Source organism: Calypte anna, chromosome 3 (assembly GCF_003957555.1).
Source record: "Calypte anna isolate BGI_N300 chromosome 3, bCalAnn1_v1.p, whole genome shotgun sequence".
NCBI lineage: Eukaryota > Metazoa > Chordata > Aves > Apodiformes > Trochilidae > Calypte > Calypte anna.
This window is the reverse complement of record NC_044246.1, coordinates 47,735,457-47,879,635: the sequence shown is the minus strand read 5'-3', so window position 1 is coordinate 47,879,635 and position 144,179 is coordinate 47,735,457. Positions and strand designations below refer to the sequence as shown.

At 37.7% G+C, this 144,179-nt stretch overlaps 2 protein-coding genes across 6 annotated transcripts; one reads left to right on the top strand and one right to left on the bottom strand.

Moving 5' to 3' along the window:
* Window positions 1-28,329: 28,329 nt before the first annotated feature.
* VRK2 (VRK serine/threonine kinase 2) lies at window positions 28,330-74,603 on the top strand. 4 transcript variants are annotated; one of them, XM_030447176.1, is made up of 15 exons: window positions 28,330-28,541; window positions 28,792-28,932; window positions 39,368-39,423; window positions 39,914-39,983; window positions 40,792-40,879; window positions 41,004-41,112; window positions 42,546-42,638; window positions 52,499-52,631; window positions 62,743-62,863; window positions 65,271-65,320; window positions 67,103-67,284; window positions 71,238-71,411; window positions 71,750-71,929; window positions 72,644-72,735; window positions 74,144-74,229. In XM_030447176.1, exons 2-14 carry the CDS (start codon window positions 28,797-28,799, stop codon window positions 72,713-72,715), a joined length of 1,464 nt encoding a protein of 487 aa, XP_030303036.1. In that variant the 5' UTR covers window positions 28,330-28,541; window positions 28,792-28,796; the 3' UTR covers window positions 72,716-72,735; window positions 74,144-74,229. The 4 variants fall into 4 exon arrangements, with proteins under 4 accessions (XP_030303036.1, XP_030303035.1, XP_030303034.1 ...); XM_030447175.1 differs by lacking the exon at window positions 72,644-72,735 and having other exon boundaries at window positions 71,753-71,929; window positions 74,144-74,603; XM_030447174.1 differs by lacking the exon at window positions 72,644-72,735 and having other exon boundaries at window positions 74,144-74,603.
* FANCL (FA complementation group L) lies at window positions 74,388-102,144 on the bottom strand. Of its 2 annotated transcripts, XM_030447179.1 has the most exons (15): window positions 102,003-102,139; window positions 98,717-98,775; window positions 97,689-97,749; window positions 96,621-96,677; window positions 94,380-94,477; window positions 90,732-90,828; window positions 85,866-85,941; window positions 84,172-84,179; window positions 78,628-78,778; window positions 77,067-77,150; window positions 76,411-76,456; window positions 76,238-76,319; window positions 75,327-75,443; window positions 74,930-75,001; window positions 74,388-74,480 (listed from the first exon to the last, which is right to left on the bottom strand). In XM_030447179.1, the coding sequence occupies exons 1-15, from the start codon at window positions 102,114-102,116 to the stop codon at window positions 74,445-74,447; spliced, it is 1,158 nt and encodes a 385-aa protein (XP_030303039.1). In that variant the 5' UTR covers window positions 102,117-102,139; the 3' UTR covers window positions 74,388-74,444. The 2 variants fall into 2 exon arrangements, with proteins under 2 accessions (XP_030303039.1, XP_030303038.1); XM_030447178.1 differs by lacking the exon at window positions 84,172-84,179 and having other exon boundaries at window positions 85,873-85,941; window positions 102,003-102,144.
* Between the last annotated feature and the right edge of the window lie 42,035 nt (window positions 102,145-144,179).

Below are 144,179 nucleotides of genomic sequence, written 5' to 3'. Positions count from 1 at the left end.
CTGATCCTTAGAGACTATAAAACATATTAGTATGCTGAAATAAGGAACAGTTTCCACCTTACTGATCAGCTTTAAAATGAGCTGAGGGATAGAAGAGGATGCATAATATTGTGTATGTTGCATATATGAATTCTTACTTGCAGGACAAAGGAACTAATAAACAGTGAATCGATCAAGGAAGGGTAGTGGGGAGCCAGGCAGGTAGATCCCAAGACTTTGAGAAGAACTTGAGTTGAGCAAAGAGCAAGGGGTGAGCAATTCTCATGCTCTTTTTCTCCCCTCTCATGTGTGTTTCAGGGGCAGCTTCAGAGGCTTCTCTAAATTTTTGTCAGGTTTTGGGGGAAACCTTGGTCCTCTGGGAAGAGATGATGGGTGTCCAAAACCACATCCTGTCCATATGCCAGGGATACCATTTCAAATCTGTGAAAACTAGGACATTCAAAATAAGATACCTGCTATGTCTTTGAAGGAGCGGGATGATGGAATGGGCCAGCCCTCACAGCTGACTTGGACAAAGGCATAAGGGAACAAGGCCACGGAGGTGGAATAATAAGTCATTGGGATAAAAAACAACAACAACAAAAAACCCAAACCAACAAGAAAAACCCTCTTCTGACCCTATTTTTTAAAAAACATTGGCTTAATGAGATAGGAAAAAGGAACTGGAAATGGTGACGAGAGAGACCATGTTTTTAAGAAAATTACAGAAGACAGACTTGTTAGTTTTATACATGTTTGAAATTTCCATAACCATCTCATAATAAAAATAACAAAAAAAAAGCATCTCAAATGTTGAAAAAAGCATCTCCAATGTTGGGCAATGTGTCAAATTTCTGATTTCTGTTAGTAAGCAGGAATTCCTGATTACATACAGCATCTGCTTGCTGATGGTGTTATGAGGAAAACATGGTATGAGCTGATGAACATACGCTTAGTTATTTCCCTGCAATAATTTGCTGAGGAGGCTGTTTCAGCGCAGGGCATGTGGTGTCAGCCTTACCAGGAGAAAGTAAAGTTAAACTTTAATGCTGTTTCTGGTCAAGAAGTCTTAAATTCACCTATGTCCCTACATATAAAGATGCATGCTTTAGTCATACTCCATGCAATCTGATACATTTATTTCTTGCTGACATGTTTGATACCGACTGCTTAAAAAAGTCATATACAGTCCAGTATCACCAGATCTCCTTTTCCATTTTATTATGCCTATACAATATTTTTAAGGGGTCATGCTGCTGTAAAATAACAAATGTAGAGCTTGAATGATCTTATATATATGGAATGGGACATCTATGTATATGCTACTGTTGTGTGTTAATTATTGAGAACATTTGACTGATTATCTCAATAATTCTGGCTTAAAGCACCCCCAAGCTGTTACTGCAATTCAGGCTGAATTGCCTTAGAAATTCCACCTGAAAGAGTACTTGAAAAAAAAAATACCCTAGTAGGAAATTTCAAAGAGGAAATTTGGCTATCACCAAAAATGTGTTATTTGGGGTCCTACTTGAACAAAATTTAGTCTAAGAAACACTTCACAGTAGTAACACTTATTCTAAGTATGACTTTTTCTACCATTGTTTCAGAAAACAGACAGATTTTGAAAATCAGTATGTAACCTCTTGGATTTGATCAAATTAGATTTAATATTTTCCCTGACATATCAACATAAAAATAATGCAAAATATAAGCCTATCAAGCCATATTAATTCCTTCAAAGTTTTGCCTTCAGGGAAGTTGAGTGATGTAATTCTTCTTAGCTTTTCATTGAACTCAATGTCCCTCCCAACCCCTAACATTCTGTGATTCTGTGACTATCATCCACATAAGGCCAAATGATTTTGGCAAGCCAAAAGGCATCAGATAAATCTTAAAAAAACTGCTCCATGAAGGAAGGATAAAACGGCATCAGAAAGAGGTAGGAAGAGCCTGTTGTAAGGCTGCAATAGAAAGTATTTTTTGTTATATCTTCAGTAAGAATGCCACAGCAGAGCTGCTTGCCCATCTGTTGCTGAGGAAGATAAACCTCCTGGCACCATATTTAACAGTGTCAGCTTCACAAAGCTTCAGGGGTTTCCTGGGGGTGTCCAGCCAGGACATGGAAACTTTTCATACAAAGTCTAAGTCTTGAGAATCAAAAGAGGAAATGCAGTTATAGCATATCTAAGTTGCTTTAAACCCCTCAGGCTCTTGCTTCACTTCAGAATGTGCTACCCAGTGTGCCCTGAAATATGTTTCCCCCTCCTGATCATACAACAAGGAAGTTGGTTGGTGGTTTTTGGGTTGTTTGGGTTTTTTTGGTTTTTTTGGGGGGGGGGATTTTTGGGGTCTTGGGGGTTTTTGTTTGTTTGTTTGTTTGGGGTTTTTTTGTTTTGTTTTTCTGCCTCCTGCCTCACAGTTGTTTTTTTTTGTTTGGGGCTTTTTGGTTTGTTTTCTTTTTTAGAGTCCTCATTGTAGTTGCACATACATATGTCTGCTACAGCACTAGATGCCAGGGGAACAGCACTGCAGAAGCCTGACTTGCAAACACGAACACAAATCATGCCCCTGTAACAGCAGACAGCTGAAACTGCAGATGTCCAGAGCATATTGCTGAGGGCATGCTGGAAGGTCAGAGCTGCTGCTCCAGGACAGTGCAATGAGAGTGAACAGGGAAAGCAGGTGACATAGAGACAGTCAACACAAACCCAAGTAAGTGACAGATGGAAGTGTGCCTGACACTCCTGGGTGAGCAGCCTGATGCTCAAAGGAAGTCTTAGCTGCTCATAATTATAAAAACTTAACAGGGAGTTAAATTTACTACGTGAACCAATAGCTGCATTTTCTCCAAGTCTAAACAGATCATGATAGTAGATTCAGCAAGGTGGCCCATCAACTGGTGAAAAGCTAGAACATTAAGTGTCATCAGAAAAGATCACCAGAACCACAAAAACTGACAGACATTCCTCTGTCCCAGAATGGGGAGTCATAGAGGACTAGTACAGAATTAGGACAGAATCAGATCAGGAAAATCATCCTACTGTTCCTATTGCTGCCATAAAGCTAGAGAAGAAAACCTTGCTGCTTTTGAAAGGAACAATTGCCAATTGCAGCAGTTTAAGATACCTGGCCTAAACACTAGAGAAAAACTAATTTGCTCTTCAATGCTAGCCAAAATATACAGCTAGCCACACTCCTGAAAACTGTAATGGTTAGTGATTTTATAGATAGTGAAGAGATTTTTACATAAGAAATAATGTATTAGAATAGGGATGGATGTATGCAGGGACTTAAAGAAAAAAAAAATCACATCATTTAAATACAAAGCATCAGTACAGTGAAACAAACAATCTTTCCAATTACCCTGGCAACATCATTCATAACAGCAAAATCTAAATTGTGGGAATACAGAAGAGGCAATGCTACTGGATAACCACAGAGGTGGTAGTCCATGCATTTCTATCAGAATTGATGTAGTACACAAATACTACATATTGAGAATACTGAAATCTATTGTATCTCTTCTTTTAACATAAACAAGTTCTCAACAGGCACCACTTCAGTGCAAGTGAGTGGTTCAGAGCAGTCAGCCTGTCAAAAGGGCAGAGGGAAGAATAATGGTAATGACATGATTGATATTTAGCTCCTAACATGATGGCTACAGAAGTCATAGATACCAACACATTTTCTAACCATAGAAATCTGTTGCTCTACCTAACTGTGCCTACAAGTGAAGTCAGCTTTAGTTTTCTCTTGGTGTTTTCACTTCATGCTTGGATTTTTAAAGAGCCACTCCCTAAAAGAAACCCTGTGGAAAGATAGATATGAGGTCCTTTGCCTTGCTAGAAAGAACATAAGGATCATATGGATAGAAAGGGACAGGCTTCAGTTTCTTTGTCAGCCTGAAGACTGTGCTCAGTAGAGTACAGAATACAGTGTCTGAAAGCTGTGGGAGAAAAATGCTTAGCATAAACTATTAATTCTGTAATTTTCTACATGTGCCAGGCAAGTATCCTGTGAAAGAGCAGGACTCTCTCTGTAGTTACAGGGATTATAAAGCAACCCTCAACAAATGTTTTAGATAGGAACCTGTTTTAAATCCTGAAAGCCTGGAATCACTTTATTTAGTCAGCAGTGGGGCAAAAGATTATTTAGAAATAGCTTCCTGGTGTGTCTGGAAATACATCTGTATTTCATCATATAATGGAACAAACATGGCATAGTTCAAATGCAGGAATCTGTTATACAGATGATGTGTTCATTATAGGTACAAATTAGGAAGCTCCTCTGGGAAGCCCAGCCTATTCTGAAGGTCACTGTCAGGTCAGATTTATTCCAAAGCAACTTCTTTTTACACAGCCTGGAACTAACTGACTTTTTATATGCTCACCTCTTGTTTGGTTGAGTTTTCACTTGTGTTTTGATTTTTAATTTCAGGGATGCCCCAAACTTAGGCCTGCTCATTACAACATTTAAAACATTCATGTTGCAGTGTCCTTCCTGGTGAGATCTGGCACTTGCCACTTTTGTCACTCCATTTCTGCTGCTGACATGAGGCTCCTAAGCCTGAGCTGAGAGTACCAAGCCCTGTTTCCCCTGCAGCTCTGGGGGACTAGGGCAACTAGGCTGGTGAAAGGACTAGAGCACAGATCCTATGAGGAGAGGCTGAGGGAGCTGGGGCTGTTCAGCCTGGAGAAGAGGAGGCTCAGAGGAGACCTCATCACTCTCTACAACAACAGCCTACTGAAAGGAGGATGTAGCCAGGGGGGGCTTGGTCTCTTTTCCCAGGCAACTCTCAGCAAGACAAGAGGGCACGGTCTTAAGTTGTGCTGGAGGAGGTTTAGGTTGGATATTAGAAAGAATTTCTTTACCAAGAGGGTGATCAGGCATTGGAATGGGCTGCCCAGGGAAGTAGTGGATTCTCCATCCCTGGAGATATTTAAAAAGAGACTGGATGTGGCACTCAGTGCCATGGTCTGGTAACTGCAGCAGTAGTGGATCAAGGGTTGGACTTGATGATCTCTGAGGCCCCTTCCAACCCAGCCAATTCTATGATTCTATGATTCTGCTCCAGCAACAAGGCACCACACCTTGCATTTCTGAGAAGAGAAGCAGCACAGCTGTCCCTTATCCTTCTCATCCCAGTTGGATCTTGCATCTCAATACAGCAGCATTAAAACTGAATGAAAGAATTAACATTCAGCATGAGAAAGACTTGAAAAGTTTTTTTTTGTGAAGGGAGAGAGAAAGCAGTGTGGAGTGATCTATGAAGGAAGACGTGTGGGATAAGGTGGGTCTTTTCCAAGAAGAGGGGAGTGCAAAGGGAAAAGCAAGGCAAAAAGCAAAGGGATTAATAGGAAATACAGGCTGAAAACGCTAGCAGAAACACGGACAAGAAAGGCAAGAGCTTTCAGCATACATTTATGTATGTACATCCCCATCTATTACTGTCTTTGATGCTGATTTTCTGTGGGACTTCAGAAGGGCACGACTTTCATGTGCACATGTATAGTGAAGACAGGGACAATTAATCCCCCACAAGAAAGTGGCAGAAGTTTCAGCTACTTGGAAGGAAATACTGCTGCTTGTATAGGTTGCATCTATACCAGAAGTAGTAATGTTTGTGTTAAAAGTGGGTAGTGAAAATAACCAATGCAAAAGCTTAAATAGCTTATTATTGCAAGCCAGGCTGAGGAAAAATACACAAAACCCTATCTTCTCCAAGCAGTTATGTAGCGGGAGGAGCCATTCTTGCTCCTGAAGCTCGACGAGCTGCTGGTCTCTTCCAGGACTCCAGCCACCACACAGCACTTCCAGCGTAGAAGTGTAGCGGGAAGAGCCTTTCTTACTCCAGAGGCTCGACAAGCTGCTGGCCTCTCCATGCCTCGCACCAGAGTGAGCTTCCTCTGTGGGTGTGTGTCCCACCTTTATTGGCCCCCTGGTAATAGGGGGCCTGCCCTAACCAGGCACAGGTGGACTCACACCCACTCTTTGGCAACTCGAGACACCTGGTTTATCTTGTTTCCTACACAGTTAGCCAAACTTCAGTAGTCTTGGATTTTATTCTAATTAGAAGGCAGGACTGGCAGTGGAACTGCATCCCCTTCAGACAATTCTGTTCATCTGTAAAGAGCTCACGGGGCTCCGTTTCCTGAAGATGGCTGGACTCAAGAAGCACTTTTTTCCTCAAATTCTGAGACCCCTTCTAAGTCAGCACCTAAGCTTGTACCCTTCCTCCCAGGGATTTTTCCATGACCCAAATACTTGCCCTTGTTTTATTTCTCCCTTCAATGCTCATAAATGCAGATGCATACATTCAGTTAATTCTGCTGGTTAATGTGGCAGATACATCAGACCCTGGAAATACACCTTAGTGTTTTTATGCAGTCCTTCTGTTTACTTTTGACAGACTGAGATACAGTGTGTCAGATTTAGAACAAGCCTGAAAAATGTTGCCCCACCTGAAGCCTAGATGGTGGGATAATTCCTGGATTCACCACTTACAACTGTCTGTTCACAGTATCAACCTCTCTCTTAAAAATAAGCAAATAATGTAATATTAAAGTTGCATCTGATTCTTATTTTTTATTGCAGCAAGGCTCTTTTTATTCTCTTACTGGTTTACTCTGATACTTGAAAAATCTCATAAAGGCCTTGCTTTCTTGAAGTATTGAGATTCAATAAAAATTTTAGCTCTTACTCTAGAAGACTGTAAACCTTTTGTCATAAAAAAAAAAAAAGTTGGAAAACGTGAAATAATAGAAACCTGGGATATAAAAAAAAAAAACCTGACAAACGTTTATTCAGTCCCTTAAGTCAGCCCTAAAACTTGGCAGGTTACTACAGATATGTAATTTTTGAGTGCTTCAGACTGACGATTCTGTATTTTATAATTATATTTTATTTATATATATTTGTATTTTATTTATATTATTAAAAATATATTTTATAATTTATAAATATATTACTGTAAGTCCATAGTATAAGTCTTGTGACATGGTCCTTAGTGAAGAGCTTATTTAGACTAGAAAATATAAGAAAATACTTGAATACAGTAAGAAGTTGCAGATACTGTCTGCCAGAATTATGATCTGAATTAAAATTAGAATTTGAAAATTCTCTTTTGCAAACCTGTACTTGTGGGTGGCTGCAAAATGTCTAAAAGTACTAAAGGGTAAATTCTTTTCAGATATTAACTTTTCTTTAAACCAACCAAATAACCCCAAAATAAACCCAAATCAACACCACCAAAACTGAACCCCCCCTCCCAAACTTTAAAATAACAGTAAGTAGGATGCTATAAGTACTTGCAGAAATTTGAAATTCTATAGGTTTCTGAAGAAGATATTAACATTTTTATTAGATCACAAATAGGTCAAAATGTTGAATGGTTAAAACACTTTTATCACTAATTGAGAGATTCTGCCAACAACTTCCAGTGAAATCATTCCCATCAATGGATCATCCTGCAGATGGATGATGCTCTGCTGGATCAGGGTTTACAACACTGTGAAAGGGTGGACAGCAGAGAACTGGCCTGCAATCATATCCTAAAACCAGATGTAAACCACAAATTCTGATGCAACCTTTAGCTGCTTTTAGGACACAATAGAGCTACCATCACCACAACAGTTTCCAAGAACAAAAAATTCTACAGTCTTGTAGAGCCCCAAAGAAAAACTGAATCAGGCTGAAAATATACCCAACCCAGCAAAGATAACTGCTGAAAAAAATGTGTCCATATTCTGTAATGCTGATATATAATGACAAAGGTCTTGTTGACAGAATTGCTTAGGATGCTTTCCTGAAAGATTGAGCTAAATATAAAATCAGCAAAAAATAATTTTGGGGAACTTGTTTATTTATAGGAAATGACTAGAGAATGGAACAGAGAGTGTTAAGTACAAAGCAGTCCATTGACAATGCTATTAGGAAAACATGCCAGAGCATAAAGAGCAAATGCTCCCCACAAGGTCCTGTAGTGCCAAAATCTACCAAGTATACTCTAAGCAACATGGCTTCCAAGATTTCTGAAGATCCAAATACTGGGGTTTGGATAAAAGCTTAAAAAAGCTTTTCAGACATTCACCTTTATATCTAAAGAATTCTAAACAAAGATATGCATATAAGTTTCACAACAAACTTGGTCCAAATAATGGCAGAGTGGATAAAGTAGCTTTGGGATAGGTATACTATTCATTTTACTGATGAGTCACTATGTAACATTTAATCTTGTTTTCCTATGACAATGTCCAAGGAAACCTTCACTGAACTCCAGCTGACCTATTTAAAAATGCCACCTTTGAATCTGATTTCCATTCCCACACAATGAGACAATCACATGATGAGCAGACAGGAAAAAAAAAAAGAGAAAGCAGAAATCAATGAAGGAACAACCAAGTATTCTGATCTAAGCCTTGTTTCCATGGAACACAATGAGCTTGTTTCCATTGACTTCATCTGGGAATTTACTTCAAATAAGTGCAGGGAAGGAAAAAGGAAAAAAAACTAGTATTTAGGCTTATAAATTGTGGTTACACAAAGTAAAAAGACTAAAAGAAAAACAAGGTAAGTTATTTATCTAGTAGATACAAGACTTTTCAGATCTTTGAAAACCCTTTGCAAGTAGGATTGTGCAGAAGTTACTTACCCTTCATTTAATAAAGTGAGTTTTCATATTGCTAGACCAAACAGGACTTTTTGATGTTGTACAAACCTTGACTAAATTAAAACTGCTCTAGATATTTTGTTCTCTATTTTACAAATTACTGAGAGTGTTTCATTCAGAATTAAAGAAAAATGACAAATCATTAATAACAATATTTCTTAAATGACAATCCGAACAATGGGTAAAAACAAGAAGAGACAGCAAAATATTTAAAAGAATTCTAACTTGATTTTTTTAAAAAAGGATTGTTTAAATTAAATTGTAACTAACTGGGGAAAGCTATTTTTGTAGTGGGTTGGGATACTACATATGGTACTTTTATGAATATATATAGTATACAAATAAGTTTTAAATACTTACTTTGTTCTGGAAATCATCTGTCATTGACATACATGAGCAACAAGCAGCAATGTAGTTTACTACAAAAGCACTAAACAAATGAACTTTTATACAGATTTGCTAGGTTGCTACTTTCCTTGGAAGCAGCAGGTAGTAGAGTTTAATAAAAATCCCACATGCCACCACAAAAACAAAGCAAAACAAACAACATTCTCCCCTTTCTCCCCCTGCCCCCCGCACTTCCCCCCCCCAAAAAAAAAACACCCAAAAAACCCAAAAAAACAACCAAACCAAAACCCCCAAGCAAACCAAAAAATCAAACAAAACCCCTCAACCAAACTAAAAAAACCCAGATGCTTTAGAATGCTAGTTATCCACTTTGGACAGCCATCAGCATGCTTGCAAATAGAGACAAGTTTTAGGAAAACCTAAAAACTGAGGAAGGGGATTTTGTTCGGTTTCCTTTGGCATCTCACACTTCTACCCAAGATCCATTAACTGTGTCATCAGACTACTTGTCTGTTGTACGTCAATGAAGCAGAGACCCGAGATCTGTTTGGATTCCATTTCAACCCCAGGAACAACTTCAGTACTATGATCACATCAGTAAAAGCATGTGCTCATACTAAACTTTCAACTGCTTCTCCTTTCAAAGCAGCAGAAGCTCTTAACAGATTATTTTTTTCCCCCCCTTTTTATTACAGTCCATAGTCTGGAGCTTGGTGCAGACAAAAGACTTGCACTTTTAAGTTAGTAGTTTGATGTGTAAACTACAAAGCTTCTGCTTTCTTTGCAAAGCTGCAAAATCCCCAAATGTCCTCATATGTGAGCATCAGATGTCACTCAGAGCAGTCCAGCACATATTAGCTTATAGCATGTTATAAGATCTGAGGCTTTTTAAAAAAAAAAACAAAACAACAACCCAAAAAACAACAAAAAAACCCCAAAACAAACCAAAAAAACCCACAACAACTTGAAAGTATGTTGCATACCTCAGCAGTAACCAGTAAAACAGAAGAATAATACTGAAATTTTCAGAACTTCATATACATTTCTGTTTCATCTGCTTATGTTTCATGGCTCAGTCAAATGTCAGTTTGAAAATTACACTTAAAAACACACCCTTTTTTAAGGTGCATTTGGAACTGTCTTTGATATTTTCATTCTACAACCAATTAATGAGAAACTACTCAGAGATATAAAGAGGATAAAATGCCCAGGCTTGGACAGATGTTTTGCATGTGTACGGTGTTTATCATAATGTTTTTGGTGTAAAGCTGGAAAGAGAAGCTGAAATTATTGTTTATCCACCACACCTTAAAAACACATTTTGGGGAAGTCTCAGAAAAATAAATGAAAATAGGAATAGACGTTGGAATAAAGTTCCTCAAAGTTACAGAAGTCTCCAGCATTCTTACCCAAAAGAGTAAAAAATTCTCAGTTCCTCCCTTATTGTCTTTTACTTCTCTTTTTACAATCTCTTTAAACCTAGAATGTGAAGTATCTACCTATCCTCTTCCCACTTACTACACTTGGATGTCCTTTGCCTTCAATTCTCTGGATTTTGCTACACAAATCAATAGCTGAATGACTAACCCTAAAACTATTCTGCAGAGGCTAAGTCTGTATCAGAGTGACCATTGTTTGCAATTGTCTCCAAAAACTGTTTTATCCTCAATTACATACTTCAGTAGGAAGCTGCTTTTTATACTTCCACTGCTTAGAAATGACCTCATTGTGACCTCATTGTCTAACCTACAAACCTCATTTTTCTTGCCTTAAATATTCCTTTTCAAAAAGCCGTATTACACCAGCAAATTCTGTTTTTCCATCAGGAAAAAAAAAACCTCCTTGCTATATTTAAAAAAAAAAAAAAAAAAAAAAAAAAAAAAAAAAAAAAAAAGCTCCAAAATGAAGTTACCCTTGAACTTTACCATGCAGCCTTGTACAAAACATCTCAGACTAGCTGATGAAAACATAAATCTTTTAACACTTAGACGCTTGCTTAAGTTCTACCTTTTCTAGCCAAAAAATTATAATGACTTTTTCATCAGCCTGTCTCATGCACTAGCATTACAGCAACATTCAGCATCAGCACCACAGTGTCAGCCAGGGCAGTGGGGCTCCAAGGAGAGAGCTCAGCCAAAGCAGTGAATCCCTGTGAGGGCTGCAGTGAAGTCCTTTGAGAAGCTCATCAGGACTCACAGACACAGCTGCACTCATGCACTAAGCAGCTGGCTACTCCCAACAGCAACTGCTTACTGAAGGAGATGAGCAAAACCAAGGGAACAGGAGGGTTTCCACAGAGCAGTGTAACTTTTTCTGCATTGGACTGACACCAAGTTTTTGCTCATTGTTACTAAGACAGTGTAGAGAGGCCATTCTCAAAAGAGATCAAAGGTGATCTGGGCAGTTATCAAGCATAGATTTGTATTTAATCGGAAGCCTGCACAAAAACACTAATGAAATTAAAGCCTTTCATTAGACACATACAAAAGCATCATGGTATCTAGGAGACAAGAAATAGAGTACTGCCCAGAATGCATTTGGAATTATCTTACACTTCCTTTTGCCCAAAAGTAAGCCCATGATAGTACAGAAGAATTCGGAAGGGGTAGGGGGGTGGAGAAGGGAAATCTGAGAACTGGAAGTGCACTTCATCTTCTTGTGCATTTAGCTATTAAAAAAAAAAAATTAAAAGTCACAGTGAAACTACTATAGAGTCAAGGACCTAAACATATGAGAACTAGAGAAATACAAGATTACCAATAGCTTAAGGGGAAACTTTGAAATTTAGGTAACAGAATGGAAGTCTCGTGAAAATTAAGTAATTCCAATTAATCTAATTGTAGGGAACAAATACCTTCTGCAGGGCAGTAAAATAGACTGAACTGATTTATATTTAGATTACAAAATTATGTTAACCTTCTGAGCACAACTGCCATGAAACCAGAAAAAATGTATATATCTGATTATCAATATGCTAATACAAAAAAGGGTCCAGACATCAATTTTCACCTTAGGAGCAAATAAATGAGTGAAGAGCAGGGCTTCCTTTTAATAAAACAGGAGTGACAGCCCAGGTTACAACTATCCAGCAACTTTGCTTGACAGTGTATACAGTGTAAAGGTCTAGAGATTTCAGAGATGCAAAGGCTGTCACAGCCACTGTGATCGTCTGTTCAAATAATCACAAGCAAATGTCACACTAATTTCTGTGATGTCCACACCAAATATGTTAGGGCCAAATCTGAAGTCTGTCATAACTTGGTAGGATTGAAGAGCCAATAAAGATTTACTCTGAAAGAAAGATTATTTTTATAGCCTGTGAGCAAGAAATTCATCTCACAAGACACCTGAAAATCTTTCCTCTCTTCCATACTTCCATACATTTTGCAGAGTCAGTATTCACAATGGTTTCCAGATATTTTAAAGTAACCTCAGTTTCAGAGAACTGAGGTATGGATTTGCTTCCTCCCTCCCAGACCCATGTCTTGACCATTAACTTCATGTCATAGCTATTGGTTGGAAGCTTTTGGGTTTTTTTGTCATGAAGCCTCCTTAAAATAATTTGGCTGGTTTCCATGAAGAAAAATAACCTATTTTTCAATATTCATTGTGTGTAGTGATAACGGTGAGAATACCTATACTTGGTGACTGGCCATCTATCCCTCCTGGAAGAGACAGGAAAGCTGTGGCCTGGTATAAATTATATGACTGATGAAATGGGAAGCCATTACCCACAGAGTAGGCCTTAAAATCTGTGGTTCTAGAGTTTGTGAAGGTGGCTTAGTACCGCAGAGGTTCTGAGGACAGGATCAGTACTGGATTAGAGCTGATAGTAAGGATTCTCTGGAGGCTATCACTTCTTGTTGGTGGGGAGTCTTATACATGTGCTCTTACAATATATAGAGTACATATAGCCCTTCTACAGTATTAGTAGAGGGGAGGCACAACTTCTGCATGGGTAACGCTTACCTTGGCTGCATTATTGCTTTTTCACATGCCTTGTGAACAAATTTGCAAAGAGGTTTTTATAGATTTTCTGCCACCTATTAGAATAGGGAACATAACTCCATTTCTTTATGCATATTGTCTCTCTCATTTGGATTCAGCTGCCCTTCATTCTTTAGGAGTAGGGTCAGCTCTTTAACAGAGAAAAAGTGCAAGATTGTATTTCTCGGTCTGAATAGAATGCTATCTATATGGTGATACTGCTACTCGTTTACATATGGCTCTTAAGGTGTCTATAATGGTTTCATAAGAATGCAAATACAATCCAATATACTTTTATAAAGCTAGAGCTACTACTTTCTTGTTACAATGTTTCATGCTCAGCTTCTCCAGAAATGTAGCCATATGCCTACCAAAACCTCTCACCAAAGTTTCTCTAGCGTGTCAGCTACTTTCTAGCATCCTCTCCCCAAGTACTAACTCCACCAGTCAGCCCCACTGACAGAAAGGATACAATGGTGGAGATTTAATGTCTTACTGTGTGCGCACCCAGACAGTAAAAAGATCCTAAGGGTCTTTTTCCAAACTAAATCATTGTATTCTATTGCATGTGGAAAAGGGGATGGACTGGGATAGATTAATAGAACTTAATGCCCCCTTGATTAATTTCTTGGTGACATATATTTAGAGAAGGAAGAGGAACAGAGAGCCATAAGCAAAGGGAAAGATGTTTCTGGGGGTTGTATGGGGCTTGGTGTGTTTGTAGACAAAGTTAGTACATGCCTTCAATGGTTATGGTAAACAGCCTTTTCATTGTTTATGTAAAAAGTAGTAGCATGTGAAGACTAGAATTCTTGGCAGGAAATCTTTCTTCTTTTCTTAAAGACATGCCTCTGGATTCCTGCAAATGGTATTTATATCCTTCAGGGATTTCATCAAATGCTTTCCCATGACAATCTACTTTCCATAAAGCCTCAATCTGATGAGCTACTTAACTACAGTAGGTCACTGTAGTGATATAATGACAATGTCAGGGACAGATACTTATATGAGCCAGTATGACCCTTTCATATTATACAAGCAGAAAAACTAATCACATCAGCTGAATTTCTAGTTGTTACTGCGCTTTATTTTGGAGTTGCTTTTATCCTCATGGTGTAATTTTCCAAGTGGAGCTTGACAGCGTGCAAGCAGTACACTTAGCATGACAAAGTCTGTTACACCATTGCTAGTGCTCCTGGAAAGGTCCCTGTTACTAAAGAATTCAAAGATGGTCTAAACAACACCTGCTTCCAAAATCTTCCTGCCCCAAACTTCAGCAATCTCTTTCCTATCTAAACCTTTCCACCCACAGGCCACTCCAGAACTCTGGCTGCAAGGTGAACAACACAAAGCCTTGAACCTCTGCTTTCCATCTCACATAACCACCAAAGGGTTGTAGTCTATAGTGATGATGACACGCAAGCCTCTTGTGGTTTATGCATACTGTTTTAAAAGAAACACAATGGGCTCGCTCCCCTACTCTCCCTTTGCGCCAACTTATTCTCTGTTCTCATCTAATCTTCTAATTTGTGGTAATGTTTCTGTCACTTGGACTCTGAGAAGAATCCTCCCCAAATATTCAACTGCTCAGAAGTCCCCTTGGATCTCTGTAGCCTCATGTATGTCACAACTCTGCTCTGTTGCTATACTACAGAAGTTGTGTACAGTGCAGTTCTACAACTGCACTGCAGTTCTACAGTGTTCTACAGCACTGCAAAAGGTATGAGAGACTTCAAAGAATTGTTCAGAGCTTCTAGAATTGTGACCAGGGAACACAAGACTGGCTACTGCATGACTCCTTACTGCAAAATTAAACTGACCCTGTAAACACAACAACATTGTCTAAAAGAAGCATTCAACTCATCTTTCTACTACTCAGCAGCTCCATGACAAGGGGCATTTCAGAGTTAGTAACTATTTTCTATGTGAGCAAAATCTGAAAACACAAAAAGAAAAATTCTGTAATCTATTAATTAGCCACCCCCAGTTCATTGTTTCTCTGATAAATTTTTAACTTTATAACTTTTGATATCTTGAGCCCACCATCCCAGTGATGCTGCAACACAGACATTATAGAAATTAAACTGTGGTATCTCAACATGAAGTATTTTGGACCACAACTGAAATGCAAATAATATTCACATTAATTAAATCATAAAATACTTCAAACATATATGCAAGACATAATGTATGCACTGCTAGATCACCATGTTTAGACTTGAATGGGTACTTGTGCATAGTTTTCTTAAAGGTAGTCAATAAAAGCCTACTAGTTTTGGTCAGATGAAAGGCTGAGCTTGTTCCAGTGGGAGAGATTTGTTTGGGAATAGATGAGCCTGATTCATGAATCCAAACATTCTCGAAAAGGCATTGTACAAACAAAGCAACAGAAAGATGTCTTCAGCCACAACCAAACTTTTTTACCTTGTTATCATAAGCTATATTTCAGAGTAGCCACTTCTACTTCATCCTTTCTATCATGTTTGCTATGGGAAAGGTTCCATCCTAGCAAAGGCTTGCGGATGCCATTATAATTTACATCTGTTATTACTGCAGATAAAAGCAATTGGAAAAAAACTTGTCACTGAATGTCTGGCAGTTCTATTCCAAACTATAACAGATCTCAGGTGACATAAAAGGTTTGGCTCTGAGCAATTTAACTTTGAAGACTGATATAACTTTAGAATCCATACTGTTTTCTGTACTGGCATTGGATCAGACTACCTCAAGAGGTCCTTTTTGGCCTAAATTCTATGACTGTATGAAATTATAGTTACCAAAGGGAAATATGCATTATTAATTTCACCTTCAAACTGTAACTTTTATGTATGGTACTATTAATTCCATAAGCAACCTAAAAGCCTTCATTGGATGTGACACATCTCAAGAACCTCTGTATCCTATGAGGAATCAAATCCCAAATAAAGAAATTAATACAATGCATTACACTATAATGCACAAACAGAAGTCAGATATTTCATACAAAAGCTTTCTATAACCAAAGTTCTTTTAATATCCCACGTGACTTGCAGATTCTCCTGTCAAAACATAGTGGTTTAACAGTAATGCTTGAGACCTGGGCCTGATCTTGCTTCACCTTTTCTTCTAGCCCGGGGAACGTATCTCCAAGTGTTTCAATTCAAATCAGGGTGAATACTTTTAAAGAAAAGATCCTGATTGCCTTCCCTTGTCATACCTTGGTTTGTGTTACAGAATCATCATGGAGTAAGAGAACTGACTCCCTTTGGAGTGAATGAAGCCATGTGAGTGTGGATGTATCTAGAAAGGTATTTCCTGGTGGGTTTGAGGATTCCAATGCTGTTAAGCTGAGTTGCCTTTTTCAATTGAGCATACAAGTGTTCTAAAAGTTAACCCTGTGATATACCTAAAGAGTGAGTAAATACAATCCATCTATTACTGATGATGGGAAGAGAAGCTGAATGTAATGGCCCAACCACATCCAACAACACAGCACTGGCAGAGCAGCTGACAGAAAGCCAGCTGCATCCTGACTTCCTGCTCCCCTTATGTTCTTAGGAACAAGGAAATGAAATATCAGTAAATGAGAACTAATGCAAGCTACTGCTCAGCTGGACAAAAGTCTTTTTGATGCCCCAGTATGGAAGGAACAATTTATGGCTTTCATACAACTTTTGATGCCCTATTTGCAACTTTGAAAGATGACTCTTTTAATTTGTCCTAATGCCCATCCCCTGGCTTGCTCACAAATTCAGTTTCACTGCTGTGTCTATATAGTACCTTAAATATTGGCAATATAGTCTCCATTCAGCAGTTAAAGCAAGGATGTAGTGTACTGTAGTAAAACAAACAGCTGTACCCTTCACAGAATATTTCAAACCTCCAAATGAAACACTAAAATGAATCTCTACAGTGCACCTAGCTTTATTGCAGAGAGAGATGATTCCACAAAGACTATGTAAACACAGAAGCGTTGTTTTCGATGGAAGTAGAGTACTTAGCTTTCAGTAAAGCAGTGCTGACTGGTTTTCCTCTGCTCCACTAGTAAGTATCATGTACCCAGCTGTCCCTTTTATCCAGCTTTATGTAGCATTCTATATATTATTTACACTTTGGAAAGGCAGAACCACACAAAAGTCAGAACTTGTCTACATACCAATTCCACAGCAAGCTATTGCTATTATTGCTTCAAAGGTATTTTTGTTTATTCAGCACCCTTACAATCCACAAATTATGAAAATAAATTAAAAATGAAATATCAGCTAAGAGACAGCTGTAATTTTATCCCCCAAAATGTTATAGTTCTATATTGTTTTGATGGCCTGTTACTTTTAAAGTGACTGCTTACACATAGCTGCCTTTATTATTATAAAAACACTGTCAACTGTAGAAGTATAGAATTAGTGTATTTATATGAAAGAAAATTAAGGCAGAATGCCCATCTTAACTTTATGTTTCTTTAACAGACATTCATTCCTCATCTTTTTCCTTTCAAAAATAAAAAAGCTTGAAAGACCTAAACTAGGTTTAGTTTAATAAGAGAAAATAAGAGGACTGCCACACAGAAAATTACTATATTATACTCAGTTTAGGGGTACCACTTTTCTCCTTTGCCTCAGGCTTTTGGGACATTAAGGCCATGTTATAAATCCTGGTCAGTGCTTTTTTCTAAAGAGTAGGATTAAGAGTTTATTAGCATCACAGTGGTTGCCTCAATAATGGCAAAACAGTTGCTCATTACTGCTCATTAGATTCATATTAGATTCATTTGCAATAGCAATACATCTTCTATTCATACTCAATTGCAAAACAACAGATATGATTTGACACCTGCTGTAGTGCAGAATTCATTAGAAAGTAATAATACAAATAGGAATTCAATGGATGGACTTAGTTTTTTATCTCTGATGGGTCTAAAATTTGTCATTTAGTGTAGAATTTATATAGGATAAATACCGCAGCAGGCAATCAGCTTCTTCAAATGTTCTCCCATAAAATATTACACACAGAAGCAGATATGGAAGGAGCAGACAGATATACAAACAAGGAAATTAACAGTACCATATGCAGGATATTATGTACACAGTAACATACAGAGACTGCTTCTGTTGATATTCCTAGTATGTACACGCAGTCACTGATTTTTAAAGTAACAGAAAAAAAACCAACACAAAAAGTTACATTTTCTTCAAAATACTGGGTCAACAGGTCTGATTGTCTCTCAAAAAATTCTAGGACAAACTGAGCCCAGGATGCTACTGAAATGCTACTTAAATATCTTTGCTTCAGTTTACTCAAACAGTGCATAACCATTATAGCATCAATGCACTTTCAAGCGCCAAGCTAATAATGGTGTTTAAATGTGCTGCAATCTCTAATTTTTCTAAAAAATTCCATGGAAGAACCTCCAAGTTATCTCAAAACTCAGCAGTTGTTACCTCTTTCCATATGCAAGGGATGAAAATATACCCAAGTAACAGGTCTTCACATCATGAAGAAGTGGACAAGTCGATTACAAAATCTAGCCCAGTGTAACCTGGCTCTGCTTTCCACAGGAGAACTTAATATGATCATTGCCCCCTCTGTCTACACCACTTTAGAGATAACATTAATGATTTAGTACTTGAAGAAGAAACAGAGGAATTAAGATGAATTCCCAATGAAAGACTACCAAATACCTATTCTGAATTCCATAACAAAATTACCTGATCTGGTAAAACCTAGGATCAGGCCTGACTTTTCTTCAGGCTTCTTAAGTCATGTTACCAGCCTATCATCATTCTGTGATTTCCCTTTCTTCCTCCAAACCAGAAGTCTCAAAAAGGACAGCCTCAAAGTTTGTGTCATGAAATTTTGTTCTATTTCTCTTACACCAACACTCCAGTGCCTCTCAACTTTGTATTAATCAGCATCTTGTATAAAACCATTTCTATTTTGTAGCTGTTGCTCATGAAATTAGTAACACTGAACTGAACATACCTTGAGATAGATCCTTAGAAAACTAGTAACCTCTTTGCCATTCACTATTTCAACCATTTCAGTTTAATACTCCCTGCCTGTTTCTCCACTGTGTCACACTTATCATAGAATCATAGAATCATAGAATTGGCTGGGTTGGAAGGGACCTCAGAGATCATCGAGTCCAACCCTTGAACCACCGTTGCGGTTGCTAGACCATGGCACTGAGTGCCACATCCAGTCTCTTTTTAAATATCTCCAGGGACGGAGAATCCACCACTTCAGTGGGCAGCCCATTCCAATGACGGATCACTCTTTCCGTAAAGAAATTCTTTCTAATATCTAACCTAAACTTCCCCTGGCACAACTTAAGTCCATGCCCTCTTGTCTTGTTGAAAGTCGTTTGGTAAAAGAGCCCAACCCCCACCTGGCTACACCCTCCTTTCAGGTAGTTGTAGAGAGCGATGAGGTCTCCCCTGAGCCGCCTCTTCTTTAGGCTGAACAACCCCAGTTCTCTCAGCCTCTCCTCGTAGGGTCTATGCTCGAGTCCCTTCACCAGCCTGGTTGCTCTCCTTTGGACCTGCTCCAGGACCTCGATATCCTTCCTGAACTGGGGGGCCCAGAACTGGACACAGTACTCAAGGTGTGGCCTCACGAGGGCTGAGTACAGGGGCAGAATCACTTCCTTGGACCTGCTGGCAATGCTGTTCCGGATACAGGCCAGGATGCCATTGGCTTTCTTGGCCACCTGGGCACACTGCTGGCTCATGTTCAGCTTCTTGTCGATCCAGACTCCCAGGTCCTTTTCAGCCTGGCTGCTCTCCAGCCACTCTGTCCCCAGCCTGTAGCGCTGCATGGGGTTGTTGTGGCCAAAGTGCAGGACCCGGCACTTGGCCGTGTTAAACCTCATCCCGTTGGAATCAGCCCAACTCTCCAGTCTGTCCAGGTCCCTCTGCAGAGCCCTCCTGCCTTCTAGTTGATCAACACTCCCCCCCAGCTTAGTGTCGTCTGCGAATTTGCTGATGATGGACTCAATCCCCTCATCTAAATCATCAATGAAGATGTTGAACAGAACTGGGCCCAATACTGATCCCTGGGGGACACCACTAGTGACCGGCCGCCAACTGGATGCAGCCCCGTTCAGCACCACTCTCTGGGCCCGGCCCTCCAGCCAGTTCCTAACCCAGCACAGGGTGCTCCTGTCCAAGCTGCGGGCTGACAGCTTTTTCAGGAGGATGCTGTGGGAGACGGTGTCAAAGGCTTTGCTGAAGTCTAGGTAGACCACATCCACAGCCCTCCCCTCATCCACCAGTCGGGTCACCTGATCATAAAAGGAGATCAGGTTGGTCAGGCATGACCTGCCCTTCCTAAAACCGTGCTGGCTGGGTCTGATCCCTTGCCCATCCTGCAGGTGCTGTGTGATTGCACTGAGGATGATCTGTTCCATGACTCTGCCAGGCACTGAGGTCAGGCTGACGGGCCTGTAGTTTCCTGGGTCCTCTTTCCGGCCCTTTTTGTGGATTGGCGTGACATTCGCCAATTTCCAATCATCTGGGATGTCCCCAGTGAGCCAGGACTGTTGGTAGATGATAGCGAGAGGCTTGGCGAGCTCTTCTGCCAGCTCCTTCATTACCCTTGGGTGGATCCCATCTGGTCCCATAGACTTGTGGGGATCCAAGCATCGCAGTAGGTCACAGACTGTGTCCTTCAGGATTACAGGGGGGCTGTTTAGATCCATGTCACTTTCTCTGAGCTCCAGAAGCCATCCGTCTTCAGGGTAACCTGTCTTTCCGCTGAAAACTGAGGTAAAGAAGGTGTTAAATACCTCAGCCTTTTCTTCATCTTTAACAACTATATTCCCACTCGTGTCCAGTAAAGAATGGATATTTTCCTTGCCCCTTCTTTTGCTGCTAATGTATCTGTAGAAGGACTTTTTGTTATCCTTCACAGAGGTGGCGAGATTCCGTTCGCAATAACTTCTTGCACTTACTCACACATTCCCCTGCTTAATTAATAATTTCCCATGGGACTCCACATTAAATGCCTTGAAAGTCCAAATGAATTTGCTCTATCACACTTGTCTTGTCCAGCAAATAAGTTATCTTGTCAAAGATAGGTACCAAGCTAGTCTGGAATGATTCAAAAGAATCAAAATGCATTTTATTCTATTTTCCATTTATTATAATGGACTGTTATTCTTTCTTTGGAAATCAGTTCTAAAGATGCAATCTGTTGAAGTCAGGCTACCAGATCTTTAGTTACTGAAGTCAGCTTCCTTTCTTAGTTGTAAGTACTTTTGTTATGGCACTATGTCATACTAGACACAGTTATTATTCTTGCTGTCTGCAAACTATGGCATGGAAGTTGCCATCTTCCCTCTTGACTATGTCACCTGACACAAAACACTCAAAACATGTATTAAACAGAAAGGCCACTCATAAGGCGGTGTTTGTAAAAGGCATATAAGTATTCCTTCTCTGAGTGGGCACCGTTTTCTTTGGCTCTCTAGAAATGGTATAGTATTATTTAAAGGTTATTTCAATACATGATTTTTTTATCCCTGCTCTTTTCAGAGCAGACTTTATAGAAAATTCTTATACAATTTACTCTAGGAGAAATATTTAAAAACAACGGATCTGTCTTGGTTCAGCCAAACATTAAAACAGCTGTTCTAAGCCTAGATTTTCAAGAGCCACTATAAATGCAAAAAAGAGGATGGAAAAGAAGTCATACAAGGAGGGCAAATCTTCACTTGAATAAGCTAGCTGCTTTAAAAAAATCAGCAGCTAATGGAATTGCTAATATGATTATTGGAGAAATCAGAGCCACAGATACTGAATTTGCTAACCAAAATCATCAACTTATCCCATCAATCTCACTCCACAACCATGGTTCTGCTCAGGGTATCGACTGCATGGCAATGGGTAGTAAGCACTATCAGGTAAGGACAGTGCTTTTCTCTGCTGGAAAAGCAACATATCACTGTCTTATTAGATGTATTATAATGTTCTAATGTTTATTTGCCACTTCACCACTGTTTTTAAGAAATAAAAGAAACAAAAAAACCCACCTACAAATAAAAAAAAAACAAACCCAAACCAACAAAACAAAACCCTCAAAACAACAAAAAGAAACCAAACAACAAAGCACAACAATAAATTGAAAGCAGTCTGAACAGTCATTAAAATCAATGGCTTCCGGGGATGCCATTTTTTCCTGGGAAAACTGATTTCTCCCGGGAAAGAAGGCATAGGCACCCTGCCTCTTTCCTTCTGTGTGGGATCTGAGAAATAACAATGCAAAGATATTGACATTGCGTGGTCAAGAGTATTTTCTATTAATATGCCATTAATATAATGACCTTTGCACTACATTTAAAGATCATGAAAATCAATATTTATTCTTAAGTCATGGAAAAAAATCAATCTTGCAGTAAAATGAGTCATATTTAATATATCCCATCATAATATTTAAGTTTTTATATAAAAAGTAGCATTGATATGTGAATAATGCATGCTGTGACAGATGAGTTTCCCTTCTCAAACAAATTTATGTGAATAACCTTGGAAATGGAAAGATTTAAAGGAGTGTATGCACCTTTTTCCTGAGCACTTTTCCAAATTTCTCTGTTTCTCTGAACCTTTTCACATACACTGCTGCACAGAACAAATAAGAAGTCACTGCTTCCTGCAGCCCAAGAACACTGGTATATTACTGTTAATATTCCTGTAATTCCTTCATTTCCATTGCTAGATATCTTTTGAAAAGTAACAGCCACTAAGGAAGCTCAACAACGTTTCCTCCTGTTTCCTGTACCAATGTATCTTTGCTTTTATACCTAGGATATGTGCAAGAATGTGCAAGAATACCAGTGGAGGTGAACTGCTTCTTGCTGAACTACCCTTTAATTCATGCAAATTTTGTCTTCCATATGTGTTTAGGTTTGGAAGGGAGAAGCCTGAATAAGAATGGATAGGATGAGAGAAAACGGACTCAAATTGCACCAGGGGAGACTTAGGTTTGATATTTGGAAAAAGAAAAAAAAAAAAAGTATAGCTGTAACATATCAGGATTTGGTTTAGTTGCCATGGGGGTGTTGTGTTGTACTTGTTGAAAGTCTCATTTGATGATGTTAGAGTTTTTTTCCAACCCTAATGACTCTATGGAAGCAGTGACAGAAAGGAGTACATATATTCAAGCTGCCTGTATAGGAAATCAGTTGTAATGCATCTCATGTCCCATGGTAAGTCGGGACCCACATTCATCATCAGGTAACAGCCATGGCAACATTACACGCACAGGAACTCTCACCTGAGAATCTCAGTGTTTTAAAACAAGCCATTTGCACCACTTCAGGTGGATAAAATGAAATAGATATGAAATTAATCACATAAGGTCAGTCAGTAGCACAGCTAGGATTAGGAATTCCTGGAATTACTCCCCTACAGAAAATAAGTCCCAATCCCCTTTTCTGCTCTAACCACTAGACATTCTACTCTCCCAGCAAATATAACCCATTCCCTCAACAACAGTAAACCAACATTATATCTTTGCACCATTTGTGAAGGTAAATAAGCACAGCGAAGAAAACAATTTTTCTTCAACATTCATAAATGATTGCTTTCTAGAGGTATGAGCAGGAAAACCTCTGACATACTAGAATTAAAAAGGAGCACACCCACAGTTTGACTGTCTTTTCAGTTATAGTGATGGGAACTGGGTGTCACATCTCATCTCAACAGCCATTACAATGATGAAAAAGCAGGACCAGACCTGGGGAGATGAATCCTGGCCCTGACTGGACAGACAGATTCTGTAGCTCATTCAGAAAACAGGCATCACTTCTTTCCTGTTTCAGAGCTTTTGGTCCATTTGTTGCCAGCAGGCTTGACATCTTTGTATTAAACCCCTATTCTGGTTAGTTCAGGATGTAGAACTGATTACACATTTCTCTTGTACTGATAGCAAGGCATGTGTTAAAGGGAGACTGGACAAGCAAGTTGCAGAAGCTAAAGCAGCCCCCCTAGAAGGAATTTATTTTCTGGTAAAAGGACATTGTGGGAGTCATTCATTCAGGCTACTTGGCATTAAAGAAAATGTCATCTCTTGCCACTGTCATCTCCTGTATTTTAATATAGCTTTTCAAATAATTTTTTGCAGTTGAAAATTCCAATGTCTCCATTTTTTTTTTAAATTTTCTTTATAGAGAGGACTGATTTCTTGCCTGCCTTTTAAAAGTCTCAGCTGTTTTCTTCTGCTCTGTTTAACACGTAAAGCCTTTAATACTTTGAACTTATTGTGAAATGCAAAATACAAGAACTGTCTACATGGAAAACCTTAATCAGTCAGGAAGTTGGTAAATTATGTCTTCATGCCATCCATATTGAGTGTCCATTACTCCTGGACATAGCACATTAACTGACTCATTAGCTATTTCAAACCATATGGACTTAGGTTTGGGTGGGTTGCTCTGATAATATCCTGAGGTGAGCTTCCTAATTATTGTAATTATGTGATCTCAATCATGGGGCCAGTCACACAAAATAGAGTCAAGAATCTTTAAAATGGGTGTCAATGCACCCCGACAATGACTGAGTTGAGCAACATGCCCCCTCGATGTTGGAAGTCCCTTGATACCACAAAAAGTAATTACTTTAAAAGTTCTCAGAAACTGGCAGGCAACACAGTGATAACTGAGTAAGCACAGCAAGCACATGAGACTTGGCACAGAATCCCAAATATGAATAGATTTCTGAGCAGAAACAGGGAAGCAGTCTGAAACTTGATGCCTTGTTGTCAATAGTCTTAATACAGAGATGTTACATCTCCAGTGTACATTTAGCCATGATATTTTAAGCAACAAGGAGATCCAGAGTGGAGGGGGGGAATTAAATGTGGAAGTGCTAAAGTGTCAGCACTAAATACCACAAAAGCATCACAGTGCAACAGCAAGAAAGCCTACTACACCTACTGTAGAAAATTTAAGGAGCTTTATATATGCGATACTGCAAGATTTCACATAATTGACTGAAATACTTTATATTCAAGCTTAGGTTTGTGGAAGGAGAGGAAAAAAAAATTAAATAAATGGAAAACGGACATAATGCCTAATGCACAGTGCTTTAAAATAACTCAGCACAGACATAAAACTGTTTTGCTGTATTACTAAATACTTAAAGACAACGCTTGTTCTCTGAGAGCCTCACCACACAGCACAGTTTTTGTCACCTTCCAGGCCTTATTCTGGAAATAAAACTAGGAGTAGAATGCTGCTTCTGAGCCACACATCAGGATAAAACTTCCCAAGCTCACACTATTTACCTTGCAGAAGAGCCAGCCCAGGGTGTTAGCAATGAACACAGAATAACTTGAAAAGAAGAACATTACTATTTTCTTTTTCAACAATGTGAAGGTGGCCATACCTGTACTGACTTTGCAGGCAAGCTCAGATGCTTCCTTCATGCGTTGTGTATAAGTAAGCATTCACTAGACAAAACAAATGAATAAAACCCTGAAGATATCGGGAGCCCTAAACCAAACCTCCAAACCAAGTTTCTTCCACCACTTCTAATATATAATTCAGAGTAACAAGAAAATGCCCATGTGAGCTGCATGAGGAATAGATTTTAATGAGAAGGGCCTGTGGCCCTCCGCTGTTTGGAGCAATGTGCCCTAAGTAAGTAAAATAACAGCAACTTGGTAGCATTTTCAGCTGTACGCTGGCAGAATTTGTATGATTTTGCTCATATCAGCATACACGCCTGTCTCCTATGAGAATTCTTGCATTTGGCAGGTATACTGACTATAGGATTTGAAAAAGAACCAATCAAATAACTATGAAAAATGCCCTCTAATCTATAGTTGTTTTGGTCATTCACAACCTCACATCACACCCCTAAACAGCTAATTTGAAGAACCTGTGAAGAGGCAATGGAGGCTTTAACTTCCATGACCTTCAAATGAAGATCGTGTTTCTTGAGAGGATTGCTAATTGGCTATGACAGGAAGGAGAAAAAAAAAAAACAACCAACAAACAACAAAGCCCTGTTTCCAATTCAGCCCAACAGGAAAAGGGGTTTCCTTAGTCCCACCTCCAAACCACAGGGATGTGCTATTTACAGGGCAAATGGGCCCCAGTACCAAGTTTTAATCTGAGTAGAGGTCATGTGAAGTCTTTGGTCTTTGTTGATTTTTAAAGTAATTTCTGTGTTAAGCTTTTGTTTTGCATTGTTTACAACAAAAAATTTTGCTAGTGATATTTGCATACACTTTTTGGGGGGTTTATTAGTTATGGTTGTTCATCAGTGAACATTTGGCTTTAAGTGACAAAACAAACTTCAGTGGTTTCAGTAGCAACTTGGTATGTGTAGGAAGCTTCTCCTCTAATGAATGATAAAATCTTCAAATCCTTTAACCTTGTATATCTTAAAGCTTTTTGTATTATGTGGTAATGTTAAAATTTAAGTTGTGAAAGAGCTATATGATATTAAGGATGGCTAAGACTTCAGATACTCTTCCATGGGGATAGAGTTGAAGCTGTAAACTTGCAATTGCTTTTGGTAGCACCAGGAAACGTGAACATTTAAATATTTTTAAAAGTTTTTTACAATTTTAAAATGGAATACCTTAAACCTCAGCTAACCTAAGCATGTAATTTGTATAAATCAAACGGTGTTACATAATCTGACTTAAGTTTTTGGAAACAGTATCAGACTCCTTATGCTACTGTATCCATTAGCAACTCAATAAACACTTGTGTATCTATTTCTACTTTTAGTTTTGTTATTACCTTGTAGTGACTATTTTTAAAATAGCCTTTTCGGATTCTTCATTATTCCTCAGAACTGCATCAGATTGCTTTCTTTTTCTGATCTTATCCTTGCTCAAGAATAAAAATACACCCTAAATACACCCAAGAACATCTTGTATTTCTGAATAATAAAGTTTTGCATTGAACCCTAATCTTCTGTTAAATCAACATATTCCACTAACTTCCTGATGTTATGGTATTCTCAATGGTTTTGTGGGAACAAAAGAGAGAACTACAGCTCTTGTGTACTTAAAAATTAAAATAAAATAGGAATATCTAATCAGTTTTGTGGGTGGTTTGTTTTTTTGTTTTTTTTTTGAATCATGTATCTTTCCACTAATTCATCATTGATATTTTGTTTCACCACTTAATTTGTACAAATTTTGAGTGGTTTAATTTGTTATGGTGTTCTCTCCTGCTTCTATTAAAAGTCAAACTATATTAAAATGTAGATGTCTATCAGCCAGCTAATGCTATCAATGGTATCTGCTAAATGTTTAGAAGACAGATGCAAACCTCATCTGTTTCACTTCCATATTCTGATGTTTTTGTGGGCATGGAAAGGCAACTCAGGAGTAGCAGGGCAATTTTTTAGCTGGTTCTTTTAACAATGGTAATGCCACAAAGGCTGCAAGACTGATGATGCAGTAAGGCCTACTTTACTCATGGCAATATATACTTTTCAGTTGATTTACAACTCATGTACCTTCTCAAGATGTTCTGGATTTTGATTATTCTTGAATTGTTTTGGGGTTTTTTGTAAAAGGACTTGTAGTCAGTGATTGGAAGCTACAGTGGTGGCTGCAGGGAACTCTGCCTTGATGCAGTGTGCTGTTAGGGTGGGTGGAACCCATTAATAAAGTCACTCACACAAGAGTGTAGCTTGTTATCAGATGCATAACCTGGAGCCTGGGGAGTAAAGAAAAAAACAAACCTCATTGCATATTTCATTACCAACTCACAAGCTGATGGTGATGATGGGGCTGATCCTTCCCTGGGGCAGCTGCACTTGTTCTCTGTACATGCCTGGAGCAATGGCCAACAAACCTGTGGGGTGGCCACTGTGTGCAGGGCTGCTGCTGACTTCCAAACCTTAGGCAGCCCAAACCTCTGCCATCTCACCTGAGGTGAATGCAGGATCTACCACGTGCTGGTCTGGGGTACAAATCTATTTTTCTGTGTCCAGAAATGATCCTTCACCTATGTCAGGAAGACCTGAGGTGTAAATGAGTTGTTCTGAGTGGTGGCACTACAGCAGCTGTGTGGGTTCATTAGAGCTCTTGAAGTCGTTGTTGTACCCAGAAAACTTCGAGAAACAAAGACGATTTTTTTTCCCACCCCTCAGGCAGGGAGCAGTCTCGTCAGCTATTTCTACCCGCACCAAAGCACTTTAAGTGCAGTAACAAGAAAAGTAAACTCCTCGCTGGCGAAGTGCAATTTAAAAAGAGGAAGAATCGGAGTGACTGGGACTCAAGTGGAGCCGGGTGCACCTCCTTAAGCTTCCATTCCTCCCTCCATCCCCTCCCGCCTCACTACCGGGAGCGGGCGTCACCTCGAGTTCGTGCGTAGGTCGAGGGTGCTGGACCTCGCCGGGCCCCGCCCCGCCTCGCTGAGGGAGGCCGGGAGGCTGAGGGAGCCCGGCCTGGTTTTCCCCTCTTCCCCGCCCCTGAGCCTGCCGCGGGAAGACGGCGTCCCGCCTCCTCCTGCCGCCGTTACGGGTGGGCGCTGCTCGCCCGGGCCTGGCCTGCAGGAAGTTCCCAGCTGAGAAGTTTGGAGCCGGGGCCGGGAGGAGGCCGCGGGGGTCCTGCGGAGGTGGGTGTGGGAGGGAAAGGGAGGAAGAGACCGGCACGGGCCCGTCTGACTCCCCCCTGCCCCATCGGCTGTCGGAGGGGAGGCCGCTGCCAGCCAGCTGCCCCGGCTGCCGCGCAGCTGAAAGGCCCTGGGGTGGGTGGGGGGGGCCGTGGAGAGCTGGGCCCCGGCTCGGTGGCTGTGAAGGGGAGGAGGTCGGGAGTTCTGGTTTCTTCTGATAAAAGTCAACTTCTTTCATTTCCGTCCTGTCAAGGTGCGATGCCGCCGAAGGGGCGCGGGAGAGGCAAGCTGCCCCTTCCTCTTCCGAGAGACATGATCCTGAAAGACACCGAAGGAAAAGTCTGGCGGCTGGGCAGTCAGCTCGGTCAGGGAGGATTTGGCTTGATCTATTTAGGTAAAATGCCTGTGGTAATTAGGAGGGTGACTTGTAAATTTCTCCGTAACTTTCTTAGGTAAGACAGAATGGGTTTAGAAAAATTGACTTATTTATAGGCTGGTGCTCATCTGTGTTGGGCTGTGCTTTTCTTCCTCTCAGCAGCTGCTGGGTGTCCTTGTTCAGAAGTGTTGCTGATGATACAGTGTGCTCTCCATAGGCCAACCAGCCCAGTTTGCTGGCTCCTACTGCACTTTTCTTTGGAGGTTGTATAGGGTCGGTAAGATGCTGCTTCTGTCAATGACTGCTGAAGAACACTGCCAGTCAATGCTCTCTCTTCAAAGTAATTTTGATGCTTTCACGAGACACTCTTAGCTTTGTGCTCTGGAGCACTCCAGGTTTTTGTTTATTGGAAATGTCCACTGGCCAAGTTTAAATCAGTTTTCATAGGAGAAATGTAACAGTAACAATAGTTAGCTGGGTGTTGCCACTGAATAAAAGTTTTTCACTAGAGGTGGAAATGCTCTTCTTGATTTTCTCCAGCTTAGATATATTTCTGTATTTTCTTCAGAAGAAGCTGCTGCATTTCACTCAGTCTGTTTTGTAATGAATGCATGGTTTTAAAAGGGAGCTTGTAAAACATTTTGCATTCTGGTCTCTATGAAAGAGCAAATCTTACTTTCAAGACTATATTTTGAGTTTGTTGGTTTTGGTTTTTTTGCACCACAAACTTACACAAGCAGACTAGTCCACAGTAACTAATAGGGACTAAATTGAGCTTGTATTAGGACAGCAGTAAAGATTTACCCAGAAGCAGCTTAATATATCGTAATTGGAGCCAAACATGATCCTTTAAAGTTTTAAGTTTTAAAGTTTAAAGTTAACTCTGTATTTGGAGTATCAAATTTTAAAATGTGATAGGCAAGTCACTTGTGTACATAACTTGTATAATATAACATAATATATATTCCCTAATGCATACATTAGCTATACCTTAATTTTTTAAGCTTGTCCTTTTTGTGTTTTTTCTGCCACGGAAAATACAGTTTTGATAATTTTCTAGTCTTGTGTAGCATTTTGTTTGAATTTTGTTGTGGGTTTGGTGGTTTTTTGTTTGTTTGTTTTTTGTTTTTTTTAAATCTCTTAATGATGTTTCCTTCATATTGAGTGATTTGTCAGAAAAAGATCTGTATGCTGTTATAGTATGCTGTTATGCAGTATGAGCTTTCTGCTTAGTATGATTTCCAGATCTTTATAATGAGAGAAATGTTTATTAGAACAGGCATTATATGTCATGTGCCTTCTCAATTTTTGTGTGTTTAGTAGCTACAAGATGTTCTGCATGTGGGGATTTATTTCCAATATGGTGAGCTGGGCTAGATTCACTGTGGTTTCATGGAGATTAAGGACCATCAGGCACCTACTGTAGAGAGAAGAGGTGTGTGTTTTCTATACAAGGGTTAGCATGTTTTCTCTTTCCAGTCATAAATGTGGCACTTCTGTGCCACTGGTCTCTGGTGACAGATTTACTGTGATCTTTGTAACATCTATCTGGCAATCTCATGGTGATTGTCTGCTTTCAGCTGCTGAGGATCATTTTATATTGCACTGTTCTCTCTTTCTTTTCTTCTCATGTCTGTTATGGTTAATAACAAAGAATTGAATGATATCAGAAGATTTGTATGTTATTTTATGTTTTGATAGTCCCATATATAGTCAGATGTTGCTTCTCTGAAGTGCTTGCCCAGTTTTATTGTTCTTCCGGCTACTGAAGAACAATATGTGACTATAAAGTATAGGAGAGTTGACAATTTTACTTGTTGCATCTGGACTTAGGTTGAATCTAGACATCAGGTTTGAGTGCAGAAACTTTTGGGTGATGGGGGGGAAGGCATAGATCGGTTTTTAGAATGAAAAGGAAGGCATAGTTTGTAAAACTGAATGCCTGTGTAAATGAAGCAATAAGATTTCAGATGCCACTGCTTCTACTTTTCTGCAAAGTAATCATGTTCACTGAAAAACCTGGAGAAAGCTAAGGCTGCGTGTGTGTTTGCATGTTATGTGGTGTAATGGAAGTGAATGAGTAAATGGTAACAGTGGCTGTGGCCCTACACCTACCCTGTATTTAAGCTGAGGGTTCACTTGCTTTGGACTAGATGTGGTATGGTCTGCTGTATGAAGTTGCCTCCCCAAATACATGGTTTGAGGCTGTCTGGAGGAACTGCTTTGAATCCTTACGTTGCTGTGAGGAGCTGGGAGTGCATCTGGTGGGTTCCTCTTGTTTCTGGTTTGGTTTCCTCAATTTCATACAGTTCATACATACCTAGCTGTTCTGCAGACTGAACCTGTGGGGAAGGTAGGTGTTTTAACTAACCACAGTTACAGAGGAATTAGAGGTTAGTGCACTGAGAATATTTATGTTCTTTTTCATTTTGAAATGCCTGATAACTTATTAATGACCTTCTTTGAGACATCAATTGTTTATGTTTGAGAAATCCTGTTCATAGAGCATATGAGAGGTTACCATAACAAAAGAGACCTTAGCATGAACTAAGAAGTGAAATTAAGGTGTCTTTTTATATTGCAGTTCAAGGATAAAAGAAAGGAAGGCAAACTTGCAGAATGCTCCTGCAGCAAGGGGGGACTGAGGAAACTGGGAATGCAGCACAGAAAGCAGGGTTGTAGTGGATGTAGTTTTCCATGTATAAGATAGAAACATTTTGTCTTCCCGGGTTGCTCAGAGTGTGGATCTGTCATTTACTGTTGCTGTCAAATCACACTGGACCTTGTGGGTGGTAAAGCACATGGAATTCTGTCAGTTCCATGCAGATTTGATTACTTTTCTGCCTGATCACACAGACCACCAAGGTAATTTCATGTATTGTGGTGTTTGTTGCAGTTTGGCTCTCACTGAACTGAGGTAGAAAGCAGTCAGTGGAATAGGTGAGAATGAGAATACAATCTGGGACCCCTGGTATTACCATTCTGTGGGGTTTTTGTAAGTGACAGCATGGCTGAAGGAATACAGCTGCCACTTCTGTAGTGGTATTTGTGTTTCTTTAATCTCTTCTTTAAGGTGTAGTAAATGTTACATGTTGCACTGAACTAAAGGCTTAGTTCCTCTTGCTCCTGATCCTACAATCAAGAGTCAAGGGAAGTAAAGTAGATGATGGATGCTTAGTGCCAAGAGGCATCTTTTTTCTTTGTGCTGTTCAGACTAGTTTTTAGTGAGAAGCTAACCCAAAAAGTACTGTAAAGAGGTGGGCAAGACAGGAAGGCGGAGGCAGATTTGACTGCCTGCTGGCTCTGAACAGCGCAATCCTTTTTATTAAAAGTGAAGGTTAATGTTGTCAGCTATATCTTTTTTAATATAACTTTTAATAAGTATTTTTACAGTAGCAGTGTAAAGATTTTGATGTGTGTTGGAATAGCTTAATTTGCCTTTAAAGAGGGTACTCCATATTCCATTAATCTATAACAAAGTTCTTGAGAAATTTAACAGTATCTCTGCAAAATATATTTACAAGGAACGCATTCTGTGGAAGGTTCTGTTCACTAAATCAAAGCTGCTAAAAGCCATTTACTGATCCTGAGCCCTAGGATGCAAATAATATCTTCATGTGCAGGGCTTCTAAACTTCTAATAGTATATATGAAGGCTATTGCTATCTACAAGTTCTGTCCTGCCTCAGAAATAGTTTCCCTGGTTTCCTAATTATTTTTTCTCTACCTGTCTTTGCCATCTCATCTGTTTCTTTGTTGACTTGTTTCTTCCCTTGGATTTCCTTTATATTTTTGTATCAACCAGAAAAAATCCATCAGCAGAAGGCTTACAAATACTGGTTTCTCCCAGTGCTTCTGAAGAGAAAAACTTTCTGTAGTGCCAGAAGCAATAGAAACCATCTGCAGATTATCTCTCAAACATTGCTTTTGTTGTAGCAAGAGCAATGTGGATCATAAGCTGGAATTAACTATACTGTTGTATGTTGGAAGTTTGATTTTATTTTTTTTATTACTAGTGCTGATTTGCTGTCAGGCATTTCAGACAGAACTGGTATCATTTCCATATCAGGAAGCAGCATGGAAAGAATTGGGGAAGAAAGTGACATATTACTGGTCTCATGGCTAGTTGGTGGAGCCCTGTGGATAACAGTGGCAGTACACTATAAAATTAAGGAATAGCTGAGGAAGGTGCTACTGGGAGCCTTACATTCTCCCATTTGTCTTCCTGATCACAGTCAGTAATTAACGCCTGTCTTCATATAAATCATTCTCTAGTCCTGCTGCAAGCACTCTATTAATGCACAATTTGGACTGAAAATTTAAATGCTGAAAGGTCACACAATGTTTTGTTAAGATTCTACTGTCATGGTGAAGTCTGCTGTATGCAGCACTAGCTACTTGCAGGCATGTGGTTCTGTAAAGTACTTATATTTTATATATAGTTATACACACATGTAGTTTATTGTGTTTTGCATTAGAACTTATTACATTGAAAATGTTTTTAATTGTGTTTTACTTGTATATTATAATGAAACTTTGTAAGTGGTGAGTGGAAACTTAAAAGTTTTGAAGTTTTGTTTTGTACCTGGCTTTGCAGCAGATATTTGTGTTGCTGTTTTTTCATGTGTTGCTACAACATGGGAAGCCCAAGAAAGCACATATTGATAAAGAAAGCTAGACTCAGTGATAATTCTGCTCTGTTTGGAGATTTGTTGCCATAGTGTGCACAGTATCCTTTTCTGTTATATATTTTGCCTTCCATTTTTCAAGAAGTGGCAAAGAATATCTGCTTGAGCAGTAAACAGTGACTGAATAGGTGAATATTGTCTTTTAATACCAGCAGTATAGGGAACTCTGCTGCTGCTGTAGATATGGAGGAGTGGTCATGGTCTTTTCTGCTTTTAAGCGTGGATCATACTACACTCCTCTGTTGGAATTGTGAGGCTTGGTGTTCTGGAAATCAAGATGAGATGTGAAAGAAGGGTTGTTTCTATTTCAGAAAGAGTAATTTCCATGGCTGATTTTTATAGCTGTGAGTAGAGGTTTACTTGTGTCAGGGAAGAGAAGTGTTGATGGAAGCACACTGTGTCATTGTCATCTTGTATATTCCTTGGTTTGTGTTAGGAAGATGGCTTAATGAATTGGTTCTAGAGGAATGAAGTATTTCAACAGTTGTTGAAATTAACTTCACTGAAAATATTTACTATAGTGCAACAAATGAATTCAGATATAGTAAAAATGGTGCTAAGAGATACATGTTCATCATTTTTTTATAAACTCACGGGGGAAAAGTATATTAATAGCAAACCCCTGTAGTAGCACCAGCAAGCAAACTCTCTGGTTAAGAATGGATTTTCCTTAACCTTCAGATGTTAAAATGCATTTCAGCAAAGGTCTCATTGTACCTGCAGGTGACAATCTTGGTGTGCAAATAACTACATTGGCAGACAAGCAAGACTTGAGGAAAGAGTCTTTTTTTCTAGTTGCTAATATTAACCTGTAGAAATACAGATAGAGCAAGCAGATAACCTAATTTTTCACCCTGTCTAAACTGTAAATTTAGCCTGATTTTGCTACATGATGTTTACTTGGGGATGACCACATAGTACAGAATTAGCCCTCTTCATTTGTTGAAGAGGAAATATTCCCTGCCTTGATGAGTTCTTGATGGTGATTGCTTACTCTGGAATCTTCCTCTCCCTTCTTTTTTGGTGCTTTGTAGGCCAGAAGTCTTAACTTGGAAAGTATAACTCTTTTACACAGTGGTCTAAAGCCTGCTACAAAGTCTGCAGAAGTCATTACTACTACGCTTTAGTGTTCTCCCACATAATGTGTTGAGTTTAGATTTTTTTGTTTTGTTTGTTTGGTTTTTTGTTTGTTTGGTTTGGTTGGGGTTTTTTGGGGTTTTTGTTTTGTTTTTTGGGGGTTTTTTTTTGTTTCTTTTTCATAAAAACTTGTGATTTGGGAGCAGTTGTCTTGCTCTTCATTACTTCATCTCGCAAAGCTTCTACTTGGGGACTGAGACTGTGGCATGCAAAGTAAAACTAGAAAGTCAGGAGAGGAAGTTTTATTATTATTTCTTTTTGAAGTTGGAGATATTATTTCTGAGCAGTGTTTTATGTGAACAGAAAGAGCTTTGGCTGAAAGATAGGGCACCTGTTGCCTTATGGAGGCACTCCCTTCAGCCATCTTTGGCACCTGCACCCCACTGAAACTGGCATAGTATCTTCTTTGTGGGCACCATGTCAAACTAGCAGATGGGCTGGAGCAGAATCTTGCCAGAAAACGGTTTGTGCATCAAGTTTTAAATATTAGAGGCTTGGACTCCTGTCTGAGAGTGCTGTAAGAGCAGGCAGACCATGCATAGCTTTTCTGCCTGGGGTTAAAGAATGTGTCGTACCTATTCTAGCTTAGAGTAATTAACTTTGAAAGTCAAACAGTGGCGTTGGCTCTGGTGAATCAAGATTAAGGTTTCGAAGAAAGATGAGTAAGAAATGTAGCGAAATTTTCAACCAGTTCTGGATGTTCTTAACTCAAAGGCATTTGCAGTTATCTGCAAAACAGAGCAGAGCAGCACATCTTCCTTAGACTACTTTAAAAATGGTCTGTAAACACCCTTCAAGTACTGAATTTTTCAGTTCTTGGGAACTATTGGATATTGTGGAGATAGGGAGAAGGAATGTGCTTTGTTCTCCTTTAAATGCTTTCCTTAGTACCCTCCATATGCAAGAAATACATGTGTTAAATAGCAGCTGCTACTTTTTATTTATTTGTGTGCATTTTGGCTTTAGTAACTGTATTCTTGCAACTTGGATAAATTTTTGTTGTTACATGCTCTCAGCAGCACTCACCCCCATTTGTTTGCTACTGAGTTTAACAGCTCTTTGTTGGGCTTAAATGGGGTTAGAATATTTTTGTTTTTTCCATAGGTAGACTGTGTATGGTGGTATTTTTTAGTTTTTATTTCTGCAAAAAATGTAAGCCAACAATGTTACTCTTCAGGATTGTTTCACCAATGATGCAAAGCAAAAATAAAATCATAGCAACCCAAGAACTTCTGAAAATGATTTTGTTTCCTAAACTAATATATCCTCAAAATATCCAACAGTGGCAGAGACGCCAGCTGAGGACAGGAGCAGGGATGTTTTTTCAAACTGCCAGATCATTGCTGTTTTGTTTTCCACTGTGTAAACTTTGTCAACAAAACTGGTTCTGTGAGAGCCATTGAAAATATTTTACCATATTCCAAATGTGACTGCCACAAATTAACTGCTAAAACTACAACAAGCACGTTTGAACTGGCAAATAAAATTGGCACGTTTCTTTGTCAGACTGCATTCAATTGTGCTGTGTGGTTGTAGGAAATCGCAGTTCATCCAGAAACACTCTTTTGTTACCATGTCATATTAACATTTAGAAAGCTACATTAATTAAGGTTGTGGCACTCAGCAACCAAATGGATGAAATTCATGATTAGAGTGGGTGATAAGACCATAAGTGCTGTGGCTGGGTGAAACTAGGTAATTCTGGATGCGAGTTGATTTGAGGTGAGTTATTTGCCGTGCTGTGTAGGGACAACATTTGAAAATTAGGGCAAAGAATGTGAATCTTAGTGCACTGCTTTATTTCAGGGTGTATTTTAAACTCCTGTGTGTTTTTGCTGGCTTGGTAGCTGCGATTGTGGGATGAAGGGGAGGACAGGAAAATAGAGCTGTGCCCTTTACCCTTTGCAAATATTTTGTGAGACTCATCTTGGCACAAAATGGAAACAGCCACAGCCCCCTACCCAGCTTCATCTTGTGCCAGTGTTCCCAGTTAACAATTATGCAGACAATTGTTTTGATTGTGTGCATAAATTAACACCCCTCCCCCCCAGATGCAAGGAATCTCTGCATCTCTAGTTGATAAAAGCGCCAAAAACTGTTAATTGGGAACTCTCACACTTGTTATGCTATTTTAAGATATCCTTTGCAAACATGATTTTGCCATATAGTGTTCCTGGTACACTATATATGTACTTAAATGCCATCGGAGACCTCCTGCCTATCAGCATTGCTCTCCTGCAGGGTCTTTGCTTACTGTCCTGCAGTCTAGCGTTTAACTGATTGTAATATTATAAATAGCCATGTGCTACCACACAGAACGAGGCTAGCACATGGCTAATTACGAGTATACAGTAATTAACTGTGAGCTAAACTCGCAGGAGAGTATGTGGTGGTGGTCTATGAGGTATGTAATCAGACTGTTTGTTAAACCTTGGGAGCCTTTCCAGTCTGTTAAGTTACTATACATAGTAATGAGACAGTTTTTAAAAAACCATTTATGTATATTTCTGGACAAAAAATAGTCTCTCTGATTTGTAAGCTGCAGTTAGAATATTGCTGGCTGATATATGAATGGTTAATGAAAAAGATATAATGAAAGGTACATATGCAGCTTTGGCTTCTTTGTATGTCTGTGATTATTATCTAAACACTATCTATGTAAAAAACTTAAAACATTATTCACTATACCTGTTATGCCTTGTTTCATGTATGTGCAGTAAAAGCTATACAATTTCTCCTTTTGTGCATTTGAATGTCATGTTACTCATTTTGTGGAGCATCTGTTCCTGTATCTTGTTGAGCTTTGTCTGACTTCTCCCTTTTCACGTTGTAACAATTGCCAGTTAGTTTTGGTTTTAATTTTCATAGATATGACTCCAAAAAGCATCCACACTAGCACACTGTAACAACCATGGGGGTTAGGCCTTTTTTGCTGGGCTACCTTTGGTTAATTGCTCTTCTTCATTACCCTGACAGCTGTTACTGTCTTTCCCAGATTACCACGAATGGGGCCTGTTTACAAAATGTCAAGATGTCTATGGGGAAGTTAGATCAGACTCTTTCAAATACATTTTACATTTCATCCTTCTGTATATGTATCAAACCTCTATTAAGTAACTTCATATTAAAATACCTTTTCTTAGACATGGGTTTTTCGGTGTGTTAGTAGTGGGGCACATCTTATTCTGTTTGATTATTTTGACATTGTTGAATACAATGAAAACAAATGGATTGTGTTCCTTTAAACTGACAGCTCCAGCTGTTAATGCGTAGTCTACATGTGGCAAAGAAAGTTAAAGACTTAAGCTCCTGTGTCTTAATTTCCAGTTCAGTACAATAATATGGTAACAACAAAGTTTACCAAAATTTCCTTCCTAGTGTTCTGAATGTGACCACTATGTCTATGCCTAGCTCATATTTTCCTGAGCTTCTGTTTTAGGATTTGGTCATTTTAACTTAATGTGTTATTAGTACAGAAGCATTCATATGAGGACGTGTCAAGCAGAAGGCAGTGGGGACCCTGCCGGTGTTTGGGGTGTGTGTGCTGCCAGTTTCAGCCCAGATGCTGAATAGAATTGAAGGAATATGGCAGCTGAAGGAGTATCTTCTTTGTAAAAATATCTTTATGCCCTGACCATCAAAAACTGTAAGCTTGGATGGTTTGATTAGATCAAAGTTTACTTGATTTTTATTATGCGGATAAAAGTAGTCTATTTTTGTGTGTGCTGATAGTTGAAGTGTTTCACACCTGAACTGTTGTTGGTATTTGATCATTGTAAGAAGTTTGAAAGGGACACTTATTTCCTAGGAACTGTATTCTTTTTATTTTTTTTTTAGTGTTATTTCTAAAAGATGATTTAGTCTCATTAAATTTTAATCCCAGTGTAGCTCCATGGAGCTTCAGTAGTATCAGAGAGAACTGATAGTTCTCTCAGGGTCAGAAGAAAATAGGATTGCATTGTCTGTGCAGAGAGGTTCTGTCTCCTGGGCTGTAATTGGCACATGTGGTCAATTATTGTTTTGAAATCTCTACTTGCACTAAGAGGCACAATCCCTCATCTCTCCTTTAGGCAGGTGGTGGCTGTGCTATCCCTAACTTAGGCCAGTGTCTAAATAATGTCAGAATAGAAATCAAGGCTCTAGGATGAAATTAATTTGTGGTAGAGGAAAGCAGACAATCCTGTCTAGAGGCATAATGTAGGTCATAACTTTTAAGTGGTGTCTTTGTCACGACAGCAGATTGACAGCAACCAAATACAGAGGTTATCCAATTGACTGCAATGACTTAAACATAGCCTGTTATAATGGAATACCTCATTGTGGTGCAAACGTGCAATGGGGACATCCTGCTTACTCCTTAATTAGCATTGAGGGAGAGAGTTCCGAAAATGTGGGTTAAATTGCTTCTCTGCTGTTGATTATAAATAATTTCTCTGTGTGTGTGTTGGTTGTGCTTTATTTTTCTTTGAACTTGGAAAAATTTTGACCTTTAAAAGCAGGAATTCAGGCAAAATGTTGGGGGTCTTTGTCATGTATTTTTTGGTCACTCTATGAAATGTTAGCTCGGTCTTTTTTTGCAACTGTATTTTGTTGCATACAGGTTGATCCTTATCTCCTCTCATTTTGCAGCTTCCCCTCAAACTCATGTTCCTGTAGAAGATGATGCAGGGCATGTAATTAAAGTGGTAATGTATAGATATCCTTTCTAAACTGTTAACTTATATGCAGCTCTTTCTCTTAATTGTCTATCCTTATTTTCAGCATTAGGTCTGTGTTGTGTGCTTGTGGCTTTTGTTTTTTACCTCCAGTTTTTTATGTCTTGAAATACTTTTCCTGCCTTGGGGTATATTTGGCATTCCCATGGCACACAGTAATTCCTTGACTTAGTTCTTTCCTTTCCTTGATTACTATGAACTTTAACATACCTCATCTACAATATTTCTGAAAATAATGTCTTAAATGATTCCTGAAGAATCTATCTTGTTTGACGATACATTTTCATAAACAACTTTTCTTTTTATTTTCTTATTAAAATCGCATTTCAGGTGACACAATATATGGAAGGTGGGCATAAAATAGGGTTTTACCCAGTCTGTATTTCTCATACACTTTACTTTAGAAACTGTTGTATTTCTAATGCATTTTACAATACTAAGTTTATTTATTTCTCAATAGGAATATCTTGAAAATGGCCCCTTATTTTCTGAACTGAAGTTCTACCAGAGGGCTGCCAAACAAGAGCAGAGTAAGTAATATATCGATTCTGATTCTGGTAGATTTAAGGACAAGTTTGGGTTTAACTACTTCTAATGAGAACTTTTGCTTTAGAGCTTGACAGCTGGCTCATTTCATATGCACTGGACTAACCCTAGTAGTTTTAGTTTGCTATAGGTTTCTTTACTTGGATGTAGTCCTTGTCCTTTCTGATCAGAAGAAATCAGAATTTCATTTGGTGAAATTAATTATGTGCTCACTTCAGAGTGCAAAACAATGAATGGACTCCAGAGGGAGACAGACCAGCCTTAGAACTCTATTGAGAAGTAAAGTTACTTGACAGATTAATTTGACCATGTTTTGCTGGTAACTATTTCCATGTGCAATCTAAGAGTGTCTGTAATCATCACAGGATTTAGTAGTAATCAAGGCACTTGATTCTGCAGACATTTAAGCATGAGTGTGAATTTTTTTTTTTCTTTTCCATGGGAACTGTCCTGAAGAATTTAGGTGGTTTAGGATGCTGGTAGATGTGCTTTTGATGGGTTGAAGCATTCTTTATTGAATAAAGTAGAACTTCTAAATTAATTATTTATTCAGCTTTTGGTAATTGTTTAACTGCCTTCAACATAAAAAGGTTTCTTGTTTTGGAGAATGTAGAGAACTTCAGGGTAAAGTTATGGCCCGAGTTGTTTACTACACCAACTGGCAAGTCTTATTTATTTCATTGTTTCATTCAGAGTCTTGGCTTAGTAGCCAAAACAAAGCCAACAAAACTAACCCACACTAAAACTGACATTCTCTAGCTTTAACCCAATGTTGTATTTTTATTATTACAGTAAGAAAATGGATGAATCTCAAAAAGATAAGATGTTTAGGAATTCCAGTGTTTTGGGGATCAGGCTTGGCTGAGTACAAAGGAAAAAGGTAATAAGATGAATGGTAATTAAACCATAAGTTGACCGAAGATCTGTTTTCAATAAAATGGACATTCATACAAACTTGCAGTCTTCTTTTAAAGGATTCCTCCATTTTGTGTATTTCCTGGTAGCTATAGATTCATGGTCATGGAGAGACTTGGGAAAGACCTTCAGAGAATCTTTGAAGATTGTGGAAGCAGATTTAAGAAGGAGACTGTTTTGCAACTTGGGGCAAGATTGGTATGTAGACAGACAAAGAAAATTGGTATCTCTTGAACTCGCTGAATTCAACGAGAGAATTATCTTTTCAACGTAGTTCCTTTAGGTAGCTGTTGAGTTGAGAATTCGGCATGTAGATGCTATGTATTTTCTCATGTTTCATCTTTATTTAAAAAGAAAAAAGTTTTAAATTGAACATCAGGACGCTCTGCAAACTGGAAGTTTCTGGGGTCAAACCGAGATTTTTTTCAAACAGGTTAAAGCACAGACCACACACTTCAGAATGTGTGGCTAGACTGAAATATGTAAGCCTGTTCTCATGTGCTTTAACATGTATTGATTTTTTTTTTTTTCCCTCAGTGTCTGAAGGGTATTGTATTAGACATCCATATTTGTCAAGGTTCACAATTGCATGCCTGAATGCAAAATTTTCAGTGTGTTTGCAGAACATGCTGATTGTAGAAGCCAGGATTTAGGCTAGTCGGCAAATACCAGTTTTGCTCTCAAATGTGTGTAGACTGGCACACACTAAAAGTAGATTTTTTTACATGCTCCTTTGTAATACAGTTTTGCTGTGAAAGCCTTCTGTTACTGAATGGAGCTTCACAGCGCATGGAGTAGAAGCAATGGCTGCAAGATGCAGGAAAAGGAACTCTGAATATAAAGGGAAATTTTCATAGAAGGAATGTCGGCACTGGCAGATGACTCACTGAAGCTGTGAAACGTCCTTCCTTGGGGACATTTAAAGCATGCCTGTTCAATCTCTTGTACAAACTAATGTAACTTAGATTTGTCCTGTGTGAAGCAGAAGGTTTAGTCTGGACACCTCCAAAGTTCCCTTTTAACCTTAATAATATTATCTGTGATGATAATAAAATGTGAAGGGATTTTGCAGTTGCATAATTGACAAACTTTTAACACTCTTTGTGCTCTACAAAAGTCAGGCTGAGGTTGTCTGAATGTCCTGTATGCGAATTGCCAAGTGCAAACTTTTAAAATTTCAATTAGAGCTGTTGTACCCCATTAAGGTGCTAAAGAAGGATGATAAAATGGAGGCTGTGGTGGTAACATGAAATGCACCCATTATGTGATAATTGGTAGGATCAAACTTTCAGGATTGATTGAATGTTCTTTTTAAGAGCTTGTTGGTCTCAACTGTTTTATCTGCTATTAGTTTCATTCTTACTTTGTAAGCTTAGTAGCTGATACTCATAGGTAGGTACACAGGGCTACTCATGGCAAAGTGTGGCCTGTTTCTGATTTGTCATCAGCTTTGTACGTGGTGGGAACAGACCCTGTGGAGGGTCTGAAGTCCTTGTTCACTGACTTTAATTTGTCAGTTCAGTCTGTGTAGTCCTTGATCTCATTGTCTGAGTGAGGAATATTTGGTGGTAGGGTTAGGGGCAAAGTGGAGATGATGATGGTGATCATTTCTGTTCTAAATCCTTTCCTAGTTGGATACTTTGGAATATATACATGAAAATGAATATGTTCATGGTGACATTAAAGCAGCAAATCTACTTTTGGGGTACACTAATCCACATGAGGTAAGCATGTTTACTTATCTACACTTCTACTCCAATGAGTGTATAACTCTAATAGTTTTATGTATATTCTGCTTTAACAATTTGTATATTGTAAGAAGTTTATGCCTGAACATTCACATCTCTCACAGATCTGAGAGTGACTCTGGAGCTTAAGATTTGAGAGAGAAGCAGGACAAAACTCTGCTTTGTTCCCTTTATGCTTTGCTGATCTGTAAACTAATCAAGAGAATAAGTTTGAGGACCTAATTGGTATTCTGTGCCAGTTTTAAGTATATTAGTAGAGTTTAAGGATATGGCACAACTTATTTTCACTCTTGGGGAAGTATAGCTGGCTAATACTGTCATGAATTGTGTTTCCATGCTGCTAACTAGTGTCCTACTTGTAGTTAGTATAACAAGTGAGTAGAATTAAGGATGCTTCTCTCTAATACTCTAGAGCCTAAAACCAGAACTGAAATTGAAATGTTTTGGTGGGATGGTTTGAAACAAATCTTTTGATCCTTTCATACTCTACATGCTCTTCTGGCATCTGTTTGTTGGTTTTTTCCTTGGATATTAAAATCTAATTATTCTATTGTTTTCTTGGGAAAAATTTAGGAAGAAAGTACATCTCTAACTTCACTTGAATATAATCAGCTGTTAGCAATGCTTTCTATCAATTTTTGGTTTTCTGCTGCAGTGGTGAAGGAACAGATCTTGCAAAATAGCTCACTTGCCATTGGAGATTGAACCACTGAACTGGTTTTTTACAGGTTTCAAGTTAAACGGTTAATTCAAAATAAACTTTTCAGCTTTCTAAAATGCATAGTTTGACAACTATCGTGGCTGTTTAAAACAGATGTGGTTTTAGACAGTGGTAGCAGCCAGTACCTAATCTCAGTTTATGGTGTTTACCAGTTTGCCGAATCCAAAGGAGGAGGCTATTTAGAGGAAAAATGATCTGCTACCCAATCCCATTAACATAACTCGACTTCTTTTGTCTTGGCTACTGTGTATTTTTGTGACAGCAAAATATGCCACTGTTTTTAACATTTAAATCATTTTGGAAGTGTCCATGTACAATAATAATACAAATTTAAGATGTGTATCTGACTTGGATTGGCTGCTTTTGAATTAGCCAGATTGTAAGGTGATATTCTGATTTGTTTCTGCTGCTGTCTGCATGAAGATGGTGCTACTAGTATTTTATTACCATTTTTGTTATTGTTATTCATCACCAATAAATTGTGAGTTACTAGACAGGTTTTAGGTGGAAATAAAAGTTGTTATATTTATTAGATAAGAGAAATCAATAGGTATTCCAATTTTTGTAGCTCCTAGCTCAGCACACACGAAGTATATCTTACTGATGAGGTTTTGTTTAGATTTTTTCAGTAAAATTCCTTTTCCACTGAAATAATTATAGAAAACATTATAAAAAGTTCACTTTCTAATTCAGAAGAGCTAACAGGAGAGAATTTCTAATATTTGCTTCCATTTTTAAGGTATGAATTAAACTTTCATTTCTGTATGCTTAAGAAAACTTAGGGCTGTTCAGGTATTATTCAGGTAAAATTTGCAGTCATGGCCCCAGAAATTATGCAAGTGGCCACAGGTCTGCTGGATTCACTGAAGCCCTGGTAGCCATTCTGGAGCCACGTAGACATCAATTATTATTTCTAATTGTGTATAAGGTAACATGTACTATATTTAGCTTACGGAGCAGGGCAGATGGCTTCATGGGACTGTTTCTGGTGAAATAAACTTATTTTCCAGACAGAGCTTGTCCTATATTCTGAAGCATGTATGTGCTGTGGAAAGAAGGAATCATCTCACCAACACTAGATCTAAAATTTTCAAATTGGGAGATGTGCATATGTCATGTAACTGAATATCCTCCCCTTGAATTTACTCTGGTGTGCTGTCTGCCTCCATACTTGAATCGATGTTCTTTACCTGAGTTAGGAGCAGTAATATGAAATATCCTCACAGAAATTCTGTGTTCAGAACTGTGCATGTGTACTTGCACAGATGATTTTGCATTTGTCATGTCCCAGCTCTTTGCATGTTCTGGTAATTTGCATGTCATTTTGCCATGGAAGTTGCTTCTTCCTATTCCAAGGGTGTCCAGTTTCTGTGCGAGACATCATGATGTTGTGGTAGCCTTTATAGTCTTTATAACATGTTGTTGAACTGAATGTATTATTTATTTACCAAAAAAAGTATTTTTTGAAGTTCTGTGGAGCATTACTACTGACTGAACATGACTGCAGTATGGAATAGCCTGTCCTGGAACTTCTAAACCATTGTTGGAGGTGCTGTATTTTAATTTTGCAGTCTTGTACTAACCTTAGACACTTCAGATAAAAACTTGGACACTGTTATTTGTTCTAAATGCCTATGAAGTGTTTTTCTTAGCCTTCTATCTCTGTGAAATGGGGTATAGCTAAGATGGCCTTGGTCTTGCTTTTTAAAAACAAGGGAACTGGGAGGTAAAGTGATCAAACTCAAACTCATGAATACAAGCTGATGCCTACAGCTTCAGGGGGAGTTGGCATAATAAAGCTATATGACCTAGCAACTCCTGTTGTGATTTTTTTTTTAATTTTTTTTTCCTTTTTTTTTCTTTATTTTTTTAAGGACTATATGCAAGTTGATCCTTTTTCTTTAGGGTCTAGGATTTTAAGATAAAATAATTGGAAATATTCTTTATTTCTGGACATTATTTTTAAAGAAACCTGTATCTAATATAGATACACACACACACACACACATATATATATATGTATATATATATTCAAAATGTATTTCCATATTCTGTTTTGGTGAGGAGATAGAAATCTTTTCAAGCAAAGAATGGGTACCTTTTTACTCAACTTTGCATTTGTCATTTAGCAGCTGTTTATGTGTACTGTTACATTTGAATTTGTGACTGACTTCCTGCAGTTCCGAAAAAGTTAATTTTTCTATGTTAGACTTTCTGCTGCTGCACTCTCTTCTGTAAATTGACCTGGTAAATTTACACCACAGCCAGTAAATATTATAGTCCTCTTTTTGGAAGAACATCTGAAATCCATACTACTATCCCCTGGCTTCAGTGGCAAGGCAGAGAAACAAATAAAGGAAAGGTCCTGTCCCTCTGTGACCTCCAAATGATGTTTAGAAATGGTTAGAAGATCAGAATCAACTGACCTCAAAGAGCAGCTGGCTGCAGATCTATTCAGTAGAAGGGAGCGAGGCCATTCAGTGAGTTACAGGTCAAAAGATCAATTCTCCAGTCAATATGTTTCTGACACAGACCCAGCACAATGACTGACGGAACAGGAGTGATGGACTGGGGGAAGTATGCAGCCCATGAATCTCAGGGAGGCCTGAAAGAGAGCTTGAAGTGATCAGACCTATAAATTGCAGACCAAGTGAAGCACTGGCTCAGTATTGCAGCAAGTTAAAGACAATTCAGTACATAGCAGCAGCTGTTTTATGATAAAGCAGAATAAGCGTTATTCATACAGACTCTAAAAGATAAATTGAAATCCATTAAACTTGTTTAAATTGTGATACTATTAAAAGGGTTAAGTGTTCACCAGGCAAGAACTTAAAATTAGAGTTTTTAAGGAATGAAATAAGGCTAGGAAGGAATGTCTCTTCAAAACAATTACCTTGTAGTGTTTTTCTTTTTTTTTTTTTTTCTTGTAGGATTTATGGGGAGACATTCTGCAGTGTGTCAAACTCCAGGCTGTACTGGAGGTTGCTGTAAATTTTATTTGTATTTGCACCTCTGTTCTGATTTGGATTTTAAGCATTTCTTAGACAAGTTACAGAATAAAACTCTCAGATCTGATTATCATAGATAACCCTAACTGAAAAGGAAAAAAGAATATAAAATTGTTTCAAAATGTTAATTTTGTGGACCAGAGATAGAAGATAGAGAGCTCACACATTGATCGTATGGGAAAAACATGCATGAAAACAATTCCAACTCAAAGCCATTTTTCATTGTGAGGTAAATCATTTTGATTCCTGCTCTTTAATTCAGTGTGACGAGTTTGCTGAAGAGCAGGTGAACGGAGTAAAAGGAAAGTCTCTCCTGTTCTCCTTCACTTGTTTTTAGGAAGAATACAGTATGCAGAGATACTGTACAGAAACATCTATTTAACTCGTGGATACTGGCTGTGCCCCTAATCTGAGCTGTAGCTTCACAGACAGATGGCCTTAATTTTCTTTTGTCAGTTCTACTGCTTCATTTGCTTGGATCTGCTTACAGTGGTTTCTTTTTTGGAGTAATGGCCAAGATATCTTGGAGTTCAGTTGATTCCAGCATTGGGACTTGCTGCTGACAAGTCACAGGAGGTTTCTTCCCCACTCTCCTTTGTTTAACCTTCTTTCCTTCCCTCCTCGGTTTCTTTTTTTTTTATTTTTTTTTTTCCCTTTTTTTTTCCTTTTTGCCTCTTTTTCTTTCCCTTTTTTTCTTTCCCTTTTTTTCTTTCCCTTTTTTTCTTTCCCTTTTTTTCTTTCCCTTTTTTTCTTTCCCTTTTTTTCTTTCCCTTTTTTCTCTTTTTCTTTCCCTTTTTTTCTTTCCCTTTTTTTCTTTCCCTTTTTTCTTTCCCTTTTTTCTTTCCCTTTTTTTCTTTCCCTTTTTTCTTTCCCTTTTTCTTTCCCTTTTTTTCTTTCCTGTTTTTCTTTCCTGTTTTTCTTTCCTGTTTTTCTTTCCTGTTTTTCTTTCCTGTTTTTCTTTCCTGTTTTTCTTTCCTGTTTTTTTCTTTCCTGTTTTTTTCTTTCCTGTTTTTTTCTTTCCTGTTTTTTTCTTTCCTGTTTTTTTCTTTCCTGTTTTTTTCTTTCCTGTTTTTTTCTTTCCTGTTTTTTTCTTTCCTGTTTTTTTCTTTCCTTTTTTTCTTTCCTTTTTTTTCTTTCCTTTTTTTCTTTCCTTTTTTTCTTTCCTTTTTTTCTTTTCCCCCTTTTCCCCCTTTTCCCCCTTTTCCCCCTTTTCCCCCTTTTCCCCCTTTTCCCCCTTTTCCCCTTTTCCCCCTTTTCCCCCTTTTCCCCCTTTTCCCCCCTGCTTCCCCCTCTTCCCCCTCTTCCCCCTCTTCCCCTCTTCCCCCTCTTCCCCCTCTTCCCCCCCTCTTCCCCCTCTTCCCCCTCTTCCCCTCTTCCCCCTCTTCCCCCTCTTCCCCCCCTCTTCCCCTCTTCCCCCCCCTTTCCCCCCCTCTTCCCCCCCCTCTTCCCCCCCTCTTCCCCCCCCCTTCCCCCCCTCTTCCCCCTCTTGCCCCCCCTCCTTCCCCCCCTCTTGCCCCCCCTCTTGCCCCCCTCTTGCCCCCTCCTGCCCCCTTTGCCCCCCCTCATTGCCCCCCCTTTTTCCCCCCCTTTTCCCCCCCTTTCCCCCCCTTTTCCCCCCTTTTCCCCCTTTTCCCCCCTTTTCCCCCCTTTTCCCCCCTTTTCCCCCCCTTTCCCCCCCCTTTCCCCCCCCTTTCCCCCCCTTTCCCCCCCCTTTCCCCCCTTTCCCCCCCCTTTCCCCCCCTTTCCCCCCCCTTTCCCCCCCTTTCCCCCCCTTTCCCCCCCTTTTCCCCCCCTTTTCCCCCCCTTTTCCCCCCCCTTTTCCCCCCCTTTCCCCCCTTTTCCCCCCCCTTTTCCCCCCCTTTTCCCCCCCTTTTCCCCCCCCCTTTCCCCCCCCTTTTCCCCCCCTTTTCCCCCCCCTTTTCCCCCCCCTTTTCCCCCCCCTTTTCCCCCGCTTTTTTTTTACCTTTTCCCCCCCTTTTTTTTACCTTTTCCCCCCCCTTTTTTTTTACCTTTTTTCCCTTTCCTTTCCCTGAAAGATGGTATTTCTGATTTCTGTTCCAGTTACTAGACTTCAGACTTCCTGCCCCATGATGGACTTCAGTCCATCTTTAGCCTTTTCGTAGTGTAGAGTCCAACTGAAGTTGACAGCACTATGGTCATTAGCAACCAATCTGCCTCATGAGTAGGTATCTACTTAATTATTTAGAGCACATTATATGAGCCTTGTAATGGAACCATTGGGAAGAAAATTAGTGTATTCTCACCCTTTCAGCAATAAATCTTCTATGCGTACTTCAATATAAGGAGATTACTATGAGAATCCAAAGTGCCAGGCTTATGGCTTCCCAGACAAGCTCAGTTATCTATCATAACATATACAACTTGTAAGAATTTTATAAGTTTAGTAGGTATTTAGTGCTTCAGATATAAAGCACTGTGAGTCTCTCACAGAAAGGACAAGAGGACTGCCAAGTCTGTGGCTGGACACTTGTGCACATGACTCATTATTTGTACATGTGTGGCTGTGCTTGAATAAGATGGGCACGTTCATGTTTGAATGAAATTAAGTGCAAAGACTTCAGAAATCTGACTCCCAATCTATAACAAAATCTATTAGTAACAGACTGTGTTAAGCGCTGCTGAATCTAGGGCAGAATGCACTCAGTGAAAAAAAAAGAAACTTCAATAACACCAAGAGTTATAGTAAATAAATGTGGGGGAAGGAGAGTTACAAGGTAACACAGCTAAAGCCAACTGTTCTAGGCTTATGCTACTGTTGCACCTTCATTATGTTTGTTACCTTTCAAGTGTCTTGTTTATCTTTGCATATGCTTTGTTCTTCTAATTTGTTCCTAAAAAAAAAGCATGCAGATGAAAAACATTTAGTGTATGAAGCACATAGTAACACTGACGTTGTTTTTGGTATTTTTTAATAATATCCTTGTTTCATACCCATATGTCCTTAAAAAAACCCTTAACTTGCCTACCTATTTGCTAACTTCCTCTAGCCACCATCCTCTGAGCAAATTTGGAAGGACAAGTTGTGTTACGTTGTCAAAAAGTGACAGCTATAAAGAACTATATATCTTTTTAATGATGAAAGGGTTATAATGAGAATTGATGAAATGAAATTAATGATAATTTAAAATAATGCAGCCATTCTGATCATGGTTGTGGCAAGGTTGTTAACTGTGCAGCGCTGGTTTCATGCAGGGTGAAGGGGATTGATTTTTGTCGATGGCCAAGAGGCTTTGTCTTTAGGGGCTAGCATTGGTTGCTTGTATGTGGAAAAGTCTGGTGTGAAAGTTGAGGAAGTGGTAAATGTATCAACTAGAAGCAAGCTAAGCAATGACACTTATGACCGGCTTCTGGAACAAACTGGTGCAATCATAGATGTTGCAATTGCATTTGAGTGGATTTAAGAAGTGGTTGCTTCTTGTGAGCATCAGTCAAGACAGGATAAACTAAGGCTACTTTTCTAGAGGGGTTTTTCAGTGCAAATTTAAAACTGCTCTGCTGATACTACTAGTGAAGGTATTATAAGAAAATCTGTTGCTTAAAAATGGATTAAGAGCACATAGTTCCTGTGATTTATCTGTTGGCTAACTAGTGACTTCTCTTATGTAGTTCAAGTTTGACTAGCAAATTGTTGTGGCTACTTTCTAGATGTCCTGTTAAGACAGTGTGAAAGACCACCCACGCTGGACTGCCAGATGGGAGAGTCTATCACATAAGCTAGCAGACAGAACCTAGTCCAGGCAGAACCAGAAACCTGGCAGAGATGCATTTTTTTTTTTTTTCCCTAACAGTCCAATTCTCATTTTAATATAAGGCATAGCCAAAATTATTAAAGGTAGAAATCATCTCTGTATTTCCACTTATTGTATCTGGGCAACCATAGATATCAGAAATCTCATCAGACAAAATCCAAGATGTCCCACTTAGGTCACCTACTAGTCTACTCTCCTTCCCAGCCTGCAAAGGATACAGAAGGCTCACAAAACTTGGCATTAGTGTAGTTTAAATTAGTTCTTTCAAACTGACTGGGCTTAATTAGGACAGGTACCAAAGCAACAGGAATACCGTGGAGAATGGATGCAAGAGAAACTCAAATCGGTCAGCCCAACAAAGTTTATGCCCTGTCCCAGATTTTTCTAAACATGCCTACGGTCTTTAATCTTGTATCACCATTTGTATAGTCTGTCAGGTGAAAAGTGTCATCGGTAATCTTAAAAGCCATCACCCTGCAGGAAGTGAGTGCTGCAGCCAAGTTTACACGCTCCAAATAAGCACAGATCCTGCAGCAGAAACAGTAAAACCAGGAGACCAGCCATCCCAGGATTTGAAACTGCCTGGAGCACAAACAGGAATCAGTAGCTCAGCAAAATGTGCTACACAATAATGCGTTAAGTTTTTGTGAGGGTTTTTCTTGTTTCTTTTTCCTCTACCAGGAGTGACATAATTAAATTACGAGTGAGTGCCAGAAAAGTTTATTTTAGACTTTATAGGATAAACTATTTTTTTAGCTAAAGAGGAAACAAAACTAAGATTCAAATAAGGAAAGATTTTTCTCTGTAATGTAATATGATTCAGTAGAAACGATCTCTGTGCCTTCAGATGGCTTGGCTTTTGCCCCAGAGATCACTTCCATTGGCAATATAATAGCAGTCTGTTATATTTTTATTATTTTTTAAGTGAAAGTACCAACTTGGATATTTATTAAAAAAGCAATTACCTAATGTGAGAACTGGTCAATGTAAGGGGCAAAGGCCAGGTGGGAGTGTGAAAATGACAGAGTGAGAAAATAACCTATGGGATATTGTGGGGTGGACAGATTGTGATTAAATTCCAGCTGCTTTCAACAAGTTACTACTTGTCAGCTGCACTGCAGTAATTGACCATGTGCATGTATTAAGTCCACCCCTGTTGGAGGGTAGAACCATGTTAATCTGAACTTCATAGACTGGACTAGTACCCTTAATCTAAATTATGTGCGTGGCAGGATTGACATGGATGCAGTGCTGTGTGTACTATTCTTATAGGGAAAAAGAGGCATAGGAGCCAAATGGCACATTTGTGTTTATCTTGACAGGCAGCAGAAGAACAGAAAGTAAAATTCAGCTCTCCTGAGCTGTTCTGTTTTCAGCTTCAAATACTGTAAAAGTGAGCAACACTTGACTTTAAAGTCAGTTAATACTTTCTCAGGTAGGACTCAAGAATATGCAAATGCATCTCCCAGATTTGTCATTCAGAACTATGGGGCTTCCTCCCTCTGGTTATTTAGGAACTATAGTGAAGCATTTTGGAAAATAAGAAACATTTGTGCCAGGATGGAAAGGTGAACGTGGCAGAGTGCATCATCTTGCTGCACTACACAGAATGGGGCCCAAAATTTTTTCCCTACTCTGATGTAACTCCATGGATCTGCTTCAGAGTAACTTAGAGTGAAGTCTGGCTCTGTGCCTTTTAAAAATTTAGTATAAATTTGGGAGTGATTTACTAAGATTGTTTTCTGGGTTTAGAATGGGTGGTTAGTTTGTTTTGCTTTGTTTTCTTTTACACTGTATGTTTTAATAGTTGTTGCCAGTACAAAGTTACTGTCCATGACACTGAAAGAGATGAGACTACAGTTAGGGTAATGCTCAGCAGCCCTGTGGTCATGGTACCTGTAAGTGCTGGAGCTCTGAGTCCAGCCTGGTGGAGGGAACCTGCTGCTTCTCACTTCCTCTGGCTTTTTAGTGTCACTGCTGTTATGAAATTCCACAGTCTCAGCTGATGGAAAGTTTGAGGGCACATAAAAGGTATATTGCATTTTATGATGTCTAGATGCCCACCTGGAGGTATGAGAGCTTAGGAACAAAATAAAAAGAATGAAATTCTGCTTGACTCTGAAGTAAGATAAGAGTGTATAGCAGTAGAAGGATTTAAATGGGGAGGGCAGCTGTTATAGCCCCCAGTTGTACATATTTTATCCTGAGGCACCATTTGGTTTAATAAAATTTAGATCTAAGGTTGTCCTTAACCTATCAGTTTCTTAAGACTTAATTATAAAGGTTATACTTTCAAAGGACAAAAGCATTATTCACTTGTCTGTTCATGTCTTCCAGGTTTATCTTGCAGATTATGGACTTTCCTACAGATATTGTCCCAATGGGAACCACAAACAGTATCAGGAAAATCCTAGGAAGGGCCATAATGGGACAATAGAGTTTACCAGCGTAGATGCCCACAAGGGAGTAGGTAGGTTTCTTTCTTTTTTTATTTCAGAGGCGTGATTACAGAATGAGTAATCAGGCAGTGTGAGCTGATGTATACAGTAGAAGTAGTCTTGGGGATTGCTGAGGGTTGATCAGACCCTTGTGTGATGACCTCCTCTTGTACCTGGGAATGCTTCTCCAGGGCTGGGGAGGGAAGGAGGGCAGCACAGTTAAAGCTGAAAGGCTGCTGCACATGCAGTACTGGAAGGTGAACCAAGATGCCCTAAGAAGAGCTTGCCATTAATGTTGATGGGTTCATGCTGGGAGTACTGGTTTGTGTTTGCTGTGCTCTGTAGTCTGGCAGTGGCAATATTTGGTAATGTTGCTTTGTCAAGGAAAAATGTTTCGAGCCTGCACTGTCCTTTAGGGAGAGCTGTGTCTGAGTGTCACCATCTGTGTTATGAGAGGATATTTCAAGATGACATTCCTTCTGCAAGGAGAAAAACCTATTTTGAAGCCATAAAGTGTTAACTTTTTGAAATCTTTTTCCAGTAGCCTTTCATATATCTTACTTATTTAAACTCACTTTGATGGTATTGGAAACACATTTGCAGGTAAATTACATACATACTCCTTTTATTGGATATTGATTGTACTGCCTTGCATTCCAAGGCAGACTTAATTCAACAATTCCCTAATTAGTTAAAGTCATAACCTATGTCTTGTATTCATTTACCATTAATTAAACCTTAGCTGTTTATTACACTGCAGTCCAAATCCAATAGCAGACCCATAGAGGCATGGAAAAGGGAATGGGAGGTCAATATCGAAAATATATGGTGCAAAGTCCCACTGATGGCTGCATTGTTCACAATCAATATGGTCAATGCAACACAACTTTCTTAGTTGCTATGTCAGCAAGACAAAAAGTCAATTCTAATGTTATGCTAGTGAAAAAAATGGTGATTATTGAAAAACTTTGACTCTTGCTATGAAACACTGTTTTTGTTAACTTTTCTTTCCTCTGTTCTCTTCTTTCTCCCCCACCCCCAACCCCAAGATCTTCTGAAATAAAAGGACTGGTTTTCTGCTGCCAGCTTTGCTGGGATCATAGTGTCACAAGCGATAAATGTAGAAATTTGTGCTTGTTAATAGCTGCTGAACTGTTACCTTAAACTAATACTTTCTAATGAGTTTTAGTTGGCACAAACAACTGTATATTATTGCTTTTTCTATTAAAAGGACCATTGACCATGTAATGTAGAGGGTCTTGATAATTTGCCGGCGCTGTTAAAACCTGCAATCATTTAACTCCTGGTCATTAGGAAAAATGAAATAAGACTGTCACGTATTTGCTGCTAAGACAATTGCACAATTTCACCTGATAAAAAAAAGATTTTGTGATGAAGAATGCATCTGTTTCAGGCTCTTTTAGCCCTTCAAGCCATTCAGTGCGTTTTCTGGAGATCCTACTCTGGCTGTATTTCCTGGTAGTGTGAGCAACGTGGCTGTGTACTACTGTTTGATGTGGGTGCTGTTTGAAGAACAGGTGGAGACTATGATATTTGAGATTTGGCAGTTGGGTAGTTATAGCAGCTAGTTTGTCTAGTGCAGAGGTGTTGGTTGATCTGTATGTGGTTATAGGACAGATAATTCTTTTTATTTGAAAGAGCGGGGAAATTTACAGGCTTGGGTGGCAAAGGTTGTGCATATGCAAGTGTGTGTTAAGTTATCTTTTTCAGTCTGTGGGTTAGATTATCACTTCAGGTAGCTAAAGCCATGATGGAATTGGTGAAAAGTGGAGGACTCAAGAAAGCAAAATATTCAGAAAGAGAGCTTGAGAGAGTTTACCCCCTATCTTACACTTGAACATGTTTTGCTTGTTAGTGGCTGCAGATAAGATCCACAGATTTTTCTGAAGCTCCCATTGGAAAAGCCTGTAGAATGTATCTGGCATGCTGCAGAGAATCCAAACCATTCTCATGGAACGCCTCAGCTCTGACCTTGTAGCAGCCTGAATCCATTAAGGTCAAATTACCCGAGTTTCTGCAGCAGGTCTATCAACATCCCAGGGCAAATATGCATCTGCGGTGACTTCTGTTGCTGGAGGCCCTCTTCTGGCCTCTTGCTGTGAGGTGTAGAGTTGTGGAAGTGTTTCCAGGAGTTGGAGCAAGTAGGTCTTTTACTCAATGATCTCCTATACTCCTGACTCATCACTGAGTCTCAGTGCAGTCTCGTGTACTAAGTGAGGTGGGGTGGTTCTATGGGAAAGTGTTTAAAGACTGTTCCACTGTTGACAAATTAAAGTGGTGTAGACAGCCTTCACTCTGGTGTAATCTAGTTTTTCAGGGTAGAATATTTATCTCAATACTTTTGGAATATAGTTCCAGTTTTTAAATGTTATTTTATATAAATGAGATCCTTTCCAGAGGGCATTTCCTAAGTGTACATAGCAACATAAATATGTTTCAAACCTCAAAACCCCTGAGTAGTACCAGCTGCTGTACTGAGCTATACAAATGAGAACATTCTGGCTTGCTCTGCTTTTACTCAATAAGCACCCACCTGAACATACATAACAATCTAAAGTACATGCTGAAACTTAGAAGAAAATTATGAACTTGTTGCTTTCAAAAGTGCCTCTTGGCATTGCTTAAAGCTGATAACCTCCTTGCATAAAGCCAACCAGATGCAATGACTTCCCACTAGTTCAAGTCAGCACTGGTATTTCCCTACTGGAATCAAGAGATTAACCCAGCTGTATGTATGTTACCCACGCTCTCCGTGGAGTTCCATCAGGCATAGAGGGTATGCAGTCCATTGAGATTCAGAAAGTTTCCTACCAATGGCCACTGCATGGTGACACTGCTGTGTGGGAGAATCAGTTTGTGTTCTTCTGACAGCCTCTGCTAAGGGCTGAGTCAGATGTGCTGTTCCTGTGGCAGCTGATGGGGAACCACAGAATCATAGATTCATACTCTAGTGCATGCCAGCATACAATGGTGCTGCTGGTGGCTTTGAGTTCAAGCTGGAGCTGAAAGGAACTTGCATTCCCTTCTCTATGGCTAGAGTTTGCTTTGAACCAAGTCGGGCTTTGCCACAGAATCTGGCGCTCCTGTATTTGGTGGCTGTATCTCATTTGCAACCATTGTGTGCAGTTTTAAAATTTAAACCCTTTTGATGCAAACTTCACGTGGCACAACCACATTGTTAGTTTTAGTGTAGTACTTGAATGTATTCACTGTATTTATTTTTAAAGACCATCCTGTATAAACAGTATTACATTTTTGCTTGTTGATTGATAATTAAAGAGAATTATATCGGTACCCAGTGTACTTTAAAAAAATATGTTACATAGTTAAATGTTAAAATGTAATATTTGGATCAATGCTTCCTATGGATTTTTGTAGATTTTCTACTCACTGAGGCTTGCAGTCAGTACCTAATTTCTCTGGAGATACACTGCACTTAACATATTGAGTTTTTTTAAATACTCCAGTCCTGTGCATTGAGTGTGTAAGACCAGTTTTAATTTGCTGTCCTTGATGAACATAGGAGTATTAACTGTCTGTGCAGCATTCCTTCCAGCATACATTTGTATTTGCTGTAGATTTAAAGATAACTCTTCTCTTCTTTACAACATTTCACAGTAACTATTAGCAGTCTTGCCATCTTTCACATTGGGTAAAGGGCCTACTGAAATCCTTGCAGAACTTGTATCTCCATCTGGAATAGTAAAAGCTGCCTCAGACAGTAGTGGTGACTTGAGACAAGCTTAAGGGTAAGTAGAGTGTCTGATGACATTTGCCTCACTTAGGCCCACTGGTTGTCACTCCCTTGTTGCTGGTGAATACATTTTGTCTGAGCTGGTTTCATTGAACAGAAGTGTGGGGTTTTTTGCCTCCTGTGTCAAGGATGGCAGCTGCAGCTGTGTGTTTGCCATATTTTAGCCAGTTCTTTTTGCCTCTAACATCAGGTTATTATACAGTGTGCTCCTTTAGGTCCATCCCAGTGCTTATACGTTGTGTTTGTAGGGGTCAATGCAGGCATTGGGCTGATTGCAGGGAATTGTCTGCAGTTCTTGTTCTTATTTGCTGCACTGGTCTGACAGAACTGTTGCTGTTTGATATTAAAAAATAGGTCAATGCTTGTCCATTTTTTTTTTCACAGGCAGGGGTTGACCAGAATATATGCAGGGTTCATTTTCTGATGAAGGATGTGCAAGAATATAAACACATATACTTGGAGACATATTCTTTTTGAGCCACATGGCTTCCAGAGAAGAGTACTCTAAATGCCTCTGGATCAAGAGGTTTATTTGGCATCTGTCCATGTATAGTTAGGAGTCAGAGGGAGCCTGCTGGATTATTTTGTCGATCAAATGAATTATTGATTTGCTGCAGTTTGATATGTGCTTTCCAAAGACTCTGTGCAGGACAGACTGTAAATCTGAAAAATAAAAGGAAAATATAACCTGTCTTGTGAAAAATGGGTGGAACTTTGCAGTGTGAAATAGATGTTTTAGTTTCTAAGTGTTGGATTAGAAATGTGTACCCAGCAGAAGAGGGAGCCAGAGGTCATTGTAAGCAAAAGAGTTGGGCTTTAGCAAGGAAAAGATTGCATAGGTTCCTATAGCCACCTCTGTAAGCTTATTCTGCCAAGGATGTCCAGAAGCAGCAAAAATAAGATTGAGTGGTACAACTGATGAGTGTGGCTGTGAACTGTCTGTTTAATTTTAGCTCTCGTTCTCTACACCAGGATTTAAAAATTGGTGAACCTCACACCTGCTTGTCTGCCCCTTACCTTTGTGATTTTTTTTCTGCCACACAGATGTGAAAGAAGAGTAAAACTTCCTGTCCTTACTCTCCTGCCACATGTTCTCCTTACTGCAAGCTTGGAACTTTTTACTTCCGACCAGGTACTTGCATCTTCTGCCACCACCATTTTATATCCCATGCAGATATCGTGGTGAAGTTCCCTTGCATCTTCCAACTTTCCCACATCATAAACTTCTCCCCACCAAATCAGGACTCTGTCCCTCTTCCTTTCAGCACAACCCATTCCACCAGTCCTGATGATTATTCAACTTCTGTCTTTGTTTAGAGGAGAATCCTGCTGCTGGCTGCACTTTTCTATTATGTGTGAAAACAAGGAGGCTCTGCAGGTAGATCCTGTGTTTAATGGACATGCGCATCTTTTGTTGGGAGGTTGTTGTGCATGAGTCTGCACATTAGGCTATTGTGATTGTCCTGGAAAGTGCTGCCATTTTGAAGAGGTTTGAGGGTGACAGTTTGGGAGCTTTTGGTCTGCAAGACCTCCTGGCTCACAATGTACTCAGAAGCTTGGCCATGACGGGACAGCAACTGTAGTGTTGCTGCTTTTGTGGATCTTCAAGTGAGTTATTTGACTGCTGTGCTGGGGCTGCATCCTGTTACTGATGGGACAGTGCTGATGTGAGGATGCTGCCTTTGAGAGGATATGAGACTGATATTGTCAGCACAGCACTTCTGCGGGCACCCAAGGCGAGGTCAGTGCTGAAGAGACAGGATTGTATTTCTTTATGAACAATGGGGGAACTCCTGCCAGCTTTGTGGAATGTTTTCTGCCTGTCTAGATGCAGGATCTGAGTTTAGGAGAGAGAAAAGCTGCTCATCGCCATGTCCCAGAGTGAATTCTCTGGAAGAATTGCAGCCCAGTTGTGGTGACACCATGCTTGCTCTGGATTTATTTTGCTTTCCAGCCTTCCATGGTGATGGTTGTTGTCAGTGAGGATTTCAGTAACATGCCAAACCAACAGTGCAGAACTCTATGGGAGGAGAGAGATTGTTCCCAGCCCCTGCTGGCAATTGCCCTGCCTGAGACTGGGTAACTCTGTTCAGAATGGCCTCCAAGCATTAAAATTTGTCAGACTTTTAAAATTTAACTATATTTATCTAACCTTTTCCTACAGCCACCCACTTCATGCAATTAGTCAGTATCCTGCTGCTGTCAGCTCCTCAGACTGACCAATACCTTAGGGAAGGAAAATTTCATTTATAGCTTTTTTGGTCTTTTCCTTTCTCTTGCCCCTATTACAAGCACTGATTTTTTACAAGTTTTGTCTCTGTCTGTTTTTATAAGCATCTCAACCTTGAGTTAAAAAGTTGTATCACTTTTAGTTAATTTCTTTTAAAAATTTGAAAAATTATGATTCATGATACATTTTTAACATAGTTATGTTTCTCCCTGGTTATGTTAACACTTTATGGACTTTTGGATTAATGGCTATGGTATAAGTTACATTTGTTTGTGAATTAACATGAATTTGTATGCTGTAATGCCTTTGAGAATTGGAGATTGCACTGCATGTAGATGCAATATGAGCAACTAAAATGATCCTCTTTTATGAAAGAAACACTGATGGTTAAATTAGAATGTAACAGTGCTAATTTAAAATAATAGAAGAACATTTCATCTGTCACTTGTTAGCTTCCTAGATCTTTACAAAAGGCTTGAGAAATTTAGCTTAATAATGGCCATAGAGGAAAAATCCAATATTTAAATGGGTTTCAGATGAATTCTTGGTGGCAGTGTAGTTTTGAGAACATATTGTTGCTTATTCAATATCATTTATATTCTATTTTCAAATGGTAATCTGAATATAAATTAGGGCTCACATAGCCACCAAATCCAGTATAAAGAGATACATAATATATTATGTATGCACAGAGATCATCAGGGGGCTGGAGCACCTCTCCTGTCAGGACAGGCTGAGAAAGTGTAGGAGTTGTTGAACATGGAGAAGGGAAGGCTCTGAGATCTTGTAGCTGTCTTCCAGTACCTGAATGGGGCCTACAGGAAAGCTGGGGAGGGACTTTTTACAAGGGCACGTAATGATAGGACAAGGGGTAATGGCTTTAATCTAGAATGGGTAGATTTAAGTTAGTCATTAGGAAGAAATTCTTTAGTGTGAGGGTGGTGAGACACTGGAAGGGCAGTTGTGGATGGAAGTTCTGGAAGTACTCAAGGTCAGGCTGGATGGGGCTTTGAGCAATATGGTGTAGTGGGAGGTGTCCCTGGCCATGCAGGGGAATTGGAACTAGATAATCTTTAAGGTCCCTTCCAACCCAAAGCAATCTATGATTCCATGATTTTTGTCTCAAGGTGAATTGCTAAATTTATGTTAATTCTGAGTTACCAGTGAACCCTGTGTCTGCAGGTTGAGTATATGTTTGTGGTGTATATAAAACTTGTGATGGCCTAAATCTGATTGCATTGACATCATTAATTCCTTAACTTCACTGAAGTTGTTCCTGATTTATCTTGGCAGGAATGAGGACAGAATCAGGCTTTTAATCTTTAAAATAAAAAAATTAAAACTATAAAAATGTTGTGAAATAAAATATCACCAGCAGTTTCCCATTAAATTGTAGTTTATGTGAGACTAGAATAGTAATAAGAAAAGTCATGGTTAATAGAAAAGCAGAATCAAATATATATAAAAAAGGAAGGAAAATACCCCAATCTTTTAGTCTACAGAGAAGATCACTTGATTTACTTAAGTACTGTTTTCAATGTACACTCATGTAATACTGACAAATTCTGTGATTCTGTGAAGTAACCTAGCACAATTTTTTTACCTAGCATGACTCTCACATTTAAAGTGAAGGCAGATTAACTTCTCGAAGTTGATGTTTATTGAGAATTCTTGTAGTCTCCAATTGTATGAGCAGATTTATTTTTGCAAGTAAACATATAGTTGAAATTTATACAGTAATGCTTTATTTCAGGTGAAAAGTAATTATTTAATTGTTTATTAGGTAATATTAAATATTACCTTGTTGAATCCTTTTTTTTTTTTAAAGGATTTAAATTACTTTAAAAGTCGTGCAAGTTACCATCTCTAATTCTGAGCTGACAAGGGCACAGAAAGGAGCCACTAGTGGTCAAATAATCAAATGTTGACATTTTGATGTGGTTCTATGAAATACACATGTAAATGTCTTTGTGTAGCAATGCTTGCAGTGACCTGAGAGATAAAGGTGGATCAGGAGTTTACCATCTCTCTGTAACACGGTTTCCTTTTATTTTTCAGTGAGGTATGGCTTAGTTACAAGTACATCTTCCCCAGCCCTGCCCTCTCCCCTTCCCAGGCTGAGGCTTTAGGAAGGTAATAGTAAAGTCTTACACTTGCAGACATCTACCTGTTTGTGATGGCTAAGCTCTGAGTTTAGGCAGGAAATAGGTGGAAGGTCTGCATGTGAGTGAGAAGGTGATTAGTCATTAGTTAACTGAGAAGTAAACTTTACTCTCAGGGGACTGTTACGAGTTATCTTAGGTTGGCTTCTGAAATCAAGTTGACTTTGCATTGTTTATGGATTGGTATCAATCAGTCCCTCCATGGAAAAAATGTAGCCCATTGTAATTTTCACAGTTTTTCTCCAAAAGCCAACTTCTGTAGCTCATTTTACAGAAACAAGTGCCAGAAAAGCATTGTGTGTAAATTCGAGGATCTGCAACCAAAAGTGCTGGTTTGTATGGTTATAATCTGGAATTGCCATAATGGAAAACGGAGTTGTGAACACGTGTATGAATGGAATTGTTCCTCAGTTAACAGCAGATTTATGGCTGAAGAAATCACTACAGAACAGCAAGTGGTAGAGCTTGTGTTTTTATTTTAATATGAGAGCCAACTCTTGCATTAGGATGTTGCTGAATCTACTGCAGAAAATAAATGGCACCCAGGGGATAGTGTAGCATTCTGTTAGATTGAAGGGCCTTTAATAATCCCATAGTCTAATAGCAGTTAAAATAGAGAATGTAGAGAATAATCTTTGCTTTTACAATAATGTCTGTAGGGTAACAAGAAACAGTTATGATGTGTTGGCACCGTAGTTTATAGCAGATGACTTTTAAAACTAAAAGATAAGTTTGCTGAGTGACTTTTTGGAATTTATTTAATGAGACCCATAAAATACGATATCTTGTTTACAGCTGGATTAACAGCACTATGCTCAACTACTGAACTTTATGACAAAAAGCACTGAACAAATCCAAAATCTTTCATTGCTGGAAAGTGCAAATTCATTTTGGAAAAGCATAAATTTAACTTCCACATCTGTCTTTCTTTAATGAGGACTAACAACTTCTGGTTTTGGAGATTTCATGTGGCCTTGAGTTGCAAACTGTAGGCTGCAAGTCAAATGTGTACAAAGAATTACTGTAGAAATCTTCCTTGTTTTGACTTTGATGTCCTCTGAAGAGCAGCAAACAATAGCAATTCTATTAGTGTTGCACTTCATCCCCCCCCCCCTTCCCCTCTTTCTCTTGAAAAAGTCAATCTATAGATTAAACTTCACGTACCTATTTTTCTGCATAGAGGATACTCGAGGATGGGGATATAATACAATTTTGATTGAATTATACCTAGTATTTGTATTTTGTTGTTAGTGTATCTGGGGTGAGGAGAGTTGAGAGTAAATTGTTCCTGAAGTAACTTCCTTTTTGGAAGCAGTAGTAGTAAGGTTACACAGGACTTGCTAATTAGCCAGTGTGTTTTAGCTTGTGCTAGGACTCTAATCGAAATGTTGGTGTTGCTTGTAAGCAGACAGCTTTGGTGTGTAAATGTACACTAGGTGGCAGTTTTGTCATATCTTCCAAGTTCAAGTAACTCAGCAGGAGAACAGGAAAGGCCATCAGTGTTTAGTCTGCGCTCACAGGGTCCCTGCATGACCAGTGTGGACCCCATGGACTTCCTGGAACATGTGTTAGCAATTTAGCAGCAGACATTTATTTCTTTGTTTTACTGCTTGGCTCTTTGAGAAAGTGTTGGTACTCAGTTATGGGCTGTCTGGATCATGTCAGAGGCCATGGGGATCAAGTCCTTGTGACAGGCCAGACTGAGGAAGGATGAAGTTGGAGGAGGTGAGGAAACTGACCCTTACTTCAACAGTAACAAGTCACTGCCTGTGGACTGTGGCCAAATACTGGGGCATGTTAGGTGTAATACAGCTGAATAAACAAAACACTTTGCCCATTTGGCTTTTTCATATTTCATCAACACTAGTTCAATCAAAGTCTCTTCTATTTCCTAAGAAGAGGTTCTTATTCTTAATTCTTTTTTCTTTTTTTTTTTTTACCCTCTCCTCTTCCCCTCTTCCCTCTCTACTTTTTAGCCCCATCCAGACGAGGTGACCTTGAAATCCTTGGCTACTGCATGCTGCAATGGTTATGTGGGAAGCTACCCTGGGAACAGAACCTGGCGGATCCTGTAGCTGTCCAGACTGCAAAAACAAAGTAAAATAAACCAGCACACACATATACATTGCAACATCCTCATCATTTTGCAAAAGAGATCTGAAAAAGACAGCTTTACATCCTGTAGAATAGCACCTTAACAGAAAACTAAAACTTTTTTTTTTTTTTTTTTTGAGAGGTGTTAGAAGCGGTTAAAAATGTGAACTCTGTCCATGTGTACCCTCTTCCACATGGTTATATGTGTACTGCTGTAGAGATATGCTAAGATCAAGCTCAGTACACAATCGTTTTGTCTGCTGTGTATTTTTTAGTATTCTTTTTTTGAAAGAAAATATTTTTTAATTAGTGCAAGCCTTATTGTACATACAGAAGGTTGTTGTGTGTTTCTGTTAAAATTAATGGGTGTTTTGTAGAGACTATAGTACAAACATCTCTTGGGCGTTTTTCCATATGTGCATTCAATTTATTTAACTTTCTATATATTGTATTTTTCAGATGTTTTAATGTAAATTTTTAATTCTATGTAAACCTATTGCCATTATAGACAATTAAATACCAAAGTACTAAAGAACTTGCTTGAAACCTTTTTGACAGCATGACTCATTTAGAGCTTACTAAAGCAACAGCATATTAGTGTTTTCTTTCTCTGCTTTCACAGTTGGGATTTGAGAGAGTTAATTGCATGTGGTACAGTGTATCCTATAGAAGGCTGTACAGGGGAGTAGTTACCTGGGAATGGAACGTCACCATTGGAGAAGGCAGCAAACTTTTAAGTAGGGCAAGTCACAACAGAGGTACACAATAGGGATAGCTGATCCACAGAAATCAATCTGCAAATTCAGTGTGGCATCAGCTCTCAGCAGAGAAAAAGGTGAGCCTGCAGCCTGTGGATAATACAGATTGCATCTGTAAATGTTGACATCGCAGGTTATGTTTAATATTTCTCCTTTAGAAGTCCTGATCATTACACAACCCCCTGCAAGGTAACACTTACACAATTCAATGTTAAATCAATTTAATCAATCAAGCTGCTTCACTAATTCTTCCCTTGCAGTTAACTCTTAAATTGCCAGCATTTTTAGGACGTCGAGCAAACTGGTATTTAGTAGTGCATGGAAAATAATACAGATTCCGTAATATTCCAAATAGCCTGTTGGTCTAATGGGTGATGTTCTTGGTATCGGGTAACTTGCCCAGTTTGTCCCCTTTTATTTTTCTTAATTTTCAGTGCCTATGCTGTTTTTAAAGGCCAGAAATAGACACCTAGAAATATGTGCTTCTAAGTAAGTACATTACCAGCACAGTTACATCACTTGTAAGAGCACCAAATCCTCTGCTGTGGAGTCTGCGTGACAGTGAGAGGAAAGGGCTGGGCCTGGAAGGTGGGGTGCAGCTGAGAGGCAGGAGGCAGAGCAGGGTCTCACCAATTGTCTCATCCTTCTGCTACAAGTTGTCAGTCTTTCTTCCCAGTAACACTGGGGCAATGAGCCATTGGTAAGGGCTCATTTAAGGACAGATGGTGTATTTAAGTTTAGAAACATTCATGCCATGCCATAATCAGAGGAATTTTAATTAGAATTGAAGCTAGAGTACAAGAAAATATTAAGGTTTAAATGTTTTGTTTCTCCAAAATTGAAATCCCTATTTCTGGTATTAAACACCAGGTGACTGAATTGACTGTTATTAGCCTGTGTACCCCAACACACGATGCATTTGACTGGTGGACCGTTATGGCTCCTTTTAACAAACCAACGAAAAGGAAAAAGGGATCCCTTTTTCCCTTTGTATGTCTTTATTTATTTTTAAAAGTATTAACAGCTAGACTGAACTCTGAACTCACAGATCTCACTCACTCAGAGCAATGGGGCTTCTACAGCTGCAAGTTCTTAGAGGTGCTGGAGACTGTCTTGGTTCATGCCTGCACAAAGAGAGTTGGTGCTGCTTCATCTGTTTTCAGGGTGTGATTGATTCCGAGCTCCAGCATCCTTTTCTGTTTCTAGGTGGACAGAAAGCACACCTGTGGCTCTGCCCTTCAGTTTATGACGTGCATGGGAGTCTCTCCTTTTCTCCCTGCTGTGCCTGCTTCTAATTTTGACAGCCATCACCCTTTATGTCTAATAGGCAGACCAGAACTGCTTCTTAAATTCCAAAGTATTAATCATTAAGCTGAGATCAGAACAAGCTTTTTCTTTCTTGAAAGCCTAAAAGAAAAACTTAAAGTGCAGTTTTAGCTGTAAGTCTGGTCTAGTTGAAATCAGCAGTGCCCAAATAGTTAAAAATATAGCTTGTAAGAGGAGATTTTGTTTTAAAAGCAGTACTGTGAATCATTAGCTATCCTGGAGGTCCACTCTTTTTGGAGTTGAGACTTGCTGTCTTCCTAAATCCCAAATGAAGAATCACCTGTTCCAAACCCACATTAAATTGTTACACTCTCATGTTGTTTCAGACTTATGGATGAGCTCCCAGATTCAGTGATGGAATGGGATTCTTCTGGAAGTAAGTGAGCTTTTGCAGTATGTACGATATAGCTCTTTAGTCTGTTGCAAATAATATTGAAATGTCTTCATCTGTTTGGGGGAAGCAGTATAAATGTAAAAGTAGCACAAATTTAACAAAACCTTCAATTTAAAATATTAAATGTATTTGCTAAGTTTTGGACCTTCAGGTAGGTGTCTTCAGCAGGCCTGAGTCCATGCAGTATTATTACCAGGCTCTGGTCTTAGGGCAGACTATAGACTTTGAGTATAAGTCATCCTTGATTTGATGCCTTGGGATCTCCTATCCAACAGGAGAATTCAGCCTGCAAGATCTGTATTTAGTTGATAACACTGTAGTTATGGAATACTTGTTGTTAGACTGTATGTCACACTCATTAAGTCAGAGTGCAATTTAATTGAACTAATATTTATTTCTGACTTCTGTGGAACTGGATCAGGCCCTTCATGTACCAGTTGATTGTATTTGGAACACTTTTAGGTCAAAGGCTTGTTTGCTGCAAGGGGAGAAAGGTAAATTTCTGGATGCTGTCTAGTGTTGGTCACTGCAGTGGTTCTTGATGCTTACTGATGCAGAATACTTGGGATGCTTAATGCTTTTATTGCAGGAAATATTTTTTTTCCACTGCTATCCTGCATTATCCCATAAGCAAGCACTAAGCAGATGATACAGACATTGAGGGATGAATTTTGAACCCTGTTGTGTGTTGGTACCAAAATCAGTCTTGTTTGTGCCGTATGCCACCAAGTGACATAAGGGATCTGAACCATATGTAATGCAAGGTGTTAGGAAGCCGTGACTACTTCAGAAACAGAAGTAGCTGTTACTAGGGAAATAGTAAGCAACTGTCTGCAAAAGGTTTAGTGCTTCTTATTCAGCATTTGAAAAAGCAAACAAATGGACAGTTTGTCTTGTCATGTTTCCTCCTTCACTGACGTACCAAAGTAACTCGGGGAAAACACCAAACTTTCTTCAAAGGGCAGCATCTGTTTGATTCATTCACTTATTTTCGAAACATTTCTGTATGTGAATTATTGGAATGCACTGTATATTACATGAAATATATTAATGATGTGTATACATATTTACTAAAACTTTACTTCTGGGATTTTACCAGATGCTAATAGGTGGTGTAGTACCCCATTTATAAGATACACTTGGGTTTTCACCTGCAAGAGACATTTGATCCCCCCCCCCAACGTTTTTCCTAATAGCATTATTTCTGCTGTTCAGTGGCTTCTCTGTTTCCAGAACCACTCGAAAATTATAGCAAAGTCATGTTGCTGTTGGACTGGTTAAGGATGTAATTTCAAAAACCAACATTTGTCCAAGTATTAGAAGTAGAAAAAAAAAATTTTTTTCCAAAGCTTTCAAAGTACAATATATCAGATTAAAACAGTTATTGACAGTAGTTAGTATTTTAATGGCTATTATCATATATCAAATATAAAATAATTCAATTTTACACAGAACTACCAATATTTGTTGATCGGGTATTGTGATTAACTTTTATAGTTCGACAGCTTTCAGTACTAAACAAGTTAAGGCATGTGCATAACAAGACATAGCACTTAAGGGTTAGCATGTTTATCCAAGTCTGGCTTTTTCTTTTCTCATCTCGGGAAGACAAGAAATTGTCAGTTCTGTGTTTTGAATGTGTCTTCAGCTGAAATTGTGTCATCTTGTTTGGCAGTGTAGGATTGGCAATCATTATGGAATTAAATTTTTTCTGAAGTTCTAGGTCTACACCAAGTGAAATTTACAGTAAAATATGTTCCACAGGTGAAATATCCAAGTTTTTGGCATGTGTTTATGGCTTAGCTTATGATGAGAAGCCAAATTATCAAGCACTCAAGAAAATCCTGCTGGATGGACTAGAGTCAAGTGGAACTCGCTACGATGGCCCTCTGAAATTTTCTGCTGGATCGTACACACGAAATCACTGTGCTGCTGAAGTGTCAAAAGTAAGTCTGACAGTCGTGGGATTATTTCTGACATCTCCTGCTTGATTCTTGCCTTTTCTTTTTTAGGAAGTAGCTGAGGATCTCAAAATGAGACTGATACAGCAGTTCTTCTGCCTTAAATACACCGTGTTTGCTAATTTCTGTTTCCCCTGGCTTTGCTAAAGAGTGGGATGTCAGGCCTTAAGGAGGAAGAACTGTCATGAGTCCTTTTGACCTATAGCCTCACACTTCAAAGCAGTGGGTCTGTGGAGAACGATTTACTTTGGGGTAATGGGGAAGTCAAGGACTTTGTTCACTAACATCTTGAAGACAAGCCTGAATGCCAGGTATTTCCTTCATTCGAGATTAAAAGCAAAGTTACTTTTATTAATGAAAGTGTTTAATTCATCTTCTGGCTTTCAGACTGTTCTTTGTCATTTGCCTTTATGCTCTGGCAGCCATTAATGTGGAGGAGGTATTATTCGGGAGTTTCACTGTGTGGCATGCAGTGGTATGTGATGCACTAACACAGAATCTTAAAACTGACAGCTATCGTGTTCAATGTTCCTTTTGTACTTGTAAGTCTGAAACTATACAGAGTTAATAAGACCATGTTTTAATAAGCAGAGACTGAGGTAATTAGCAGTCTTACTGGACCTGCTGTGAAATGTCAGTCCCTTCATACCTCTGCCTCGAAACTGCCCGTATGCAAAAGCCTTGTTTCTGTCTCTGATGTGTGTGCAATAAGGCAGGGTCAGGGTACCATTCATTTTTAATATTTCTGGTGAACTTTGGACCATCACAAGTGTACATGAGCCAAGAATGCAGGATGCAAACTAATGTGAATGATAGGCTGCTGGATGAATGGTGATTCAAGTATCAGTGCACAGATGGTTCTGATTTGCTGAGTTTTGTAGCTGCTGCAACTGAAGACATAAAATATCCTTCTAGTCATAAATTAGCTCTTTGGAAGCAAAACCTTGGCACCAGAGCTTTACAACCTTCAATTAGTAGGGAAAGAAGTATTTGAATGACTGTGGTATTGACATCTGTAGGCCTGCATAGTAATCATTCCTAATAGAAGAGAATATCTGTTTGAGGGGGTTTTGCATGGCTAATTAACCACCAGTGAGAATATGTAATTTTTTCATGATCTCCTGATTGTCACCTCTCTCTCATGATACAATTACATTTTATTGTAGCAAGTGCCTCACAAACCGATTGTCAGCACTATTTACGTATTATGGAAGGCAGAACAAAAGTTCATGTTTAATGAAAAGGCACTGGGTTTTGATCTTGGTAATTACAGGTACTTACTTAAGCAATTTTATTGACTTTTCTGGTTTTATCACTTTTTTCCTTTAACAAAATCAAGTGTTTTCAGTTACAGTATTCCTCTTGCTAGGAGAGTGACCACTTCATCCTCACTAATTTGAGAAGCTTTTTTTTTTTTTTTTTTTTTTTAAAGTTTTTACTATTTTCTGAACTGAATTGAAATACCAGGTGACTGTTAACTGATCTCCAACTGATCCCATTGGATCTCTGGTTCACAAAAGTCTTCGATTTCTTAGAATCAGACACTAAGCAGCAAATCTATTTTCTTCTTATTGCCTGGCCTATGATTTGACAGTACACTGGCATAAAAGATGGTCCTGAAGTTGCAGGCTGTAAAAGCTGCTGTAGCACTTGCTGTTTGCACAACCCCACTGAAAAATCCATGAATGAGGAATGTCAGTTATTGCTGCTTTAGTGCTGTAGGACTAAGCAGAATTGGTTTTGATGGCAAGAACAAGATCAGAGGGAGAGACTGCATATTACTAAAACTTGGCACTTGTCACCACTTTTTCAGAGACATTTCTGATGTTGAATGTCTTGCTTCCTGGCTCAGTAAGAGTGCCAGCACTGCTCCAATGATCACCTGTTTTTTACTGGAGTATGTTTCTTCAGCCAGTTCTGCTGCTTATGTGTGAATTTCCTGTAACATCCACTGCAAAGCAGCTGCAGAAAGGAAATGTCTAGGGTTCTTCAAAGGACTTAAGGAGTACTTAAACACAAGTGGACAGTGCAGATAACTGAACTTTCTCTAAATTTATTGCTGTTTTCAGTAAATCTGTTTTTTCAATCTGTAGTTTTTGGCTGTGGAGGATATTCAAGTCCTGGTGCACTTTGGTGTTACAGTCCTGACAAAGTGTTGATGACAGGCAGGCACTTCCCACTGCATCTCTTCATGGCACTTTCTGTAGTTATCTAGGTCTGACTCTTTTCATCTCAGCCCTCTGCATTCCCTTTCCACCTCTCCTTTTATTCACCAAACACTTCTCCCATTAAAGAGGCGACCTAAGAATAGTGGGAGCCACTACAAACAATCCAGTCTCCTCACTTCTTGCTTATGAGGAGAATCTGACTCCAGATGACCTCTCAGATTCCACCTGTGCCCCTTTGGTACACAGGAAAGAGGTGATTTTGGGTTAATTCCTTCTGAAGGCCAGAAAACACCCAAAAAGACCAGTAAGGGGATTGTGTAACACCAGCTTCTTGAAGATGATGTGAAGAATTGCTACAGAACATGAACTTTGAGATGCAGCTCTCTGTATAGCACATGAAATTTGATCTTGAGGTGACCTAAAGAGCATACCAGCTGCTATGTCTGGTTCTTTGTTTCACTTGCAAGCCAAACACAGGTTATAATGTATCAATTGCTTTAATTCTCAAATTTATTTACCAGTTTTTGGCACTTGATAAATATTTTCAGCTTTTTCACCTGCAGTGAAAGTACTGGTATTAGAGCCAAATAAAGTAAAAATCCAGCACGTAAGTAGTCAGCTGGCTTTACGGTAATGTCACATATTAAAAAAAAAATATTATGAATACAAAACTGTATTTTTTATTAGTATGGAATATAGTTATTCTAGGCATAAAATAAATATTTTACTAAGTTCTGTTTTGAAAGTGATGTAGCCATTTAAGGTATGCATACACTGGGAAGATAACAGAATTGGCTGTCACCAGATAACCAGGATGGTTCCATGATGCAGGGGTAAGAGCTCTGCATTTAGGTAACTGCCAGTGTGGCACTGAGCCTCTCCTCTAGAACTCCATTTCTCAGGGCTATCTACAGTGTTTTGCCCTGGGGTGGACTGTTTGAAACTGGCTTGAGTTGTTACTCTGAATAGATAACACCTTCCCATTTCTAAACATTAATAATGTCACAAAGCAGAATTATGTATTATGTTCTTAAAATGTGTTTTGGATGAAGTGTCTACTGCCATATTCAGTCTCCTGTACTCAACATGCAGTATCAAAAAGAAGCCCATTATTTCTTTTTTAGCTGCTCTATTCAGATACAGCTGCTGCAACAAGGACCATTTGCAGACATTACAGTTACAAAGTTACTAGAGTGCCAGAAGTACCAAAAGCATGTGGCATACAACAGGCTCTGATTTGGCTACCTTTGTCTTCCACGTTTCAAAAGCCAAACCAGACATAATTTGATACTTAGTGCTTAGAGTTGCACTGGAAAAGACTTGCATTAACTGTTTGCCCTGTATTCTCCATTTACATTTTAGAAGACTTAAAAAATACAAGACTTAGATTATCTGAGTAAGAAGACATAGTGGTTACCTTGCTTTAGAGAGTCTTGCCTTTGACTCAGTCCAGCCATATCAAATGCATTCAGCTCTACTTTTTAATGCAACAGTGACTTACGGGCATCATTCCCAATAAAGTTAACTAGTGACTGGTTTGAAGTGTTAACTCAAGTTAATTTTATAGTGTACTTCCCAACTATAGCATAGCTCTAACTTTGTACTGTTTGAAAAAGACATGTTTTCAGCATTTTATTATCAATACATGTCTTTTGAGAAAGATGAAAGTTCACTCTCATTCTCCGTTCTTGGTACTGAAGACAGAATGTTTTTCTCTTTAAAAAACTGCTTGTTTTTTAGTGTTCAAAATTGTTCACTGTATGACAACAGGTTCGCTTACAGAAGCCTATGCCAAAACCAGTTCAGCAGAGGCAAAAAAAGATGGAAGGTGAAGAATATATCTGTCAAAATAAAGCCTGTACTGGGGTAACAGGCAAGCAAATCCAAGATGAAGAAAATCCAAGTAAATTAAGCAGGATGCTTCAGCACATAGAGCCTCAGCAGGTGAGGATTTGGGCACTGCAGTAATGCAGGGGGTACCTCCTGGAAGTCTGTCTGCTCTCTTAGCTGTGTCTGCCTTTTGGGGTGGGTGAGGAAAAAAAAAGTGCCTGAGAAAAGCCAGGATTTACATCACAAACTCAGAAGTTGGCATATGCTTACTGGTTTGTGTGAATCCAAATGTAAAACTTGAGTTTCTTGTACAGCCTGGCTAAGAAGTGCAAGGAGGGCACGACACTTACCTGTCTCAAACCTGACAGGTCCAAATATTGGCATGGGGTCTGTAACAACTTTGAACGTTACTGAACTCTTTTCATCACACAGAATTACTGTCTGTACATCAGCAGGTTCACTCACCAAAGCCTTCACTGAAACCAGTGCGACAGAAGGAAAAGAAGGTGAAGGAGGAAGAGTCTTACTGCCTAAGCAGGCCCCATGCTCAAGTAACACATCAGCATTGCAAGGCTGAGGAGAAGCCAGTTAAATATTACAGGATGATTCAAGAGCCTGATCCCCCACAAAAGGTGAGGTTTTTGGTGCTACCTTAGAACGCTCATGACACCCTGGCAAAAGGAAGATCAGCTGTTCTAAAAATCAGAGTTTAAAAAAAAAAAACAACCCTGCATGACCACAAAGCCTAAACAAAATGTACACAAAAGTGCATAAACTAGTTTCTTGACACAAACGCTAAATGTTTGTTTATAGTTGCTTGGTCATACTATCAGCAAAATACCACTCTTTTTTTTCTCTAGTTTGGTTATAAAGCACTGAGCCAGTGTACAGAGAAAAGTGTTGGGAAATGACAGCCTCCCTTTTTGCCTCCTGTGGTTTTCTTGGTAGAAACTTTCTTCAGTAGTTTCATTTTCTGGGTAGCGGAAAACTTCATAGCACTCTTTAATGAAGGTTCTTAAATCCTGAGTTTCTAATCTCAGGATTTTAGTGGTTAACCTCAAATATTATTTTTAATTTACTGCATAAAAGGGTTGAATGAATGCATTCAATCTTACTCTTCAACTGTACATTAAAAAATGATGAAAATCAAGGTTTTAATAAAAATAATGCAGAATAAAGTACATCTTAGTAATCACACTGTGCTCCTTTTCAATGGAGTTGAAGTACATTGTAACAAAGAGATTATAGAAAGAAAACTTGTTAAATGAGGACAATTCCTAACAAGCACAAAAATGCAACTTGAAAGATAGCTTTATTATTAATCTAAAATTCTTTGCTTCAAGCAGTCTGCTGATCACTGCCTGGAGACTCCGGTACAAGCTAGGAGAGTGAAGCAGAAAAAACACAGCTGTACCTGAGAGCATCAGGCAGTAAAGTGGTGAGCAGAACAATTTTTGGAAATGTTTTGGCTGAAAGCAAGGTAGACAGATTTTGAAAAGTCTGGAGTCCTGACACAATGATGACTCAAAATAACAAAAACAACTTTGTAATATGAAGATATTTCTATTGCTGTTTCCTAGTCCTCAAATGTAGCATTGTCAGAGACAGTCCATGACAAGCATTTAAAAGATATTAGCAAAAGAAGGCAGTAAATCTCTCCCATAAAATTTCTCCCTCCTTATATTTTGTATAAAAGCTAATTTACTCCTCATGAAGAAGCAGATAAGGAAGGAGAAGCACATTTAAGTTTCCAGAGTGACATAGGAAAAAAATAAGGAGAAAACCAAACGTGATGTAACTTGCCCTGTCACTTGAACAGCAGTCACATGGTACAGATTGTAGCCTGTACTCCAGAGAGTAGCTTGGGAATTCGTGTTGCCTTCCTTTTTATGAGAGGAAGGAAAAGTACATTTTTACAGAAATGAGACCAAGCAATGGGCTAGAATGTAAATATTTGTTTTGATTTAGTCTGTCCAAAGAGAAATCCAGTGTTACAATGATTAATAACGGAGCTATGTACAATAGTTCTGTGGTACTCACTGAATATTGGGCATAAGAGGGGAGAGTTAAAAATGGATGTCAGATAACATGTAAGATATTCAAATGAGAAACTGAAGGAGAAAAAGGCAGGATTGTATTAGTTTCATTTTGCAGGCTGCTTCTCAATTCCTTTCACATAATTCAGGAAACTGGTAAAGGAAAGCTATATAGCTAATTTATGGAACTAAATTAACATATCATGAATGGGATCACAAAAAAGAAGCAAAAGCTGAATTTTTTTCTAAGGGACAGTAGAAAAACATGGTCAAATCTTAGATATGTAGGAAACAGAATCATAAGGTTTGGGAATTCCCTTTAGAGATGGAAGTCAAAAAGGTAAGCTAAGGATGACATTGTTTCTGGAGACCTTAAGAAAACACCCCACATCACCCTGTTCAGATAGGTTAAACCTCACACTATTAGAGTTCTTATGTGACCTATGATAAAGCAGAGGAACTGTAGCTTCTCTAGGAAATAAATACACAAATTAAAACATCAAATAAAATTTCAGCGTTATGTCTAGGATTCCCAGGCTAAAACTTTATTAGAACACAAAGATTTAATATATTACCATTTTTTGAAACTGTGTTACACGATACAGAATTTCAGCTGTTGACTTCAGTAATAAATATAGCATATGTCTCTTTAGAATAAGTTTAATCATACCTAATATTAAGACAATTAAGACTTTGTAAGAATTATATTGATTTCTCTAGTATAACTTAAATACCTAGATGGCATCTTTGTTTTTCTAATTCTCATCTCATTGAATCAAATGAAGTTTTCCTTTTTTTTGTTTCCTACAGAAAGATACTGCAAGAGAATTACCACCATTCAACCCCCGAGCAATACTCTCAGAGTACAGAAAGAAACATCATCAGCTTTTAACCACAGCTCATTCAGCATCATTGCAAGAAACTGGCTCTGACATAACTAGTCCTTCCATATCTCTCTTATTTCAGCTTGCATTTACTAATGAAACATACCACTACAGTATAGCTATACTTGTACTTCTGCTACTCATTTTACTTTCCTTGTATCTTCTCTGATGTCACTGTTCCTGTGTCTCCAGTCTCAGTCCAGTGTTCCCATCATGCACTTTTTTTCTCAGAGTTTCTTCATTGAGTATTTCAATGTCAGTGGCTTGAAAAAGTTTTTTGAATAATACTGTCAGCACATATTTTAGAAGCAAGCTCTCTTAACATCTGTGCTCATAGTTACACATACATTGAACTATTTGTACAAGGCTGTCTTGTGTTAAAAATGTTGGGATTTATTTTTTCTTTGAAACTGAATTGTTGCTACAGTAACATTAAAGCAGTATCATAAAATACAGTGAGGTGTGATATCTAATTATTTTAACACTGTTATGTTGATGATTGGTGAGTAGCCATCTCTATACAGTTCCAGAAAACCTTTAGTTAAATACTGATACACTAGATGCATTACAATCTAAAGGTTACTTAGTCCAGTGTGTAACAGGAAGATAACCACACATTCTGTTTCAAAAAAGACTTTGTTACAGTTTTGCCTTTATCTAAACTGTCACAGATTATTTAGTTCAGTCACTCATTTTCATAAGATTTCCTTACCTTATTGCAATAGGGACATTCACCAAAGATGACATTAAAACTCTGTCTGCTAGAAGGAAGTCCTTGTAGCCACTGCAACACAAGTAAGTGGATTAAAATATACATATGTCTCATATCAAATGTAAGAATGATCTATTATAAGGAGTTTTTTCAGAGTGCATTTGATCAAGATCTGACATAGTGTGTGACAGGTCACAGTCTATACAACCACACAGTGAGGAAGGTTCCCTTTCACAGGGAGTTTATTTAGGAACTGTGGTTTAGAAAACAAGAGGAAGCACAGTGATGGTTATAGCACTCCTTCAAGGGTTTTACTTCATCTGAAACTGAAACGGGCAAAACCTTTTTTCTAGAATATGTGAATTAATGATCAAGTTTGCCCTATTAATAACTTTACCTCATACAGGCAAGCCTGGTGAAAAGGTTGTCCACATCGGGAATCATCACACACTTGATCTGGAGTGGTGCCATTAAGTCGATAGGCATAGCAAATTCCACAGTCCTTAGCAAAATCCTTGAAACACAACACATTTTAGCTTACAGTACAACCGCAAGGGAGAAACTGGGCTGGTAACACAGAAAAAACATTCACCACTTTGTCTTGGCATTTTTTGTTCCTTTAGAATTAATAAATATTACTCAATAGATACACCATACTGGTATAAAGAGTGAGCTTCGTTGCCAGCTGTACAAGCCTGTGCAAGGTTATATTTTATCCTTTCACTGAATTATGTCTGGTTTGACAAGCATTTTCATACTCTTGGGCCCCACTAGTTCTTTTTTACTAAACACAATTATTTGTCATTGCATTGGGAGAGCAGACACAAGACCTCGCAGTCAGATATTAATTTAAAAAATTCATAAGTGAAAGCCAAGCCAGTAATCCAGTGTTACAGCATTGTCAAAAATTAATTTCAAGTTTGCTTGAAAAGCACCAGTATTTGTATGGCCTCTTGTCCCCTCTAAGCAGCTCTACCTAATTAGAACTTAAGTCATCAACATCCATAACAGAATGTTTGGATTTTCCACATCTCATTAGCTACTCTGGAACTTCCTCTTTCGCTTTTAATAGGGAAACCTGTTATTAATCGCCTTACTGCTATGAAGGCCACAGGGAAGTGTGCACCTCTAATCAAAGGTTAACAAGCTCTGACAGTTGTTGCTTGAAGTTCAGAAGTCCTCATGACAATATATTAATCCAATTACCACTCTTTTAAGTCTCTTATTTTTGCTGGCATTTATAAAGTGACCGTTTAAATTTGACTTACTGAAAAATAACAACTGATCATTAACAAAAAGCAAACTTACACTTTTTTCTAACACAGCACAAGATGGAAAATCAATTTCTAAGAGGTCTTTCAAGTTTTGTAATAAACTGATTTCTGGATCCCTGCAGGTGGGAGAAGGGGAGAAAAAAATTCAACACCAGGAATGGAAAAATCCCATTTTGGTTTCAAACCTCTATTACTAAAGTTGCTTACCAGGAGTGCATATTGGTGTTCAGTTTAGTTCTCAAAGGGTTAACCACTGCAAAATATATACATAAATAATTACATCATGTATAGGAGCCCCTTTGCTCCCCCACCTGATTTGACCACATATTTCAATACTAAAGGAAAAGCAGAGGTTGGTTCTTTTAAAATTATGCAAGGTACCTAAGTCAATGACTGCCCTTGGCTTTTAGTTTGCAAAGTTCATTACATGAATTTTAAAATACATTTTTGTAGATAAGATCCTGTTTATCTTAAAAAACTGTGGGGCATGGAGTAAATGACTTTAAAAAAATTATTTCCTAATGCTATCAGGATATATATATAGTGATTTATTTATTTAAAAAAAAATCATTAAAATATAATTACAATTGCACAATATGTAGGACACAGGGTTCTCTTAAACTGTGATAGAAAAGTACTGGGAAAAAGCATCCCTTGCAGAGCAAACTAGCATGCGATGGATTTAGGCTGTTAAAAACCCCAGGATCCACTGTGTAAAACTCTCCTGCACACATTCTCAGCTTAATTCCCAGCTCTGCCTAAGGAAAGTTTCCCCCAGGAGTCTGACAGCAAACACCACTATCTGCTCACCAGAGACCAGTATCTAGAAGACAAACAAATGGGGTGTGTGTCTGCTATCGTACCATGATCTGCTCCAAGAAAATAACACTCGGGGAGCATGTTTGGATGTCGAGGATCCACCTCGATGTTCACTGAGACATTGTTCCCTATAATGAAAAACGACATCAGTCACTGGGGAAGCTTTTCTTTGGAGTCAATGATTTAAAAACAGAAACATTAAATTTTTTAAAAGCAGCTTTAAATTGGTTAATTCAGGCTTGTTTTCATCACAATATCATAAAAGAGTGGCTAGCTATCCAAAGTAGTTGTACAAAGTATCAGTATATATCAAATACTTAAGTTTCAGTGGACTGTAATTAAAACTAGAAAGTGATTAAAAAAAAAATCTGCCTGTCTTGCATTTCTTTTAGGCTGGTCTTAACACTTCAACTTCTTTCTGAATAATCAGACTCAATCTAGATGACATAATCCATTTGAAATCCTAGGGAAATTCTACAGGTAGTAGCCATGTAGTTGTTATTAATTCCTCATTAACTTTTACAATCGAAAAGAGAGGCACAAAGCAAATATTAAAACAGTCCCCTCTACAGCATAATCCTGGACTGAGCAAACAACAGTGTATTTCTGAAATAGCAAATACATTCTCTCATCTGAGTCATTTTGGGGGGCTTTTCTTTTCATTGGTCTGTTTCAAAGTACAGCAAAACCAAGACAGAATCACCCCAAATGCACACAACACAAAAGTGTTGTCCAACCCATGTCACTTTAGCTCATTGCTGAACTTTTTCTGTCCTTCCCTCCCCCCTAATGCAGGGGCAGCACCCCACCAGCTCCCTTCAGCCAATTAGACTTTCCACAGGTTTTGAGATAGCTTAGGGTCTACTTTGGTCCATTTTATGTTCTCAGATTTCTATAACGTGCTATTGATATTTTGGATTTGAACTAAAAATCAGAACTCTTTTTTTCAAAGGCAACATTTCCCTGTGTTTCTAACCGCTGACAGGGGCAAGTTACTCTTCTGCAATTACAAGACTCCTCATCCTATATATATAAGATCTTAAAATGCCAGAAATCAGCATATGATTTAAGGTACTTTTCAGATGGTTAACACTGTAAGCCTCTAATTTCCTCTTTTATTTCTTTGTCCTTTCCACTCCCTCCTTTCCTCCCCCTTTCCTCCCTTTGATTGCATTCTAATATTCCACTCACTCTACCAGGATCAGATCAGTCTAAGGTAATAGTCTGTTAAAAAATCTCAAATTTGTGAATGAGCTGAGGGCTTCACCTAAGCTGATTTTTTACAAATACTTATTTTTCTAGTTATCATGTAAGTCCACAGTTTCTGACAATTATATGTTATGATTTACAATTACACAATATTTTCATGCAGCACCTTTTATGTAACATCATAAATTTGAAATTGATTTCCAGAACAGGTTCAGTATTCTGTGGAAGATTATTTTTTTTAACACACAAAATAAAGAGCATTGTATCTAGCTTCCTTTAAGTGCTCCCTTTAATTTTCTTAAATAACAAGCACTGTCTTGATTAAATAAGCAAAGCAAAACAGCATCCCAAGTTTTACTTCTCAAACCCACTCCTGTCCTTCATATCTTTTCATACCTATGGCAATTCTTCTTGTTGTAGCACTCCGTGTGGGATTTTCTGGTTCAAGCACCCATGTCTTCCCATCTATTTCATCCATGGTGTTCCAGAATTCTTTCAGTGATTCTAATGCTGCCAGGAACTGGTTATAAATGTCCATTAAGGAGTTCTAAGAAAAGAAATCTAAATAAAATTTACATAGTTTCCACCTACAGCATACTAAAAAAACAATTGGTATGTAATTTAAGAAGTATTGTAAATGCAGAAGTCTTGAAATGCACAGAAAGGCAAAAGAAGTCTTGAAGTTAAAATCATCTCAAAATAACAACTATTTCTACAGGGGAAGACTTCAAGTAGAGCACACACTCTGCAGCTGAATTAAGAACTTTCCAAAGTAGATGCCCAGAGGATACAAAACATGAATTTAGGGAACTGGAAGGAGGTGAAGAATCCACAAGGAGGAAATTACATTAGACAGAATCAGTTGAGAAACTGAGGCGTATCACGGAAAGACCAGTAAGAGAACAAGGAGCCATCAGATTGTGGCTTCATGGGGGGAGAGGAAGCTACAACAGGAAAACTGTGAAGGTGCCAAGAAACTAGATGAGGGCAGCAGTGAATGGAGATGAAGGGTGGGGGATTTGGAGACAAACTTTTCCCAAATAACCCCTTTCTTCAAATGGTTTGATAGTGGGAAACTCAAAGAGTAGAAATAGAGGAATCATTTGGGAGCAATCAAAGGCTTATGCAGAAAACAACTGAACAACGCATGAGTAAAAAGCAGGAAGGATAGGAGGGAAGTGATGAGACTTCTTTAAGTTGCATAAAGACATCATGAAGTATGATTTCAAAAAACATAAAGAGAGCAAAAAGTTTTCAGATATCTTTTCACCTGGGAACAAGTTCTTGGGGTTAAAAAGAAAAAGCAAAGGAAGCAATCAGGATATTTTTCCTGTTAATAAGAAAAAATATACATGAAATGGTTTCCTTTAAGCTTCAGTAATTATGTTCTTCCTTTCTCACATGGACAAAAAGAAGCAAATTATATTAATGTTCTCAGATGGAAAAAATAAGATTTTTATATGTAATAAGTTTTTATATTTTACACATACAATATTTAGGAAGAAACAGTGTAGCTCAGAAAATAAATGTTACATTTTTCCTGCTGTTATTAAATTATATTAAAGTAGGAAAGCACTTAAGCAGAAAAATGTGAATACTGCCAATCTCAAAATGTAATGCTTATTATCTTTAAAAGCATTTTGTTACTTTTATAATACCTGAAGTGATATAATAGTGTCAGTCACTTAACCACATCTTAGAGTATAATATCTTCATCTTAAGTACTATTATTTCCAGTATTTTAATAATTTTCACACAGTCCTGAAATGTGATCTTTTGTGCTCTGATGACACTTAAATTAATAGCATAATTTTCTGGTACTTGCAACAGTTGCTTTCCATTTTGATTTTTTACATTTTTCTATATCACATACAGATAAATCCTCTAATAATCATTTTTATCTTTATCTTCCGGGAATTCAAAGGGTTTCACTAGAAAAAAGAAATATCAAGGGATTATAACCCACAGATAGTTTTAAAATCCAATTAATTTTAATACTAATTGTAATTTTTCAATGATGTTCCTTAAAAAGGTAGTTAAATCTTTTTTTTTAATGCACTGTTCATTTGATCTTATTTGCATGCTTCATTGATGTTGCCAGCTGTCTCCTGCTATATACATAAACGCATCTATAGCTATTTAAATACATCACATGCTTGTCATGCAAACTATGAAAACTGTAACATTCCTTTTTATTTGATTAAGCAACTAATTTTTGGTCACTGCCCAACACTTTTAGAAGAGAGTCATTATTTTTTTGTCTATGCTGCACCAAGCTAGCCATTAATAGTGTCAAACAGCACAAAATCTTTATTGCTTGATCACCTTTGTACAAATGCATTAGAATTTGTGTGAAATATTCCAAATATTCTTTGGAAAATAAGACACGTGTCATTCAGGATATCATCACTGGCTGCTCTGACACCAAAACCCACTAGTAAATCCAAACTAGTTAGTCCCAGCCTCCTGTCTGTTAGGTTTCCGTGCTCACCATGCAGAACTTCCACTATAAAATGAAAGAATATTGTTGTAGTTTAAGCTTTTACAAAAACTTAAAACAAAACAGGAATATTCTGAATGTATAATATAAGCCTTGTATTTGATTTCTAACTCCTGAGGATACTGATGTCAGCTGCCCAAATAAGGAGTAATGTCTAGGTAGCAGAGGAAAAGAAATACGAGTGCTAGAATAGTCACAGAACCTGAATGCAGGTTTTTGCACCAGTGAATATCACACTCTTTCTAACTTGATAAATACTACTTGCAGGTTTTTTTTTTTTTCTTTCTTAATAGGATGGTGCACATCTACTGCACTGGTTGGAAAGTAGTCCCTTGGCAGAAATGCTCCCAGATTGCTTGGCTGACAGGCATTATCACATCAGTGCAGGAGACAAGAAGGCAGGAGTGAGGGTGTGCTCCAAGCTGAAACACCGCCCATGATTCTGACCAGACCTTTCACCAAACCAACCAACCATAGCAGGGACAAAGACATTTTTAAGATTAAGAACAGAGTCCACTATTAGACAAGGTCAAAAAGGCTTAGACTAGCCTAAGAGGAGCTGTGATTAACTACTATCATCTACACTGCAGTAGCTGTTCATGATGCCTGGAGCTGGAGTGGGTTGAAGAACAACAACACATCGAATGTGAATTTGTATAAAATCAGCAGCTAGAGCTGGGTCCTTGTCCACAGCAGCACTGAGGTCCTGGGAAAGCCTGACAGTACCAGGACACCTCATGACTTTCAAGTGGGAGATTGGTATATTTTTGACAGAGATACAGTGCATCATTTAATGATGCCTTTCAATTCAGCTCTCTGTAATGACCACCACAGCAAATGAGCAGCCCAAACACACTGAGTTTTATCATCATCTTCACATGGAAAAGAGAACTGAGAAAATGTTAGTTTGGAATACTCAGCTTCAGATGCCTTCATCGGGCATTAAGAATACTGTTTTTATTGAGGCATCACCTCCTGTGACCACAGTCAGAGATTTAAACACCCTCTAGTTTTAAAATTTTAAATTGTGAGACTAGAAAACAGAATACAATTAGTGATGACTTCTGAAAATGTACTGTGACCCTCATCGCCAAGTTTCCTCTCTCTCCAAAGAATATATTCAGCCTCCACATTATTCAAGGCTCTATGAGACAAAAACCTGATATATATATTTAAACAAGCTATGCCAATGCAGTCTTTTGGATTAAGCAGCAATTTAATGCTAATTTGGAGGGCTGTGAGTCTGTGATCTTAAATTCTGAAAACAGGTGGTTGTAGAGACTGAGTTAAATTGGTTATTTACAGGAAAACAGACACACAAATAGGTCAACTTTGATGAATTCCCAGCAGTTTGATAAAATTTTGACCCCAATGTTACCTTTGTGCTACAAGACTGTCTGTATCCTTCAATCATTTCAACAATGAAGGAAACACTTAACTTTGGTCACTGACAATCAGATATTCTGGACCTATCTGTTTCTGAGGGGAACTTAACTTCTGTTCCAGCAGGAAGGAGGCTCCTGCAGTTTTGCAGCGTTTCAGTTTCCATTTCTATCCTCTGCACTCTCCTCTCCATCTCATCACTGGTGCCTCCTCATGCCAATTCTTTCCTCCTTTTTTTTACTTTATGCAAATATTTTCTGATGTTTATCTCTACTGTCTGTTTCTTTCAGTTAAAGGAATAAGGAGGAATTGAAAAAGATTCACTCTACTCTTAGTTCTTATTTCTAGAGACATGGAGGCTGAGAAGAATAAAAAGTCTTGAGTCTGCTCCTGCCATAAAATCCATGAAACCTTTCAGTAACTGTTAAGGTGTGATGTATGTCTATATCGCTCTAACTACTATTATTTTAATGGTAGTAGGAATGCTCTCTATATGGCAAGTACAGCAAAATTTGGTGTGTTTTTTTTTTAACATAAAGATAAAAATGCCATCTTTATTCTGAGATTTTTTTTCCCCAAAATTCTAACACAAAATTTGGTTATTCATAATTAAAATAACTGCAAAGCCTCGTAAGGGAAAAGGCAAAGTACTGTTACATGCTTGCCCTTTTTTAATTCATAGAGAAAATACAATTTAATAAAGTTAATCTAGCAGTTGTTGGATGAAAAAGGCATCACCTGAATCACCTAAATAATTTACAGTTCTTCACATTTGTTTGGAAACTGTTTATTTCTCGTGAACAGTAGTTTAACAGTTTTCCCCTTCCCCACCACAAATGAAATTGTGACACAACTCTGAAACCTTTATAAGGTGTCTTGTCAACCGACTCCATTTTCTGTATTTACAGATGCATACAGAGCTGGTGTATGTGAAGCTCCTTTGCTAAGAAAAAGCACAACTATGATGCATTTTACTGTGTTTTCATCAAAATAACCGAAGAATAATCTCATTCATATCACTATACCTTCTGAATCCTGTATTACTGTTACATTGTTGGCTGGCTGCATGACCTCATTAGTCATTAATTTCCACTCTCATGACCTTCATGTAGCCAACCAGGTGGGCAGTGGTCAGTATAGAAACAATACCCCGATGGGAGGGCAACAGAATACAGATGAACTGTAACAGCAGAACCAGGCTTAGAGTGTATGCTAAAATGTAGAGACAGCACATTTATCCAGTTATTTAGGAAAAGAATATAACTGAAATAAGTAGATGTTCTTGCACTTGTCATTGAGAAGCACTCTGCATTTATTTGGCACTTATAACAGTAGCAGCAGCAGCATTGCCCTTGGTGCTGATTTCTTACTACTCTAAAATGTCTCCTCTGAGCCAGAATACACTGGCTGTTGCTGATCATGCTGTGAGACACCTGCACTGGCTACTAGGCTTGTCATGACGCACAAAACCCTACCATCTTCAGCTTGACATTGTGCAAGTTATAATTATTCATCCAAATGAATATGTCAGAGCAGCAGCGGCAGACCTCTCATCAGAGCAAAAGAAAAATACATCAAAACATTATCAACCCAGCAGGAAGACAGGGACCATAAGGAAAATTACCCATTTTTAATATGGATGCCATAAAGCCATGCCTGTTATTATTATACGGAAGGAGAAAAAAAGAAAAAAAAGGAAAAAGAAAAAGAAAAGAAAAATAACCATCCAACAAGCCCTCAAGTTTTAAGTCCACAAGCGCTAAAAAGAACCTGAAATAAGGCTAAAGCTCAGGCAGGGTAGGTTGGGAAAAAAGATAAATCTATTTCCTGAAATCTATTTATATTTTCTTTCTCAGGAATTTATATCCTACTAGTACAATTGCATAGTCTCAGTTAAGCCTTGCCGGTTCTTACATTGAAGATGACAAACAAAAAGTAAATTTAAGACCTATCAGTACCAAAACTTGTTATTCCACTGGAGAACACAAGAGTATGTTCATTTTACCTTTTAGAAACTAGAATTTTCAACTACCTCAGGACCTGCTAAATTTGGCTACCAGTGGTGCTTCAGCATTATCTAAGCTTAACCCACATTTTACCATGGCATGAAGATTGCTCACTGCCCTGATTCCCATGCACTTGGACAATAAACATAAGTTGCACAATTACTATACACATTTTTTATCCAGAAGTGTTAGGTTCATTCCAGAAGGTTAGGTTCATTCATGTTAGGTTCATTGAAATAGAATTTCAATTTTCAAAAAATAGTGTACAAAAAAATGCCACTCTGCTATCAGCAGAATGCAGAGGTTGCTAGTGTTTGGTTCAGTATTACATGCAGCCTATTTGCAGCTGGAATTAGGATCTCGTGATTTTAAAGCAGAGTCTTCAGTTACATACAAACATTTATTGTTCATGTTTAAATAGTCAATAGGTAATTCTAAATGTAAAAATATTTTAATATCTCAAGTCTTAGAATGTCATATTTTGAACATCAGATTTTTTCTTGGTTGTGGTATCAATATTAATATATTTGCTCCCATATTTATCATGTCAAAGAAAGCTGCTTCGTATCATGTTTGTCAAGAGGTTTTATTAAAAACATTAGTCTGGGCAAGTAGCTTTAAAAACTGCTAGCAGTAAACACAGAGAAGCAATGACTGTCAAGGATATCTGGAATTTTGCTAATTTGAGGGCAACATGAATCGGAAGACTGTAGAATAATAAAATACTCTTAGAAGTATGTCTGAAGATCATGGTCAAGAAACAGTACTTGAAATCCTGCCTGTAGTGTATGGAATCCAGTACAATTTAAACAGAAAAACACTACCTATTTATATTGTTCCCAAATCATACCAGAGAATCAAAACTTAAATTAGATAGTGAACTAAAATATATTTTTCATTTGCAATGGTCTCTTCTTGCACTTTTTTCCTCAAAGCTCTCATACGAGAGGGGTCTGAGGTGACATACAAAAACTTGAGCTTTTGTAGTCAAAATTATATGCCCATCTTAAATCGTTCTGATGCAACCTTTCAGCCCTATTCCCTGTTTAAATATAGGACCATAAAGACAGGCTTTATCGATGGGTAGAAATCCTCGTGAGAGTCACAATTATCAAAAGCAATCAGTTATGTAAAATCTTTTTTCCTGAAAGAAACATCAACTATTTTCTCGACATAATTCAAATTAAGTGGTCACATTTAAATCCATTTAATCAAGTACACATGCTCTATTAAGGACAAAAGATACATGAAATAACGCAATAGAGACCAAAAAAGAGACAAAAACTCTTGGGTCTTTGTATTAACAATATCCATTAAATGACGAAGTCAAAATTCTGTGAAATGAAAAAAGTTTTATTATGTTATGAAAATTATTTAGTATAAAAAACCTGCCCGTTTTAATGTCTGTCAACCTCAGAGGGTTCTTCTTTTTTGTAAGATAATAGTTTCTCATGCATGTATTTTCCCAATATTGTTCCTAAAGATATTTCAGCTGCATGAGCAGTTTAAGAAAAAAAAACAACCAGTACAAGCACAAAGCATATGTGTATCTATATGGTAATGAAAACATTTAAAACACTATCATAAGGAATATAGAGTTCCATATTATTACTTTTAAACAAGCATGTATAAGGGTAAAATGCATACAGAGAAAAATTTGAGTTAAAAAATAGAGTCCAACCCCTCATTACCATCTATATATTGCATATGAATCTCAGTTATTAAAAGAAAATGCATGGCACAGCAGTTTACCTGTGGCATCCAAGAAATAGAAAACTGAACAGGAAAATCCACAAGACAATCCGGTGGTTCTGTTGGATACTGAAGGAGGGAAAGAAAACACAGTTTTTATTTTATTTAGCTTTTCTTTTTTTATGTGATTTGAAGTCAGACTGAATTCTCAGCTGCCAAATTTGATAATGAAATATAAACACTTCAGGCATTTGGAGAACTTGGCTCTTAGAGGAAACAGTATGTAAAGCATTTTCAGTAATAGTTATGAATGTTAATTACCATCTAAAGAAGAAATCTGGGTTGTAAACAGTTTTTATATAACAGTTTTTAGTAAAAGGCAGGAGAAATAGGGTTCTCTCTATTCAGTTTTCACAAAGACACATTAGAAAAGAACTTATGAAAAACAAATCAAATATCTAAAACAAAATTGTCAGTTGTCTGTACTGGATTGAGAAATGTAAAAAAAATAAAAGAAAAGTAACCCTTTCATGAGACAAGAATGAATTCTCATTTAAACTAGAATATTTGCTCTGATTTGCAACATTGTTTGTTTTGAAACTGAAAACAAAGTACATAATACTTAGAAGGAGATGAACATGAACATACACTCATAATTAAAGCAGCTCCCTGGTACCCATCCAAAATCAAAAAGTACCAATGACGAAAAGAAAAAAATTCTGTATTAAGAAAACTGAAGCTATAAAAATAGCATGTTTTGATAACTGCAGATATAAACCACTCATTACACTAGTAAATCTATTGCTGCTCCAGCATCCAATTTGAAATCCATAGGGAAAAAAAGGAATTTTCTGAAAAATAAAGGAGCAAAGAAACATCGAATTACAAGTTAACTGTGCCCTTTCTAAGAGCACCTACCCAACAATTTATTCAGCTGAAAAGCTGCCTCCTTTAGTCCTGTGCAACCTTGCTATTTCTCCCAGTGATGAACACAGCAGTTTTATAGAAATTGTACTAGTACTGTAGCAACTGCCAACACAAAAAAAGTTATACAGAATCTTAGTGGGGAGACACAGGAAAAAAGTCTCATCTTCCTCACAGACTTAAGCAGACTTAGAGGTGAAGTTTAGTTGTGCCATAACTATTCTCCATCCAAAATAAACCTCCAGACATAGACATTGTCCTTATTTATCAGAGATCTGGCGATCATTTTATCAGATTTTTTAAAAATGTCTTTATGCAAAAAAATTTAATTCTACAGTAAATAGTTTCGAACTGTTCTTCATGGCAAAGAGGAAAAGAGACATAGCCTCCCTAGAGCATCCATTCTTCATTGCTTTTATTTTCATAACAATCTAGTAGATTTATGAATTTCACAGAAATTTGTTTTAACTTGCTTTTTTCATGTACCTTCATTTGTGGTTTCTGTTAGGTATCCATTTTCTGAAGACAGGCTCCCAGACCCTTAATATCCTGTGCTTTACCAATTTATCAAATTGGCAGCAGAAAAAAGAGTAAGAAAAAAGAAACAAACTAAATTGGACAGGAAATGGTTACAACTTTGAAGGTAGATCCACAAAAGCTATTAAAGTTTCTTTTTGCTGTTGCATTACTATTCTTACACTGTAGGCACTGTAGTGTTAGTGGGATTGTATTGCAGGTATAATTTTTCATGAAATCCTTCCATAGTTGAAGAGAAATAAACCTGTTTTCAATGTATAAAAGTATGTCTAAAACAAACAAAGGCAGAACAGCTTTTCCATTGGCTTGGTTTTAGGGCTACTTCATTTAAATCTCAGCCAATTTTTGTGTTTACTGTTTTGGTAAGTAAATTCCTTTTATGCAGACTCTTGTAGGGGGCTCTGAACAAGTGCTTGCAAAAGAGATTCTACTAACTTTATAGTTCTTAAAAAAAGAAACAAACCAAACAAAATAATCTATAGCACTTTTCCCACTGCATTTTTTAGTCAAATTTTCTTTAAGAGTATAATACCGCACTGTGCACCAGATAATTGCCAAGAGCTATGCAACAATCATTCTGCACACATATACATAATGGTTTTAGAACCATTTTGAAACCATTAGAACCATTTAGAACCATTTTCATTTTGAAAATGAAATCCTATATAAAGTAAGGTGAGTGATTCCCCAGAAAGCAGTATTTTAAAGTACTATACAAGAGCATGTCAATGATACCATATGTTACTAGTTACATTTAAATGTATATATCAGAAATCACATTATTCTTCAGAACAAGTTAATTATAAAAAAAAATATTAAAACTGTATTTTTGAGCGTGCAGCTAACTTTTTCTAGATAAAGTATTTTCATAGCTCTTGCCAAATCATTCAGATAATTACCAAGGCATCTTGATTATTACAATGGCATGTAAAACTCTTGCAGCAGCCTAATTTAATTATTGGAGAGGCTAATGTCAAGCACCCAGGACCACTTCTCATGGTATACAAAAGTAAAAATCTGATAAATAAAGCTCCATGTACCTTGGTTTTTCTTTGCAAATAATGCATGCTTTGTTTTCAGTAATCTTTTCTAGGTCATTTATTTAAAATTGTGAGTGGATAAAATTTCTGTGCCAAGCATTTTCAATCCAAATCAAAAAACTAGGTCAAAAAATGTAGCTGAGCAATAAACAATGTAGCTTAAAAACCCTTATTGAGGTTAAACCAAATCATTGATAGAGTCAAAATTGGTGTAGCATAATTTGGGCTAACCTACTCAACTATGATATGACTATTCTTAATTTTTCCAAGTTTAAATTGGTCACCCAAGTTTCCTGGACACTTTACGAATGCAGTGTATTAGAGAGCAAGTGTTTTGAAAGCACAGTTTTTTTAAAAAAAGCACATTAAGGACAGCAGTTGGAAACTTAACAGCACATTAAGGAGAAGTCCTCAAAACACCCAAGATGTTAAGAATGCCAGCAAAGGAATATGTAGGGTTTTATCGCAGTATACAATAACCTTATGAAGAAGAATTTCCTAAATCACTTATTGAAGAGGTTTTTTCCTGAAAACACTGTCAGAATTAATTTCACTGTACAGCATCCATGAGGACAAGGCTGGATAAAGACATCTGCCACAATACAGGCAAGATCCAGCAATATACGTTGGGGAAGAGAGGTTTAGCTCACATACTAACCCTAATCAAAGAAAGCAGAACACAAATAAATATAGTTAACTGAAAAGCAGGTTATCAAAAGAAATCCCATCAAACAATGACTTCAGCAAAGTCCTTTCAAATCTAAGTATATGAACAAAAATAAAATCCCCATCTCACCAAAACCGCATTTCACATATAAATTTCCTCTGTGACAAGTTTAAATGCCAGGCATGGTTTCAAAAGGGCAAGCAATTGATCCTTCTCACCATAACAATCACTTTAAAAGAATAAATAAATTGATGATTAGTTGTTGCAACAGACAAGCTGTTAATCTAGTCTTTTTACAGTATGATATCCTTCGTTAGTGTTTTCTTCAATTAGGAATCTCAACTTCAGGTACTTTCTTACTATAAAGAAAATAAACAAATTTTTACAAAAACAGGAAACAGTAATCTTGATCCCCCCTATAGTGCAGTGTGAAGTTAAGGCAAAAGAGAACCAGCCAATGAAAGAATAATAGTGTTTGACTATGGCAGCTGCTCAGTAAAAATGGGGATTGCACTGCAGTTCTGTATTTCCAAGTAGTTAAAATAGTTCACTTCAGTCACCATAACAATCAAGAAAAAACTTTGGGACAACAGGCTGCACCTAGTTTTTAGACAACAGGTTCCTACACCTAATTTCTAGCGTCATACTATTTTGTAATAGCAGGTTCCTTATAAAAAATTACAATACAGTCTGGTTACTCTTCTCATCAATTAAACCGTCCTTAATTGTATTTCCTCATAGATTTTTTTTTTCCATGAATGGAAATTTAGTAATGGAATGACTAGCAAATTAGTTACGCATTCATTACTCTGTGCATGCTGGAGAGTTTTACTTTTTTTAAAAAATCCACTTAAAGCAACCTCAGTTTCCCAGAAAGTATTTTCTACAGGCTGCTTTTCACCCTGTAATGTAAAATTACCTTATCTTATGCGAAATTAAAAAAAATCCTCATATTTAAAGAAATATAGGGTATCTGTGAATGTGAAATTTAATCTTACAATACTGTGCCCACTCCTCATCCCTTCAAGATTATTAGTCCAGACACTGGACCAAGAATAGATCCAAACAAGAACATCTAGACACTTCTGGATCCACATTTTCTCCTAGACTGATTTTCTCAAGATAACAGCTATCATACAATTTTCACCATATCATCTGGGTATTCACAGTTTCTGGTAAGAGATTCATAAACTCAAAATTAGAATTCTATGAAGAAACATTGAATTCAGTTCTAGAATTAAAATTTTCCTGCTTCTGCACACAGCATGGATTTGCTTCACAAGCATTGCCATTTATTTAGGCTGAAAAGAAATAATGTTTTTAAAAAGGAACTTGCTTCTGTAGTCAGTTTTTCATAAATCTTTATATTTATAGCTTTAACAATCATACTTGTTAAGGAAGTAATGCAGCATTCTCTATACTTGTTGCTACAGTCTTTGGGTGATGTGACTCAATGTCTCCCAAATGTCTTTGTAAACGAGTCAAATAACTGCAATAACAAAGTGTTATTCATGCGATGCTCAGTTACATATGAAAAGATTCCTAAAATTAATATTGCATTATGGTTATCTTAACTATAATTAAAGTCTAAAAACTATTTCATATTAAAAATGTCTCAAAAAAATAGTCACCATTATCTTGCAGAATGGGACCATACTGGCAAACAAACCACCTCTCTAAAATAACTTTAAATTAATAAAAATCCATTTATTTTAAGGAACCCTTAAAATATTTTCTCCCACAAAATTCACCTTTGCATTTAACTTCAGGGTGATGAGATGCTGTCGACCACAAGAGTCTTCAGCTTTTAACTTGATTGTGGTAAGACCAGTATCTACATATGCAACTCTGAAAGAGAAGAAAACACTCTAACAGCATTGTAAGAAGTACAGTTTGAAATGTCTGCAGTGCTCTTATTAGTCTGTTACAAATATTAATCAGAGGAAGTCTTATATGCCAACCGTTTCTGCTGTTCTAGATTTACTGCTGCTAATACACCAGTCTACTGCTTAATGCAGTCATATATCTTTGGGTTATTTACAATGTGTGTCAAGGCTCATGCTGTGGTCAGTGAGCACTGTGTTTCAGTTTTCCATCACTGGAACCTCTGACACACACAGCATGTTCCTGTCAGCCTCTACTTATGTACACATTAAACTTCCTGTCAAATCTTTGATCCATTTCTGCAGTTTCTTACTGTATGAGACTTTTATGCTCTTGATTTGCTTTTCTCTTCAATGAAGTTCTCTTTTATTATCAATATCATTATTGTGGAAAATTCAGTGGATATTGATTCATATTCTAAAATTGATTTTTTGCAGAAAACAGTAGCCAACCAGGTACAAAATGAGTTATTTATGGTGATTTGCTTTTGTTTCATGACAGTTTTACACTGTATACATGCACCCAAGCAAGTAGTAAGTACATACTAAATGTAAATAAGTTTTAAAACTTCTGACATAATCACTGACTCTTTGCTTAAGATGTCACTGATTTGTGCTTCCCCCACAATGAAGATGAATACAATTATAAAATACATTGTTCTCTAGAAATACATTTTGCTGAGTACTTTCAGCAACTGCCAAAATGGTTCCAACTTTTCCATATATTTACCAGTGAACCGGGCTTCCAGATATTTTGGCATATTTACTATGACATTCTTGCAATAAAGATAAATAAAAGATAAAAGATAAGATAAGAAGCAGTCTAAAATTATTATAAAACTTACAACCTAGACTGATGGAAATGTCTATCTGAGTTCAAAGAAAACATCTGCTTGCTGACCTAAGTAACATTATTATATTTTTTTAATGATTACATACTAGCTCAGTCACTCGAGCCAGCTTGCTGGGAAAAATGGTTCCCTTTCAAGTAAAATGAGCAACGGAGCTGCAGAAGCTTGTACATTCACCAAAGGGTGTGCACATTCCTAGGAGGGAAGTGAAAAGAAGAAAAAAAACAATCTACATAAATTACATAGCCTCAATATGAGCAAACTGAAAAATAAAGATGGAAAAAGCAATAGTAGTAGTAAGTAGTGAAAAAAGTCTATTATTTCATGTTTAATGTAATATTAAATAGTCCTACAGATTCCTGTATTTTGACACTCCTTTTCTCTGCAGCAGTTGAAATAAATACAAGTCCTGATAAAACTGAAATAAATACAGGACCTGATAAAAGTGTAATTTAACAGTAGTCAATTAAACTTGGTTTACTTAGAAATAATTACAGCATTCTTAGAAAAAATGTAAGACGGAACTCTTACTCTTGCTTTGTTTTAACTTTGCTCCCAAATCATACCAGAGTTTTATAAAGAAACCACCTCTACCGTGGTCTGGTGTAAAGAAATCCTAAACCAGCAGCTAAAGCAGAATGGTTACTGCAATAAAATACATAGTAGTATCCAAACCGAAAAACAACTGGTGCCTACATCAACGTGCTGTGAGGTTAGATATTAAAAAAGAATGGAAAAATTAAAGGGATGTTATCATGGTGTTTAAGATTTAAAACAACCTGTTCTGATAGCCACCTTGCTTGCATCACTTCACTCTTGAGGTGCAAGAGCAATATGTATTACTTTAGTTCAAAATAAAACATTTTTGTAGTTCTTCATGCTACATTGAGTGGAAGGGAACAAGATTAAAAAATACATTTTTAGTTCTGAGATAGCAATGGACATACGTACTTTAACATTTATTTCTGAAATCCTTACAAGTTCAGTACTTTTACAATTAGTTTAACAACCTGGCAGACACTAAAACAAATATATATACATCTATCTACCTAGCTATAAATCATAAATATATGTACACCATTACATTAAAAATATATTCACAACACCATTATGTTCAATCATATTTGTAAAGAACCTTTACTTCAGTTTTACTGTTAGTGCAAATTAGACCATTATGTTCAATCATATTTGTAAAGAACCTTTACTTCAGTTTTACTGTTAGTGCAAATTAGACACTTTAGAAAAAATATCTAAGCATCTGGAGAAGGTGCTAAAGTGGTGTGGCTACCTGTTCTGTAACATCACTCTACCACTCTTTGGCTAAGAACTGGTCAGTTTTGTAGGACTGAAAAAAGTTGCTCAACACTGTAATATTTTTTTATATTATTGTATAATTAAGTAAGGAATTGTTTACGTAGGTGACATTTGAGTTATATCAACTTTCAGTCTTCTGTAGGCTGTACTCCTCTGTAGACAAGGAAAAAATGGAGTGACCATAAAGTTAAACCTCTCAAAAACTGTAATTCAGTATAACATATGATGACTGAGCGCAGATGGCAAAACAGGATTCCTCTGGAAATGTAGAAGGAAAGAGGAGAAGATAGTTTCTAAAAAAAAAACCTTGGCAAATACCAAGCAGAATTGCATTGAGACTTAAAAGAGACCATGACTTACACCATGGACTTAAAAGATACTAGCAAACTTTTTGACTCCACATGAGGGTGACTGAGAGTCCTGCCAATGTTTTCTATTTGATAATTCACCTTCCCAAGATAGCTTAGTACTTGCTACCTGTATACATTCTCTTCCACTTCAGCTGACAAGGTTTGTGCTCACAGTTTTCCATGTTCTTAAAATGAAGGAAGTTGCCTCAGCTCTTGGGACAGCCCTTTGTGTTGGAAATTTGGCACAGCTTTATAAACTGTCAAACTGTGACTTTAGTGTCATATTTGAATATGAAAGCATATTCACCCTCCCTCCCCCACACCTAAATTAGGTTGAAGAATCAAGGTTTTCCCTCTCACAGGGAAAAATATTATATCTAATCACATCAGCCTGCCCATTTGCAATCCTCATTACTGTCTGTACATCCAGTAGTGTAGGAGGGAAGAGATGCAAGATCATTGAAGATGTCTTCCATTTGTTTCTGAGAACCTTCATATATTCCTTAGATAAAAGTCACTAGAATACACTAAACTTGTGCCATACCTGAGAGCTTAACTCACTTTGGAGGTAAAGGAACCATAGCCTATTGCTTTCATTCTCTTTCAAACAAGTTATCATTAACTTTGTATTCGCATGCAGTCAGCTTCCAGCCTGACCCAGAACTTCCTAAGTAAAGCCAGGGTCTACAACAAGCCATTTGTTTACCAAAAATCCTGATAAATAAAGCTGGAGGCTTCTCAAGGTGTGAGCCGTGATTGATCCTTACTGCTAGTACTAAATAAAGGCTTAGTTTTGTGCTGAAAGACTATAACAATGTTTTTAACTGACATATGCATCATCTACAACTCAAAATCAAACTAGGTTGGGAGGCCTTCTTAGTAGTTCATTATATTGTTAAAAGCACACTAAAGTTAGTAACCTACTAATGTACTTCAAAATGCTTCTCTAGAGGAGCAAATACTCTAAAGATTATGTCTGTTAAGAAATAAAATAAACATACTTATTCCAACCAAGTATTTCTATTTCTCTGATCAGACAGGAGTAGTATTCTGGTGGTCGTGGTATATGCAGGTCTTGTGTATTCTTTAAAGCAATTTCCTGTTTAAAAGAACATTTAAAACATCACTAAGCTATTTCAATATTTTTGCATTTATTTAGTCATGTGATTTTTACAATTCATTGGAAAATATTAAGCTTATGTAAAATTAACTGTACATTGCATTTGTTTTGTTATAACCTCCAGCCAAAGCAGTCAAAGAAGCTGTTTGGTAAATTACTTCATATAGTGGTAATGAAAACATCTGCAATTTTTAAAAAATCAAACCCACAGATGTTGACAACATAGTCTTCAGATGCAAATAAATATCAAATGTGCCTCTTCTTCAGCTAATAAATTTGAAATCAAGCATCTTGACTGAAAAAATCTTTGAAAACAAGGTTCTATTAAGCTCACAGCTGTATTGTGGGCTCCACCACAAAAGACAATACATATATGAACTCTTCCATATTATTTTATGTAGCTATATAGAACTTTATATAGCAGTAACAAGACAAAACAAATAAAACCCCAGAACCAACCAGAAAAACCCCAAAGCAAGCCAAAACCAAACAAAAACCCAACCAACCAAACAAAATGTGCAAAAGTGTACTTCTGTTAAAATTATGGCTGCAGGACAAATGAATGGAAAAATTTATAATAAAACTATTAATAATTTAAAATAAATTTAAGGAGAAGAAATAATAAAGAAAACAAAATCAGTATAACAATCATTTCTGCCCAGGTTTCCTCTACTGTCTTCTGTTTTTTCCCTTCTTCAATGAGGATCAGTATTCCATTATTCTGAATTAATTATACATTAATTGCATTCTTATTTTCTGAGTGCTTGTGCAGGCAAATAGAGTAGAATACCTATTGCAAAATTTTAAAAACCAGTCACATGTAGACATTCGGTCCTTTTCCAAGTGCCTTTGCGTGGCTTAGCGTGATTCAGTTTGGCAGGGCTAGAACCATTACTGAGGAAGGGCATTCCTGGCATAGAGCAGGAGTGGAATACCAGGAGAGTATTTTTGTTGTTGTTGTGAAGAATACTTACTGCGTTTCATTACACAGTAACTATTGGATTGTAGGTAAGTATTCTTTGCCAGTCACCAAAGAATCACAGAATTGTCACATTCGGAAAAGACCTCTAAGATCACTGTATCCAATCATTAACCCAGAAAAAAACTCCATGCCCACTAGAGGATGTCCTAAAGTGCCAGATCTACATATTTTTTAAATATCTCCAGGGATGGAAACTCCACCACCCTGGGCAGCCCATTCCAGCACCAGACTACTCTTTGAGTAAAGGCATTCTTCCTAATATCTAAACTTCCTCTGGCATAACTTGAGGCTATTCCCTCTAGTCCTATCATTGTTCACTTGAAAGAGGAGGCCAGCACCAATCTCACCACAACCTCCTTTCAGGTAGCTGTAGAGGAGTAGGATCTCCTCTCAGTCTCCTCCAAAGTAAGCATTTCCAATTCCTTCAGCCTCTCCTCACAGAACTTGTTCTCCAGACCCTCCACCAGCGTGGTTGCCTTTCTCTGAACTTACTCCAGCAGCTCCAGGTCTTTCTTGTAGTGAGGGGCCCAGAACTGAACACAGTACTTCAGGTGCAGCCTCACCAGTGCTGAGTACAGTGGCACAATCACTTCCTGTCTCCTGCTGGCCACACTGGTTTTTCTGACAAGAAATTTTCGATTTCATGTCATTAACTGAAGACGTGGCTACTCTTCAGTCCCAGGTAAGAAAAATTAAAAACAAAACAAAACAAACCACCAAAAAACCAAAAAACAGCAGTCCCCAAACTATTGAAAAAGCTTTCTTCATTAATTGGTCAAGTTGTCATGCAGGTGAAAAAACCTTCAGCATTCCACTTACTGTATAATCCTTTGTATGATTATAAGCCTTCTTTACCATCTGGGCAATAGCAGGAATTCCAAAAAATAATTGTAAAGAGGACGACTCTACTGATAGAACTTCTTGGGATTTTAATTTTTCTGTAGGTCTGCAGTTTCCAGAGTACACTCTCTTAAAATCCTAAAGGATATTTATACAAATACTACATACAAAACCATCTCTTCTTAAAAAAAAGCAAAACCAACAAAACAATAAATCCACCTACAATAAACTGAAAACATGAAAGAGCAAACCAAAACTATAAGAATGTCCCATCACTCACATACCAATTCTGCTACTTACCAGAATAGTTTTCAGCTCTACCATAAAACTGACAAGATCGGGACAGCTGTGCAGCCTCTGGAGGAAACACAGAATCAGTTTTCTTCAACTCATAACTTCGGATGGTAAACCACTTCAGTCTAACTATTTTTCTAGTATTGTCAGACCAACATAAAAAATATCTCAACTGCACACATTTACGTGTTTCAGTTACGAAACAATTCTCAGAGTACAAGAAACTTTACTGAAAATTAACTATCATGTTCATCACATCATGTCACATCCCACATTTACATTGTTTATGGAGACTTCACACATAATGTATTTATAAAGACTTGAGTCTTCACCTGTGAGAACAGAAGCTTTACAATCCCTCAGAAATGTTTCTGATCTGGTTACACTTTCTTTAGGAACTCTCCAGACCCATCTGCTTCTAGATGAGGTACATGATGAAGGATCCCTGTCTATCTCCTCTCTATTTCCTCAGGTCTCTATCTTTGGTTACTCACAACCCTTGTTCTACAAACAACCAGGACAGGTGGCAAAGATGCCTTTTGAGAAACAAAATACTTCCAGTGACTGCATGGCAGATGGACCCTTGCTCCAAAGCTCCTTCTGGATAGGGAGCCTGTCTAAAACAGAGAACGAGCCAGATTTATCAAATATTAAATGTGAATTATCATCTCTGCTTTAGGAAGAGAGTGTAAAAAGTAAATTTGTAAATAGGAAAAGCAAAATCTAATAAAGAGATTAAAGAAAAATTCCAGTAGAATGCCATCAACCATTTATTAAAACTCACTGTAGCTCAATCTTCTAAAACTAAACCTTGAATTAAAAAAATTTTTACTAAATTCTATCCATCTCGTTCCGTAATTCCTCAAGCATGTAAAAAAAAGTCTGGGCTGTACAACAAAAGGAGAGTTCTTTAACACTTTTATAATAGAATCATAGAATTGGCTGGGTTGGAAGGGACCTCAGGGATCATCAAGTCCAACCCTTGATCCACTACTGCTGCAGTACATGAGTATAAGCTTTCCAAAATTATTTATAAGGATACATTTAATAGAAATGCTTTAAAAAGTTGTGTACCTGCTTTAAAATATGTCGATATCCATGCAGTATTTTCTTGAGGTGCCAGCTGCACTCTATCCTAGACAAACAGTATTTTGCATAAATTTTAAATTCACAATAATTGATTTTTAGAAGAGATTAAGAAAGTCTGCCACATAAGAGCATATAAGTTTTTCTCAGAAAAACAAAGGAAGTAAACAACACTTCAAAATTTCTTTGAGTGTCATATTCAAAATTATTTAAAACTTTCAAATGTCACTACCCCAAAGCCCATTAAAAATTAAGCATTTACCTGCAAAAGCCTGTTCTTTGCCGAAAACAACAACATAATTCTTGCAAGTTAATACGACTTCATAAAATAAACCAATATTTGAAAATTATATCCGGAAAATGTCAAAGTTACTTGTAATGTGGTTTTAAGTATCTGACCTAAAACGTAATAAAGCTATCAAATACCACATCTGTTAGCAGTTTGAAGCAGGCTGGCCCATGCAGAAACATGGACTACAATGCCAAAGACTAATCCCCAAATGTGTGCATACACACAGTACACCTCTCCTCCATGTGCAAATATGATAAACACATTAATAAGAACAGAGGTCTTAAAGAAATATTGGATAATTCAAACTAATATATATCAGCACAAAAGACAAAATTAAGTTAAAAAGAGCTATGTCAACCATTAAGTATATAATTGCTTAAATTGACAACTTTGCACTGAATTTTCTGTTTCCTAAATGGTGATGTAGAAATTATCTGATTTAAATTAACATTTTTTTCTAAATACATTGATTCATATATAAATACAATTAATTACAACGGATTTCAAAGTTAATTAGCAGCAAAATATTTTGAGACAGGAAAATTTATTGTCAGTGTTTACTGTACAATTTTGTTGCAAGGCTAAGTTGAAACCAGTTGGAATTAATTACCAACACTGATATTGGAAAAGGAGTAATTCATATACATATCTATAATTTCTTTTATAAACAAACAACAACTTCTGTTACATACAGTTACAAATTGTTTTCATAAAACTATCTTACCTTGTGTTTTTCAGCTCAAAATCCATTGGTAACAGTATCCTGATATGGAAGTCCTTACCCTTGAAAAGAAACATTTAGTTAGTAGGAAGATCAGCAAAAAAACCAATAAACATAGACCCTTGTGGGAAGTATTCCGCATAAGATCAGCTCCTGAGAAAAAAGTCTGTCTTATATGACTTTCATGGATATTATTCAAAATATCTTTATTGAGGAAAAAATCCCAACATGAGCGACAGGTGGAAATAATACTAATTTTAATTCTGAAATTGAAATACTTTTGACCTCTAACTGATTGTACTCTGTAGAAACTATTCAGTGCACCACATTCCATAATGCAAAATAAAATTTTTAAGAAGAAAAATGAAAATTATCCTAAACTGGACAAAACAAAAATACAATTTAATGCAGGTCATGCTGAAAGTCTATCTTCAAGTCAAAACAGACACTTATCACAGAAGTACTACACCAAAAAGGAACTTGGCACTGGTCCACAACACATTTCAGCAAGATTTTAGAAACCACAAAGTACCACATACACAAAGGTAATCTTTTCATTTAGAGCGCTATTCATATGGAATTACAGTTCCTAAAGACCACCTTCTTTTATTCTCTGTAATTGTCCCTATTTGTGATCCTTCTCCTACTTCCTTATGGAATGATCAAAATAAAGCTGAAACAAAGAAGGTTTGCAAGTTGGTTTAATTCCCTTTCTAAAGCAAAGAGGTCAGTTATCTCAAAACTTTTATTCCAGACTCTCTTCTAGCCAAAAACACTTGGAATTATATCCAAGGCCAGTGGGGCTTGGAGCAACCTCATCTAGTGGGAAGTGTCCCTGCCCATCGCATGGTTTTGGAACTAGATCAACTTTAAGATCCCTTCCAACCCAAACCAGTCTGTGATGCTGTGAAGTTCTGAGATTTCTTCAGTAGGAAGTTATGAATAAAACCATATTTCTTCCTGTGATTAGAAGACTGATACAGCAGATGCTTTATCTCAGTCTCAGAAAGGCTTGTAATACAATACTGTTTCCCTTAACACCCTCATAGACAAACTGAAGAAGGATGAACTCAATAAGCTGACAGTGAGGTGGACTGAAAATTGCAGCTCTGCTGGGGTGGAAGGGTTGTGATGCACAGGAGAAAATCCAGCAGGAGGCCCCTGACTAATGGTACACACCAGGGTCAGTCCTAGGGCTGATACTGTTTGACCATCATTAGTGACCTGGATGGTGGGACAGGATGCACCCTCCTTACTTGGCTAATTAGTAGAGGATACAAAACTGGAAGGAGTGGCTGAAAGATTATATGATTGTGCTACTATTTAGAGGGAACTCAAAAGATTATAGAAACAGGCTAACAGGAATCTCATAAACTGAAGTAAGCAAAGTGCAAAGTTTTGCATGAGGAGAGGATTCAGTGCAGGCACCAGCACGAGCTAGAGGACAACTCTGCAGAACAGAACCTAGTGGTCCTCGATGACATGAAGCTGACCCTGAGCCAGCAATGCACCCTTTGCAGAAAAGAAGGCCAACAGCCTCATGCTGGAACAGGCAGGGCATTTCCAGCAGTTGGAGGGAAGTGATCCTTCCCATCTGGTCAACACTGGTGAGGCATAACCAGAGTGTTGTGTCCCTGGCACAAGAAATACATGGACATTCTGGAAATAGTCCACTGAAGAGCAATGAAGGTGATTAAGATCTTGAAGCATCTCTTATGAGGTGGGGACTGAGGGAGTTGGCACTGGTTAGCTGAGGCAAAAGAAGACTCAAGGGAAATATTGACAGGGTGTACAAATACCTGATGGAGGAACCACAGAATCTCAGAATGTTAGAGGTTAGATGGGACCTCTGGAAATCATCTAGTCTAACCTCCTGCCAGGGCAGGTTCACACAGAGCAGGTGAGGACTACAGAAAGTGTAGCCAGCCTCTGAGTGACACACTGATAGGATGAGAGGCAATGGGTACAACACGCTGAAATACAGGAAATTTCACCTAAATACAATGAAAAAACTCCTAACAGTTAGGGTGGTCAAACACTGCAACAAGGCTGCCCAAGATGTGGCACAGCCTCTGTGCTTGGAAAAATTCTAATGCAGACTGGACATGATATTGAACAACCTCCTGCTTCAGCAGACCTTCCCAGAGAACATTCAAAGGCTCCTGTGAACCTCAAGTGTTTCTGTGATGTTCGCAAGCAAAACCAAGATACCCATTCAGAGCTGAATAAAGACTGTGGACACATTAGTTGCTTCCATACTCCTCCAAAGCTGGTGTTTTGTTTACTGTATGCTTAAATTAAGCACAAAAACCTCAGGCTTTGATTTTTTACCGCCTTGACCCTAATGCAATTTTTTTAAATTACATGAGAGAACAGATACTCACTCGACCCATTACTTCAGGATGCATCCTAACACAGAAATTCAAAAGGTGCAGCTGTTTAGAGTAATGGTAACATAAATACACACAACTGCCTTGTGAAAGTTGAATACAAGAGGCACCAAAAAACTTCCTGCAAAACTACATTTTTGAAAATGCAAGTGTGACACAGCACTTAGCTTTCAACTTTTACTTTTTTTTATAGGAAGAAAATCCCACACGATGTCTAAATGATAATACACTTGGTAAGAGCTGTTCCTGTGGTATGTGCACATAATGAGCTCTGAGTGTAGCTTCACTGCACAGTGCCTCTGACAGCAAAGTTGGCCTAAGTGCATCCTTTCTCAGCCTGTCTATAGGTGCCGGTCTTCTCCCTGAACTGCAATTGACCAGATCGTCAGAGAGCCGATTCAGCTGTTTAAACTGAAATTTCACCAACATAAGAAATGAAAACATCCACAGTCAGTTGCTTCAACCTTAACCCTGGGCCATGAGTGCAGGGACACTGAACCTGCCCCAACATTTGGCAGCACAAGTGAAGCCAACCCATGAGCCACCACCGAGATCGCGCAGCCAAAAGAACATTTTGCCGTGCACGAAGAGCGCGAAACCGCCGGACCGCAGCTTTACGGTACACGGCAGGGAACCGGCCGCAGGAAGGAAGGCACCGCAAACTGAACGGCTTCACTAACCCTCCCCGGTCATTTTCTGCCTCACAAACACGGCGTTCAGCTGCAAGCCTTGGCAAGGGGCGAAGGGGGGAAGGGATCCCCCGTCTCACAGCCCCGCTACAGAGGCTGCCTGAAAGCGCAGGCCTTGGAAAGAGCGGGAGAAATGAGGAAGAGGAGGGGGGGTGGGGGGGGAAGGAGCTGAACGCTTAGGAACAGCTTCCAGTCAAACGGTCCCGGTACCTGCGCGGTGACGAAGCCCTCATAGGCCGTCCCCTCCCGGTTTTGAGGCAGCAGCAGCGGACACTGACGGAGCAAAGCCCCAAAACCCGCCATACCACCTCCCGCCCGGTGCATTCGAATCCGACACCGCCTCGGCTGAGGCCCCGCCCCCGGGCCCTCCCCCGCCGGCACACGGCGCACGCGCAGCAGGGGAAGGGAGGGGCACGCGGCGCGGCCGTTAGGGCGGGGTTACTGCTGACCGTGACTCGTCGCGTGGCGCCGGCTGTTCGGGTGTGCGCGTGCCGACCGTTACCTGAGGCTGACAGAGCTGACAGAGGAGGATCCCGCGGCGGGGAGAAGCTCGTAGTGCTTTGGGGAGGGGAGGTCACGGAGCCCCGGGAGCCGAGATGCTGGACCAGCCCCGGGGTTTCCTCACACTGTAGTACGCCCTGAGAAAACGAGTGCCCGGGATTAAGGAGAAGCTTCGAGCAAGGCTCTTTAATAGATGCCAAACAGATTAAAGTGCCACCCAAGGCAAGAGGTTATTTCTTTATAGATTCATGCGCTGTATTTCTGCCAGTCGTCTAGTGTTTCCACTGCAACACATTTAGGGCAATGAGGGCTCTTCTACCCTCTCATGCAGGTGCTATGATAAAAATTTTCCTTACTTCTGGGTGGGCTGCTGCTACAACCTGACAGTCACTGTGTTTAGGAAAGCCTTAAAACTTTTGAGGTGTATTATGTAGGTTTCAGGATGGCTTAAAACTTTCCATATCACTAAGGCTGAGGGGCTGTTTCTGCCAAAATAAACCTGTATGAGGAAGAAAAAAGTTTTACAAAGGGATAGGTGACTTGCCCAGCTCGCTTAAAAGCTGTGTTGCAGAACTAGCACCTGAATCTTGAGAATCTCTCAAGAATTCATCCCTTGGGAACCAATGCAAATGCAACCTGACTAGCATGCACTGTATTACTGAAGTCTGACAAAGGTCATGTATTTATACGTCATCTGATGAGGCTGCCTCTGTTGGATATGCTATGAATGACTAAACTGGCTAAAACTTGTCAACTTTCCCAGTTGTTAATCACTGGTAATAGAGGATGTTATTTCTCCCAACACAAGTGAGTTACTCGTGTTTTTCAGCCAGTGCTTCTCACTGTGCAGAAGACTTGGCAAAACATATAGAAGGCAGTATTGCAGGAGCTGATTTGTTTCAGGCCAAGGAACTGGGAAATGGCAGCAAGTGTCTTCTGCAAGTTTTTATGGCAATCAAAGCATCACTGTATCTGATTGGTGGCAGAAGCTTTGTACCTGCTGAACAACAGGAGGATTGTAAGAGAAGCAGAGAAAACAACAAAAATGTTTATACTGCAGATAGATCTTACTTGCTTAGCTTGGTAATCATGGAAGTGGGGATTGCATGGAAACAAAGGAGTCAAAATGGGCCAAAGCCTTTGCAGTTTCATACTGTTGTATTGGCTATTAGAAATGTAGCTACTATGTGAAGGAATGAATGTGAAGCCTTGTTTGCTCATTTGAGCTGGATGGAGGGTTGGACTCAATGATCTCTGAGGACCCTTCCAACCCAGCCAATTCTATGATTCTATGATTCAAAATCTCGTGTTCTTTGTGTATGCTGCCAAAGTTCCTCATCCTGTATCCAAATTCTGCCAACGATTTTCCCAAGCATCAGGTATACAATGGACTAAGGATATAGTCAATAGAGAGGTGGAAGATTCCCAAGATATGCCATTTATATTCATCCTAGTAAGATTTTCAGGAATATGTCATAATAAACATACATCCTCAGTTATGACTAACATGGTTTTTTTGCAGCTTGCAAATGTCACAGATGATTTCCACAATACCAGCCAACTACCTGAGAAAAACATGTTCTAGCTGTTCATTTCTTTGCAAGAATGTTGCTCTGGTCTCCCTTTTCTTTGGATGCTGTCAGATTCGGTTACCAATTCAAGAGACATTTTCTAAATATATGGACAAACAGGTTTTAAATGCCATTTAATGTAAACTGTATGTTCATATTTTCCTTCCCTAAAGCTGTTGGCATGCCTTTCAGTACCAAGTATGGTTCATTTTGAACAGTTAATCCAGTAAATTTCATCTTTCATAGTATCTAATAATTTCATTTTGATCAAAACATTTCTTTTGTTGAGCTGTTTTCTCTCAATATGCATTTTACTAGATGTTACCTTGTTTAACTGTCAAGTATGTCTCTTTGCCGGGTACAGGGGTTATATCCTAATTGCATCAAATGCAAAACTGAAGACAGTTTTTTTCCTTCTCTTAGCCATGTTTATCTTAGTCCATGACATTAAAAAAAAGTGTCAAGTCACTTTGGGTGAGTGCATTTATGGAGTTATATATCTAAATTTAAATACTGTAATATCAGAACCATCAAATATTTTAATACTGAGGCCTGGAGAGCATTACTTGTTATATTGTATATACTGCACACTTTTAAATTTCTTATAAAAATGCAGTTACTTGAAATAAAACATTGCTTTGATCTGACACACAAATTTCAAAGTTTTTAAAACAAGAAATTAACAAAATTAATGCAAGAGGGAGGTTTGACAGGCATACTTCTTAAGGCAAAGGAGTCGTGATCTGATCCTTCAGCTGCAGGCCAACTTTGATGATTTAATTTTAATTTAATCATTGCTTGCCAAAAGAATCATAATGGAGTTTGTATTATTTGTCTATTCGTATGTCACATTCAGCCAGTTAAGTAATGAAAAAAAAAAAATCATGACTTGAGTGACAAAAAATACAGTATGCTGACCAAACACATGAACATGACAGTTTCTAGACTAGATTTTGTTACCAAATTATCCCATGAAGAGTCAGACAGCAAGTACATTCACAGGAGACAGAATTCAGATGAACCTACTCAGTAACCTAAAAAAAAAATAATTGAAATAATTCGGTTTTCTTAATAGCTTTTTTTTTAATGTTTTTTTAAAATTTATTTAAGGATATTATGGAAGACAAGAAAACAGCTGCATTGTTCTCCACCTTTGGTATCTCAAATATAAACCAATCCACTAAAATAATGCAAAATTGCTAATACTGTTATTGCTGTTCTTCCTCATAATTCAGTGTCATTTAATTCATCTCACCCCTAAGAACTGACCTTTCCTGTGCGTATCTCCACCTTTTTCCACAAATCCCCTGAGTGACAGAATCTCATGCTAATCCCATTTCTTTTTAGATGTTATAGAAAAGCATTGCAGTCATAATGGAAAGATAATAATATGTTTATGAAATCTGGATTTTATAATAGCAAATTGAAAAATTACAATAGTATTTCGAGCCACTGAAGGTCAATTTTACCAGGAGTGCAAAGCCATCAATCAAGTGTTTTTAAACTTTCATAGTTTACATTATTTTTTAATTCAAATCACCTCTATTTCAGAGAGCATCTCTCTTCTGAGGCAGTTCCTCAGCTATCTAGTGATCAGAGTCAGGTGTGAAAAGCAGTAGCTTGTTGTAAGGAAAATATGTTACAAAAATATTTACTGTATTTTAACTGCCTTTTAAGGAGACCTAAAACACAGACCAATTTCACAGTCTTCTACAAAATACACCATAGACCACAATTAAAGAATTCAGCCCAAATGAATTCTTAAGGGTAAAAATATATGAAAGAGCTCATAATTAAACACAACAAGATGATACTTTTAATAGTATGCAATTGTACATTTTTTACAAGTTGAATTAGCTTGCTTGTGCCTAAAAGCTACACCAAAGGTGTACACACTGAAAACCAGTGAAATGTATTTGAGGTCTTAAAAAAACTAGTGCTTAAACCTTGTCATCAGCTAATTAAGGCATTTCCCTCTCTTGAGCTTCAGTTTTCCACTGCTTACAAGCTCAGCTCAGACAGACTAACAGCCACTGGGTCTAGATGAAGTTTTCTGTGACTAAACCAGTAGGCTGTGGTTGTGATCTGACAGAGGTTCATTGTTACACTGTTTCAACTGAATGGCCCACTGTTGTGAAGGCCAGTTATGCTCTTCCCTTCACCCTGTTCCTTGTCCTGTAGCTCCTCCCTCAAAACCCAACTCTGGTTCCCAGTTGATCCCCTTGTACATTGGGCTGGTTTGTTCACCAACCAAAAACTAATTTGTATTTTGATTAATTACTTTTAGGCAGGCCTCGTTAGCTGAAGCTGTGACACAAGCACTGGAGGTGACATGGAGAAAGCATCAAGAATGTTCATCCCTAAGCCCAGCCAGTGTTTTTAGAAACAGTGAGATGTTTGATCAGGCATTGGAAAAACATGCAGATGAGAGCCATCAGGCTTCCCCTTCCCCACAATCCTCCCACAGCCTGTCACTTGCACAGTTTTCATGTATCCCGCTTCCTTTGTTTACCCAAGAAAGAGTTTACTTTGGTTTTGCTGCAAAATATTTTTAGTGATGTGCATAGTGGTTTTTTGGCTATACTTCTATTTCTGGCTATATTAAAACCATTTTGCATCATTAGCAGTTCGCAAACATAGAGGTTGGCCCTGGATATCTCTATTATAATACCTCAATACAAAGCAATGTAGCTGCTAAGAAAAGTGACTGAAGCACCGAAAGTGTTCTCATGGGTTTGAATGCAATTGTTCTTTCTTTAATACCAGCAAACATGACAATATATGCTTGGGTACCAAACTGAAGAACACTGATTGATCTATTAACAGTGTAAAATGATTAAGTAAGCACTGGGTATTTTAAAGTGTCTTAGGTCTAGAGGGCTCTCAAAGCACATGTTCATCTTTGTACATATAGGCAAAATCTTGGCACTCTTTTTGGCAGATGACCCAGTGAAATGACTGATGTATGAACATTAATGCATTCACATAAATTAACTTCTGTACATAAAACCACAGAGGCTTTAAGCCCAATTACATCTTCCTGAATTGTACAAATACTCCCTTTGCAGTCCGTGGCAACTCAAGAAGATGAGGCAAATCCATATGTTATATTGATTCTAAAGACACAAGAGTATGCAGTTAATCCCTTTCAAATCTTGCAGAGCACATACTTTTGGAGATCTTCCAAGCAGCCAGATAAAAGTTGCCTTTCAGAAACAGGGAATGTATGTTGTTAAAGATCCCTAAAGATGCTGGGCCAAAATCTGGCCTTTTACCAGTGTAAAATGAGACTATTTCACTAGAGAAGTGTATATGTACATCAAAATAAAACTGATAATTATCTTGCAAGATAGAGTGTAATTTTAACATCCTTCCCTGTTAATGCCCAGGAAAATCAAAGTGAAGATGGCAAATAAATGAAAATACTGTCTTGTTCCAGTTGGAAGTTTTATAACCCCCAAAACATTTGTCAGACATGATAGCTTTGAGGGTCTTTTGTACTGCTAATAGGTTTTACATGGAGATAATTCACATAGTAGAATGATGACTGACAGCATAAATCTTCCCAGGTAGGAACATTTGCAACTGTTACAAGTTGCAAATGCACCCTTAGTCTCTGTTTACATGTGAATGGGATCTATACACACAGGACTTGCAGCATCCATGACAGTTGTTACAGATACAAAGCTTGAGAAATATCTTTTTGTAAAAACAGAAAAAACAGCCATTATTTATGGATAGTAGTTGATAAATTGGGGCAAGTCCTATTTTTGTCATAGAAAAAAGGAAGATGAATACTTACTGATCTGTCTAAATTTAAAGTTTTATATGATCAGTGGCTTCAAAATTCATTGTATCTGCGCATGCATCTTATAAAGAAAGCCAGGGTTTGTCTGAATTAGTTGTCAAACTAGTAGATGCAACTCTAGTGATTTTATGCTAAGCAAAAAGTTTACATCCTAGTACTTCATTATATTTAACTTCCTAATAGTTTTAAGCAAATGCATAAGAGGAGCACAGACTATAAAAGTAGAGAATATTGTGCAGAAATTAGAAAAAAGAAAAGTACATAATGTGTGATGTAAAAAGAAACAGATAACGAAAATTAAAAGGATTTTACTTGAGAAAAACAATTTCATTTTATTGTAAAGCTCTAAATGAATAAAATAAAGACTTTGAATGTGAAGATGATTAAAAAGACAAAATCATTAGCTAAAGATATTTACAAGTTTAGACTTTCATTTTGATTGTAATTTTAATTAGCTGGACACTGGGGGGGATGAAAATGAAAGCCTACATCATCTACTTACTCTTTAAATTGCATTCCACCTTAATTTTCTGCTCTTCAGTTCTTAATTTTCTCTATTTTTGTTCTAAGTAATCCGGTTATCAGAATAAAGTGATTTTCTCTCAGCCAGGTTTAACATTCAGTATTTGAGTCTGCAAACTGAAAGTTCACCCCCCTGCTTCAATTTTTTACTCTTTCAATAGCAGAAACTCTCCAGGAAACTTTTCCAGTCTTTTGTCTGTACAGCAGGGTGCTTTATGTACACACGACAGTTATGTAGCTTAATAACAAAGGAGTCTATTTTAAAAATAATTATGCTCCATTTACACAGTTTCCCATGGAATTTACTCATAAAATGCAGGATGCACTGAAAGATTAAATGCCATTTTCTTTTTCATTAAAGCCATTTTTCTAAATGTAACTGAGTTATTTGCCTTTTTGTCTTGAAGGAACCACATGTCCAAGAAGTGGTTAGAGTCAGTTTGTTCTTAAACAAAAGAACTAATTACATTTAGGCTGTGTCTGCAGTGTACATTCAACTTGCAGATTTGTACCACAACTTCAGGCCATGGACAAATACTTTTTTGAATGATTTTCTGAATGACTTGAACATGCTGAAGATACCATTGACCTGAGTGTTCCTTCTGTGCCATAAAGTGCTTCTTCAGCTGATCAGTCCAAGTGAGGGAACACAGTAGATCCTCCCACATTTAGCAAAGCTGTCCGTGTTGATGAAGGTGGTTGAAGTAGATGACATTGCCTTTTCCAGAAAATCTTTGGATGCCAAACTCCAGAGCTAAGATGGCTGCTTGCAAGGGCATAAGCAAGACACTCTAGTCACCGTGTGAGCATCCTTGCTATCAAGACTTATCTGTATAAGGGATTCCCTCTGCCTTCCCCTGTACATGACCTGTTGTCAAGTAACGTGGGATTTTTTTTGCAAGTTGACTTGTAAGAGACCTTGCTGGCCCATGAGAATGAGCTGTGGAATGGGCATAAAGGGCCTATCAACACGTTAAGGCTTTCATCTGCTCTGAAGATGGAAGATGTTATATAAAAGGAAGCAAGCTTATATTTCAGCCCTTCACCTAACCAGGTTATCTGGTTTGGGCTAGAAGTATCTACACTGCAATTGGTGCTATCTCTTAAAGGTCAGCAGAAGAGTTAATGCTGTCTCATTACATTCTTGTTCCTTTCCAAATAGTTTCTTTTAGGAAAAATTCAGTCCTAAGGGATGTTTATATACTCTTTGTATTTTACATGATTTGTTTTAGCTGGCTAAAAAACAACAAGCACAGTGGCCTTGGCAAGATCATTTTCTCTCTTTTTTATGTCATTTTGGTTCAGATTAGCATTTGCATGCTCTTGAAGTGCATCTCTAATTGTACCAATGTTCTATGCTTTGAATCACATCATGATGTTTGAAGCACAAGAACTGAATTCCTTTTGGATTAATTTGAAGTGGAAAATGCTGGAATACATCTAATGAACTCCAGCTGTAAATGGGCATTCAGGCAACTGAACTTTACTACAGATTCTCCTAAAATTAAAAAAAAAAATACATGGACCTCACACCCTCATCACCCATCACCATTTATTTTGCTTTTATTTAAAAATCCTCTTGATCTATAAACACTTCTAATGCAGATGCAACTTTAAGGATAACCTAATTCAAATCCAGCAACTCCCTATTTCTAGTTTTACTCCTCTCTTTTTTATAGAATTAGATGCTCATCATGTAGTCACCCTCTCCCAACTAATTCTAATAGGTTCAGAACTCTGTCAGGATACCATTGCCTGTTCCTTGGCCAGAACAGCCAATTGCAGATGTTATATTAAAGGTCCAATTACAGGACCAGTTTATGATCTCAGTTGAGCCAATATAAATTTAATATAGTTCATTGACTTTAACCCCACTGCAGTAGCTTTATTCCAGATTTGATCATGTGTAATGAAATGGAGTTCAGACAATGGCCCCAATTATTACTTTTTTAGCAATTAACCAGTAATTTAAGTTACAATAGAGTCCTTCCACCTTTGAAACAAGTTTTCATAATTATTACTTGGGTTCAAAAGCATATATTCCATCCAATGGTTCTTCAAGGTCTGAAGGGCTTTGATTTTTTTGCTTAACAAAGTGAGAGGTGGCATACTGAGACATGAAGACTTCAGCAACACAAAAAAAAAAAAAAAAAGATTTTGTTTATCCAGAGTAACTAATAGGCTTAACTTTCTGTGTACATGCTGTAGAAACGTTAAGAATTTTTATGTGTTTCAGTAGTTCAAAGGTTAAGCAGAATTCTCTGAAGGGCAGGTACAGTGTGCAGAATCTTGAAAGGCCATGTTTTTGCAGACCGATTATTTTCAATATCCAGATTGAGAATGGAGATATTGCCCTAGAGTTTCAGTGCTTCCATCCTGTTCTTTTGGGGCTGTGTGTGTATGATGACTTTAACACTGTCAAGCAATGTTTCTATAGCAAGAACCCAACTCTTCCAAAAGTAATTCAAAGCACTTAAAATTAGGCTTTTGTTTTGTATTACTCCCCAGAGGAGGCTGTCCATCTGTAACAGCTAATGCAGTTTAGTGAGGCAAATCTTTGTAGACAAAATTTAGATTTTTTTTTTTCAGTACATTCCCTTAATGCTATAGAAGAAGTTTTCTGGATGTGTGATGAAATACATAGTAGAAATTTGTACACAGCCTATGTTTTTAAAAACACTTAGGAAGAAAATACTGCCTCATTTTTGTGTAGTCTGCAGAATATGTTTTTAAAACCTAACTAGGGACATATGTAATTTATAGTGCATGAAGCTATTGAATAAGCAAGTATGAGTACTGCATGGTCAAGTTTTCAAATCAAAACTCAAGGGATGTTTTTAAGTTTTATGTGAAGACTCCCCATCAGGTAGGAGTCTTAGCATCTATGCCTTCTTTCCCCCTTTCTTTTTTTCATTCCAAGTTACTTATCTTTCTGGAATTTCCTTAACAATGGGAGACACTTAAAGGTTTTTGTTTGGTTTGACATTTTTTGTGGTTGATTTGTTTTGTTGTTAGGCTTGTTTTTTTTATTTTTAACTTTATGCAGTTCAGTTATGCTAGATCTTGCCAATAACTCATTGCCAGTCCTATTTTGTCTTTTTTTTTTTTTTTTTTCCCCTGCTTATTGGCATTTTCCAGAGTACAGGAAGTTGAATTTCTCTGTTTCTCAGTACTTTAAAGACTATTAGAAATCTGTTGAATCAAAAATACGGCAGTGGAACTCTCATTGGGGTTTTCATAGCTTAGTCCCCTGGTTGCTGTACTTCTGGTTGATAACTATTTGTGAACTGCTAGAGAAGAAAGGAAAAGCTACTCTCATAGGTATCTTACATTAAATGGTTCTGTTGAAATAATTATGACTATTCTCATACTCTAGAAAATGAGTAATTCAGAAAATTATTGAAGTAAAATATGTAGCACAAATATGCGTTTCAGAGCTGTCCAGATCAGACATAATTTTAAATAGTTGCTATCCCCACGGATGCTTTAATCCAAAATTCCCTTGAATCCATAGATATCCCACTTTACTGTATGGAGTATTATTCTTCTCAGACTAAAAATAAAGAAGATAAGTAACCAAATAAATGCTCTACCCAGTTCATCTGCCACAAAATATCTGCATATAGTTGGTTTTCAGAGTCACTGACTAAATGACATTGGAACAGAGGACTAACTGTATACAGTGAGTGCTAGATCCAGTAAAGCACAGGAGGACTGAACATAGGGTTAAAGCAGTTCAGGTGTCTACATTCAAACTACACTGCATACCATACATTTTTCATGGCTTGGCTTCACAAGAGGCTCTCCCCACGCTTGCTGCAAGTGCACTGATGGCTGATAAGGCCAATGTGGGACAGGCAGTGGGGCTGCAAAAGGCACAGCAGAAAGTCTCCTGCGAGGGGACAGGCATGGCATGGTTCTTTCCATGCTGTCTTTTCTCCTCCAGACTGATTCTACTTGTGTTCCCAAAGGAGGCGGCAGTGTTATGGATGGTGTCTCCATGTCTCCCAACTGGAGGCCAGAGTGGACCACTGATGGCAGTCAATATGGAAAAAGCTAAGGGATTGTTTCAGTGAATCTTTGTATTTCCTTTTTAGAGCTCCTCTGTTGTGGCAGGCAGTGGCAAGTTCACCATAGAGCACAATCTTAGGGAGGAGATGATCCTCCATCCTGGAGACGTGCCCTGCCCAGTGCAGCTCTTTCCTCAGTATCATGGCCTCCACACTGGTGACTTCTGCCTGTTCAGGGACAGGAACGTTGGTCATGTGGTCAGTCCAGTGGGTGTTTAGGATTGTACGGAGGCAGCATTGATGGAAGTGTTCAAGGAGTTGCAGGTGGTAGATGACCCATAATTCAGACCCATATAAAAGAGTAGACAGTACAACAGCTCTGTAGACACTCATCTTTGTACTTTTCTTCAGGTGTTTATTGCTCATATAAACAATAAAGGAGATTGTGAAATTTAGCGTGGAGTGCTTGGCCTCCATGCTTCCATACTTCAGATGGGATTCCATCAACCCCAGCTGCCTTGCCAGTTTTCAGTTGCTGTATGGCTTTAAGAGGCTCTCCCAAAGTAGGGGCTATGTCCAATTCGGTTTTCACCGGTTGTTGTGTAATGTGCTGAATTGCTGAGACTGAAGAGAATCTGAAAATGTTCAGACCACCGGTTCAGGATGGAGGCTTTATCTGTCAGAAACATTTGGCCATTTGCACTGAGTAGGGGGCTTTGGGCCTGGTGTGTGGGTCCATATACTACTTTCAGCATTTCACAGAGCCCTCTGTGGTCACCCAGAACTGCGCATAGTTCAGTCTTTTCTGCTAAGTGCTCTCTTTGAAAAAGGCTGCTTGGTCACTCAGGATGCAGCCAAACAAGACTGTCATCTCCTGGGTCAGTCTCAAGCGACCAATGCCCTGAGCCACCTGTCCTGAGCATGCAGGATTGGGTCTGCAGCTTCCAGTGCACCTTTCACCTCCCGTTTCACCCCTTGCCTGTCATTGCCGAGCTCACCCTTCCAGCCTATGCAGTGGCTTTTTGAGGTGAGGCACAGCATGCACAGAACTGACCCCACCCTTTATTCCTAAGGTTTATCTGCTATGGCCTAGCAAGCTGCGATGGTGACAGCGAAGTCTTCGGGACATAGGTTTAGTAAGAGTATCCTTCTCTTAGATGGATGGCCTTACGGGGCTAAACGACCTCCATCTACCTGGGTTTGGAGTTGTCCTTCTCCTGGGATGGTTGCCTGACAGCTAGTGAGCCCATCCTGCCCATGGACACACTTTGTCTGACCCTTCAGTTGTGGCCTGTCTGGAATGGGAGGACCCTAATGGTGGCATATGCCACCACCAGCATAGCTCCCAACCTCACAAAAGCAGGACAAGGGGGTGCCTGTGGATGGACCATACCTGAGATGTATAATAAATAAACATGTTTCAATTAAAGCTAAAAGTGAAACTCTTGACACTGAAAAAAAAATTACTTGGGAATGAGAATCTTGCATAGTGCAGTTGAGCACAGCTCTATCAACTTCTGAGTTTCTGCTGCCCCTGATTTTGTTTGTATGTTTAAATGCTTGGAATTAGTTTCAGGTACAAAAATCACAGTAAGAAAATGTACAGAGACAAAAATAAAAAAAAATAACAAAACAATCGGGTTAGGAAATTATCCATCAAATTACATTTTTAAGAGTAGTTGTTAAAATGTTGATGAAAAAATATATGATGAGTCAAGGACACTAAAAGACCAAATGTGTGGGTTCTACAAGATATTACACTTCGTACTAAGAATTTTACTTTATGACACAATGTGATTAAATAGTATACTGCTGAAAATGCAGATGTTATACTACTATAGTAAAAAGACATCTTCTTTTAAAGATGTTTCTAATTAAATCATGAAAGATCACAAAGAGAGTAGGGAGGGGCTTTACTAAGAGTGCAGTCATGTAGAAGGATTCAAGGCTGATTTTTGAAGTTTCCTTCTCCAAACTGCATGGCCTTGAAACCATTGAATGATTTTTCTAGTGAAACTGGGTAATGTTTTGGGTTTTTTGTACTACTCAGTAATATGCATGAACTGTTTGTCAGGAAGGATTATTTTTAAGGAAAATCTGTTTTCAGATTGACCTTGCATTCCTATTTGTAAGGAAGCTAAAGAGAAGGCAACATTCACAGCAATGAAGATTTCTTCCATCTATATAACATTCAAATCTCAGATAAACATATTTTAAAATGGCTGTGATAGTGAAAGACAGAAAAAGGAAAATAATTCATCTATTTTTTAAAAACTTAGGTGTTAGTATAAAATGAGGTTTCAGCAAGGACATCAGAATTTATGAAAATAATAATCTGTATATGGGCTTTGCTTAAAGAATTAGGCAAGAGACTGTGAACTCAAAGAAGTGTGAGCATTCCATTACATTTTATGGGGTTAGAAGTGCATGTCAATAAATATTAAAATAGTCCATAACACTGCTGAGATTGTGGACCTTGCTTAATGTCAAAATATTCCAATACCTGTGGAATAATGTCTTCTGTATTCCAAAGGCTTTTCTTTTGCCATTAAACTTAATGTTATTATGTATTGTTTGAAATAAATACTTAAAAATAGGAAGTTATGGATGAATATGTTCAAGTGTGGAAGCAAGCCCATGAATGCATGCCAGAACCCCTTGTTCTGGGGTATTCTATTCAAACACTTAAATCCATTCTTACAGGGTCAAGTCTGGCTCTTTGTCACTATTTTCTCCTACATAACCAAATTCTTCCAGGCTGAACAAAAAGTCCATTTCTGTTCAGTCTAATGGTCTTTCTATTTTATAGAAATTAAACATTCTGATTTGGGAGCTGATCTTTGCTTCTCAACAGGTAGGTAGTAAAAACTTGATTCCATGCTGCCCACACCTTTCAAAAATTGGGGCAAGATACTCCTAAAAAGCAGGTAGAATTGTGAACCATTCATTCTTGCCAACCTCTTCTGAAAAGAGATGAAAAAACAAATTCTTTACAGAGCCAGTCTTGCCAGGCTTCTTGTCTGACATCCTGAACTAAAAGCTCTCTTGCATTTTGAAGTCTAGATGTGACCTCTTCTACTGTTCTTCTGGGGAATTACTTTAGGTTGATTGCTTTATTCATGATTTTCTTATATCTAAAGGTTATATCTATATATCTAAAAGTTACATCATAATTTTTTTGTTGTTTTAGTACAGTGGCCATACTATTAACCCAGTCAGAAGTGTCTGAATTAAATCCAAATAACTGAGCTGTCTGGTGAAGTTCAGTTTGTATCACATTTCTGAGAACTAATTGTATTTTATGTGGGACATCTACTTCTAAAGCACACTGGGGCCCATATCAGTGTGATATGTTATAGATTTAATGCTTCCCAATCCATTAAAAGCTTAATCAGATTCATTAACTGTAGTTGGTACATCCATTTCAGTAGTCAAATCTGCCTGATAATACACGTTTGCAGTTGGCTGTTACAGCTAAGCTTGTTTCTGCTTCCACTGCATATAACTTCAGCCAGTGGCATCTCCTCTGTAGAAATTACAGTTTGGCTTCATCACCTTAACAGTTTAATTGCTCACTAATATTTAGTCCTTTATTTAGTATTTGAGCATTGGTTGGATGTTAGTTTTTCTACATGTTTTTGCCACTGTTACATATCACAGAACTTAAAAAACTACTACATGTCACCTATGTTTCTTCTGTCACAAACTATTAATGAAAGGGTCTGGTTTTGAATGTGTCACAGTTTAACGCTGGCCTGGCAATTAAGCTGAATGACAAATGCTCTCTATTAATCCCCCTGTCCTCCCTGATAAAGAAAGGAGAGAGAATAAGGGAGAGAGACTTATGGGTTGGAAACTAAATTACACAGCTTTAATGAAACAGTAATGATAAATAGGAAAAAATTACCAAATATATACAAATGTGCAAGAGAATTGATACCACGTTCCACCCCCTTTCTCCCAAATAACTCTCATGTCACCACCGACGCTGCAGGGCAGCCCTGGGAGAGTCCAGGCTGAACTCTTGGGTTCAGCAGCAGTCTGGAGCTGGAGGCAGGAACACACAGATTCAGGCTGGCATTCAGATCAGGACCACAGGCAGAGGAACGGATGGAATCCTCCCAGGATGCCAAAGGAAACAGGGACAGGTGAAGAAGGGGGAGGAAGGAAGGAAGGAAGGAAGCAAGCAAGCAAGCAAGCAAGCAAAGGAATTTTAAGCAACTTAAGCTGATGACGTTGAGACTTTCAGTAGAGTCTTGAAAGCACATTTTTTGTATTCTTTATTCTAACAGTAAAATAGAAAAAAGTTTTCCCTTAAATCAGTGACTTTACTGATAATCTTACAGTTCATTAGAGTCTGATTCCTTATTTAAGATTATTTAGAGATTCCAATTGCTATGTAGTCTTTCCTCATATCTCTTCATCCTAATGTGATTATTTCAGAAGTTTGGTTTGGTTTTTTTCACTTTTTAGCCTTGAACCTTATTTTTATCAAGAGTAATGGATTTTTTACTCAGATACATTTCAGTTATCTTTCAAAAATGTGCTATTTCATGTAAAAATGTTTTTGTTATCAAGGTAAATATTCACTGGATTGTATCATACAAGTTATACAATAATTCTGTAAAATTATAGCTATTTCTAGCAAAATATTCACTATGAAGATTCACATGTAAACTGAAATTTATCAGATATTTTAAAATATTTTACAAGAATATTTATTTCGTGCTTAGCTAGCCTGAATTTCTTTAAAATGTTACTATATTACTTTTTTTCTCTAAAGTTACTTTTTTTTCATTAAGATAAAAGTGCCACTGATCATTCTTACAAACTTTCTCTAAAATTTTAAATAAAGGAGGACTTACATTTTTATAGGAAAATAAAGAAATCTGAAAAGGATATAATCTTCCTTACAATATTAATAATCTTCAATTAAAAAAAAACCTGAGTTTTACTGTTTTAGTCCAATCTTTTTAATGTTCCATGAGTATGCAATTTGCATCTAAAATGTTCTGTGCTATCATGTGCAGGAAATATTTCTGTACCAGTACCTTTTTGGGGTAGATTATTTGACTTTTTTTTTTTCTTTTTCTTTTTTGTAACTGTTCAACAATTTTCAGCTATTCCTACACAAAGAAATATACATTAGATGTTGAAACCCTCTAGGCTTATGACATGCAACAGTGTAGGTGATTTCTCTCTTATTTTTTTACACTTCTAGGAAAATTTAGGAGTGCTTCAACTGCTTCTAGGGTTGAAAAATTCCTTCCAGCATGAGGAACAGTGGTAAGTTTATTTGCTCTGCTTTTGTCAAACCCCACTTACTTCTAATACTATATAATTAGAAGAATAGGTGTTGAAAGTTTTCCCCAGAACTGATTTTCTACTCTCATTCAAAAGCATAGATCAAGGTCATGACAGACAGTGTTCTCCTCACATCATAGTGTGTACTGACTCTAATGTATCCTCAACAGAATTCTGGAGTTGATACACCTAAAGAAGGCATTTTTAAAAAGTTTCCATCTTTTTCAAGGAAAACCAAACCAGAAATCTCAACTATTTAAACACAAATACAGTGGAAAAATTAAATATGTTCAATATATGGTACGCTTAAACACCTGATATTTTAAATTTATGGTAAATGCTAGGAACATTTTTACTGTCCTCCCTATATTAATTACCTCACTTGGATCATTTTTCTTTCAAAGGGACTAGTAAACCTTAATTTGCTTTAGCAGTTTTGAATGGATTTTATTGTTTCTTACCACAGCCTTTCAACTCTAGTAATTTGAAAACTAAATATGAACTGCAAAACTCAATCAATCCTGTAGTATTCTTTTAATATCAATTTTTATATAATTACCTTCCAAAATGTGTTCAATTACTGACAATTATTCTCATGCACTTTGAGGGACAACACTAATTTCACACTTAGCAGCATTTTAAAAGGAAGATGATTCAAACACTGTATAAAAAAGTTCCTCTCTCAAGACCTCTGCAGCATTGTTCCAGGCTTTATGAGAAAAATAGGATTCCACTGTGCAATCCAGATTTTACAGAAACACACGTGTATGTGATTCTGTTTGTTAGTATTCTGATGTTAGTATTCTTATAATGCTAACTACACCTATTATAAGCTTGGTTGTGTTCTTTTTAAGACAATAAAATTATGGAAAAATCCACAGAAATTTATGGACCAGATTAAGACTAATTATTAAAGTGATATAAGCAGGAGCTCTGACATACAGATTCCTCCTCTTGTTGCCTTACAGATAGTAGCAGCATCACTCTTTAAACTGTTATGTTAGAGGGTATCTTCCTTTTTTCATCTTTGGCCCATTCTTTCTCCCTGTACCAGAGGAATGCAGGTGGAAAGGACTAGTGATGTCAATTATGGTAGTATGGTAATGATTTACAGCTTCTGTTCCAGTGAGGTCATTGGAACTATCAGTCACTTCGGATTATATCTATTTTGTTGCTGTACTCTCTGATGGATCTTGTGACAACTGGAAATTCTATTTATTTATGTGCATATTTTTAAGAGACTGTCAGTAGAGCCCAGAGCATTGACTGGGTACTCTTATTATAAAGTAGTAAAAATCGAAATCAAGAAGTAAATCAAATGACACCTTCCTCAAATGAGAGTACACAAAATGGAACTAACAGTTATGGATAAGTAGCAGTCTTCTGCAGATCTTCTAAATTATCTTGAATGTGCTATCGAGTTTAAGCAGAGGAGACAAGGAAACAGAAGAATTATTGTCAAAACACCACGCAGACACTTAACAAAAAAAATAACAGCCCTTTTTTTTTGGCAAACGACAGCCAGGCTCAGATCTAGTGTATAGCTCAGTGATGTCAAGGAAATTTATAAATAAATTTGTACACATTGCAACTTCCCAAACACACAGAATGGCTGACAAATAAAGACCAGTGATTAAATATCTTTAAAGGAAAGATGCAAGGTTATTTTAGTTTAAATGTAAATTTCGGATGGAGTCCTACAAGCACCGTGAAGTATAGTGGTTTTGTTGTTAAGATTTCATTCTTTATAGTAGGCTCTAATTTCAGATGAAATGCTGTTATAAAGCTCTATAATCATGACTTTAATGGGAATCAAAGCCAGCCCACAGTACTGTGATAACCACTTACAGGTTTTTTCAACAGTATCTTGTACTGGGTTGGTTCATTTTTTTCCAGAAAACTGAGCTATATCTAATTTCCCCTATGCCTTTCATGGCATAGCATTGCCTTTATAAGTCACCAGGAAAGAAGTCAGAACTTTATAAAACTGTAAGAGCCAACTACAGATCATGCAAGTGACAACTTGGGCAAAATGAATTACAAGATTAGGAAAAAGTTCTTCACCATGAGGATGGTGAGACACTGGAACAGATTGCTGAGAGAGGTGATGGAAGCCCCATCCCTGGAAGTTTTTAAGGCCAGGCTGGACAGGGCTTTGAGCAACCTGATCTAGTGGGAGGTGTCCCCGCCCGTGGCAGGGAAGTTGCAACTAGATGATTTTAAAGGTGTCTTCCAACCCTGAAAATTCTATGATTTTATGATTCTAAGTTGATAATGTAATGAAAGGAAGCTCCAAATCATACTCAGTTAGCAGCACTGGAAACAGGAACACATAACTTGGGGGGAAAAAGGTGGCCAAAATGCAACAGAACCCCTCATAGGCTAAGAAGGATCAGCTTTGGGGAAAAAGAGGAGCCATGCATGCATAAACTGCATCTTTGAAAGGTATATTAAAATGTAGACTAATCCAGAGCCCACTAAAGGAAATAAACATTTTTTCTGCTGACTTGTGAGGCTTTGGATAATGATCTTACAGGTGACAGAAGCAGCCTCAGAAGGTTTTGCAAAGTAAGGAAAGCTATGATTTCTAAAGTACTGCACTGTTAGTATAGGTACAGTATTGAAAACAATCTCAGTGCTGTTAGTAACACTTAACAAGCCACAACTTCACAGCAGTAGTTATCCCCTCTAAAGTGAATAATGTCTGTGAGAATTAGGGGCAAAAATATTTATAATAGTTTAAGGACTGAGAAGAGCTCTTACACTTGATCAGATAAGTAATGCCTATTTTAAAATTAGGTTGTTCTAATCTAATTAATTGCAGTGTTTTTTAGCATTGAAAATCCAAACTTTTAGATAAATAAGTCTTTTGAATAATAAGTAAATTATGTCTTTTGAAAGAACGGAGCTAAACATTTTTTGTATTTACATAAGAGATCTCTAGGGACATTTTTACTGGATCACATAGCCTCAACAAACATAAAACTGAAAAATCAAAATAGCAAAAGATAAAATTTGGGAAATATAAAAGTTCTGGCTAAAACAGTGAGGGCACAGAATCTCATAGTGCAGACTGGAGTTGTATTGAGAGCTCACCTGCTTTTCTTTACGTATTGTAGTGTTCTTGGTATATAACAAAACAATATCTACAGCAATACCTAGGCACAACATAGTGAATTAATAAAGGAGGTTCAGTCTTAACTGTGAATTCCCTTGCATTAGTTGGTATATTGCCGATATAGAAAGGGTTTTGTGGCTTAATACACAGAGCATGTAGAGCATATAGAGCTGGAAATCCATTTTGTAGTTGTGGAACAATATAAAGAACACAATAAACCCATTCCTACCTTCTCATTCCTTTCGTACAGTAGGAAGCCAACATTTAGAAACCCATAGCAAACAAACACCTGCTAAGCATAAATCACAAGCACAAACATAGCACTGGACAAGTTCAGAGAGATATGATGGGAAAAAAAATCCAAGAAAAACCTTAATAGTCATTAGGAAAACCTAACATTTATTTCACAAACTGACAGGTGGCTAGAGAGTCAACTTCAGAACAACCATAAAGAGAGAACTGGTTATTATGCTAGTAAAACTTAAACAGCAGAGCTTTTTAATAAGCTGCACTCTGGTAGGACTACACTGAGTGAGCCCAAGCAGGAAAAAGCAATAATCACATCTAGGAATAACAAGGGGATCACCTAATATCCATCATAATTTCTCACTGTTTTTCTTCTCCCTATTAGTATGACATATAGTAGAAGCATTAGCAGCCCAACAAGACACTGAGCAAAACAGGTGCAGAAACAAAAGCATCTTTATTTAAAGAGTCAGGATTTTTCTTTGAAAAAACCCTTGTTTGTATTATGCAGGTTGAAGCCTCGGTTGCCCATTGTTTATACCCATTGTGTGATGTGTGCCCTATTTCATCTTGTCCTGCAGAGTTTGGTTGTGATATACATAACACATGTGCCCATAAAGTTACCCAGAAATGCACTGGAAAGGTTCAATATATGCCATGGCAAGCATATTTCTTTGTTAATTCCATAAAGACAGCCTAGAGAAGCCAAGTCTCCCACTATTTTTGTGTCTGCAGCAGGGAGAAAACAGCACATAGCATTCTATCATTATCACAGAATTATAGTGTGCTATGTAATACTTTTACTCTTGCCAGAGAATGAGAGTGGAAACAGCACTGCCCCATTAGTAATGCTTAATGTAGAAGCTGAAAATCACCTGACCAGTGACAGCTTATGCCATCCCATCAGTTTGTAAATTGGATGCAGTTTGTCAGATGGACATGATATCCCTCCACTGTAGGTGGTCTCTGTTTCATTAGGTTTCAGATTGGTGGTAGTGAACAATAATCCAGAAGTGTGCAATAGGTACCTCAACCTCATTTTTCATTAACAGTGCTTCCCAAATGTATTGGAAGCAGGTACAAAGCATAGATTTTGTTTGGTTTATTTTGATCCGTACAGAGACTATCAGGTATCTGACTTCACTGCTGGAGGCTTATAGTTTCAGTTAGCAGAACCTGGTACAGCAACTGGATGAGGTGGTTTCGATGCAATCTTGTCATTTAGGTATGATGCAGAAATAGTGGGTGGCAAAGCTGCTAATTTTTATTTTTTTTTAATGAAGTAATAAGCAACCAACAGTCTATTTACCTATAAGGCACTGGAGTTACCAGAGCATCTTTATAAATTACATGGTAGATAGAAGAGTGGTAGTGATTTTTTTTTTTTTTTTTTTTTTTAATTTTTTTTTTTTTTTATTTCTGCGTTTCCCAAGTGATTAACGGAGATGTTGATGTGTTTTTCCTGCTTCTAAAAGCAATGAAAAAAAGAAGGAAAGTCTTTTCCAGGGTCAGTGAAATGACATACATAGCAGCTACTGGTGTATGTCACACATTTTTGGCTTACAGAGATGTTTTGCTTCACAGTGAAATAAATCAAAGCAGAATATTATGTTGCTCAAATATTGGCTAATTGAAAAGTAATTTTTAAAGCAGAGAACTTTGGATCCCTGCAAATAACATAATTTTTACAAAGATTGCAGAAAACTGATATTAGACACCACAACAGATGAGTAAATACTGGTATCATCAGACCTGATATGGAACCACATTCTTTCACTACCTGGTACAGCTTTCTTTCTAATTGCTATCTTAATAAATATGCACATATATTATTAGTAAATTAAATATACTTAAAAAAAATAAAATCAAAGCTCTAAGTAAAATATTATTACAGTAACCAGCATCAATTTTATCTTATTTAAATTAATTTTTAATGTTAAGATGGATGGATCTTATATACTGTATCATGTAACATCAAGCTGTACATGTATTCAAGACAGACACCATGGTTTATCTTATCTCCATTTACAAGAAGTTTCCATTCACAATATTTTGTCTCAAATGTTATCTCATTCTAAGAAATGTATGCCTAAGTTTTGAATATTTAAAGAAACCTCTTCATTTGAATAGCATGAACACAAGCACTCTTCTTTATGGGGCTGAGGGAGGAGGATGTCTGTGTGTGCATGTATTTGGCATGAATTTATATGGAATATATTGATGCAGGGTCTCACATCATGCCTTTCTTTCAGCAGCACCTCTTATCATTGTTTAAGAATATCTTTTCATTTTATGCTTTTCTTTAGTTATCTAACATAACTGGGCAACTTTTCTTCTGAAGTTCTAAAACCTATGTCCATTGCCCTGGGTTTCAGCCTTAAGCATATCACTTTAATAGATCACTTTCAAGATACATTGATATTCTGCTTTAATTAGTGCCATTAAAGAGAAAAAGCTCTTCAAATGTCAATGGCTTGCAAAAGTTGTTGGAGCATCTTCTTAAAGCAAATCTGAAGGACTAGCCCTAACTTTTTTTTTCTTCTTTCTTTCACATGATCCTATTACAGGAGTTTTTTTGTAAACTGGTGTTATAAACGATTATTTTTAGTTAAGAGAAGCACCAGGAAAGATTAAAAATTGGGTATAAAGACATTTTGGTTCTTGATCTTCTTTCTTCTCATCTCAACCTTTAGAAAGTCTTGCTGGAAGAACACAAGGAACAGCAGGAAGGTTTCTAACAGATCTTTGAGACCTCCTTGCAGTCAGATCCCAGGGGAGCTAGAACAGTATACCTCTGTGGTTCAAAAACTCTTTGGGCCAGAAAAAGGGGCCTTTATCTGCTGACATTTCAAACATATTCAATCAAATATTGATCTAGAAAATCAGCCACTTTTTCTCTAGCCAAGAAATTAAATTAGTGCTACCTACTGAAGATCTACAAATGGTTCTCCTGAAGATAATGATAGTACCCTAGGCTATTCCTAGGATCAAAAGTTTTTATGGACACCAAACTGATTTAATATTTTCTGTAATGCATGGAGAAAAAAGGGTGAAAGATCTGCTTGCCAATAGTAATGTGCTGGAGATTATCTCATGTGGCGAGTCCTTGCATCAAGGAGCCAGGTAGGTTTTTCAAATCATCTCATCTTTGGAATAAAAGAAACAGAACATAGCCCATTTCACCTTACACAAAGTTTTTCATCACCAGAAACTTTTGATACCTCTTACTTAAGTTGGCTCTGGTAGCACATGATCCTCTAACTCATAAACATATCCTGTCTCTGTTGTGTTCTGTTTTCAAGATGTCCTGTATGTTGCTTTGGAAGAAATGAGAAGTCTCTTCTTCATATTCTGAACACTAACATATCATAAAAGATGTCTGATGTGCAATAGTCAGATAAAATTTCCTTCAAAAATATTTTAAATACGATTGTTGAAATATTTTCATCATTTATATTATGAAAAAAGGTAGTCTCTTTACAAAGGGCATAAAGGTTTAATAATTTACTTAGTACTGTATTCTGTGAACTTACTGGGATAAATAACGAGATATTTGTTTATTTGTCACATTCTCACCCATAAAACCAAGGGGATTTAACTACACTGAGACAATGAACTGAATTGATCCTGATTGAATGAGTAAGCGGTGGATTTTTTACTTCTCTCACTTCTTCATGAGAGGTGCATAGATTTGATGACCTTTTCAAATTCTTTACAGTTTATATTCATTACCAGACCTCTATAACTGGAATGCACAAGAGGAGATAGGTATAAACCTTATAAATGCATCAAAGCTTCTCAGAAGTTTTGAAGGGCTGACTTTAAAAGGAGTTAAAGTGATTTTGAAATTCCAAGCTTTACCAAAGTTGGAACTACTTTAATCCATTGTTTGATTTGGCTGGTTTTGGATTCTGTTTCACTTGTTAATTAGTTTCTGTGTGTAGACTATCTACTAGAATTTATAGCTAACATGAAATAATTTTAAATACTAATAATTAAATATTCTGTATACATTTACACCAAATTGTTTAGGTTGGATAGGGCCTCTAGTCCAATCCCCCTCCAAAAGCAGAGTCAGATAGAGCTGGTTCTCCAGGACTGTTACCAGTCAGGTTTTAAGTATCTCCACAACTGGACTCCACAACCTCTCTGGGCAGCCTGTTCTAGTGTTTGACCATCATCATAGTAAAAGTTTTCTTGAGTACAGGATGAATTTTACGCTTTTAAATTTGTGTCCATTTTCTATTGCCCTGTCAGTGTGCACTACTGGCTACTTAGTCTTCTTTCCCTCTGATCAAGTGTTTATGCATGTTTATAAGATCCCCCATAAGCCTTCTCCAGGTTGCAGTCCCAGCTCTCTGAGCCTCTTCCCATATACAGTCTCTCATTTTAGGTCCCCAAGAATTCAGCTAACATATCTAGAAACCATTTGCACTACACAATATAAATTTTCAAGGAGTTTCAAAACTCAATTTAGTCCCCACTGTGGATACCCAAAGAATTTAGAACAAAAAAATCTACATGTGCCACCTTTTCACTAGAATTTTTGTAGCAGTGATCTTGTATGCAACAAGTAATCCAGCAAAGAGGCAGGGACCCCTTCCTGTAAAAGAACTCCTTTGTATAAAAATATTTCTGTTCTGCATATTGAGCTCTCAGGTGTTCAAAAAGCTCCAAAAATATAATGCACAGAAGAAAATTCTGTAGCACAGGATACATGTAGATTACATAATTTCCAGATAGGTACGTTAATCCTGTGTATAGTATTTTGTAACCCATGTACCTGGGAAAATAATAAGATAGATTTCTTTTAGAGGAATTACAGAGAATCAAGATATGTTAAATAATCATAGAGCATTACTTTCTAATCTTAGGGAGGCATCAATGAAACTTTTATAGCTTTCAGTTGTGTTCCCTGTCCAGTAAATCCTTAGCAAACTCAATAAGCTTTTCCCAAGATATCCTAGGGAGCTCAACAAGTGGATTAAATAATTCCCTCTGTCCTCTGTTATTAATTCCCTTTTACGCATTCCAAAATCTTGTTGTGCTGCAGAAAACTCTTCTTGTTTCAGTGAGGGGAAGGCTCCAATGTTGCTATTAATTTCATCATCAGGCAGAGGACACCAGCACAGCAGGGTCTCGGTCTCATCATTCAGAGGGAAGCCAGGTAGCCCTGACATACCTGCCTACAGTCTGGTTACTTTTAGAGTAGTAGCATGGCCCATTCTTTGATCTTCATTGAACTGACACCTTGCTCTCAAGGGACAGAGAACTGAGGAAGTCTCCTATTTAGAAACACAGAGAATTTTTATGTTTGAACTAACAACTGCAAATCCTTCCTTGCAGGAATAAGAAACTTAGCCTTCTCAATACTGGTAATGATCTTGCTTGCCAGACTATCCTAGGGAGCAATTAAATGTCAGATGGGGAAATAGGTTGCTTGTTTACATCTGAAAATGAGACCTTGCAGGGCTAAAAGAGGCTCCAAGTGTGCTGAATGTCCTCTTAAACATATATGACAAATATGAGAAGTCACAATTCTGGAGGAATTCAATTAACTTCTTCAGACAAATATTCTAAATAAAGATGCATGTTGAAATGTCAAAGTCCTTGGAACAATGCACCCTAGATTAATGTAATATAAATGCTACTGTTAAATCAACCTGATCTGGTAAATAAAAATTGTTTTTCTGATTTTCAGTATACATTCACATACCAATTTATCTATTAGAACTCATTGAATATGTCATTAAAATGTAGATAAAGGTACACTGCTTAAACATTTAAATTTAGCCCTTCAAAACCTCCCCAGATTTAAAGAAATCAAGTAGTTCAGAAAGCTGGAGAAATAAAGAGAAGTTCCATGCGAAGTTCCCACAGCTCTCAGTCATAAAAAGATTTAACTTAGTTTTTGTCATGGATCAGTCCAGCTTGGAGAGATATGAAAGGAGGTAGAAATTAATTCTCAGTTTTCACCATAACAGAATTTGACATCCAAGTGCAAGCTATTCTGCAGCAGGAGTGGCATAGTTTAATATATTTTTTAATGAACTGGAAAAAGGGATGAGCACTGAGGTGATAAAATTCACAGGTGACAAAATTATTCAAGTTAATCAAGACCAGAGAGGGTAATAAGAAACTTCAGAAGAAAATAAACAAGTTAGGTGAATGATCAACCTGATGGCAGATTAAATTCAGTGTTGATATATGCAAATTTATGTACTTTACAAGGATTTTTTTAATCTATTTTTACACCTTGCTGAGTTCTAAATTAATTGTATCATGGGAAAAGGACCTAGATAGCTTTGTCAAGAGTCAATAAAGACCTCTGCTTGGCACACAGCTATAGTACAGAAGTTTTGGTACAGAGAGGAAGAATAATATTAAAAACTCTTTAATGTCATTAAATCAGTTGTCCTCCACATTGCGTTTGCATGTACAGTCCTGGTCAACAAATGCAAAAAAGTTTTGTAAAGTTAGAAGCAGCTTAGTTCTATCTAGCACAAATGACAGAGGGTAAGGAGAAAAGACCAGAACAATTGGCATCAGCAGCCTTATAGAAGAGCTTCATGGTAGATATGATAAAAAGCTGGGAAAAATGTCTTGATAAGGATGGTTTAAGATTTTGTCATGTATGATAAGAACACTCAGTAAAATTTAAAGCAGAAGAAACACTTCTTACACAATGTGGAGCTTGTTGCTATGAGACGTTAGTTTGTCAAAGAGGACTGGAAATTTATAGGAACACAGAGAGCTTGAACTCTGAAGTTGCATTTTTCAGTTTGCTTATTGCTTTGCTTTGCAAAGATAGTTCTGCAGGAATTACTTCTAGCTTTTATAAATTTAATGTTTAAACATAACATTCCTCCTACTATTTCTTCAGGATAATAATTTCCAATTAATAACATATTGTAGTAAGATAAACAAGAGAAAAATGAAGAAAGCGAATGATAAAGAGGATAAGAACTGTTATGTAAATAACCTGTAAAGGCAGGCATTGTACTTTTAATATGGGTTAGTTGAGCTTTAATTGTGATCTAAATTTAATTGAATTAGTAGACTGCAGACAGGCAATGCAGATTGCTAAAGAGCTGCTCTTGAGTTATTTTGGTAGCATACTGGTACTTTCAAAAAATGCTCATAGTATTTATTTAAAGAGAGTTTTAACTAGTTTGTTGAAGGTTATTGCTGAAATGGAATCCACAGAAGTAATTAACCATAAGCAGTGCTTTACTGTAACCAGTGAAGAAGCCATATACTGCATATACTCTAAAGTGTGGTGAACAAAAGGTTTAATAAATAGAAATTCTGAGGGATTTTCGCAGGTTTAGTAGAGTGGTGACATATATTATCATCATGCTCATCACAGACTGTAATATGATTTTACACTGTCATGTCACATTGGCCTATGATAACCACAAGTCATTTATTTCCTAAGAAAACAGTAATTAGGCAAGACAACCTATGTTGCCTCATGGTGAGATTATGGTAGTATGTACTGATAATTAGAAGTATAACTTGTATCATCTATTGTACCTTTTGATAGAAATGTAGAGCATTTCTAAGGTAAGAAGAACAGTCCAGTTTTATTTTATTTTATTTTTGGTTGGTTATATAAAAATTTCTATCACTTGTACAAAACTTAAATTTCAAATTATATAGAAATTCTCAAATTAAGAATTAATATATTTTCAGAGTACAATAAATAATTAGACTGCTTTGTAATTATAGAATTCTTCACTATTTAGCTCCATTTTTTGCAGAGGTAAGGAGACAGGTACCTATCTGTCTGTCTCACTCTCTCTCCTGAGTCTCTTCTGGTTTTATTTTTCTATATACTATACTTTAGTTTTATTTAATGCTGCGAATCTAAAATGAGACTTCTATTAAACAAAGAATGCAGAGTTACCACTATGTTTTTATTTTCCTTGGAAAACATAAATAATTAAACTTTACTTCAAATAAAAAGATTCATACTGTACTACGATCTTTTTTTCCTTTATGAGTTGTCTAGCAGAATGGTAATCCTGTACACTCACTAAGATATGATGCTAGAAATTATCACAAAAGAATTCCCTTCATTTTAGTCCTTTTGCAAGATGGATGCAGTGGATGTATACAAAACAATTTAAAAGGCTTTTCATCAGGCTTCATTCTTGATTTCTACCATAAATTCCACAAGCTACAGTACTTTAATGCAGAAGCGTGGATGTCCATAAAAAGCTGGAGGGAATGGTGTATGTTATAATGCTGTTATAAAACTGTCCACGATATTAACACACACTGTATATTAAATACACAAAACTGTTGCGATAACTTGAAGGGTGAGACAAACTCATGAAAACAAATAAATTCTTTAGGACAGTAGGCAAAAGACTGTTCTTTGCAAAAAGATTTAAATACAGTTGTGCAGCAGTCCAAATTAAAATGAAGTCAACCCTCTAGTCTGCAAAACCAGTCTCAAAATAAATAACAGCTGGAAAATGAGACCCTTCCAAACTTCCTGTCTCCAGAAACTGCTATAGATTTACACCACCATAAGCAATATAAACATTTCTCTCATCTATACTGAGGTTGTGCACAGCTTATTAGCTGTGCTGTGCCAGTTGGTAATTTCACTCACAGTAGACAGGAATGCATTATTAAAGCATGTGTGAAACTTCACTGTTTTAGCAGTGATTTTTCAGGGACACAGTATAGGTTTTTAATTTGCAGCAGTGACATAGACTTAGTTCAGGATACGACAAAGCACTCAGATTTTATTTACTGAACTAACTAACCTTTTTTCTCTACTTATAGCATTACCACCTCAGTGTAAGACTATTTTACATGGTGAGATCCCTCATTTCTTGCCTAGCATAGTGCTTGGCTTCTAATACGCCACCTAGACCCACTCAACACATCTTCTCAGAATTTTTTTTGTTTCTTGAAACATCAATAGAACAAAAGTACAGAAGTGCTTAGGCTGAATTGTATTGAATTAAGGTGGCTGCCATTTTAGGTAGTCCCAGGGTCATGAATAGAAAAATATAAAAATTTCAGCTCTACCGTTGGTCAAAAACTTAATATGTTTCATGACCCTACACTAGATTCAACCTATAAAATGAGAGAAGCTTAATAAATCTCTCTGTAATAAGTATTATACATTATGACAAGGAAAACTTAGATCAAGCTTATCCTTTGAAGTTTTAATGGATACTACAATTTCATGACAGCAACTCACCTATGCTTGTAATAAGTTTGCAAAGCCTGGAGCAGCTCCAGTCATCTTGGACTATAGCTTTGGACGACAATGAACTCAGGCAACTGCAAGCTTCAAAGGGCTTATTCAAATATTCTAGCTCTGGTCTTACCAGGCTTTGCAGTCAGACTTTTAAATACAGTTCTTCATATCAAGGAGTTATTTCTAGCTTGGGTTGTTCATAATTTTGTCCTGTAATATAATTGTGAAGCCTTCCAGTTTGAAAAGAATTAATAAGATATGCTCTTTTGCTACATCCTTGTGAAAGAAAATTTAAAAACCCAAACCAACCCCAAAAAAAACCCACAACAACACATCAGGGCAAATCTTGGATCTCAGTTTTTTCAGTGCTTTGTGTAACTACATCAGGTCCCAATTAGGAAGTCTACCCGAACAAAGGTAAAAAGAATAAATATAGCCATGAAGCATGATAGCAACAAATAGGCAAAAAATTGCTGTGAACAACACATTCCCTTCTCTGTACTTACTGTGTCTGTTCATGTTTCAACTCATCCTGCATGTTCTGTAACAAGACAGACAGCATTTGGCTTCCAGATGCTAGCAATGAGACAGAGTGCTGACATTTCAGACTGATGCAGAAGGGCATTGGACAAGTGTGTATAAGGAAAATGTTTACCTTCTTTTAGAGGGAAAGGCAAATGGATTTAATGCCTTTGCAGCTCTTATGTACCCCTATTACAATACCAAATAATGCTGAATCAGGGGAGAAAGATATAAACATGTTCTCAGTCAAAGACTAGATGAAGTTGGTGTCTTTTCTGGAGAAAATGCTAACTTTTTTTTTTTTTTTTTTAAATTAAAAGTGAGTTTTCTCACCGATTTCAGTAAGGCTTTGTATAGGAATATCTCTTCTATAAGAAAAAGCATACTTGGGACCTTAACTGTCTGCAGTCTTGGACTGGGTATCTGAACATACTCATCTACTGCCATTTCAGAGGCCCTAGGGTATCTGAGGACCAAAAAATTTTCACTTACTAACTGGATTGTAAAGTGGATGGGATCTAATGTTCATATTTTGGACAGTTTGAACTGGCAAAAAAACCAGAGGAGAGACAATAAATAATACTAATTAAAATAATTTGTATTCTTAACAATTTAATGTATAATAAATGATACTGGAAAGAGTTTCTGCAAAGCAGCTGTCTATATAAATGCACTGTCACTCTGAGATGAAGGCAAATGAGAAAAAACTGCAGTGAAAAATAGAGACTAAGCCCATTTGTTATTATAACCTGAATCTTGCAAAGCTTTATGAATATATTTAACTTCCTGCATTTTAACTCTCTTGCTTTTGGTAGGACTGCCATGTGTACAGACAATCATTCGTATAAATCTGTCTGATAATGAGCATCTAAAGGATCAGAACTTAATTCATTCTCTTTTGCATAGGAAGAATGAAGCAGAAATAATTCTGTTTGTCTAGGCATTGTGTGCTATAATTACAGTGTTATGTACTCTGTAGACATGAGTCTCTCCTGATAAAAATCGCTTTAAGAGTGAGGGAAAGTCATTAAAGCCCTGTAGAAATTAAAGAGGAGAATGCACTCCTGTACATTAAAAAAAAATAAAATAAATCAATTGTATAATAAGGACATAGTTTACCAACAGAAAACATGAATCAAAAGGCTGTTCTGTGAAAACACACACAAGCCTGCCCCTATTCAGGCACACGTCCCTTCTCCTATGCCACGAGTCAAAGATAACTTTGATTTCCTCAATGAGGCTTCTTTCTGGGTGAATGTGGCACCACATTATCTTGGCTTACAGTTTTCATTCCCAGTTTAACAGTGATAAACACCTTTCAACATCAAATGAGAGCAGCAGGGTAATCCAGATAAAAGAGAATTCTTCAGCCCTAACAGCATGACTCAGATTTATATGCCTGTTTCAAATTTCTGTTCCACACTCTAAGACTTGCAACATTTCACAAGTACCATATAATGTGCTACTTGATTAGTCTTCCCAAGGATACAATGTGCTGCAACACATTGTTTGGGTGTTTTATAGGTATGCATCTCTACCACTTCTGGTACTCATTGAAAAAATATATCATGGGCTTCTCTTTCTGTGCTCTGCAGTCTTGACGTTTCTTAATATAAGGTTGTCTCCCGAGATGTCAAACTGGTTTTGAATTATTTTTTGGTGTTCTCAGTTAAAACACTGTCATGTAAATCAATCACATCCTCAGTCCTCTGTCAGGGACCTGCAATCTTAAAGTGCAGACTTCAAGTGGTATCAGTATTGTTACTAGATTTCATTGGAGGAAAGCAAGTATCATACTGGGGTTTACTTGTTACTGTCCCAGGTACAACCTTTGCTAAAAAAAAATATTAACAAGGCTATGAACTGAGTTTTGGCTTCTTTAATTTTGATCCAAACTTTGCCAAGTTATCGAGGTTAACCAAGCAAACATAACTTACTATTGTTGTTCTGATGCAGCTTCCAAATTGGAAGAGCGCCAAGTGAGATGGTCGTTATCTTAACTTCAGCTTACAAGCCAAAGGTCAGAAATGCTCCATGAGTTTCTTACAGCTTTTCTCACAACTTAAGCTGTTTTCCTAACAGCTGTATGCAAGGTTACAAAGCTTTCTTTAGATGTGGGGGAAAGAGGCTGTAGAGACTGCTTTTACATACAAGGCCTTGACATACTATACAGGTAAACAAAAGAGGCAGGAGGGAAGGTAGTATTAACCTCATTTTACAGGTTGGACACCAAGTCCTAGAGTTGAAGGTTGAACTATTTAGAAAAATAGTTCCATCTCATATCTAGCTTAAATCTGCTTGAAGACAGTACTTAAAACTGCTGTGAAGAGTGATGGTATCACATGTTTTCTACAACCGAGGTATAAGTAACTCACCTGAGGTCAGAGAAGTCATATGTGGCAGATTTGAGTGTTGTTTCCATGTCTGAAATGCTGGGCAGTGCTTCACTAAAGAATCTTTGAACATTTTTCTTCCATCCATTGAAAAAAAATGTGTTTTCTTTATTATCTTATTCACTGCAACTGCTGACCAGGAATTTCACCTAATGTATTAGTGTTATCATGATATTCCTAGCTAGAGATAGATTCTGTGAGATTTCTTTCACATTACAGTCCTTCAGTCCTGCTTTCCCAGGTTCCAGCTTTATGCTTTACATTGGGTAAAGTAGATGTAAATCACCTTTGCTGATTATTTTTTACTGCTACAAAGTTTCTTTAAAGATTTTATAGAGAGACGTGGTTTATAAATGATTTTGTATGTCCCAGAGTATTGGTGTTTATAGCTGGTATTTGGAATATCATTTATTAAACATCTTTTGAAACATCAACCGTCTATGTTTCCTTGTGTTAAAGCACACCTAAAATAATTTAGTTTTAAAGTAATTTCTATTAATCATGCAATATTAGTAAAATATTTATAAATTTACCTCAATTTAAAGTGTCACCATTTTTTTTTCATGAGTCAATAACTGTTGACTGGTGAAGAATGATGCATTAGAATAACCCACAATTTTGGTGACTTCTGAGCTTCAGTGCAGAGTTGTTTCTCCTTGCATTGTCAATATAAGCAATTTTACTACTTCCCCCTTTTCAGATTCATAATGTATTTCCTGTTGTCTCTTTCAATGCCCTCAAATCCTGAGGGGGACGATCTTGTAATTATATTCATTAACTCTACTATATTGTGGACTTCTATGAATCTGCACCCACGGAAGGAGTAGCTGCTGTGTTCTTAAATGCCAGCTATTCTCTAACTGTAAAGGCACCTCCTATTTTATTGGAACTATTTTTGCTTTATTACTGTAAACAACTTTGATCATAATGATGCCATTTGAAAGAGCTGATCAAGCTGAGAAAAATGACACTGCAGTCATAAAGTCACACTAAATTTTGCTATTTACATTTTATAGTGCATAAAAGAAAAGCGTTCCAAGTTGCAAGTACAGACAAAAGAGAAAATTAATTTTACATAGAAATGTAGATTTAAGCATTAGCAATATACTAGTACAATCATTTGTACCATATTCTTAAGGACAACAGATGACCCCCTTTATAGATAAGAAAGCATGATGGTTGTCATATCTTAGATGAATCTGTGCTTGCTCTGTGGCAAACATCAGAATATATTACAGCCCGTATTCCTGAAATAAAGATAGAATTATTGTGTTAGGAAGAAAATATAGAAATGTCATATAAAACAATTTGAAACCTTATCAGAAAGAAAACACAGTTCACAGTAGAGCTCTTGATAGAAAAGAAAACCTTAGGTGAAGGCTAAATCGCTTTTTCCAGCAAAAGTGATCATCTGACTCCTAGGATAAGTTTGCTTTCTGAGATATATGCAAAGAATGGAGTTTGGTGGCAAATGCTGATGTAGTATCCTCCTTTGGACAGAATTAAAAAATAGAGTAGCCTGGCATCTGTACTGGGAAATTTCGCTTAAAGTGATTTAATGCATGTTGCAAATTCACCAAGGAACCACAAGTGATGGATCCAAACAGTGAAGTAACTACTGGCATTGTTGTAGTACAGAGGGAACTGTTTGTAACAGGGTGAAATGAAAATAAATGATTGTTGGTAAGAAAGATATATAGCTGTTTTAACTTGAATTAATAAAGTTAGACATGCAAGTCTGGAACCTGGCCTTCATTAGGGTAATTTTCCTTTTCTAACATATCCTCAAGCAGCAATAAGTGGGAAGGTTTTGGATGAGGGTATCTTGGTATTATTTCAGTAGAGGAATTGGCAAGGGAAAAGCAACACTACAGATTGCTAATTCTCTGCCAGTTATTGCAGTTTTCAGCTCCATGTTATGGGAGCTCTTGTCAGCTATCCTGCCTTACTGTAGCGGTCTGAATTGAAAGAGGGGGGGCAAGTATCTGGCAGTAGGAAAGTAAGTTGAGGAGATCCAGTTCCAGCAACTGTTGGATCTTCCTTTTTGAAGGGCAGAGAAGGCTAGGAAATAAGGTGAGATTTCCAGAAATCAGCAGGCTATTTTGAAGAAGTCCAGGTTCACATCATGGTCTGGAGACAAAAGAAAGAATGAAGCTATCTCTCAGCTGCAAGCATTTTCTGTTCCTCTTCAACTGGGGAAAGTAAGGCTGCCAGGAATGATGGAGCAGAGGGGTTCTGTTAGTTCTTTCTCAGGTAGCCAAGAAGGCCATCTGCATCCTGGTTTGTATCAGGAATAGTGTGACCACCTGAAGAAAGGAAGTGATGGTGCCCCTATACTTGGAACTGGTGAAACCACACTTCAAGTACTGTGTTCAGTTCTGGACCCTTTGGTACTAGAAAGACATTGCGGTGCTGGAGCAAGTTCAGAGAAGGGCAACCACACTGGTGAAGAGTCTGAAGAACAAACCCTATGAGGAGAGGCTAAGGGAATTGGGATTGTTTAGTTTGGAGAAGAGAAGGCTGAGAGGAGACCTTATTGTTCTCTACAGCTTCCTGAAAGGAGAATGTAGGGAGGTGGGTGCTGGCCTGTTCTCTCAAGTAAATGGCAATAGGACTAGAGGGAATGGCCTGAAGTTGCATCAGGGAAGGCTTAGACTGGATTAGAGGAAGAATTTATTTACTGTAAGAGTAGTTAGGCATGGGAATGGGTTGCCTAGGGAGATGGAATCACCATCCCTGGAAGTATTTAAAAAAATGTAGATGAGGCACTTTAGTACATGCTCTAGTGGGTGATACAGCTACTGATATATTTATTGTATGGGGGGGGATACCTTCACATGAAAGTGGAATAAAATCACCTCACCATAGCCTCTGACATGGCTACTTGCCCTACTGACTTGTGGGTACTGTATGCTTATAACTATGAGCTTCCAAATTAAAGGGCTATCATTATGCCTGTGTGCATGTTTAGGTACACTGCTTTGACCTACCCAAGCCCAAGAACCAGCAAAAAGTACATGCCTTTGACAAAGCTCCCAGTCAGCTTCTGGAAGCAATGCACATTTGAGAGTATTAGAATGATTGCACTTGAAGGAAGGTTAAAACAAATAGCATTCAGGTTCTGATCAACATTGTGCTTTTTTACAAGGCTCTAGCAGAGGTGTTAGATCCTTCCTGGGAGGTACAGCTCTGTCCTCTGGAACTGCTAGAGTTGTTTTGCCTTGAGGGATGAAAGTGGGAAACAAATATCCTTATAATGGAGGCATTGTACTTGCTAAGCTAATTGCAGTCACACCTTTGTAAGGACTTCAGCAGGCTCATCTCTAAGGCACGAGATAGAGAGTCCTCGCTGAAACTATTACCTGTTCCTGCCTCCTTCAAAGGCTATTTGAGTATCAGTCCTTTAAAATTCTTTTTGCTTAAGTCTAAGAGCAACTAATTCCAACAGGTCAAGTAGGCAAATGGCAATGCAACTATATTGCATTTCACTCTCAGGAGATGCTGTGTAGGTACTTAAGTGTTAGTTCTTGCTATGTTACACAATGTACTAGTTCGTCCGGTCCTTAAACATTTCTGCTTTTTTTTCATCATTTTTCCACTCTTGTTTTTCTTATTTTTTTTTTCAGATCAATAGCATTATTTTTCCTTTAGGCCTTACTTTTTGGATAAGATTGTTTCTAGGTATTTCATCTAATTTTATGGACTTCTGCATAATAATGTGGAAGTTCTGTAAGGTCCACTGTTTTGATAAGACATTTTTGTTTTATTGCTAAGGCCTCATAAGGGGAAAGGTGACATTTTAAACAAATACCTGCTAAATTAATAAGCTTCATAAATTACAAGATCTCAGAGCACCAGCTGCTGAAATACAATAACTCTCTGACCTGAACTTATTAAGTGAGCAAGTCTGCTGTACATAGTTTACACCAGTGCTATACATTAAAAATAGCTTATGTAAAAAGAACACAAGGCATCTTTGGTAGAAGCAGGACTTCTCTCCACTAAGATTCATCCCAGCAAAACTGGCTCCTCTGCTACTTTGTAACTTTCACTTTTCTTAGTAGGAAATATTCTAGGATTGTGCAATTACTGGTAATTTAGCAATTTGGTTCCTCTTGGTTATGATATAGGTGAATGGCTATTATAGTGTCTGTGATACTCTAGCTCATGCAGTATATATGTAATATAAGTGGACACATATATATATCATTTTACCATATGCTCTATCTTTCTGAAGAGCTCCATTTACTACATATAGCTTTTGCATATTTACTCAATCACAAATCAGCAGCTCCATGTAGATCCCCAAATGCTTGAATAAGTTTGTTTTCTAACAGTCATAAAGTCCTTTTAAATAAATCTGCTATTGTGTTGCTGTAAAACCAGAGCACTTTACCAACAGGAAACTGAGAAACCTCTATAACTAACATCTACTTCTTTTACTCTAAAATGATTCTAAGTTTAAGGATGCTACTGCTAAATGCAAATGCAGGTATCTGCAGCTTTGGGATTCTACTCTTCCTGATAGCATAAGCTTTCTCTCTTTACTTAAGCAAACAAGACAGCTGACAGACAAGACTGTGAAGAATTAGTTATTTGCATAGAGGAAAAATTATTTCTTTGAAGACTAACTAATGGCATACCAAAGAGAATGCAGGTAAAAGAGAAGAGTAAGAGAAGCAGTAGGTTTTGAAACATCAGATACCTCACATATAGAATAAGGAGAATAAATTATGGGGTATGACAAGAAAGGAAAAAAATTAATGCTTTTTCTTAATTGGGATCTAGGGGACCTGAAGGCTTGAAGCAAGGATCTTCGCAGTGCCCCACTGCTTGTGATAAATGGCAGCTTAATTGTCCAGCATCCCAAATGTCTCTATTCTTATAAAGCAGAAAGATACACATAACTACCTATCTTGGTATAAGAAACATAAATGTTTCTAAACTAAATCAATCCAAACCAAACTAACCACTATACAGTTCTCCATGAAGCTCTGGTAAGAAATGCACTGATGCATGTGGAGAGACCACCTGATTTCTTACTGACACTTTTATTTCTGTAACAGGTTTTTGTTTATTCTTCAGGGCAGAAAGGCTGCATTTTCTCTTGCCTTGAGCTAAATTTTCTAAAAATGCTAGGCAGGAAATATAATATCCAATATCCTACTATTTCTCACTTCATTATATTAATATAGGTTCACATACTATGGGGCAGAAATAATGAAGAAAATATGCTGTAGCAATGAGTCTTTATGTGTCCACTTTTAAAATATAGTCTTGTACAGTGCATTTTCAAGTCCCTTATATGCAATTCTCTTTCTGTATATATTCTAATACACTTAATTGTACATTTTTCTTTGATATGAAAACTGTTGGGAAAGAATCTAAAAAACACCAGCAGACAACGGCCCTGATTCTCAGCTGTCACAAGGCTGCTCTGAGGGCTGCATGAGTGCTGATCAGGGGGCAGAGTGCCTTTTAAGAAAAATCTTAGCCACTGCCAATGCCAGCAAAATCAGTAGCTTAGGCTGGGGCAAGTATCCATTAAAGCCTTCTTTAAAGGCCCTGAACTTCTGTGAGGATTCATCTGAAGGATGAACTCTTGAGTGGAACTGTTCTGCAGCTGCACTGAAATGACATTCCCTCAGTGCATCCTTGATGGAAAAGCAGTCTCAATACCAGCATCATTTGTGCCCCATAACAGGAAGAGACCCCAGACTTATACAATAGAAAACCCTATGAGGACTGTCTAATGCTTCAGTACTTTCAGCAAAGGATATTCAACAGTTATTATGAAGCCTTTTTCAAAGATACATACAGGAAATGTTTACTTATTTTATACTGGCTGTATTACTCTCTGTAGTATTTTGGTCATATGAATACCTTAAGTCCTCTGGTGGTTTAAGGCTTTTAGGAGCTAGGAAACTCAGCTGTAAATGTGAAATCTACACTCAGAGAAAGCACTGATTGGCATCCCTAGAGGCTGTTGACCTCCATTTATCTGTAAATTGATAGAGCATAGGTAGCAGCTATGTTCGCTGCTGCAGAGCCTCCAGCATGACCCAGAGGAACCCCACATGGGACTGACAGCATTGTTCATTCTCTGTGTCCAGAGAATCTGTAGCTATTTGAGACTTGCCAATCAGCTGCTAATCAGTATCACTCAGGATGGTTTTGTCTGTGGTGTGAATGCTTGGGTGACAGGAACTGGACCAAAACCAGCAAACTCACTTCATCTGGGTCGCTGACAGAGTTGTTATACAGCAGCTCCTTTTGGTCACTGCTAACATGGGCTGAATTCAAACTAAGGAATTACAAAGTTTTTAATATTAATCTTGTAAACTACATGTTTACTCAGTACAGTTGGTTTCCCTGAATATAGTTTTCTAAAACTATGCTTCCCAGTTTCTTTTTCATTATTCATGAGGCTTTCTAGAAGTGCTGATCCTTACATTTAACTTCATCATTTATTTTCTCCATTATATTCTGTCTGAAACTGCATCTGCTACTTGTAGATTGATAAACACTGGATGTATCTCCTAAGGGCTCCTGAAGTTTCAAAATGGGATTGGTTGCTATTATTATTTAAGGAAAATGTCTCATTAAATATACACACACATACTGCAGACTAAAAAGTTACATATGAGGAAAATTTTGTGGGTATGGGAACCTTATTCCAATTTTTAAAAACACTAAGAAAGCTTACAAAACTGTTAAAAATTGTGCTGTTTTTAAACATCAGAGCTATTACATCAAGTAGCCATTGAGTCTGTTTTCCATAAACTACATTTAAATACATTTACATAGTTCTTGTGTTGAAAACAGGGCTATAATTGTGAGTTTCAGGAAGATTTTTATGCAGCATAATGAAACAATTGCATGTTTTAAAGTTGTTTTTCCACTGAGTTTAAGAATTTACTCCCTCAAATTAATTTACCTTGTTTTATTTTCTGCACTGTTGACTCCTTTCTCCACCAACACTTTATCTTTGAAGTGCTGTCATCCTTTTGCTTTCAACATTGCCAGGTCACAGTACTGTGAGAACTAATAATGAAGCCATGTGTCCTGACAATTATATATACTAAAAAAGGCACTTTAGGTTGCATTTGGTGATTATTTGATGCTACTGGATCTTTTCAGCACTATCCATAGGTAAACGAGTGAGTTTACCTTGCTTGTTAGAGAGGTAGAGTTCCAGGCACAGAGGTTGATTGGTAGGGATATTCCAGAATAATTGGACCAGTTCTGCATCATGTATATGCATGCTCTTCTGATTCATTTGAAGTAGAAATTGTATTTTCATCTGACACTCTCTTTGTTGCATAATTTCATGTACTAAAATGGTATAGTCAAACTTGATAGTAAATAACAGTTATAGTAAAACTATGCAGTAATAGTAAAATAGTAAATAGTAGTAGTTGAAAAAAAAGTAATAGTAAAAAAACCCTACATAATAATAGTAAAGTAGTAAAACTAGACAATAAAGTAAAGCTTGATCATAAGAGGCAGTGAATGAATTAAAAACAGAGTAAATGTATGGCAGAGAACAAACCATAAAATGAGAATAAATGCAAAAGTACCTCAATGGCATCTAATTTTGAATATACTGCACAGTAGGAAAATTTGGAACTTATAATATCTCACAGATTTTTCAGAACAGACAGATTGATGTACTTTTATTGGAGAATCTAATTTTGATTGCTATAGGTCTAGTACAATAGAAGAGCTGAATAGCGTTTCCTTAAGATGTTGTGTCCGGATGTACTTTCCACTTGTGGAGAAAATGGAAAAAGGAGAGAAATCTGTCAAGTGAACAATCAAAAGGAGTAAAATAAAAACCAAAACAGATTTAATAATACTTCAGTGGAATCACATGCTCTTTTGACTATCAGTGAATCTCACAAAAGGCTTTACAAAACTTCAAAAGATAAAACACTATCACATGTCAGCATTAGATAGTCCAGCACAAGTCATGCAAAAAATGTGTCCTCTCTGAAAGATGTAACTTAATTCTGTCCTGTCTGTATCAGCCATAAATACATAAGCAGCGAGGAGGTCACAGAAGAGACAGCACTACCCATTTCGGTACAGAGGTGGGTTTCCTGGGCTCACAGTAAATGCATAGGACAATTTTGGAAGTCTAAATAGGAGATAGTGCACTGGATCATATTAGTAGTCCAATGCCCTGTTTCTACAGTAAGTGGCCAGGACCAGATGCTTCAGTGGAATTTGCAAGAAAACCCATAATGGACAATTATTGAATAATTTGCTCATAGGGGAAGTTTCTTCCTAATCCCAGACAGCTAATGATTGGTTTATGCCCTGAAGCATAAGGGTTCATATATCTCCACCCCCAACCATTTTCATCCTATCTAAGGTATCCCTGGGCGCTCTCATTATCCAAATAAGTGTATAATCCTTTTTGAATCCTACTAAGCTCTTGGGCATAATGATAGCTTGTTGCTGGGAGTTCAACAGGCTAATTATGCATTGTGTAAAAAAGTATTTCTTTTTATCAGTTTTAAATTTGTTTCTTTTCAATTTAATGGATGTCACTTTGTTCTTCCATTATGGGGAACAGTAAATAAGAGCACCCAATTGACCTTCTCCATACCATTAATTATTTTATATTTCTCTATCATGTCCCCACTTATTAAATTCCTTTCAACTGAACAGTTCTCATCTTTTAAATCACTTTTAATACAGAATTTCTCCTTGTCTCTGTTCCCTTCTGTTGCCTAATTTTGGGCTTCTTCTATTTCCATTACGTATTTTAAGATGGCATGACCAGAAATGAATGCCATATTCAGGGAAAGTGTGCCAGCAATGTGTATAATTGCACAATTTCAATATTGTCATTGTTTTCCATCCCATTCTTTAGACATTCTCACATTTTGTTTGCTTTTTTAACTTCCACTGCTCATTGATCAAATGTTTAATTGAGCTGCCCGCAGTGACCCCCAGGTCCTTTTTCCAAGTTGTTACAGTTAATTTAGAACCCAGCAATGTGCATGAGCAATTCAGTCTGTTCCTTCCAATATGTATTTTCGTATTTGTCAATGCTGAATTTGGCTGTTATTGTGCAGACTTATTAGGTCTCATTGAACATCTTTGCAATGTTCTGTAGTGCTGACAAACCTAAATAATTCTTTGCTATCTGGAAAGTTTACCACCCTCCTGAATACTCTTTTACAAATGACTGAATTTATCTGACAGTGCCAAGCACAGGACAATGCTTCTGACATGTTATGTGTAGTCTGTGGTTGGATATAAGACTACTTTTGATTAAGTATCTGACTATAAGACACAGGGGTTAGAGTAACTGGAATTTCCAAGAATAAAACATAAAAGCTAAACCATACATGAATTTATACATCAAATTAACTCTGGTTGCCTAATAAGTCCCCATTTGTACACATATCACAGTCACAGCAAATTTCCACATAATAGCAATTTTTTTTGTGCAGGCATAGCCATATAATGGGATCTATGAGCATTACAGAGAGACAGATGTTTGCTGCAGAGGTGCGTGTGAGACTTTAAATAATATTCTGCATTTCTGATTGCAAAAGATAAAAGTTGTAGGTTATCTCCTACCATACAGTATTTTGCACTGGTTAATATGTGCCCCTTCTCTGATGCTCGATAAGGGAGCCGCAACCTACAGTTTAGCGAGAGAAAGGTTCTAGGTCTTGAGTCTTAAATTTCTCTTGTGCAATAGACTCAAAAAAATTGTCTTTGTATGCATATTTTCTCATCATTAACTAATCTGAATAAATAAGAGCACATTTGTTTTTTCGGAACTTATGTTAAGCATTGGACAAGTTTTCAATTAAAAGAAGTTTATAGAAGGAAACCAGAGGTGCAAGTTCTCAGTTACAAACTTGTACTGACAGTCCAAGTAAAGTAGCCAAAACATTACCTGACAGGCAATCTACTTTCACGTGTGTAAGAAGGTTCTTTGGAGAGCTGATTTTTTTTGCTAATGTTCTATTTTTCTGGAGGAAATCAACATAATTGCAGTAGTAAAGTTTGAATTTATTGGAGGCCTCTTGCAATCCACTCACCATCAGGTTTTTCTGATTTGCAGCATTTTCATGCATCTCCAGCTTACTAACATTTTTAAAGAAGCCACACATGGCAAGCACAATAATACCTCTTCAAACATGATGTTGATTTGAGGGGTCATCCTGCCGTGCTGTTGTTAATCTTTCATTTTCATGAGTACCACACTGATATAAAACCTTAGCGTACCGACGTAATTTTAGTTGTGCTGATATGAGAGCTGAGGGAGATTTAAGCACACATCTTTTTTCACTTTACGAGATTCTCACTGCCTAGTATCCTAATTCCCTTTAGAATCTGAAGCTATTCTGTACCTACTGGAAGCTTGTTTTTTTTACCTTCTTCATGAAACACCTTTTAGCCCATTTTCTTGAAACATCCAGGTGCTGGAAATGCTTTAGGTGAAGAGCAGGTAAGCAGTAGTCTCTTTTGAGGACAGCACTACTCCCACTGTACACATCAGCCTACAAATTGCAGGTGTGCAGTAGAAGCTTTCTGTTACTTTCACCAGGCCACAAAACAGGTCATCATAAATCTTATCTCCCTATTCTACATGAATACATAGTCTCTGCATCACACTTGAACTCCACTGACCCTGGCACAGACCAGTTCTCACCTGGTGGCTTTCTGTGCGGTTGCCAGACTAATGGACTGAGTACATATTGCTTCTGACATCCTTAACCATTTTAGACAAAATCAGTCCAAATAACACAAAACAGACCTGGAAATATGGCCTGTCCATACAGAACTTGAATCTCAGAAAGCAACAGACATATAAGGCAAAAGAAGGCAAGTTTAAAGAAAAAGTGCTCATAATTAATTTGAATCATTCTAATTAAAGGGATATTGATAAATAATATTACATGTACATATAAAAAAAAATCACAGGTTGTGAAAATATCTGTGTAGAATAAGGTATGTAAACTACACTCCACTATTGTTAATACTTATCAGGACGACAAAGAAATGTATTTGCTCATCCTAATATCATATAGCTTCTTGATTTAAGTTGCAATTTTCATCTGCACTAGTTGTCCTACTTCTTAGTAGTAAGTGATAGGTATCATTACTGACAATTAGCAAGACAGCAGTATATTTAAAAAG

Excerpts from the sequence above, each read along its gene's own strand:
- VRK2 (XM_030447174.1), top strand. The coding sequence starts at position 28,797 with ATGCCGCCGAAGGGGCGCGGGAGAGGCAAGCTGCCCCTTCCTCTTCCG. Across the intron at positions 40,880-41,003 it reads GCTGAGTACAAAGGAAAAAG|CTATAGATTCATGGTCATGG; the intron begins GTAATAAGATGA and ends ATTTCCTGGTAG. Across the intron at positions 42,639-52,498 it reads GGTACACTAATCCACATGAG|GTTTATCTTGCAGATTATGG; the intron begins GTAAGCATGTTT and ends CATGTCTTCCAG.
- FANCL (XM_030447179.1), bottom strand. The coding sequence starts at position 102,116 with ATGCACCGGGCGGGAGGTGGTATGGCGGGTTTTGGGGCTTTGCTCCGT. Across the intron at positions 90,829-94,379 it reads GAAATACTTGGTTGGAATAA|AGTTGCATATGTAGATACTG; the intron begins GTATGTTTATTT and ends CTTCTCTTTCAG. Across the intron at positions 75,444-76,237 it reads GTGCTGTGTTAGAAAAAAGT|GATTTTGCTAAGGACTGTGG; the intron begins GTAAGTTTGCTT and ends TTGTGTTTCAAG.